General features: G+C 42.0%; 16 protein-coding genes and 1 long non-coding RNA gene across 31 annotated transcripts; 7 read left to right on the top strand and 10 right to left on the bottom strand.

Annotated features, from left to right (window-relative positions):
* Positions 1–10298: 10298 nt before the first annotated feature.
* Positions 10299–11437, bottom strand: LOC115010270 (uncharacterized). The gene is made up of 3 exons (XR_003832438.1): positions 11349–11437; positions 10685–10761; positions 10299–10397 (listed from the first exon to the last, which is right to left on the bottom strand). It is a non-coding gene; the product is annotated as an uncharacterized LOC115010270 (long non-coding RNA).
* An 11319-nt stretch (positions 11438–22756) lies between these two features.
* Positions 22757–27004, bottom strand: ndufa9a (NADH:ubiquinone oxidoreductase subunit A9a). Its single transcript, XM_029434670.1, is given in 12 exon segments — positions 22757–23018; positions 23133–23199; positions 23503–23598; positions 23926–24002; positions 24284–24354; positions 24704–24806; positions 24940–25081; positions 25262–25353; positions 25492–25589; positions 25993–26041; positions 26043–26167; positions 26950–27004. Coding segments are annotated over 12 exon segments (1146 nt in total). The 3' UTR covers positions 22757–22847.
* A 7501-nt stretch (positions 27005–34505) lies between these two features.
* ccdc77 (coiled-coil domain containing 77) lies at positions 34506–39487 on the top strand. 3 transcript variants are annotated; one of them, XM_029434669.1, is made up of 12 exons: positions 34506–34591; positions 35244–35292; positions 35634–35820; positions 35930–36072; positions 36667–36763; positions 37202–37292; positions 37515–37606; positions 37703–37851; positions 38052–38313; positions 38504–38629; positions 38734–38886; positions 39184–39487. In XM_029434669.1, the coding sequence occupies exons 2-12, from the start codon at positions 35258–35260 to the stop codon at positions 39328–39330; spliced, it is 1482 nt and encodes a 493-aa protein (XP_029290529.1). In that variant the 5' UTR covers positions 34506–34591; positions 35244–35257; the 3' UTR covers positions 39331–39487. The 3 variants fall into 3 exon arrangements, with proteins under 3 accessions (XP_029290529.1, XP_029290527.1, XP_029290528.1); XM_029434667.1 differs by lacking the exon at positions 34506–34591 and adding an exon at positions 34691–34952; XM_029434668.1 differs by lacking the exon at positions 34506–34591 and adding an exon at positions 34696–34952 and having other exon boundaries at positions 37518–37606; positions 39184–39330.
* A 752-nt stretch (positions 39488–40239) lies between these two features.
* Positions 40240–44510, top strand: hdhd5 (haloacid dehalogenase like hydrolase domain containing 5). The gene is made up of 8 exons (XM_029433722.1): positions 40240–40548; positions 40924–41145; positions 41235–41347; positions 41797–41890; positions 41976–42009; positions 42130–42304; positions 42480–42668; positions 43216–44510. Exons 1-8 carry the CDS (start codon positions 40438–40440, stop codon positions 43637–43639), a joined length of 1362 nt encoding a protein of 453 aa, XP_029289582.1. The 5' UTR covers positions 40240–40437; the 3' UTR covers positions 43640–44510.
* A 195-nt stretch (positions 44511–44705) lies between these two features.
* rab19 (RAB19, member RAS oncogene family) lies at positions 44706–48329 on the bottom strand. 2 transcript variants are annotated; one of them, XM_029433727.1, is made up of 5 exons: positions 48164–48329; positions 47576–47660; positions 46774–46895; positions 46128–46311; positions 44706–45245 (listed from the first exon to the last, which is right to left on the bottom strand). In XM_029433727.1, exons 1-5 carry the CDS (start codon positions 48173–48175, stop codon positions 44971–44973), a joined length of 678 nt encoding a protein of 225 aa, XP_029289587.1. In that variant the 5' UTR covers positions 48176–48329; the 3' UTR covers positions 44706–44970. The 2 variants fall into 2 exon arrangements, with proteins under 2 accessions (XP_029289587.1, XP_029289586.1); XM_029433726.1 differs by having other exon boundaries at positions 44709–45245; positions 46774–46962; positions 48164–48307.
* A 132-nt stretch (positions 48330–48461) lies between these two features.
* On the bottom strand, positions 48462–51974 carry ccdc34 (coiled-coil domain containing 34). 3 transcript variants are annotated; one of them, XM_029433724.1, is made up of 7 exons: positions 51845–51974; positions 51203–51481; positions 50938–51082; positions 50641–50748; positions 50349–50507; positions 50080–50209; positions 48462–49085 (listed from the first exon to the last, which is right to left on the bottom strand). In XM_029433724.1, exons 2-7 carry the CDS (start codon positions 51466–51468, stop codon positions 48883–48885), a joined length of 1011 nt encoding a protein of 336 aa, XP_029289584.1. In that variant the 5' UTR covers positions 51469–51481; positions 51845–51974; the 3' UTR covers positions 48462–48882. The 3 variants fall into 3 exon arrangements, with proteins under 3 accessions (XP_029289584.1, XP_029289585.1, XP_029289583.1); XM_029433725.1 differs by having other exon boundaries at positions 51203–51484; positions 51845–51953; XM_029433723.1 differs by lacking the exon at positions 51845–51974 and adding an exon at positions 51570–51774.
* A 1325-nt stretch (positions 51975–53299) lies between these two features.
* On the top strand, positions 53300–57744 carry slc15a5 (solute carrier family 15 member 5). The gene is made up of 9 exons (XM_029434522.1): positions 53300–53651; positions 54517–54739; positions 55211–55380; positions 56077–56297; positions 56396–56582; positions 56735–56923; positions 57129–57260; positions 57387–57495; positions 57603–57744. Exons 1-9 carry the CDS (start codon positions 53300–53302, stop codon positions 57742–57744), a joined length of 1725 nt encoding a protein of 574 aa, XP_029290382.1.
* Positions 57745–58077: 333 nt separating this feature from the next.
* On the bottom strand, positions 58078–62551 carry LOC115009843 (E3 ubiquitin/ISG15 ligase TRIM25-like). Of its 2 annotated transcripts, XM_029434106.1 has the most exons (6): positions 61567–62548; positions 61384–61479; positions 59596–59841; positions 59341–59494; positions 59168–59233; positions 58078–59073 (listed from the first exon to the last, which is right to left on the bottom strand). In XM_029434106.1, the coding sequence occupies exons 1-6, from the start codon at positions 62155–62157 to the stop codon at positions 58529–58531; spliced, it is 1698 nt and encodes a 565-aa protein (XP_029289966.1). In that variant the 5' UTR covers positions 62158–62548; the 3' UTR covers positions 58078–58528. The 2 variants fall into 2 exon arrangements, with proteins under 2 accessions (XP_029289966.1, XP_029289965.1); XM_029434105.1 differs by having other exon boundaries at positions 61384–62551.
* A 759-nt stretch (positions 62552–63310) lies between these two features.
* LOC115009111 (tripartite motif-containing protein 16-like) lies at positions 63311–66833 on the bottom strand. The gene is given in 7 exon segments (XM_029432875.1): positions 63311–64196; positions 64305–64349; positions 64440–64596; positions 64689–64922; positions 65649–65744; positions 65975–66094; positions 66096–66833. Coding segments are annotated over 7 exon segments (1791 nt in total). The 5' UTR covers positions 66714–66833; the 3' UTR covers positions 63311–63675.
* A 4369-nt stretch (positions 66834–71202) lies between these two features.
* On the top strand, positions 71203–72934 carry tmem17 (transmembrane protein 17). Its single transcript, XM_029434842.1, is given in 6 exon segments — positions 71203–71396; positions 71398–71425; positions 71587–71690; positions 72117–72230; positions 72342–72485; positions 72642–72934. Coding segments are annotated over 6 exon segments (555 nt in total). The 5' UTR covers positions 71203–71309; the 3' UTR covers positions 72720–72934.
* agbl2 (AGBL carboxypeptidase 2) lies at positions 72012–82176 on the bottom strand. The gene is given in 22 exon segments (XM_029434841.1): positions 72012–72218; positions 73415–73584; positions 73793–73922; positions 74112–74326; positions 74415–74445; positions 74571–74723; positions 75321–75411; positions 75592–75690; positions 76420–76500; positions 76583–76669; positions 76814–76877; positions 76993–77105; positions 77649–77749; positions 77956–78082; positions 78200–78359; positions 78827–78969; positions 79150–79548; positions 79640–79895; positions 80057–80143; positions 80145–80205; positions 80728–80835; positions 81684–82176. Coding segments are annotated over 22 exon segments (2892 nt in total). The 5' UTR covers positions 81871–82176; the 3' UTR covers positions 72012–72189.
* A 1375-nt stretch (positions 82177–83551) lies between these two features.
* Positions 83552–92308, bottom strand: fnbp4 (formin binding protein 4). 2 transcript variants are annotated; one of them, XM_029433636.1, is made up of 17 exons: positions 92226–92308; positions 91562–91639; positions 91355–91470; positions 90311–90485; positions 89485–89632; positions 89219–89321; positions 88787–89131; positions 88454–88646; positions 88180–88319; positions 87991–88095; positions 87555–87688; positions 86406–86578; positions 85716–86023; positions 85449–85566; positions 84599–84792; positions 84230–84387; positions 83552–84082 (listed from the first exon to the last, which is right to left on the bottom strand). In XM_029433636.1, the coding sequence occupies exons 1-17, from the start codon at positions 92227–92229 to the stop codon at positions 83992–83994; spliced, it is 2583 nt and encodes an 860-aa protein (XP_029289496.1). In that variant the 5' UTR covers positions 92230–92308; the 3' UTR covers positions 83552–83991. The 2 variants fall into 2 exon arrangements, with proteins under 2 accessions (XP_029289496.1, XP_029289495.1); XM_029433635.1 differs by having other exon boundaries at positions 92106–92289.
* A 116-nt stretch (positions 92309–92424) lies between these two features.
* On the top strand, positions 92425–95105 carry LOC115009561 (seipin-like). The gene is given in 2 exon segments (XM_029433637.1): positions 92425–93690; positions 93692–95105. Coding segments are annotated over 2 exon segments (1263 nt in total). The 5' UTR covers positions 92425–92604; the 3' UTR covers positions 93869–95105.
* A 1891-nt stretch (positions 95106–96996) lies between these two features.
* lrrc10 (leucine rich repeat containing 10) lies at positions 96997–97926 on the bottom strand. Its single transcript, XM_029434511.1, is given in 3 exon segments — positions 96997–97828; positions 97830–97896; positions 97899–97926. Coding segments are annotated over 3 exon segments (927 nt in total).
* A 2117-nt stretch (positions 97927–100043) lies between these two features.
* Positions 100044–107029, top strand: cnot2 (CCR4-NOT transcription complex, subunit 2). Of its 7 annotated transcripts, none has more exons than XM_029433517.1 (15): positions 100044–100185; positions 101148–101276; positions 101386–101461; positions 101685–101832; positions 101997–102179; positions 102310–102389; positions 102968–103093; positions 103339–103463; positions 103620–103737; positions 104093–104249; positions 104755–104816; positions 105350–105399; positions 105492–105592; positions 106214–106358; positions 106448–107029. In XM_029433517.1, exons 2-15 carry the CDS (start codon positions 101160–101162, stop codon positions 106532–106534), a joined length of 1575 nt encoding a protein of 524 aa, XP_029289377.1. In that variant the 5' UTR covers positions 100044–100185; positions 101148–101159; the 3' UTR covers positions 106535–107029. The 7 variants fall into 7 exon arrangements, with proteins under 7 accessions (XP_029289377.1, XP_029289375.1, XP_029289374.1 ...); XM_029433515.1 differs by having other exon boundaries at positions 103339–103469; XM_029433514.1 differs by having other exon boundaries at positions 101365–101461.
* Positions 107030–107813: 784 nt separating this feature from the next.
* Positions 107814–119752, bottom strand: washc4 (WASH complex subunit 4). Of its 2 annotated transcripts, none has more exons than XM_029433510.1 (33): positions 119595–119752; positions 118789–118928; positions 118627–118680; positions 118464–118529; positions 117975–118020; positions 117809–117876; positions 117645–117727; positions 117385–117427; positions 117186–117289; positions 116655–116775; positions 116319–116442; positions 116106–116233; positions 115823–115983; positions 115615–115741; positions 115181–115306; positions 114979–115086; positions 114701–114847; positions 114523–114602; positions 113938–114043; positions 113668–113784; positions 113332–113500; positions 112753–112907; positions 112581–112655; positions 112387–112491; positions 112146–112280; positions 111657–111765; positions 111480–111546; positions 111171–111257; positions 110386–110533; positions 110192–110288; positions 109896–110092; positions 109437–109533; positions 107814–109227 (listed from the first exon to the last, which is right to left on the bottom strand). In XM_029433510.1, exons 1-33 carry the CDS (start codon positions 119653–119655, stop codon positions 109163–109165), a joined length of 3516 nt encoding a protein of 1171 aa, XP_029289370.1. In that variant the 5' UTR covers positions 119656–119752; the 3' UTR covers positions 107814–109162. The 2 variants fall into 2 exon arrangements, with proteins under 2 accessions (XP_029289370.1, XP_029289371.1); XM_029433511.1 differs by having other exon boundaries at positions 107814–109224; positions 119595–119655.
* Positions 119753–121452: 1700 nt separating this feature from the next.
* Positions 121453–128163, top strand: slc41a2a (solute carrier family 41 member 2a). The gene is made up of 10 exons (XM_029434104.1): positions 121453–121890; positions 122175–122282; positions 123525–123596; positions 123719–123863; positions 124616–124762; positions 125008–125155; positions 125404–125483; positions 126874–127005; positions 127162–127310; positions 127393–128163. Exons 1-10 carry the CDS (start codon positions 121513–121515, stop codon positions 127567–127569), a joined length of 1536 nt encoding a protein of 511 aa, XP_029289964.1. The 5' UTR covers positions 121453–121512; the 3' UTR covers positions 127570–128163.
* The last annotated feature ends 10964 nt before the right edge of the window (positions 128164–139127 follow it).

Below are 139127 nucleotides of genomic sequence, written 5' to 3'. Positions count from 1 at the left end.
CCATAGACTTTCGTACCCTGGCAAGTCGCAGCTCGTGGCACTCCGAGGCACTGGTGCACGCCTTCCTCCACAGCCTGGCGGAGTACATTAAAGATGAGCTCGTCTCTCATGAGCAGCCCAAGACACTTGATGACGCCATTGCCCTTGCCGTTCGCATTGATCGGCGTATCCAGGCCCTAGTGGATTCTGGAGCCGAAACAAACATAATGGACACAGAGCTCGCGCGGCAACTGTGCGTGAGCTGTCAACAACTCACTCCACCCGTTCCTGCACGAGCCTGGATGGACACCGTGTCGGCACCATCACTCACATCACGGCCCCTGTGACAATTCTGCTGTCAGGAAACCACCAGGAGTCATCCAGTTCCATCTCCTACCCTCACCCGGCCAACCACTCATCCTTGGATTTCCGTGGCTCTGTTTTCATAACCCCCAATTTGACTGGGAAACAGGCACAATACGCGAGTGGGGGAGGGGCTGCCATCGGACCTGCCTAAAGGGAGCCATCTTGCCAATCGACCGGGGAGCTTCCAGCACCGCCCCCGACATATCCAATGTTCCTGCCTGTTATCACAACTTGAGAGAGGTGTTCAACAAGTCCAAGGCCACGTCTCTGCCGACCACACAGACCATATGACTGCGCCATCGATCTTCTGCCTGGCACCACACCTCCGAAGGGCCGTCTCTACTCGCTGTCAGCCCCAGAAAGAAAAGCCATGGAGGACTACATAAACGACTCACTGACCACCGGCATAATCCATCTATCATCTTCCCCCGCGGGAGCGGGAATTCTTCTTTGTCGGAAAGAAGGATGGCTCTCTCCGTCCGTGCATCGATTACCGGGGCTTGAACGACATTACAGTCAAGAATCGTTATCCTCTACCCCTACTCTCCTCTGCCTTTGAACTGCTGCAAGGGGCCACAGTGTTCACCAAGCTAGACCTGCGGAATGCCTACCATCTGGTGCGGATGAGAGAGGGTGACGAGTGGAAGACTGCGTTCAACACTCCAACAGCACACTACGAATATCTCGTCATACCGTTCGGTCTCACCAATGCCCCGGGAGTGTTCCAGGCGCTGGTAAACGACATCCTCAGAGACATGCTCAATAAGTTTGTTTTCGTTTACCTTGACGACATTTTGATCTTTTCAAAGACTCAGACAGAACACACTCACCATGTCCAGAACTCTCTCTTCGTGAAGGCAGAGAAGTGCGAGTTCCACGCCAAGTCTGTCTCATTCCTGGGTTATGTGGTGACCTGAAGGCAGCGTTCAAATGGATCCTGCAAAGGTGTCTGCTGTGGTGTGGTGTCGTGGCCGGTTCCAGAGACCCGTAAGAAACTGCAGCAGTTCCTGGGGTTCGCCAACTTTTATAGGAGATTCATCCGGGGTTACAGCACAGTGGCAGCACCACTCACTGCGCTGACCAGCGTGAAACAGCCGTTTCAGTGGACAGCAGCCGCTGACAAAGCCTTCAAGACCCTCAAAGCTCGTTTCACCTCAGGCCCTATTCTCCAAATGCCTGACGCTGGACGGCAGTTTGTGGTGGAGGTGGATGCTTCGGATGTAGGAGTTGGAGCGGTGCTTTCCCAACGAGCAGCAGAGGATGGCAAGATGCACCCCTGTGCCTTTTACTCCCGTAGACTGACTCCAGCAGAATGCAACTACGACATCGGCAACCGCGAGCTACTGGCCGTCAAGCTCGCCCTCGAGGAGTGGCGCCACTGGTTGGAGGGGTCTAAAGTTCCGTTTGTGGTCTGGACAGACCATAAAAACCTGGAGTATATCCAGACAGCCGGGAGGCTGAACTCCCGCCAGCGTCGGTGGTCATTATTCTTCACCCGTTTTAACTTCACGCTCTCCTACCGTCCTGGCTCCCGCAATATCAAGCCCGACGCACTCTCTAGGATGTCTCAGAAGGATGAGGCATCCAATGAGGAGTCGACAACCATCCTCCCAAGCCCCTGTGTTGTTGCTAGCCTTGACCTGGGACATTGAGGAGCAGGTCAGAGAAGCCATCCGAAACCAGCCGGGCCCCAGTGCATGCCCCTCTAACCGTCTCTTTGTCCCAGCAGATCTGAGGTCTCAGGTGATTCAGTGGGGGGACGACTCTCGCCTGGCCTGTCACCCCGGAATCACACGCACCCTCCATCTGCTCTCCCAACGTTTCTGGTGGCCGTTGATGAGAAAAGATATCCAGGAGTTTATTAGAGCTTTCCCCACTTGCAACCAGCACAAGACCCCCAGACCCCAGACCCCAAGACTCCAGCCTCTGCCAGTGCCCATGCGACCCTGGTCCCATATCTCCCTGGACTTCGTTACGGGCCTTCCGCAATCTGAAGGAAACACTGTCGCCCTCACCATCGTTGACCGCTTCAGTAAAATGACCCACTTCGTGCCCCTCCCAAAGCTGCCAACTGCAAAGGAGACCGCCCGGGTGGTCTTGGAACATGTGTTTCGAGTCCATGGTCTGCCCAGGGATATTGTGTCAGACCGAGGCCCTCAATTCTCTGCGGCCTTCTGGAAGGAATTCTGCAACCTTCTTGGGGCCACCGCCAGTCTGTCATCGGGATTCCACCCACAGTCGAAGTGGTCAAACGGAGCGCATGAACCAGGAGCTGGAGAAGGCACTGAGGTATGTGACCTCACGCAACCCCCGTGCTTGGGCCCAACATCTTCTCTGGGTAGAATATGCCCACGACTCACTCACCAGTTCTGCCACCGGACTCTCCCCCTTTCAATGTGTTTATGGATATCAACCACCTCTGTTTACCAGTCAGGAGGGAGATGCTACCTGTCCCTCTGCGCTCGCCTATGCCCGCCGCTGCCGCCGCACATGGGCCCAGGCTCGCGCCACACTCCTGAAGTCCAGTGCAAGCTATGCTATCGGAGCTAACAGTTTACCATGTCGGACAGAAGGTCTGGTTGTCGGCTCGAGATATACCACTGCGGGTGGAGTCGCGGAAACTGGCGCCTCGCTTCATTGGACCCTTTCCCATACAGAGGGTCATCAGCCCTACGGCAGTCCGACTACTGCTACCCAAGACCATGAAGGTACATCCCACCGTCCACGTCTCCAAGCTCAGACCTGTACATGAGAGCCCGCTGGTCCCAGCAGCACCACCGCCTCCTCCTCCGCGCTTCCTCGACGGTGGCCCCGTCTACACGGTCCGCCGACTGCTCCGCTCTCGACGAAGGGGTAGGGGCATCCAATATCTGGTGGACTGGGAGGGTTATGGTCCTGAAGAGAGGTCTTGGGTTCCCGCTGGAAGAATTGTGGATCCAGCCCTCATCACTGAATTCCATCGCCAACACCCTGACCAGCCATCTCTCCGACAGGGTCGGCGCAGGGCTTCTTGCCATGTAGATCCTCTTCCAGGCCCTGCTACCCCTGCTCCGGTGTCTAGTCCTGACCCTGAACCTGGTTCTGAGCTGGGGCCCTCGGATGTTGAGTCTTCTGATGGAGACGGTGCCGCTGAGGATATGGACTCTGACCGCTCAGAGGAATTCTGACCCTCCGCCGGCTCCCCCTCCTCCCGCCCGTATTGGTGGTGTTTCTTGGGGACTTCTGGAGCCGTCCCTTGGGGGGGGGGGGGGGTCCTGTCATGAGCCCTCTCTCTCTCTGCCTGGTAACACCACTAATTGTCTGATTACCTCCACCTGTCTCTGCTCTGCTCCACTCTCGTTAACCTACCAGCTGCACTGCATTTACCACTAATCATGCCCTGTATAGAAAGCCCAGTTTTTCAGTCCACACTTGTCAGATCATCTGCAAGCCTGCATCGGAATCCTGCCTGCCTGCCTGCCTGCCTGTCTGCTTTCAACTTTCAACTCTGACTCCTGATCTGTTGCTACTACTCTGATCTCCAGCCCCGGTAAACCCGACTTGCCTTCCGCCTTACGACTACGAGTTTAGAATATCCCTGAACTGTACTACTGCCGTGCCTCATTCGGGTGTGTGTGTGTGTGTGTGTGTGTGTGTGTGTGTGTGTGTGAGTGTGAGTGTGTGTGTGTCAATAAATCCTTGATCTCAAAATTGCGCTCCTGGGTCCTCGTCTGTCTGTCCTGACAATTACAGCATCAAAATTGAAAGCGGCATGCCACAATTGAATTTAGACAAATTAATTGCTGAATTCCTCCAAACTTCACCCTGAATCCTAAATTAAATTGATATAAGATGCAGATTATAAAAGCTGTTTTCCCATCAGCACAATATCCGGCTACAGCTTTCATTAAAGAATTCAGCATTCTAAAAGATGTGAGTGTTCCGTCTTAGAGCTTTTGGTTTTGATCTGGAAATGTTACAAGTGAAATCAAAATTTCTATAACTTATCGATTCACAGTCAAGTTTGATCTCCAAAGACGCACTTCTACTCACAACTACAGTCAGTTACAGACAAATACAGTGATCAGACAAATCAAGTCCAGTACGGACAAGAAATGTATTTTCCACACAATCAAAGGATGGTCAACCCATCAACAGGCGTTCCGCCTTCTCGGGACATGGTAATACATAGAAGAAACCCCCCCAGAAACATGGCCCCCCGCCCAGCCATCAGCCAGCTGCAAAATGATCTTGATTTTGCTCACCAGGAAATCCGTCGCCTGAAGGTGCAGGTAAGCGGACTGACGAAGCAGAAGTATAAAATACTTTCAGAAAAGGAGGAGTTAGTTAAGAAAGGCCAGGAAGATCAGCTGGAAATAAAAGGCCTCAATGAGCTTCTAGAGACACAGGTGAAGGAGTGTATCGATGGAGACACAAAGAGCCAGCAGATCATCTCCAAGCACGAGTCAGACATCTTGAAGCTTGAGAAAAGCCTCAAGTCCCAGAAGGAACAGAACAGCTTCACGTGGGATATCAACAACCAACGCGCAACATGCCTGACAAAAGGTCTCAAGGAAGAGAAACAAAAAGTCTCAGAATTGTTGAGCAAAGAGGCGGACGACATCCAGAACGAGAAGGCTTCACAGGAAAAATACAGCGACCTGGTGGAGAAGTTCAGGAAGGAGTTTGCTGAGAAAGAACCGGTCTGGGAGACAAAAGTGAGAAAGATGGAGGCAGAAAAGAAAGACCTGGAGAAGAAGTTCTCCAAGCACCTGGCTGAGACACGCCACAGCTGGGGGACCAAAATCAAACTGATGGAGGTCGAGAACAAAGACCTAGAGAACAAGTACTCCAAGGACCTGGCTGAAAAACAGCTCAGCTGGGAGACCAAAATCAAACTGATGGAGGTCGAGAATAAAGACCTGGAGAACAAGTCCTCCAAGGACCTGGCTGAAAAACAGCTCAGCTGGGAGACCAAAATCAAACTGATGGAGGTCGAGAACAAAGACCTAGAGAACAAGTACTCCAAGGACCTGGCTGAAAAACAGCTCAGCTGGGAGACCAAAATCAAACTGATGGAGGTCGAGAATAAAGACCTGGAGAACAAGTCCTCCAAGGACCTGGCTGAAAAACAAGACAGCTGGGAAACAGAAATGCAACTCTTGGAGGCAGAATTAAAAGTGGTGGAGGACGAGAAGGAGGTCCTGGCTGACAAACACCACAGCTTGGAGACATCAAAAGATCTGATGGAGAGGAAAGCTAGACAGACGGAACACGTTCTCGCCAACCTGGCCATTGAAAATTATAGCTGGGATGGGAGAGCCAAACAGGTGGAGAAGAAGAGGGACGAGTTGATGGAGATGTTCAGCACAGACATGGCTGAGAAACACCACAGCTTGGAGATAACCATGGATCTGATGTATAAGACAACAAAACAGATGGAGGACGACATTGCCAACCATGCAGAGGAAATACAGAGCTGGAAGGTGAAAGAAAAGAAGATGGCGGACAAGAAGAAAGAACTGGAGGACGCCTGTTTGATGATGAAGAATAAGAGAGGTATCTTTAGCAGGAGAAGGTCCGAAGAAAGAGATGTAGCTTTGGAGAGAATGAAGACCAAGTTTCATGTCAATAAGATTCCTCCTCTGGCTCTAAATCTGAGTAAACAGTTCAGTGGATCAGATTTCTGAACATTGTTTCCTCATGTTTTCCGTCCTTGTTGTGAGATAAATGATTTAAATAATTATTCGCTACCTGTGACTGAGGGTCACTCTGCTGTTATTTCAGGGAAATCAAACTGTTTAATACATTTTAAATGTATTTGGATGCAGCTTTGATGTACATAAACTGTAAAATATTATCACTTCTGTGTTGTTGTGCCACCTCCTGGTCACAGGCCTGTACAGCAACAACACAACCGCTTAAAGCAGGGGTCTTCAACGGAGTGTGCGTGGTGGAAATTTATTTTAGTTCACCCCTCTCCTTTCCTCCACTCGGTCTCTGACTGTAGGTGTGTGTCGCCGCCCTTTCGCGAAGTACAGCAGAGGAAGGAATGTGAATGGCAAAGCACATTTTTTATTTATTTTTTGCTTTATCTACAAACAATTTTGCGACCCCCCCTGCAGTACCTCAGCAGATCCCCGGGGGGAACCCCCTGTTGAAGACCTATGGGCTATGCTGTCATTAAATCTAAGATTTGAAAAAAAGAGAGTATGTGTAAATTTACTTGGCTATCAGAAAAATTCCAACGTTTTCTGAAAGCTGAGCGCTTCACAGCCAATATGGTGTCATTACGGTCATTTCACTTGCGCCTCTCCCAAAAGCCTGCGAAGCAGCTTCTTTGTTCCCAGTGAATTCACACACCACGGTGGAGAAACGCAGACAGCAGAGCGGTAAAACAGAGCTTTTCAAGTTTAAAGACTTTATTAAGCAAACAGAGGGGGATGAGAGAGAGTCAGCACCAGGATAAGGACATCCTTAAACATTCAAAAGAGCTGAAGGACTTAGGTAAGAAGAGGACAGCATCAGTGTCAGCACAATCCAGGAACAGTGTAACCTTGTTTCTACAAGGATCAATAAATCACACCAAAGCAAATTCCTTGTATGTGAAAACCTGCTCGGCAATAAACCAAATTCTGATTCTGATCTGCTCGTCTGTCTATCAATCAAGGACCTTCTGCAGAAATATAAGAAAATGCAGGTGGTCTTTCAGAAGCAGCTCACGGCTGCAGAGGACAACAAAGTCCAATCTTTGGAGGAGCTGACGCAGCGCATCAAGGCCATGGAGCAGGAGAAGAATCAGCTCCTGGTAAGTCACCAGACCTTATTTCATCTGTCTGTTTCTTTCTCCCCATCTGTTTCATGTTATTGCCGTTTTCCCATTTCTCCAATATGTTTGCTCTAAAAGATTATTTGTAAGGTCATGATTTATCTTGAAGCTGGAAGGTTTGGTTCAATACTTCAACATTTTAAATTGGGATGTTCTGAAAGCTGAGCTGAGGCTCAAAGAGAGGACCAGGGACAAGGAGATCCATAAGGAGTAGCTGAAAGTGAGCACATGACGAACACTGGGTTTCTGTGCTGCAACAAACTATTAGGATTACTGAGGATAACTCGGACTGCTGAAGCCCCATATTAGCTTAAGCTTAAAGGAATACTACACTCCCAAAATCATTATTTGTATATTATTATTATAGCCTGGGGGGCCACAGCTCCCCAACAGGTCCCGTTCGAAGCCCCGAGGAGGTTCCGGTCCGCAGCGGGGGCCACTGGCCCCTATCCTACGCCACCCTTCGTGTGCCCCGCCTTCACCTCCGACAAATAACCCTTTTCATTTATATATGGACGGGAGACAGATGTGAAAAAAGGAGAACCTTTGATCTCTTCTGTGTGACCAGATTAAAGACTTGGAGACAAATATTGAGAGGATCAAGTCCAACCTCAATAACTGTGTTGGCTTCATCCAGGAGCCAAAGAAACTGAAGGACAGTGTGAAGATGATGTATGCCTGCTATGTAGCGCAGACTGATAGATGAGGTGAGTGGTTCACATAGTGTAGTCTATCCCTTACAGCTGACTGGATACTGAGAGTTCATCAACAATCTGGCAAAAAAGAAAATGTATTCCAGTCTTATAACATGTTCTGTAACTACAGGCCATGAAGACAGAGATGGAAAAGCAAAGAGTGAGCACGAGGAGAGATCTGCAATGGACATCCTTAAACATACAAAAGAGCTGAAGGACTTCGGTAAGAAGAGGACAGCATCAGTGTCAGCACAATCCAGGAACAGTGTAACCTTGTTTCTACAAGGATCAATAAATCTGCTTGTCTGTCTATCAATCACACACACAGAGTTATCCAACAGCCATAATAACCAGGAGAGGTACAAGGACCTTCTGCAGAAATATTAAAAAATGCAGGAGGTCTTTCAGAAACAGCTCATGGCTGCAGAGGACAACAAAGACCAATCTTTGGAGGAGCTGCATCAGCGCATCAACATGGAGCAGGAGAAGAATCAGCTCCTGGTAAGTCACCAGACCTTATTTCATCTGTCATCATATGTTTGCTCTAAAAGATTTGTTGTAAGGTCATGATTTATCTTGAAGCTGGAAGGTTTGGTTCAATACTTCAACATTTTAAATTGGGATTTTCTGAAATGTTACTGAGTTAAAGAATGCAGGTTTTATTCCAGTCTTATTGAGAGTTGTCATTTACACGCTGTAAAAAAGGCGGGGAATGTGTGTGCTGTTTCCAAGGGGGCGAACAGCAGGAGAAAGTGACTCTCATTACTGAAATCAATGAACTGCGTAAGGAGCTGCATCTGGTGAGGCCTCAGGTCAAAGATTACGAAGCTCAGCTGGCCATGTTTAAGGAGTCCAACAAGTCACATCCGAACTCAGAAGATGGGCCTAAAAAGGAGCGGACGTCAACTAAGAAATTGAAAAACAAAAGACTCCTCAAACAGGAGCCTTGGTAGCCCTGCAGAGAAGTGCCATCAACAACAGCATTATTAAATGCAACAAAGCAGGTAGTTATTTGCATTTGTTGAGCACTATGGGATTTTCCTGCATTAATGAACATATACTGTAGCTACATTAGTCATTTACAAAAATAGGGTTGAATATGAAAGGATGTTTTGCAAAAATAAACTAAAATTCTTTGTTTTACAACATATTCCCCGTCGATTTAAAAGGTATTAAATACCGTAATTTCCGGACTATAAGCCGCAACTTTTTCCCCATTTTTCGACCCTGCGGTTTATATAACGGTGCGGCTAATCTATGGATTTTTACAGCTAACGGCCACTAGGGGAATTCCTAATTCTATGGATTTTACAGGTTACAGTCCACCGGAAAAGAGCGCGCAAAAGTAAAAGTGGAACCGCGAGTGGTACGAGAGACAGACGGACATTACGAGAGCGAGACAGTTTGTGAGTTGTGAGTTTGTGATTCCTGGGGGCACAACAAAGCATCTGCAGCCACTCGACATCAGTGTCAATCGTGCGTTCAAAGTGGCACTACGCGTTCAGTGGGAGGCGTGGATGACTAGTGGCGATAAATCATTCACCAAAACTGGTCGCATGCGAAAAGCAACTTTCGCTCAAGTTTGCGAGTGGATCCTGACAGCGTGGAGGAGTGTTAAAACATCCACGATCACCAACGGGTTCCGAAAGGCTGGAATGCTGCGTGATGAAGAGGAGGACGCCGCCACAGCTGAGGCCTTTCAGAGGCTGTTCGATTCCAACAGTGACGAAGAGGAGTTCGTTGGTTTTGAGAGCGACATCGAAAGAGAGAGGAGAGTGGCTGACGAAGCCACCCTGAGCCTGTTCGTTTCCGACACTGAAGATGAGGACTTTGGTGGTTTTAGTACGCAGGAAGAAGACGAAGACTGAGGATTAATGAATCCCCTCTGTGCACGAACCCTTACATATGGTAATTAAATATTAAAAAACCTGCGGCTTATAGTCCAGTGCGGCTTATATATGTACACATCAGTCAATTTAGCTTCTGCGGCTTATATTCAGGTGCGTCTTATAGTCCGAAAATTACGGTACATATAATATATAAACCACAGTTCTGAGGAGTTGTGTCGTCAGAAATGTTAACTTCTTCCATCAGTGGAAATGGACCACTCTAACTGACAAACCCTTGAAACTTGCACACGCTGCATAAGGTGGATGTGGACTCAGAGCAATTGTTCATACGTCCTCCTGTCGCTGCTTGCTGTTGTTCATGCTGCTCTCCAGGTCCTGCAGCAGGTTGTACATGGGCTGGATCTCAGGCTCCTTGTGAGTCACACTCTGCACCATGTTCTGCAGCTCCACCACACGCCTATCTGTTTCTTCCTGAAATCAATGCCATCAAAAACATATACATGTGAATGAAAGAAATGGTTGCATACATCAGTCTAACCACATTTCTCAACACCAGCTTTTGGAGACAGCCCTGTTTTCTTCTCTACTCACGATGGAGTTCTTGACGTTCTCCCTCATCTTCTCCATCTGACTCTTCAGCTCCTCTGGAGACTCCACAATCTGAGACTTGAGTTTACCGACGTCCACCTTCACCTGGGCCTGACACACACATCCAAAGAGCACACACCTCTTTTCAATTAAAGGCCTTTACTCTTACTGAAAGTTGGATTTATCTTCCTAATGTGGTTTGGGTCGTCAACAAAGTAGCAAATAATATTGTTCACAAAGACGTATAACATTTACATCACATACTAGTTTCTGAGTCTTCTCTGCAATTTTAGTTTTCCACTCAACAATGCTTTCATTTTTTGCATTCTGAAAGGAGATTTTATTTCACCCGAGAATACACGAACACGAACAGACACAACTGTTTCATCACAACTTACCACTTCCTGGTATTTATGCATGGTGGTAGTCTGCAGCTCAGAGAGTAGCCTCAGCCTGCTGCTCCGGTGGGATGGTCCTGAACAGGGACAAGAAATCATTTAACCTCCGGAGAGGACATGCATGTAATAATGTTCTGATTTCTTGGGATGAAAACCGTATTACTAATGAAATAATCAATTTATGATATTGATATAACATTTGTTTTCAAATAATCACAAAATAGATCATCATTCAATTATTTTGCGTTTAGAACTGCAACAACAAATATTACACACCGAATCCAAGACGTGCGTCAGTATCTCAATCTTCTTCTCTGCTTCTAAATTGCCTTTGGTGTAAGCCTGCAGCTTGTCCATGTCTGTCCTCTGACAACAGAGAGTGTAACTGTAACAACAACTCCAAACACACTGAATCCAGGAGAATGGCTGCTACCTGGTCAGCAGTGACAATAACATTCATAGCGGAAAAACAATCTTATGGCTAAAAAGAGCTCTTTAAAACACAACAAAATGTGCAGTCAAGAGATCTGTATGCATTATAGTCCTAACTCTATTTTAGATCAACATTAAAGTAGTTTTTAAGAGGATAACATTTCTAATTAACATTGTCATTTTATAGCCTACTACTAATCCCCCATCAAATGTGTGGACCAATGTAACATACACATTTTGACTGTATCTCCAAGATCATGTCCATCCTCTGCTTCCTGAAGTGAAAAAAGTGATGGCACTTAGAGTAGTCTTCTGTTTTTCTGGAAACGAAGACCATGACCACTATGCAGGGTTATCTGACATCTAGGTGTCAGATGTGCAAAATTTGCGACAGATAAAAAAGAAAAACATATACTGACTTGGAGCTAGATGTGAAAAATCGCACACCAAGCACATCGGCAGAAACAGCCGCCTAAGAAAGATCACACACACACACACACAAAATATACATTTTAATATTCACAACTCACTTTTCACATTGAACAGGTGCTCTTCTATTAATTAAACTAAACGCTTATGTTATTTATCTAATTTATGTGCACGTTTCAGTTTGTACCGTCTACTTTGTGCATTCACATTCTCTCTTCCGCTCTGTTTCACGAAGGGCGGGGCATCGCTCCCGACACACACACCTACAGTCAGAGACAGAGCGGAGGAAAGGAGAGGAGGGAAATAGGACAGACAAACTTTGTAGCTTTGCAACGGGAATTAACATGCTTATTTTGTCAAAATGCCTGCATTGTAAAAAAAAAGAGGCTATTACATGTAAATACAGACATTATTAAAGACATTATATTCAGGAGTGTTAAACAAATGCAACGGTAAAAAGATTAAAACTTTAATCTGTGTCATAGACTGCAGCCAATCAGGGTCAGACATTCAAACTGTAACCGGTGTTAAACACAGCAGCCTCAGAAATGTGAAACAATTTGCACTCTTAAGTGATCCAACGATAAACGAGCACAAAGCAACAAGTCTGAGGCGCTGACCCCCCAACGGAACCCTGTGTTTTATTTTATATAAATATATAGCGCCAAATGTGCTCTTTTATTAAATAAACCAAATGCTTATGTTATTTATCTCATTTATGTGCACGTTTCCGTGTTTACGGCATTGCTTTGCGTATTCACATTCTCTCCGTCCGATCCCAACGTTCAGAAACTCAGGCGAAAATATCCGTGTTTTTTAAACACACAGACTGAATCAGCAGCAGTGATGCTGGTGTTAGCTCTACTGATGTTAGCTCTGCAGGTGTTAGCTCTGCAGGTGTTAGCTCTACTGATGTTAGCTCTGCAGTTGTTAGCTCTACTGGTGTTAGCTCTGATGGTGTTAGCTCTGCAGGTGTTAGCTCTGCAGGTGTTAGCTCTACTGATGTTAGCTCTGCAGTTGTTAGCTCTACTGGTGTTAGCTCTGATGGTGTTAGCTCTGCAGTTGTTAGCTCTACTGGTGTTAGCTCTGATGGTGTTAGCTCTGCAGTTGTTAGCTCTACTGGTGTTAGCTCTGATGGTGTTAGCTGGTTAGCTCTGATGGTGTTAGCTCTGATGGTGTTAGCTCTGCTGGTGTTAGCTCTGCAGGTGTCAGCTCTGCTGGTGTTAGCTCTGATGGTGTTAGCTCTGATGGTGTTAGCTCTGCTGGTGTTAGCTCTGCAGGTGTCAGCTCTGCTGGTGTTAGCTCTGCTGGTGTTAGCTCTGCTGGTGTTAGCTCTGCTACTACGAGCAGCCAGAGTGCAGCTCGTCTGCTTGCTGGTCCAAGTCCCGACCAGAGTGTTAGTGTTTTAACATTAATTTAGATTAGATTAGATTCATGGTGTGTCTTTGGAATAACATTAATGCTTTTGAGCAGTGGTGGCAGAGGTGGCTGTTTTTCAAGCAGCACTTTATCGCTCAAAATAAAAATAAAAGTCTAAAAACACACAATGTTAACTTTATTCAAACGCACTCGACTCGTCCTTTCAGCTCGTGCCGTTTGGCATGTTTCGTGCTGTAATGCAGCTCCAGAGCCTTTTTCATGACCGCAAGCGCGTCCACACAAACACTGGCCTTTTACTTGCATAAAGAAATAATCGTTCGTCCATTTGTCCTGGAACATTCCGCATCCACCTTTCTCTTTGTTACACTCGCCATGCTGCGTTCGCTGATGTCAATGATCGTCTCGTTTAATATTTAAGTTTTTGACATGACGTGACCACGTGATGACACGTTCCGCTCGTGTTGTGTTCAAGGACCCTGACCTTGGCCAGGAAAAACAGTCAGTCGCCGGTTATATTCTATATCTGACTAGATTTGGATTTATTATTTGGAGTAGATTTTTTGCGTGTGTTTATGAATTACCTCGTGGGCCGTACACACAAACGCCCCCTCAAAGACACGTGAACTAAAATGTTGCTTCCAGCGCCCCCCGGCGTCCTCTGACGCGCTGCCGCCCCCGTTGAGAACCCCTGATGTAGACTGTCCTTGATTCAATCAGTCAGAAAAAAATAAAACATTGTGTGGGCGTACATGGCCCCTTAATATCTCTCTTCAGCATTATACCGCCATTTTACTTTCTCCAGCACTTCTCTCTATAAAACTATCTAACCTCATTCACTGTTGTACAGAGAGTTAGAAGACAGGAAGAAAATCCAGCACCTTCTTGCCCTGGTGGGTCCTGATGCAGGAGAGATCACATATTTGACCGTGAACCTCCTCACAAGGTATGTGTTTACTTCATCGTAGACCAGGGGTTCTCAACGGGGGCTGTAGGAAGCAATATTTTGAAAGGGGGGCATTAATGTGTTTTTGGGGGGCGTTTGTTTTATAGGCTATGCTATGTCGTTAAATCTAAGATGTTAAAAGAATAACGAGGCCAAAAATAAACCAAAACTCTGAATTGATTCTGACCAGTATTCAGGCAACTTTGTATGTTGTTTTTAGACTTTTATTTTGCTGAGCGATAAAGTGCTGCTTGAAAAAACGTCACGAAACGTTGCGTAAATGCACTTTGGATTACCGTAATTACGTCATACGGCTATCGGAACAATTCCAACTGTTTCACTCCCGCCTCACGCGGAAGCCCGCGAAGCAGCCTCTTTGTTCCCACTCCCAGTGGAGAAAAGCGGTCAGCAGAGCGGAGAAATGGTTGTTGGGACTGTAAAACCCTGAGAAATTAATTTTATCCTAGACAATGCAAGACAATTTGTTATTTTATTTGAATGAAAACTCATTAACAACTCTAAAAGTTGTGTTTGTTATTTCTCCTATGGGTTTTATAGTTAAGTGATTGATTACATGTTCACCCTGAAGCTACTTCTATGTATTTTCTAGTATGTGTTTGACTTATGTACATACTATTTGATTTGAACTTTAAAAATAATAATTTTTCGGTTTCTTTTTCGTGAGGCTGTCGGTCCGGCCTTTGCCTGCGTAACGTCCCACTGAAAAGGACACCTGAGCCAGTGAGGTAATAAACCAGGCAGAGAAAGAAGATTTTAATGGGCTATTTTAGATAAAGTATCAGAGTAACCGAAGAGGATAATGTTTGTGTCTTACCTTGTGCCTAAATTCCCGAGTAACCTTCCGCTCCATCGCTGAGAGACGTGAGAGACCAGTATGTCGATGAAGTTTGACAGGACCGTCAAGCTAGTCGCGCTAAAATGAGAACTTCCGGTTAAGATTTTCATAGTAAGACAATAATTAACGAGGATACAATAGTTAGGGTAATAAGTAGGACCAATGTGAACATTTACAAAAACATAGCGTACCATACTCTCAAGTAACTATTTAATTGTTGTATATTTCTTGTTCTCCACACGTTTCTATGGCAGGTCTTTATTTTGAAGGGATACACGTTTACTTTACGTTTTTCAGCACAATTGAATACTGTCCTTACTGAGGAGCTGGCACACTGGTTGCCACTGCTTTCAAAACGAGTTGGCAACACTGGTTGCCAGCTCGTTTTGAAAGTTCAAAATTGTAGCAACAGGAACGGTATAAACTAGGGCTGTCAAGCGATTTAAAAAAAATCTAATTACATGCTTTGTGATTAATTAAAGGGGGAAAAATGGAAGAAACCTCAGGGAGAGCAACTGAGGAGGGATCCCTCACCCAGGACGGACAGACGTGCAATAGATATCGTGTAACTCCCTCCAAGCACAAGTGGCTTTCTTATAACGGGTTTATGTGGAGCTTTCTCTCCTCCAGGTCCACTATGAAAACTAAACAACAAACAAACAATGTAGCATAACCTCCTACCAACGTAAATAACAGTACAATACAAACCGCTATACCTCGTTGGCTGCATGCTATAATGTTAGGAAGTATTGTGGTGTCGTTAGAAGCGCACTGAAGTCTTTTGTCACCGGTCCAAAACACAAAGTTTCAAGTGAATACTTGAATAACAATTCCTGATAACAGTTCAACAGATATTTCCAGGAAAAACAATTAACACCTTAGTCTGCTTCAAGCAGAGTCACAATCTTCTGTACAGGTCTTTCAAGCAACACAGTTCTAGTTGTGTGTTTCCCCTTTTTGTCAAATGTGGTGTCACTAACCAATAATCTTACTTTTCTGACCCTACTATCCGAACTTGGAAAAACATCTGTGATTCTGGCTAGGTTCCATTCATTGCGTGGTGCCAGATCATCTTTTAGAAGGACGATGTCGTTGACCTCAGCGTTCCTTCTGTCTTTGTGCGACTTTTGTCTGGATTGTAAATTCAGAAGATATTCTTTCTTCTATTGAGTCCAAAGCTCATTTGCCAAGTACTGCACACACCGCCACCGCTTTTTAAGATAAAGATCTTCTGACAAATTGTCCAGGTGGAGGTAGATTGATTATGGACTTCATTGTGAGGATGTGGTTTGGAGTTAAAGGTTCAGGTCCGGATGGATCATTCAAATGTTCGACAGTGAGTGAGTTACCTTGTCAGTGAGTCTGCTGTTAATGATGGCCATAACCTCATACAGAAACATCCTTAAGGAGGTGCTGTCGAGCCTTTGTGCTGACTCGTCAAGAATAGCAGTTCAAATATAGCAGTTATAGTCCTTATTTGCCTCTCCCAGACACCGCCCATATGACTTGCCGTTGGAGGGTTCATAAGAAATTTGCATCCTAGAGCTTTCACTCTTTCTTGGTCCATTCCCTTCATGAGTTGTATAAACTTTCTTTGCCCCCACAAAATGAGTACCTTGGTAACATCTTATTTGACGAACATTTCCTCTTATGGCAATGAATGCTCTTAAAGCATTGATAAATGCATCCGTAGTCATGTCATCAATCATCTCTATGTGTATTGCCCTTGAACATAGACAGGTAAGTAAGAGACCATATCTTTTGAGCTCTTTCCTTGCGTCTTTAGCATAAATCGGACCAAAGCAGTCTATGCCCGTGTAAGTGAAGGGTGAACTTGTTTCCGTTCTATCTCTGGGCAAGTCGCCCATCCTTTGTTCTTCAGCACCTCTTCTGTACTTTCTACACTTAACACATTTGAAGATGTGTCACGATGCTGCATCCTAAGATCCACCATCCATTAGCTCGCACTTCGTTCATCGTCATTCCACGTCCTTGATGATGTAGTTTTTCGTGAAGGTGCTTGATCAGTAACGACGATACGTGACTATTCTTGGGGAGTATTGCCGGATGCTTTACGCGTGGGTGCAATGAGGCTTGACTTAAGTGTCCTCCCACTCTTACGATACCATTTTCGGCAACGAATGGATTCAACTTGTACAGATTAATGTCTTTGCTCTTGTCAATTACTTTCTTTTGTTTCAATCTCTTTATCTCATCTGAGAATGCTTCTTCTTGCACTAAATTGATAATAACAAGTTCTGCTTCTTTTCTTTCTTCTATACTTGTCCATTTGTTGGTTCTTTCCTTTGAACCTTGGAATTCTTTGACATGCCTTTTCAATCTAGCAATTGCTCTTACTGTCCTTGACCAATCAGAGAATTTCTGTAGGCGATCTATTAATGATCTGTCTTCCTTTGCCTTAGTGTTACACACAACTGTCTTGCAAAGTTCAGGATCATCCTCCTTGATTTCTAATAAGTTAAGAGTGGTCTAAGAAGATGTCTTGGGTAAAGGTTTGCTAAAATATTATATGTTTTACTGTGAATGAGTTCTACTGTGGTGTGGCTGTTTGGCTCATGTATTTATGTTGGCCAGCTTGCCATTTGTGGACACAATTAAGGGGCCAAAGTTAAAGGGTTAATACGGTTTCTAGTGAACTATATATATTTCTAAATCAAAGTGTGTTTTGGAAATAATAAGTGAAGACTATTTTCCGTTTGATATTGAAGTGTTGATACATATCCAGTGTATTTTGTAAGGTAATATTCAAAGTTTAATTAAGCTGTCTTATGCACATTTTCAAGTGCAACTTTGATTTTCAAATTGTTATTTAAAATGTTAACATTGGAGACATTTCAGCTTTAAAGTAAACATTAAAGGGACATTTACATAGGAGTAAGTTTTAAAGGGTTACATTTTCTTCTGGTAAAAGTGGGTTACTGTGGAGTTGAAGTCAAGCAAGCCTACAATCTACGTTAGGGATAGTGCAAATTCTCAAGACCAAGTATCAGAAGATCAAGCGGAGGATGCTGAAGCGCAGCAACCAAGAAGAGGTCAGAGAACCAAGACTCTGACAGAGAAAGGTAAAGCAATACAAGAGGAGGTTAATTTCCAGGAGAGCTCATTGGAGGCCGGCGGAGAGACTGGGCTGGAGGCAGGCGGAGCCGCTCAGGAGGCCGGCGGATTTATTTAGATACATAAACCAGGGGTTCTCAACAGGGGTGTTCAGAAGCAATATTTTAGAAAGGGGGGCGTTCATGTGGTTTTGGGGGGCATTTGTTAGCAGGGGTTCCGGCTTCCGGTCCCGGCCCGCGAGTCCATTTGATCTGGTCCTCGAGATAATTCATAAACACACGCAAACAACGCTTGCGGTGATGAAAAAAGCTCTTGAGCGTCATTAGATCACGAAACATGCCAAACTGGACGAGCTGAAAGGACGAGTGCATTTGGAGTGCGGCGGAGTTTGGCCCAACAAGCAGCTCTCTGCAGAGCGTAACTTAAAAACATGGAAAGATAAAACAGAAAGATACATGTTTTTACACAGCATGAAAGAAAGGTGAAATGATTGGGCTGTATCTTAATATTTTTACCAGAGGTTATGAGTTCAATAATTAGTATGGCCCTCGAAGGATGTAATGACCCTTGATAGGAACAAGGTCCCCCCCCCCCCCCTGTTTTATAGGCTCTGCTATGTTGTTAAATTTGAGATTTCAAAAAAAGAGTTCTTGTATGTGTGTAAATTTACTTGCCAATAAACCAAACTCTGAATTGATTCTGACCAGTGTTCAGGCAACCTTGTGTGTTTTTAGACTTTTATTTTTATTTTGCTGAGCGATAAAGTGCTGCTTGAAAAAAAACAGCGCCGCCCCCCTCCAGCCGCCACTGCTCAAAAGCATGAATGTATTTCCAAGGATACTCCATGAATAAAACTAATCGGAATTAATGGTAACAAACTAACGCTCTGGTTGGGACACGGACCAGCAGCAAACGAGCTGCACTCTGGCTGCTCGTAGTAGCAGAGCTAACATCTGCATCACTGGTGCTGGATTCAGGCTGTGTGCGTTTAAAAAACGTAGATATTTTGGCCTGAGTTTCTGAACGTTGGGGTCGATGTCGCTCCATTTATAATTAATGTGTTGGAATTTATACTTTTTATTGTACATTGTCGTTCTCTCCTCTCCTTTCCTCTGCTCTGTGTCTGACTGGAGGTGTGTGTGTGTGTGTGTGTGTGTGTGTGTGTCTCGGGAGCGGAGCAGAGGAGAGAATGAATGCGCAAAGCAGCACAGTAAACACGGAAACTTGCACATAAATTAGATAAATAACATAAGCGTTTAGTTTATTTAATAAAAGAGCACATGTTGAATGTGAAAAGTGAGTTGTGATTTGCCGCCAATTAAAGTTTGAATGTCTGACCCGTTTCTGATTGGTTGCAGTCTATGACACCGATTAAAGTTTGAATCTCAAACTTCTTACTGGTGCATTTGTTTAACATTCCTGAATAAAATGTCTTTGTTTGCTAAAAATATATATATTTATTATTATTTAGAAATGTTATTATGTAACTTCAATCTCAGAGAATTTGAGTTTTATAATAACATAATATAGCAGCCTAATAATAAGAAAAATAATATAAGAATTTAAATAGGGTGCCGTCCCAAAAACGGTTGAGAACCACTGCTCTGGAAGTCACGTTCGTGGGTTGTCAGTTAAGCCAGCTAACGTTAGCTATGAATCTTGTCAGCTAAAGTGAAATATGTGCTCTGAATACATTTAATGAGCAGTAATGTTAAGTGTCTGTCTACAGTTGAACACGCTCTACAATAGGAATCCACTACAGACGTTTTAAAGTGTGAACTGTTTATAAAGATTCAGTACAACTGTGATGACTCTCACCAAGTAACTTGTCAGGATGTAATGTTGGCTAAGTAAATTGTGCCTTAACATCTTCCTGTGGTTCCTCTAATTAACCTAATACAGGAATTTTTCATAACTATGAATACCGATTGTCAAAACAACATCATGTCATCTGCTGCCAGGGGGGAATCTGGGTCCCACTCGTAGCGAAGGAGTGGCGAGCCGATTGGTCGACGCAGAGCGAAGTGAACGCGCTGGGGTGTATGGTTCGACCATGGCCTGGATGTAGGAAGGGGCTGATCCATTCACAGCACGGTAGGTCAGCACCAGAGTCTTGAAGCAGATTCGGGCCGCCACTGGTAGCCAGTGAAGGGAGCGGAGAAGCGGTGTAGTGTGGGAGAACTTGGGTAGATTGAAGACCAGTCGGGCTGCTGCATTCTGGATCAGCTGTAGAGGTCGAATGGCACATGCAGGCAGTCCAGCGAGGAGAGAGTTGCAGTAGTCAAGGCGTGAGATGACAAGAGCCTGAACAAGAACCTGCATTGCCTTCTGAGTCAGTAGGGGACGTATCCTCCTGAGGTTGTACAGAGTGCATCTGCAGGAGCGGGTTGTTGCAGCGATGTTGGGACCGAAGGACAGTTGGTTGTCCAGTGTCACACCCAGATTCCTTGCAGTCGGAGTCGGAGAAACAACAGAGGTGCCGATGTTGATGGTAAGGTCTTGGATGGGAGAGCCCTTACCCGGAAGGAAAAGGATCTCGTCTTGTCAAGGTCTTGTCAAGGTTGAGTTTCGAGTGATGTGCGGCCATCCACCGAGAGATATCAGCCAGACAAGCAGAGATCCGTGCCTCCACCTGGGTTTCAGATCTGGGAAAAGACAGAATCAGTTGAGTGTCATCTGCGTAGCTGTGGTAGGAGAAACCGTGAGAGTGAAAGCCAATTGAGTTGGTGTACAGCGAAAAGAGGAGAGGCCCCAGGACGGAGGCCTTTGGTACCCCAGTGGTGATTTGACAGGGGTCCGACAGAGCCCCTCTTCAAGTTACCCTGTAGGTGCGGTCCTTTAGGTAGGATTCGAGCAGGGAGAGAGCAGAGCCTGAGACTCCCAGCTCTTGGAGGGTGTAGAGGAGGATCTGGTGGTTCACTGTGTCAAACGCAGCAGAAAGGTCCACAAGGATGACAACAGAGGAGAGGGAGGCAACTCTAGCAGCGTGAAGTTCCTCAGTGACAGCGAGGAGGGCAGTCTCAGTTGAGTGGCCTGCCTTGAAACCAGATTGGTGCGGATCAAGAAGGTTGTTCTGGTGAAGGTAACATAACATAGTGACATGTTATGTTTAAATAATCAAATCAGCTATTATCTTATTAAATGTGCTCATTTGCACATTTCCAGAACATACAGTGCATCCGGAAAGTATTAATACCCCTTCACTTTATGTTACAGCCTAATTCCAAAATGGATTAAATAAAAGAACATTCTCAACATTCTACACACAATACCGCATAATGACAAAGTGAAAAAAGGTTTTTAGAAAGTTTTGCAAATGTATTAAAAAAATGTAATATCACATGTACATAAGTATTCACACCCTTTGCTGTGACACTCAAATTGAGCTCAGGTGCATCCCGTTTCCACTGATCATCCTTGAGATGTTTCTACAACTTGATTGGAGTCCACCTGTGGTAACTTCAATTGATTGGACATGATTTGGAAAGGCACACACCTGTCTATATAAGGTCCCACAGTTGATAGTGCACATCAGAGCACAAACCAAAGCCATGAAGTCCAAGGAATTGTCTTTAGACCTCCGAGACAGGATTGTATCGAGGCACAGATCTGGGGAAGGGTACAAAAAAAGTTCTGCAGTATTGAAGGTAGTGATGGTGAGATGAAGCTTCATGAAGCATTGAAGCTTTCCATCCAATTGGTTCATTCATGGGCTGAAGCTTCATGGCGCTTCATTTGCTCTACTGTGCCATCAAGTGGACAATAAATGTAAAAACGGCAGAGTGATTATAATGACATGGCTTTGGTGTGTGAAGCTTTGAATTTAATAAATGAATTATGTTTGATGCCAATACATACATTATGGACTTATTAATATGGTGTCTGTCAACAGTGGGGAGAAGGTTGTGATGTTAATGTGCTTGTGTTACGTTAGCATCGATGAGGTGTTATTGTTGTATCCAAGTTCTTTTTAACACAACGGACACTTCACCTTTTAAAATACCAGAAATGAGAAGAAAGACATTAGAACAAGAGATGCGCTGTGTTGTCACATATATTTACAGTAAATTACGCTAGTTATTATTACTATGTGCATACCTTATTAGGTACGATCAGCTCAAAATGTTTCCAGACAGGGAAAATCTCCTTTTTTGCTGGTTCCATCGCAAAAAAAGAAGGTTGAACAGATTACAGACAAACGCGCAATAAAGTCCACAAATTGTAAGTGGGATCAATTGCGGTTTGCTCCAAATCGCACGCCAAACCCACGAATCAGTTCCCGAATCAGTCACGTGGTACGGCAGGTTCACGACGCTTCGAACGTCATCAACACAAGCTTCAATACGCGCTTCATAAAAATTTGTGGATTACTCGACACACGCTTCGAAGTCTCGACACATCACTAATTGAAGGTCCCAATGAGCACAGTGGTCTCCATCATTCGCAAATGGAAGAAGTTTGGAACCACTAGGACTCTTCCTAGAGCTGGCCGCCCTGCCAAACTGAGCAATCGGGGGAGAAGGGCAGAAGGACAACCATCTCTGCAGTAACTCCTCAGTAAAAGGTGTATGACAGCCCGCATGGAGTTTGCCAAAAGGCACCTAGAGGACTCTGACCATGAGAATCAAAATTCTCGATCTGCAAAGAAGAATGGGAGAAACTGCCCCAGAAAAGGAAGACTCAAGAAGACTTGAGGCTGTAATTGCTGCTTCAACAAAGTATTGAGTAAAGGGTGTAAATACTTATGTACATGTAATATTTAATACATTTGCAAAAGATGTTTTTATGCGTTATTGTGTAGAATGTTGAGAGAAAAAATAATAATTGAATCCATTTTGGAATAAGGCTGTAACCTTACAAAATGTGGAAAATGTGAAGGAGTATGAATACTTTCCGGATGCATTGTACAATAAAACAATAAGTGACAAACAAGAAAACCACACAAAACAAGACAACCCTCAGGATAATTCTTTTATTTATGTACAGAATATGGATAAAGGACCAAACAATTAGCTGTACTGCCAACCTCTGGCTGTGTTGGTGGTAGTTTAGAAGTTGACAGTCTTGGCTGGCTTTGTCTCATCCAGGTCAGCTTCCAGGTAACGGAATCGACGATGGCGACGCAGAATCTCAATTGCCTTTTGTTCTACAGTGGAAGGAGTGATACCAAGATCCTCCAGACCAGGAAGTCCTGGGTATTTCAGGTCTGTTAAGTGAAACTGGAAAATAAAAGCACAGCACATAATTAATGTTGACTGTAGAGGTTCCATAGTTGGTGGAAGAATTTCCAAAACCTCATGTTTCAAGTTATACCAAAATCTTGGTTGTCTTACCCTTTCGACTTTGTCTGCGGTCGTCCAGGGCTCAAATGGGCTCATTGCGAAAAACTGAGCAGCAAGGCTGAAAATAAAAAACAGAAACTATCACATGATTGTACAATGGCATATAACACCTGTAGAGGTGTTTGCTTACTAGTGGCTCCGTACATAAACATGGGGTAACATATTAAACATTTCTGCAGAATGTGAAATGAGAAACAACTCTAGAAACATGTGTTCACATCGAAGCACACATGGGTCTACACTTTGCAATCTTCTTTGCTCTGCTACATGCCATCAACAAGCGGTTGATTGCTTTATTAAGTTACACATTTATTTTTTGTTCTCTCTGGAAAATGTTGAAAAACATGTATACAGCACTTACTGATAGAGTGGGCGGGGCAGGGGGTAGGGCAGGAAAGGTCTGTGTGCCACTGCGTAGATGTACTCTACCAGGTCATGAAGGAGGTAACGGTTGGGACTAGATGTTTTGTGAAAACAAAAGAGAACAGTTGTGAAGGAGAGCCCTCATGTGGTGATTAGAGCAAACACTGCATGCACACAAAGGTAGTCTCTAACTTTCACTTATAACGTCACCTACAATGCTACAGCATAGTGCTATTTAGTTTGTTTCCCCCTACATGGACTTCTTGTGTAGGCAAAATTATGTAAATTGCACCCATGACTTCAGCCAAATCTATGGTAATTATAAATCTATAAATTATTTGTGCTTTAGGTTATCTCTTGTCAAATTTCAGTATTTGCTCTACTCTCAGGGACAGGTTTTTGAATACTGACCAACACCTACCCAACTAATGCATATGTCTTCCCATTAGCATCCGGGTCTCTGACAGCATTAATAATGGCCTTGGCCACATCCACCACCTGAGGGGAAAAGAGAAGGGTAAGTTGGGTTCATTTGATAATCACATTTAGTGAGTAGAAATATTCAGTGTATTGTTTCCTTTAGACAAAAAAGTGTAAGTATTGAAAATCCACAGAAACAGCTGCTTGGTAATCTTTTTGGTATGGTTCTTTGTAAACAACCTCACAAAGTGAGAGTGTTATTACCAGCCACATAACACATTTTTGAAATTATTTCTGGAAGTTTAAATGTATTACAAGAGATGAATATTAGAATAGATTCTTCCTTTCAATAAACTCACATGAACAGGCTGCTTCACAGTCTTCTTCCCCTGGGATATGAGTGGAATAGCATTGCCAAACCAGCGCATGTCTGAAAGAGGATTAAAGCCACACATCTTCACTGGTTAGCTGTGAACTCTTAGTACCAAACGGAACATTTTCAATACTGTGGAACAAGTGGTCCATTTTCTTCTAGCAATGGCTCCACCTGTGCTTGTAGAAGTGGATGCTGAGACAACAATGCAACTAATTCAGTTAAGTTAGAGCGCTCACACCAGGGCACTAAATACACAGCAACTAAATCAGTGAAAAGGAGCGCAGCAACATTCACAACCTTATTTGTCACATTCCCATCACTCAGAGACTGACAGGTTTGCATATGAGTTGATTACAGTCCATGAGCGCATTTACCGCCTTTTTCACTCACACAACTGTCTTACTTGCGTAATAGTTGAAGAATCTGTCCTCCCTCCCAAACATCTCAGAGGGCTTCATGATGATCGCGTCAGGAAACTCATCTCTCACTGCAGTCTCTCCTACAGCCTATGGTAAAAGAACATTATACACAATGATCAACTTTATACAGGTTAACCTTTACTGGCTTAAACACGTATATACTGTGCAGACAGACACATAGATATACTCGTTTGACTGAGAGAGAGAAACAGCCCTCTACCTTGTTCCTCAGGAATTTTGATGTGCTGCGTATGTCAGCGTTGAGGTGGGACATGTGGACGAACTTTGTGATGCCGGCCTGTCTGGCTGCCTTGGCAATCTGCTGAGGGACGGTCACGAAGATATCCTCATAGCTGTAGTTACTTTACACAAAAAGAGGAGAAATCCTTGTATGTGAATGCTTACCTACAATTAACACGCCCATTGATCAATGTCCGACAACATTCACCGATAAATATATCGCAAAGCCAGTTTAAGATTATATTTCATGTGAACAACATAATATAACATAAGTCAGATGCTTTAAACCAGCCTACACATACCTTGTCTCCCACTCTCTTCCCACTAGGTTGATGACAACATTAGAGTGCTCTAAAGCCTGTTTTATGGAGTCTTTGTTCCTGGCATCCCAGTCCTGCAAGAAGACAGAAGTGACAAGACATTTGAATTTCATTTAAGGCTCTAAATGTTTTATATATACCAAGTACAGGCAGATCAAAGATTCCACCATCCATGAGTGTAGCAGATTTCTAAATGTATACATGTATCTTACCATGAAAATGATCTGTCCAAGATCCCCCATGGGCCTGAAGTACATGACGTCATACTGATCACAGCGGTGAGGGACTACAACCTGAGAGCCAAGCCGACCTGCAAATCATCAGTTAATAAACACGTACAATCACATCTCTGCATCATGAGCTTACAAAAGAGCACACATGGGTCAATTGTGTTTGAATAGGTAACTTGGAATTAGATAGCAATAACACATTTAAAATATTGACAAAAATCCAATATATAAATGAACTGAAGTGATGGGCCTCGAACATTTTTATATATTAGGTTGTTTTGTGTAGTTATTACCAAAATAAAATAAAGTCCTGGGGGGAAATAAATGACTGCAGCTCATGTCAACCATAGAGTTTAAATAACTTTGTTCTCATAGATCTTATCTGGGATACAAGCTCATACACAAGTTTACTGAATATAAAGTAAATATGAGTGTGTGCATGGAACTTTACATCAGTATTTACGTTATATATTTTTAACTCACCCAGCCTGCCGACTACGTATCGACCCAGGAAACCTGTGGCACCAAACACCTGTGGCTGCTATTCCACTGGAGGAGGAGCGTCCTCCTTTCCCTTTGGGGATGACAGCATGGTGGAGCTTCCTCTGCTGGACTGTGGCGACGGATGCCGCTGACAATACAGCAGGTGAGCAGCTACCTATTGAGCAGAGAGGTACACAGGCAGAGTTTGTCACAGTGTGTGTGTGTGTGTGTGTGTGTGTGTGTGTGTGTGTGTGTGTGTGTGTGTGTGTGTGTGCGTGTCTCACTCTCACTCTCTCACTACACACTACAAGCTAGCTGAAAGAAATAGGAAACTACAGTCTGCACTGACCAGATGGATAGCGTCAACACATGTGCAAGAACATATATTTAAAGGCGGCATACTTCCTTACAAATAACACATTATTAACAGGAACCTTAGACTGTGAACCATATAAACACATAACGCCAGCTCGGTGTCACTGTGCAGACGCATATTGTTGTCAGTGTAAAACCCTAACCCTAACCCATCTAAAACTATTGTTATATTTCCAGAGAAACTTTAACAACCTATCGGGATGTTATGTTCAGAAAAACAAAAACAAAAAAGCCACCAACAGACGTCACGTCAAGTTAACACACTAGAAAGGACAAAGGCTAAAGCTCAGCCTAATTTGACGCATCACCCTTCATTTAACAACGCACAAAGTGGTGCAGGTGGTTATATGGTCAGGTACTTAATAATATTTGTATTATTTAAAAAGTGTCCAAATGTGAGCTACTAGCTAGCTAAAGCCCTTGCTATCAGCCGGGCCGGTTAGCAAGGTCACTCGAGCAGAGTGTGTGGTCTTTCTGTGAGCCTGGGTTAGCATGACATGTGTGTAAAGATCTGAAATCACAACATTATACTCTAAGAAGTAAATACAATCATCAAATGCCTACTGTGTTAACATTACTTACTTGCAATCTTTGGAAGGACACTCGCAGGACGGCTAACCAGAGCTACGGTCGCCATCTTTCCGACTACGGCATACAGCGGCGCAGGCCCGCCTCCTCTCACTGATTGGTCGTTCAGCGAAAGAAAACCACAGCACACCAATAAAGTCACTTGCTTAATGTGATTGTCACTATATGTATATTAGCCAATCAGTGTCCAACGTGATGGAGGTTATAGTTAGTTACATTTAAATTTAAATTTAATATAATTAGTTATAAAGCATCTTTATTTGAACCTCTTTTTAAATAATGTGAAAGTAAATAAAAGTTTGGTTTTACAGGGTTTGTGGCCTATTATTTTATTTGAGTTTTGCTAAATGTTGTATGACTTTTAGATTGTTTTTACATGTTTATTCATTGTTTGTACCATGTGTATTTTGTCTTGTAAAGCATTTCGTAATGTTTTGAAAATTGCTATATAATATTTCTTATGATTATTATGATTATTATTGTTATTGTTTGAATTAATTTCCATGCATGTATGTGCCTTTTGTGTGATGAGCAACACCTACAATGATTTAAGGTGTAATGTAGCATAGACACAACAGTCTTTGCTGTTATATTGGGCAGGTCAGGATCCCTATGAAATAAAATATATTAGTTTTTAGGCATACACCAACTTTGTGATGCAAGCTATTTTGTTTAGTTTTATTTTATATTTTTGTTCCTCATTGAATGTGTTTTGTTGTTCTTCTTTTCTTTTCCTTTATGAGTATTTGGACAAGTGTTATGAGGATGTGACAGAATCAAATCCAATATAATTTCAGTTTATGATTTACTTGCGTTTTATGTGGGCTTGCTGTGAATGAATTCTTAATTATAAGGCCTTGCTTTAGCTGCTGTCAGCGAGAATATAACATAACAGCCTGTGATACTCATCTTAATAATTAACAAGCGATAGGAAGCATTGCAACCTTCCCCAGTGGGACAGACGCTGATAGTAAACACTGACATAAAGAACCTACAGGGTGCCTACAAACAGAGCACAACCAAAGCAGGCGTAAACTGGAGCAAACACACATCAGTGTTCGGTGTAAATAGCATAAAGACCTTTAAGTAAAAGAGTTCAATTGTGTCCACGCGTCGGAGTCGCGCAGCCACAGAGTCACAGTGGATGGACCAGTCTGACAGTGGGAGGAGGACAGCGAGGGAGCCCTACTTCGCGGGGCTATGGCTACTGACCAATGAGGATACGGGGAATAAAGGCATCAGCTAAAATTATGCAGATTTAAAATATGAGGCTATGACTGAAAAAAAGTTTGCTATTGATACGGATGATACCGTTAATATAAGATGTTATTTTCGACAGTAAAAAAAAAAGCAGATGAAAATAAAGACTTTTGACACTAAGTCATTATTCTGATATATTATCAGTATGTATCAGTAAGTATTGAGAGAGTTAATCTTTGCATGTTAACTATTAATTAAAATGTAATAGTGTTTTTGAGAATCAATACAGTATCACAAAATAATATTGCAATATTGGATATTTTCTTACACCCCTACTTACAGGATCTTTTTTTTATCACCTTTTTCTACTGTACATAAACCATTAAGTAAAATAAAAAAGTAGGAGGGCTACCTGAAAGCTTAACCCTATTAGTTACATTATATTATTTACAACATTATCTTTCGAATTTCATGCCCTCACTGTAATAAAGCCGGTTACATTAAACATTGTTCTCTACCGCCCTCCAGGTCCTTTGGGGGAATTGGACGTTCTCTTGTCTAACATCCCTGAAAACGGCCCTCCAAAAACTAAAATCAAAAAACCCTGACGACCTCCTTGCCTTTCAAACTCTCCTCTTTTCTTTCTCTTCTTCTATTTCAGAAGCAAAGAGCACTTTCTTCCAAGAAAAAATTCAATCCTCTTTCTCCAACCCCAAAAAACCTTTCTCTATCTTCTCCACCCTCCTCGATCCTCCCAGTCCCCCACCTCCTTCTTCCCTCCTACCGTCTCACTTTGTCAACTACTTCGTAAAAAAGATAGATGACATACGTTCTTCATTCTCCGACTTACCGACTGACATCAACTGTTCACCATCCTCATCAGTTCCCCCCACTCTTACTTCTTTCTCCCCTCTCTCTTCAAACGAAGTTCTATCTCTCGTTACCTCTGCCCGTCCTACCACCTGCCCTCTGGACCCTATCCCCTCTCACCTTCCCCAGTCTATTGCTCCTGACCTCCTTCCTTTTCTCACTCATCTCATCAATACCTCCTTAACAACTGGTTCCTAACAATCTTAAGGATGCAAGAGTGAACCGTCTCCTAAAGAAACCCACACTCGACCCTTTTGAAGTCATCAACTACAGACATGTCTCTCTTCTTTCTTTTCTTTCCAAAACACTTGAGCGTGCAGTCTTTAATCAACTCTCGTCTTACCTTCATTAGAACAACCTTCTCGATCCGCACCAATCTGTTTTCAAGGCAGGCCACTCAACTGAGACTGTCCTCCTCGCTGTCACTGAGGAACTTCACGCTGCTAGAGTTGCCTCCCTCTCCTCTGTTGTCATCCTTCTGGACCTCTCTGCTGCGTTTGACACAGTGAACCACCAGATCCTCCTCTACACCCTCCAAGAACTGGGAGTCTCAGGCTCTGCTCTCTACCTGCTCGAATCCTCCCTAAAGGACCGCACCTACAGGGTAACTTGGAGAGGGGCTATGTCGGACCCCTGTCAACTCACCACAGGGGTACCAAAGGCCTCCGTCCTGGGTCCCCTCCTCTTTTCGCTGTACACCAACTTAATTGGCTCTGTCATTCACTCTCTTCACTTCTCATACCACAGCTACGCAGATGACACTCAACTGATTCCAGATTCAGATCTGAGACCCAGGGGGAGGCACGGATCTCTGCTTGTCTGGCAGACATCTCTCGGTGGATGGCCGCACATCACTTGAAACTCAACCTTGACAAGACCAATATCCTTTTCCTTCCGGGTAAGGGCTCTCCCATCCAAGACCTTACCATCAACATCGGCACCTCTGTTGTTTCCCCGACTCCGACTGCAAGGAATCTGGGTGTGACGCTGGACAACCAACTGTCCTTCGGTGCCAACATCGCTGTAACAACCTGCTCCTGCAGATGCACTCTGTACAATATCAGGAGGCTACGTCCCCTACTGATCAGAAGGCAACGCAGGTTCTGGTCCGGGCTTTTGTCATCTCACGCCTTGACTACTGCAACTCCCTCCTCACTGGACTGCCTGCACGTGCCGTCCGACCTCTACAGCTCATCCAGAATGCAGCAGCCCGACTGGTCTTCAATCTACCCAAGTTCTCCCACACTACACCGCTCCCTTCACTGGCTATAAGTGGTGGCCCGAATCTGCTTCAAGACTCTGGTGCTGGCCTACTGTGCTGTGAATGGATCAGCCCCTTCTTACATCCAGGCCATGGTCGAACCATACACCCCAGCACATTCCCTGCGCTCTGCATCGGCCAATCGGCTCGCCACTCCCGCACTGCGAGTGGGACCCAGATTCCCCTCAAACAAAACCCGCCTGTTTGCTATCCTGGCTCCAAAATGGTGGAACGACCACTTAAAGGATTGTACCTATTTGAAGCTAATGTACTTGCAAGATTCTTGCTGTTCGGAGTTGTATCCTCATGATTGTTTGCACTTTTTGTAAGTCGCTTTGGACAAAAGCATCAGCTAAATGAACTGTAATGTAATTATTTACAGTTAAAAAACTATACATTTCCTCAAAATAATTGGTATTATCTATTTCTTTAAAATAATTTACCAACTGCCTCTCGCATTAAAGTCACACAAAAAAAAGTTGGTCTCTGTGGCAGTGAGGTGTGGTTAGGGCGCCGGCTGCTGGGGGGAGACGGGAGTGTCCCAGTTGAACGGAATCAGGTAATCAGTCACATAATAAAAGCATGGTGATAGCCTGTTCCTGTCTCAGTAGGCTGAGTCTGGATCCCCTGTGGAGCCACCAGACCCCGAGAAAGCCACGGGTGCAAGCGGCGCTGGACTGGGTCAGAAGCTGGAGTGTTATTTGAAAGCGCCTGAAAAGGCAGACATGTGTTGTGACTGAACAATAAAAAGTTGTGAGCCTGCCACATGTCTCCTCTCCTGTCTAAGTTTCACCTGGCTGTAGACAGGTTGCGCTACAGTATCAATTTCCATTCCATTTTGCATTAAAACAATTATTTTAAAAGTCTTAATCTACCTTGCCCTGAGTTGTAGGAACCCTTTATCAGCAAGCCCTGCTTCAACATGCATGATATATTAGGTAAAATGTCTCAGTCTGGAGGTTTTGTCCTGCGGCAGACTCATGACACCACTAGATATTGTTCATAATAATAAATAAATAAACTTTATATTACTAAATTCCCTTCACACATACAGGACAAGACCATCTCCAGCCTAAAGAAGAACAAGGAACTGGAGAAGTTGATGTTCACGCTAGATGACATCAATGAGAAGGACCGGATCCATCAGGTCTGTGTGGATGATGGAAAGTGTTCTAAAAGCTCCAGCTTTCTGCAGTACATACTGACTAGAACAGGGGTCTTCAACGTTTTTCAGGCCAAGGACCCCCAAACTGGTGTAGCGTGGTGCAGGAGCTCACGATCTCTGAGCTGAGGCTCAAAGTGAGCACCAGGGACAAGGACATCCATAAGGAGAAGCTGAAAGTGAGCACATGACTAACACTGGGTTTTTATGCTGCAATAAACTATTAGGATTACAGTGATGATACACATTCTACATGCTACTTTCCCCTAGTAACAGCTATTGAAAATGATATTGTCAGATGTTGACTGGAGTGTTGTTTCTTTCTCCTCTCACAGTACTAAGAGGCAGAAGTGGGGCAGATGTTCACATTAAACTAATGTGTTTAATTTGATATTTTACACTCTCACAGTTAAAATAACGGTGTTTCTCTGTGGCACCAAATGTGTAATTAATATCTATTAACACACCCATGATGTTTGATGGGGATAGACCCTTTTCCCAGCAGACGTTTTCACATGTCAACACAGGAAAATGAGGATGGATACATTTGTTTCCTTGCTGAGCAGTGGGGAAGGGAAAGTAACACACAATTGAATTTTGGACCAAAAATAATTTGGAAGATACTCACTTTCTTTGTCTAACTCAGACTGCTGAAGCCTCATATTAGCTTAAGCTTAAAGGAATACTCCACTCCCAAAGTCATTATTTGTATATCAATTACTCACCCCATGTTATCTTGAATTTCTTGAAGAAAATGTTTTCACTTTTCACATGCACTTTCACTAAAACCTGACTATTTAAAACACTTCCGCATAAACAGTACTGGCAGCGTGAGACTGTTTATGCGGAAGCGTTATAAATTGTTGCAGTTGTTAACATACAGCTGCCGTCTTGCCATTCCTGAATATAAGATAAACAGGTTGTAGGTACGAACATTAAAAACACTTTTACATGAGCTGGAAGCCTTTGAGCTACAGTCCACACTGATCAGATTTATTATCTGATACACAACTCTTAAACATTTTAAATAGTAAAAGGCAACAAAGGGTTAGAAGAGTAAGAACACACAACAGAGACACAGTAATATAACAAAGAAAATGAAAAACGATGCAGCACATCTTGAACATGCTGCTCCTTCATCTCTTTCTTTTTCTGCCGGTGGATGTTCAGTTTGGACTCTTTGTCCAGCTTCATGCCCAGCGCTCGCTTCATCTGGCCTTCCTGGATGCACAGGTTCTTCAGCTCCTTCTGCTTCTTCTCATACAGAGCCGCCAGCTCCTGGTGCTGCACTCACACAGAACAATTATAAACTAATAATAAAGCTACAGATTTCACGGCACAGATGTTACAGACTGCTGAGTAACTGGGAATCTATAGGGAAATCAGGAGTTTCTGCATAAACTGGGAAGCACAATATATAAATAATAGGGGGAAATTGATGTTATGTAATATTCAAGGATTGAAATTATAGCTGATAAATTATCGGCTGATAATCATATCCAAATTGCTTTCATTGACTGAACAAGCGCAACATCCACACATAAAGTCTTAAAGTAAAGTATGAAAAAACATAAAGTATGCAACTTTAAAGTTAATTTGTGATCTGCCAATATTCACAGAGAAGAAGATGCCGAAGAAGTGGATGTTTTTCACAGTTTCAGAGGAAGACAACACGATCGCAATTTGCAATACAAGTTTTTTGATAATAATAATAATAATACATTTAATTTATAAGCGCACTTTTCATTTGCGTAAACAAAACTCAAAGTGCTAGTGCAATGAATGTTTGAAGAGTCAGAACTGTTCTTTGTTCTGGTTGTGGTAACAATAGTGATGTCAGTTAGATTTGGTCAGAGCTTTGGAATATTACATAATTAATCTTTGCTTACTGAATCTTAGCCTTTCTTATCCTCACAGTGTGTGCATAAACTACAGGTTATGAACTTCTTTTGAAAATACAAAAGAAGTGAAATTATAGGTAATTTTATTGGTATCGACCACGAGAAGTAGGTCATTACTGGTATCGGCTGAACAAAAATCCCTATTGCGCATCCCTAAATGTTACCTGTCAAAACAAAGTACTTACCATGGAGTGACACTCGGGCCTGAAACGATACAGGAGATGCAGCACCGTCATGTACAGCGTCTGAATTGACTCTGCTACGTTAACGGTTAACGATTTGTAGTTTGACCAAAGAGGCCTAATGGCTGAAGCTCAAACAGCATCTCTAGGTCCAGTTCTTGCCTCATTGGTTGTTGTAATCTGTTCATACTGGCTGTGTAATAATCCCTTGGTGACGACATTCCTGTGTAAAGGGACGGGGGACAAAATCCACAGTCCTTGTTCTGTGCAAAAGCAGTAATCTGAGTTTAGGTCTGATGGAACTAATTATAACTGTTTTCATTATTGATCAATCTGCTGAAAATGTTCTTGATCAAATCTTTCAAGCAAAAAATCAAACATTTGCTGATTAAAGTCATACGTGATTATAAACAGATTTTTTTTTCGTTTTGGACAGTTGGTCAAATAAAACAAGAAATCAATACACCATCTTTGGGAAATTAAAGCTGGCAGATACAATAATAATACAGATACACATTTTGAAACGATGATAAAAATCACTCGACCTAATGGCCTCAAAAGCTCCAATAACCTTATTAATTATGGTTGACTCTTACTTTAGATGCAAACAACTCTACTTACCCTAACTGCCACATAACGGACATTACGAAGTACTTGGTTATTGTCTTATTACCGGTTTCATGACTCCCGCTCACACGGCAGCCTGGCCTGCCGCTCACACGGCAGCCTGGCCTGCCGCTCACACGGGAGCCTGGCCTGCCGCTCACACGGCAGCCTGGCCTGCCGCTCACACGGCAGCCTGGCCTGCCGCTCACACGGCAGCCTGGCCTGCCGCTCACACGGCAGCCTGGCCTGCCGCTCACACGGCAGCCTGGCCTGCCGCTCACACGGCAGCCTGGCCTGCCGCTCACACGGCAGCCTGGCCTGCCGCTGGAGGGCAAAACAACTTCGCTCCAGTTTACCACGAAGAAGACAAAGAGGCGTACACTTCCGGGTTTCAAAAGCCTAAGAGCAACGAACCAACAACACCGTTGACCGAAGTATCTTTAGAAAGACTGTGGTAATGTAACATGTAAAATGTATTAGTATGTTAGCCCAAAATGCCAGAGACGAATTTACTATTGCTATGGTGTTATGCTGTCAGGGGCTTACTGTATTTTAGTTTCACCATCACGAAGGACAGACTTTACTTTGTAGCTTTGTAACGGGAATTAATAGCTTATTTTGTTTTTCTCATTAATTAACGGTTAAAACTTCAGTCTGACCAACTGGGTTATTTTGTTTAGCTGAATATGTGTTCAAATCGTTAACATGTGTATAACTTTACTTCTAAAATAATGGTAGACTTTGCTTTCAAACGTCCCGCTCCCCCAGGCAACCAATGGCAACTGATACACGGTGGACACGTCCCTGTATACAGAGTGTGTAACGCTACACCATGATCATGTGGACATTAAAATATGGCAACAGTCTTGGGTAGAACATCTGCTTTACATATTTCAGTATTCTTCAGCTAATAATGTGTTCTCACAGGGCTCCCCAAGCTGACGTCTCTGTTTTAATGTTTGTCTCTTACTTTGCAGAGCTTTGTCTGAGTGCTCTCTTTTTACGGAATTAGCAGCTGCAGAAAGTGTGTGATTGTTAGGCATGCAACAACAAACCATTTGTACAGTTTTGATGAAAGACACTATTTTTTTCAATTTCGTTTTCAGTGTTATTTGCAGGGATGGGGTCACCAACGAAAGATGCAACACCACACAGGTAAGAACATATAGTCAACAGGAGGACATGCATGTTTGTGGTCTCTGTGCAAGAGAAATGTTGGTGTAACACTAATAGGGTCCATTGTGATGAAAATGTAATGCTTTTAACTGTAATCTCCCTGAATGATGCTTAGACGTATTTTGTCTGGTCCCCCACTGTTACATCCCTAAGTCTTATCCCACATGGATTTAGTGGGTTTAAATCTCTGGGTAATCATTGAATTTCATTTGTTGATGTTTCTCAAATTGTGTGCAGACATGTTCCGTACATGCACAGGATAAATTTTACATGTTATCATGTTTTGCAGGCCTTATAGTGTTTTCTTTTTTTAACTACAGAGCCAACATTCGTACCCCTGGTCAAGAACCTGACTCCCCTCTTCCCCCCATCCATGAGCGTCTGGCGTACCTGCGTCCCTCAAGGGAGCTTCTAGAGTTCTACAGAGAGAAGATCGCACAGTTTGACGGAGAACACGAGGAGCTGCTGCAGATGCTGGAGAAGTACAGAGGCATCACGGAGGACCAGGTGAGCCACAGCTAGGAGCCTTATGTCATTGCTTTGTATGTGATGTTGCTTTTCAGGTATACCGGAGTATATTCACCTGTTTTAACTAATCATCTCTCTGTCCTCTCAGCATAAAATACAGTGGGAGGTACGACAGCGTGAGGGAGAGATTGCAGAGCTGCAAAACGCTCTGAGTGACATGCAGGTCTACCTTTACCAAGAAAGAGAACAGTCTCTTCGACTTTATGCAGAAAATGACCGACTAAAGATCAGGTGGGTGGGCGGTTGATGATGTTTACCTCTTCCACTCAATTCAATATTTTCCAGTATTATTTTAAGGCAAATGGAAATGATTAATTATATTAGTGTTAAATATGTTTTTGACATGAGCTCTCACGTTTTTCCTCTTAATTTTACCTTAATGTCACTCGCCATCATTCGTAATTATTTTATTCAATGGTTAATTATTTCAACCATGTGCCTCGCAGTCCACCACTAGACAGTCTGAAGAGCTGCATAGCATTTTGGGATGGTTGAGTAGGATATGTCCAGTAAGATCACATCTCATACTAAGAAATTCTTACTAATCTAGTATACATACGGGCATTTCTCAAAAGTACTAAGGCTGAGTCCTAACGTAGTGGTTCGAATCTGACTGCAGCCCTTTGCTGCAAGTCTTCACCCCTCTGTCTTCGAACAGACCCTGTGTATGCATGTAGACTGTCCTTGATTCAATCAGTCAGAAAAAAATAAAACATTGTGGGCATACATGGCTCCTTAATATCTCTCTTCAGCATTGTATCACCATTATACTTTCTCCAGCACTTCTCTCTATAAAACTATCTAACCTCATTCACTGTTGTACAGAGAGTTAGAAGACAGGAAGAAAATCCAGCACCTTCTTGCCCTGGTGGGTCCTGATGCAGGAGAGATCACATATTTTCACCGTGAACCTCCTCACAAGGTACATGTTTACTTCATCGTAGACCTTTCTCATAGCAAACGTCTTAAACTATTTGTTTGACTTAAGTTTCTTAAAATATCTGCAGTGAAAAAGTTTGACTAACCATCAAATAATTACAATGTAATTTCCTACATTCTGGAAACATAATTTTGACATTACTGATATTTGTTCCACATACAAGCGAACTGACGAGGGATTGCTCATTGCTTGTTATTTCTAACAATAACTTATGCTATGAGCATACATAGAAATTGGGGTTTTCTGGCGTGCTGCTTACTTGACAATATGACTTAGTTATTGCTCTACAGCGGCTCAAGATGTCTCCACAAACATGCATGTATATTTGAACGACTCAGTCACATATGTCAGTTTTAATACAAATTTAAACAAATACTGTCAATGTTTTGAAGACCGCTGTATGTGATGACTTTATTTCAGGTTACTGTCACACAGAGGAATGCCGAGTCCAGCTTGGAGGAAAATCTCAATCTCAGGCCAACAAAATTAAGACATGCTGTGACCAGGAAAGGTTTGAAAACAATTATTTTGCAAATGCCTTTTCTACATTTAATATTATTAAAATGTTGCCTAATGATTTAAGAAAGATGTGAATGTGTGTTGCCTGTTTTGATCTCAACGAAGCTGTTATGAATAAAAAAGTATCTGATCAGGTAATGTTTAGTGTAAGTCAAACACAGAAATAATAATTGATCTATACAGACTGTGCCATTGTGATTTATGTCTGTTTAAGCAGAGAGTAGCAGGAGAACAAAATCAACAGACGGGGTAAATGGAGAGAGCTTGGAACAATACAAGAACGATAACCAGACGTTGTTACTACAGGTATTACAAGGGACTGAAACTTTTTTCCCTTCTCATGTCTCCACGGTTTTGGTAATGAGCATACTAATCTATTACTTTGGTGGCTCGTCCTGCCAGGTGGAGGCTCTGCAGGCTCAGATGGAGGAACAAACCCGTCTGGCTAAAGAGCAGGTAGAGTCTCTGCTGGAGGATCGGCAGATTAAATCAGAGGAGGCACAGGCACAACGGCAGAAAGATCAGGAGCGAATCACAGCTCTGACTGACAAGTGGGTCTGCGTTTTTATTGGTTCACCCCTACTGTACAGCTGAGTGTATTTTAGAAATGAAGCTCTTTCAACACCTTTTTTTCATGTTGTGAAAGGTGGATCCTGACTTGGTTTATTCATCACTTTGAATGATAATAAATTTATTCTTCAGCCTCATCTCAATGTATAATTTACACTTTCTCTCACATTTGATGCCCCAGGCTCCAACAAACTCAAAACCTGTTGTATGAGAGCACCAGAGATTTCTTACAGCTAAAGTTTGACGCACGGGCTCATGAGAAGAGCTGGAGGGCGGAGAAGGACCGGCTGCTGAGGGAGCTGGACTCCAGCCACAACCGCCTTAGGAAGACTGGGTCTGCCAGTGCAGAGCTGGCCCGAACGTGGCAGCCCAGCAGCAGCACAGCCCTGCTCTTCCCCCGGACTCAGCCAGAGTTACAGCAAACATTAAAGGAGGAGCTAAAAGTATAATATGTTTTTATTTTTATTTTCTAAAAGTAGAGCAAAACATTTAAATAAATCTTTCCTGCCAACTTATTCCTTTTGAAAACTAGTATAAATACTAACCCTTTCCCTTAATATTGAATATAAAAGCTCCTTTTGTTTTGGGAGTTTTTATTTTATTTACCTTATTTTAATTAATCTATGTCATCAGGCAATGCAGGAGGATCTGAAGCAAGCCCACCGTCTAGCTGAGATGTACAGAGAGCAGTGTATTACAATGGAGACAGAACTGTCCCAAATCAGAGAGGAAGGGGATGTGGGCAGGGAAATATTTAAGGTACCATGGTTGGACATCCACATCTCTGATTTATTGTTCATATTTTATGGCGATCTCTAAGTTTCTTATTACTGATGTTCATCCCCCCAAATCTTTGTGTGCAGGAGCGTTCAGACAAAATAGCCAAGCGTCTTCAGCTGATGACTCAGCGTTATGAGGCGCTGGAGAAGAGGAGGGCCATGGAGGTGGAGGGCTTCAAGACGGACCTGAAGCACCTCCGACAGAAATTCAAAGATGTCGAAAAACAACTCCTCAAGGTAAAAATACTTTTGTTTCTAATAGTGTAGTGTCTTGGATTTTTTTCCCATTTAATTTTTGTTTAGATCATGAGAAAATTATTTTGTGTTTTTAACACGACGACAAGTGTTTGAGATCTTTTTTTAAATATCATATACACAGAAAATATGTCGACAGATCATAAATGATTACCTTATTTAAAGAAAACTAATTGAGAAATCATTTTACAATTGTGTCCTCCAGCCTTTCATACTGCTGATATCACAGTTTAGATATAAAAACTGTTTAACCTGATGTATGTGTATCCACTGTCGCAGGTCACTCTGAATATTGGGCCCAACCAGGACTTAGCTATTCTGCATGAGGTACGTCAGACCAACGGCAGGACAAAGAAGGTTCAGGGTGAGCTGATGGCGCTGAAGGCTAAGATCTATGGACTGGAAAACGAGCTGAGATTTAGCTGAGGACAGGACTGTTGTGTCTACTGTCTGCCTGTAGGGGACAATCTATGTGAGGTTTATCCCAGTCATGTATATTTGTGCCAGTGTGTTTGTCACTTAAACTTAGAATGAATGTTATTTATATCTTGTACTTTTGACTAATAAAGATGTTTTGCTTCAATGATTTTAAATTAATGAACACCAACAGTTTTTTACAGAATGACATTATATCATGGTACTTACTAAGTACCTGTGATATCTGTAAAAACTGGTATCACTTTCATCAGTCAAATATAATCTGAATTAGTTTTCTTCATAAATCAAGGTGTTTCTCTTATTTATTTTTAGCTGTCGTTATTCTGTGAGAAGATATGAACTACATATGTGCATTAAAATGTATATTAAAAAAAAGAAAGGACAAAGGCAATAAAGGAGAAAATGAGTAAATAACTGATTACATTTAACAATGAAATTAATAAAGGCAGATTAAATTAAGTATGTGAGCAAATGTAGTAACATTTGTTTTTATAAACAAATTCACCTTGTTTTATAAAATGTTATCAAAAACAGCTTATGAAATATATAAACTATAGGTTATAAACAGGAAATGTTTCAAAAAACAAAACCTTTTTAAAGTCTTAAATTAAATCACAACATTTACAATAAAATCAAATTCACATGACTTATTATTTATTAGTACTAATATACTACTTTACACTCAAAATATACTGTATTATGACATCTTGCAGAAAGTCTAAATTGTGTTAGTAATTTGGAAAACGTAATTTTTACTGTTGACAACCAGGTGGTTAAGTTTCACTTGTGAAGTGATTCAGTTTCATTTCAACAAAAACTGCAATCATAAACAAACCTGTTTCCGGTGAACAAACGGCTCTGCGCATGCGCATTCATTGTCATAAGAGGTCGCTCTGGGTTGAGTGATGGCAGCTGCACTGACAGCATGAGGACATAGCGCAGAGTTCAGTATGTACTCTCACTGTTTGAGATATCATGAACAATTTCTTCAGTCCTAAGTAGAAAGTTACCGTTAGCTCAGTTAAAGCTAGCTCAGCTCTGCTGTCTTTGATTGTTTGTTTACTCGCCGGCTTTTACACACAAGTGCCTGGAGAAATGCAGAGAATAAGGTCTTTGAAAACCGGTTGGCAGCTGCTGAAATCAGGCTGTGAGGGAGCAGCAAAACAAGTAAACACCTCGCCCTCGACCTCGCGAAATTATAGCAATGTAAGTGAATGCATTTTTGAAAACTTTTAAAAATTTGGTGAGGAAGTGAATGAAGACGTGGAAACTACATGGACCTTTTGGTATTTTAATTAATAACTACTTATTTTTTATTTCAATGTTTAAAGGCAAAGTAACACAACATGTCGACGCTAACCACAGCACACACACGCATGATTGCATGAGTCGTTACTATCTTATTCACTCTGTTCACTCATTAATGAGTTATCTACTCCAATAAAACTGTGGTGTGTAATTGATATACTCCGGGAACAAAGTCCCTCGCAGTTGCCTGTCTGAAGTGACGGGATTATGACGCGTGCTCAGCCTGTAGTATCACAGCCCTTTTTTTAATACTGCACATGCCACCACTCTCAGGCCCAGCTCCCACTTCGGGGCTCCGGCTCTTTCGGGCTCCTCTTTGACATTGATGGGGTGCTGGTGCGGGGTAGGACGCCCATCCCTGCAGCCAAGCAGTGCTTCAGGAACCTGGTGGACCGTAATGGGAAATACAAGGTGCCTGTGGTGTTTGTCACCAATGCTGGGAACTGCATGAGGCAGGCTAAAGCTGAGCATCTGTCAGATCTACTCGATGTGGAGGTAAACTGAACACATCTTTAAATCTTTTGTGTCTTTACATTGACCTCTGTCTTGAGTTTTTCTAGCTGACATCAATCTTTTTTTCTCAGGTGTCTCCAGACCAGGTGATGCTATCCCACAGTCCTTTGCGAATGTTCACCCAGTTCCACAAAATGCGTGTGCTGGTGTCAGGACAGGGTCCCGTGGAGGAGGTTGCTCACAAGTATCCTGTCTTAAATCAGGGACTTTGCGTTTCTGCACTCCCTCTGGATGTTGACCTGTAAAAATTGTGTGCATGTACTGTTTATTCAGTGTATTTTTGCTCATGTTCCATTTTGTTATCAGTATTTAATCTTTGTACCCTTTGTTCCCTTTGCTGCCTGACTGTCTCAGTGAGGCCCTTTCATAGATCTCTTGTTTTTTCTTATGTGAGGTTTGTCATTAATTCAAGTCAATATGTGGATTTTATTCTCTCTTTTCTCAACAAGCCTCAGAATAACCCAGTGGTTAATGCATTACTAGTGTATACATAAATATAGTAAGTTATACCTCAGGAAATACTTTATATAATGAAACATTTCCATTGCAAGCAGGGGGTATATGTGATTATTTTGTTAGAGATGTTTTTACTTTAACACTCGCTCATCTGTGTTTGACTTTAACCCACTTCAGCCTGGGCTTTCAGGATGTTGTTACCATAGATATGCTCAGGGATGCATATCCTCTTCTAGATGTTGTAGATCACGACAGAAGGCCCAAAGACCGTGTAAGAATGCATTAATATTGAAGCCAGTTTGTGTTCAGTTACAGATGAGTGAGACATCTTACCAATTGTGTTTAATTTCTTACAGATTCCCCCCACCAGAGGGTTACGGCCAATAGATGGTATGTTTGCACATACAGTCAACATTGTAGCTATAAATGTGCTGCTTAATCATTCATTAACATTTTATAATGAACACAGGTATGGCTGTCATTTGTTTATCACCTGTTTTTTTCCTACAGCTGTCATCTTATTTGGTGAGCCAATCAGATGGGAGACCAACCTCACGCTTATCATTGACGTGCTAATGACAAACGGGAACCCAGACAATGTTTGGAGTTCGAAGCAGTACCCTCACATCCCAGTCCTGGCCTGTAACATGGACCTGCTGTGGATGGCCGAGGCGAAGAATCCCAGGTACAGCGTGTGTGTGTGTGTGTGTGTGTGTGTGTGTGTGTGTGTGTGTGTGTGTGTGTGTGTGTGTGTGTGTGTGTGTGTGTGTGTGTGTGTGTGTGTGTGTGTGTGTGTGTGTCAAAAATACACTCTGAAACTCTGAAGAAGTGTTATTATTCTAAATGTCCCTGTCTCATAGGTTTGGTCACGGTATGTTCCTGGTGTGCTTAGAGAGCTTGTACAAGAAGGTCACAGGATTTGATCTGAAGTATGAGGCTCTGATCGGTAAACCCAGTGTGGTGACTTATAACTACGCTGAGCTGCTGATTAGAGAGCAGGCTAAGAGACTTGGCTGGCCCACACCTGTGGAGAGGCTGTACGCTATAGGGTGAGTGACTCAGTCGTCTCTTTACTTTAGACCTACATTTATCACTTAAAAGGATATGTCGGATTGTTTGAAGTGGGGTTGTATGAGGTACTTATCCATAGTCTGTGTATTACCTACAGTAGCGGCAAGTTTGGAGAAACAGACAGGATTACCAACATGGAAGCTAAGCAATATACTGGGGATGGGGGCAGAAGCTAAATGTATTTTAGCCACCTAAACAAAATCATAATCAGTTTGAAGTGTACGCTATATTTAGAATATTCTTTTACTGCTTTACCTTGCTGAGAGACTGAAGCCGTTATCTATGCTCTCTTCAAAACCACCAGACTCCATTGAGAAAAACATTTTACCTTGCATTTGTTACCTCGAGTGTCTGGTCTACCGCTGCCTCAAATCGATTAGTTTGTTTGTGTCATTGTGTGACTTTGGTGTTTTAAAGGGTTAGTTCAGATTCACCAGTCACACGTGCTGTTTTTCCTTTTTGTCGAAGGCAACATTTTCAGCAAGAGCTCCTTTTAATGTGTTGTCACTCCATCTCTTTTTATAGTGATAACCCCATGGCTGACATATACGGCGCCAACCTCTACAACCACTACCTTCAGGCTTCTCAGTGCACTAAGGCCCAGAGGCAGGCTAAGAGTGGTGGACGAGGCGTAGGTCCCTTGGCAGAAACAGTTGACAACGCCCCAAAAATGACATCAGCAGAACTAGGCGGAGCATCAGGTGTGTACGGGTCGGAGGAGGACCTCCCCGGGGGCTGCAGCTCCATACTGGTGTGCACAGGAGTGTACAGCAGAGACCAGCAGGAGCTGCCCTCGGACCCAGCGCACACTGTCACGGAGCAGCGCATCTTCCACGGTCACAGGGACTTCCGCTTCGACCCCAGCCTCACGCAGCCGTCCTTCTTGGTGGAGGATGTGAAGGAGGCGGTGGAGCTGGTGTTTCAGCAGGAAGGCTGGCCTCTGGAGTAGGATGAGTGGCTTCATCATCAACAGCCATCCAGTAACAACAACCCTTAACTGGTAGTAGCAGAAGCTTTAAGAGTTTTCTTATTTAATTTTTTACAAATCTATGCCCCTGATTATCACAGGGTAGATGAAGCTCTTTCAGTGGCTTGTTCTGAGATTTTCATAAAGTGCCATAGAATCAGCTGCAAAGAGCTACAATATGCATCCATTTTAAATTGGTCATATTTAGTAGGGTGTCAGACTGCGGCAGTATGTTTTTTAAAAGCACAACACACACACACACATCTGTTTCTAATGGCCCTACTTACATGTACTTACTTACATGTCAGGGGTTTAATTTATCAAGTGCAACATGTGTCCTTTCCTGCCTTTTGTACGACACAATCAATATCAACTTCTTTTTTTTGTGTTGAGTTACATGCATTTTTACTACATCCAGACTTTTATAGAGTATCTGTAAGTTCATGGATGATAGTACAAACATAGTTGCACCTTAAACTGGATCCAGAAAGAGCTCTATAAGAACATATAGTCTACCTAACTGGATCATCTTGCTTTTTGCTGAGACCCGTTTTGCTATGTGTTTATACTGCTATCATATTACAGCTTGATTTGTTTTTAAGATCGGTTGAATGCATCACCACTAATGTTGAGGAGCTTAAGTTGCCAGGATATAGTTTAGTATTCAGTTTTGATTTTACGGTAGTAAAATGACTGAGTACTGTAATTCTATTTTAGTATTATTTTGTGAAATTCTATAATTATACTAGTTTCCAGAGAAATAAAAAAAGTACTATTTATCTGTCAAATGTTTAAAGTAATGAAAATATTATGAATGGTTAATATGAATAAAATATGTTTGTTGGAGAATAAATGTACTTGAGTTGAAGCACCACTGAAAGTTTAACACTTTGCTGGTTTGTTATATTTGTCAGTGACATGTATAACTCAGTAGGTGCTAGTAGATTTGCAGGTGAATTAAATTGTAGTTATAACTGTGGAACTCTGGTAATGTACAGAAAATGCCACACAGAAAGTACAATTTAAAAAGGATGAATGACACAAAACGTTGCATGTCAAGTGAAAACATTTTGTGTACTGTGGTACAATCTTAGTACAAAGTTGTGGTTTGTAATGCTGGATTTAATATCACATTCAGCAGCAGTTCCTCTGAATAATATTACTAAATATTTGTATAAGCAACCACCATTTAAAACTTGTTACTGATTCTACAAACTATAAATATTTATAAGTCAAAATATGTCTCACACACACACACACACACACACACTCTCTAACTATCTTTTAAACAATTCGTCCCTGCTTCAGTCCGCTCAGCACCCACACTTTTTATCTGAGGACTCCGTGCCATGGACCGGGTGCGAGCTGTTACTCAACATGAATTGAGGAGAGTCTTGGGAAATTTCGTCTATGATGGTCATGCCGTTGCGTGCCAGTAGCTCCCGGGCCATGAGGATGAAGGCTGCCTCTACGTTCTGGGCCTCCTTGGCTGAGGTTTCCAGAGCAGCCAGCACACTGTTGTTTTCTGCCAAAGTGCACGCATCCTCGAACAACACCTGCCTCTGAGCTTGAAGGTCAGACTTATTACCTGCAAGGATGAACAGAACAGGAAGTGTTGAAAGCAAAAGTGGAGCAGGTATCTTTAAAGCTATCATGTCATTTAGGGCTAAATGTTATGAGGGAACAAATTGCTGACCACTTGCTGCTATCACAGGTCAACTATAAAAAGGGCAGAGCACCAAAAGCACAAATGAATATTTTTATTCTATTATCCTAATCTGAAACTCTCAATTAATAGATTTGATGAAGAATAGTTTCACAATTCACCAGACCCCAGTGTGATGTATTGATGTTGTTTGTTTTCACCGACAGTACAAACACCAACATATTTAGTTTACTATCATATAAGGCAAATCATTTTTGCTTGTCAAATGACTTAAACAAGAAATTGATTATCAAAACAGTTCATACACAACACAGCACAAGATCCATATCACTTGCACTGTCACTATGGAAAAAGAAGACACAATGACATGATATCCGGAGTTATAGTTTGTTTGAAAATCCAATAGCAGATGGAACAAAGGACCATCTGTATCTGTTAGTGCTGCCTTTGGGGAGACTAAACCTCTGCCCTGAAGGAAGCATCTAGAACTCACCATGTAAAGGATGTTAAGGGTCCAAAACAATAGTCTGTGCCTTTGAAGTGACCCTAACTTCATACAGGTGCTGAAGGCCATTAGGCACCAGTAATCTTGCGGCACAGCTCGGAAATTTGACATATCATTTAATTATTGATAGTTTCAGCTCAACAAACCAAAACCCAAAGATATTCAGTTTACAATTGTATACAGTAAAAGCTGAAACCAGTTTTCGGTTAATAAATGATATATTCAGTCTTCTAGTCTAGGAATATGATTTTGGGGTTTAACTGACCAACATAAAACCAACTTATTTTCACTCTACTTACCAATGAGGATCAGTACCACGCTGGCAGCTCCAAACTGCTCCACCTCCCTGATCCAGAGGGGAACAGAATCAAATGTGGTGCGGCGTGTGATGTCATAGGCCACCATGGCTCCGTGGGCACTACGGTAGTAGCTCTGAGTTATGGTGCGGAAACGCTCCTGTCCTGCTGTGTCCCACACCTGCATCTGCAATGACAACACAAAACACTAATCAACCCCATATCACTTACATGGTCACAAAGTGGTGTGTTTTATGTACATCCAAAACTTCATAAGTTATTCAGACATGCTGTGAACTCTGAACGTTATCAGTCTTTTTTGAACAATGCTTGTGTGGATACAACCCCAAACTAAGAAGCATAAAAAGACATCACTGTAGTTAACAAATCAACACACCCAGAAAGCTAACAGGTCATTTAAAAAGGCACTCCTCTTTCTCTAAAGGAGAAAAATACTGATCAAGCAAAGGGAGTATTTACTTTAAGACAAGTACAAGTACACATCTCATACTGTATACCCATGTTAAATATATTAAAATATACCCATGATCAAATTAAATGATATCCTAAAGTATGTGGAAATGATAAAAACTGAACCTCTAAATGAATGAAAAGAGAGTAAAAAAAGAGCAGAGTGCATGTCACCTACCTTCACCTTCTTGCCATCGATGTCCAGGGTGCGAACAGTAAAGTCCACCCCAATGGTGTTTTGCTGCTTCTCGATGAATATGCCCGACTTGAAGCTCTGGACCACACAGGTCTTCCCCACATCTGAGTCCCCAACCAGGATGATTTTGAAAAGAAAGTCGAAAGAATCCTCAATCTCCGGCCTTGCAGACTGCATGGTGAAGGGAGGAATATATACACACAAAATAACAAAAGCTGAGGCTGAAACACTCGATCCAAGACCTCTGCGCCTCTATGCAACAGGACTGGTTCAAGTTGTGTCAATAAGACTATTTACAGAAACAGCAGTGACATCCTTGAAAGAAAAAGAGGAAGATCAGGTTTATACCAGCTGTAGTAAAACAGTTCATGTGGATCCAGCTGCATGTGTGTGATCCGCAGGTAAAGTTGTCCCAGTCAGAGATACACAATACAAATAAAAACACTAAAACTGATGAACAATCCCAGTTTTTATTCCAACTTGCTTCTTCGGTCATGTTAAACATCATTCACAAACTCCACTCCAACCATAGAAAACAAAATCAACGTCATTATCCCATAGTCGAGGATTCAAACTCTTTTTTTCCTGGAAGTAAAAGTCAGCATCCAAAAGTTGTGTTTCTTCATCTTGTGCTTGTCTCAATATCTGCCCTACACCATCAGATACATTCGTAAAGTCTTACACACAAGTCTACACTGCTGCCCTTTAGACCGTCACTCTCACTGCCCTCGACGCCACTCCCCCTAAACTTTAATTCTGAAACAATTATAGACCCGCCTCCTACCTGTCTTGGTAGGTGTGATCTCCAACTGCCAGCCCACCTGCACCACTGCATCTTGGGATAAGGGTTTTGTGTTCAGGCTCTGTACCTGGAAGAGGCAGAATTAAAACTTAGTGCCCTGAAACATTGTTTGTTACCAAAGGTTCTGGCTCAGATATAAATATGTAGATGTCAGATAGATTTAGACATATTGAGCTCTAGTTGGTTTTAAAACTAACTGGTTATGACTCATGAACAGTTCAGAGTAAAAGTTACAGACAGTGCTGGAGGCTGACTTTAGCTTACAAGGCTCTGTGTGCAAACACCACTGAACAAACTGCTTAAACTTAACTTTTCCTGACAGAATGTAAACACTTGACATTTGTCTTAACAGCTGTCCCTTGGACCCCAGAATGATTTTGTACCTTTAAAAACGTCCTAAACTATTAGCTCTCTGGCTGACTGCTGTCAACTAACACATTCCACAGCACTCAACAACAGAGAGAGGTTAAGCGTAGCATGAGCAGGAACAAAACGGCACGACAGACACGTTGAAATTATGTAGTTAAAGACAAGATCATGTAACATAAATGGTCATTTAAATGATTTTACCTCAGGCTGCATACATTGATATCACAGTGAGATGTTAACACAGAATGAGCAAACTGCTCTGAATCAGCCTCTCTCCGCCCCCTCACTTGTTCTGTCGTCATCTCAGCCCACAGAAGAACAAGGCACAGCTGGACACAGAACAATGTGTGAGTGTGAGGGGCACTTCACCAAGCTGGGACTATCTGTGGCTGTGACCAGCAGCCAGCTTCTTTCTGTTGTGTGGTTGATGCCATATTAAATGTGGTTTTTGTTGACCATTCAGTGATGGCACAAATAAGACATGGACAACAGAGAAAAATAACTTTGATAATGCCTCTTTTATCCAAATAGCAAAATTGATTAAATTACAGGATAAAACAAAATCAACTCCAGGCTTTTAAATGTCCAGCCATGACGACATTTATGCTAGCCATTACTATGGTATGAAGGCAGACTGAAGTATCAAAATAAATTACAAACATTTTCGTAAAATCATGTAAAAATCTGCAACAGACATCCTTACGTACAAACTAATTTGAGCTAGTGCATTATTACAAAATCGCTCCAGTGTATAACAACATAACAAACTAAAATATAGATATGGTAGCTTAATTACCACATATATATTAGAGAACAGAAATACGTCTGTGATTCAGCAGTCTCAGGTCGGGAGCTGTGGTGGAGGATGAAATCATATTTGAGCCGTAACTAAGCTCAGTCATAGACGTCGGTCTGCTGTGTCATCTCCTCTGCAGCACCTGTGCTGCACTCGCAGAGTTTCTCATTCTAAATGCGGTGCTGGGACTTTGTTGGCTTTTTCGTTGTTTCTGAGGTTTCTTGCCAGATGTCTTATTCAGTGATGTTTCTGGAGGAGGGACGTGAATCGGCTTCCAGGGGATTGGATTGTAGAAGCTGGGTGATGGGTGGGATTTTTCGTAGGGACCTGGAAGAAATCAAAGCAATAACGATACATGACAAATATCAGCTAGGCAAATGAAACTAATAAGCTTTAATCACATTTAATGGAGTCTGAAGATAAACACAATTATATTGCTGTAGAGATGCAATCCAATTATGAGCTTCAAAAAAAGACGTATTGCATATTTTTGTTTTAAGGATTCCACGGCCCGTTGAAAAGGAACATTATATGTGAAGAGCCGCAAAGAAAACTCTAGCCACAAAATGCATTTCTTTGAATTCTGAAGGTGTCAAATATGACTTATTACAAGGGTTAACATCACACATCTGCAACAATAATCACACAGTGAAGCAACTGTGCTGAATGTGAATGATGAATGTGGCTTTGGTTGGGAAGTAATCCCTAGTTTCTTTGTGTTTTCTGCAATATCATAACTATCATAACTTATTAAAAATACAACATTAAACATGACAATATGAAAACAAGACAATTTGACCAACATTGGGTGAATAAATGGTCAAATAAAACAATGATTGTGGAAAACAATTTCATATCAATGCATGTTTCATTTATGGTTTTAACTTTGTTATTAAAAATAATTGTATTTATTATAAAAGTGCTATTTCTTGCTGCACTGGAAGGTTTGTTTAGTAATTTAGTGCACTAACGGTAATTAAAAAAATAAAGTTTAAAAATCATCAGGGTTATTTTTGTATTAATGAAATTTTAATTATTTATACTAATGTTTTGGTTAATAACTTATTTACACAAAAAATGTGAATTCCAGCTTTCCATCTTCACGGTACGGCATGAGAGGAGATGTGGAATAAAAATGCTTCAAAAGACTTTCAAAGTGTTTTAATGAATTACTATTGTATTTTTTTTATTGTCATTTTAATTATTTACAATAATGTTTGATAGATATTTACTACTATACATGTATTATTTATAATCAGTCAGTTAGTCCAAAAATGATAAAGCCTAGTTAATAATTCCCAAACAACTGAATTGACCTTACTTGTTGGGTAGGAAGATGATTTGGGACTCGCTCTGCTTTTTTCATTGGCTTTTGCCAGCCAGTCCTTAAACTTCTCGCCTGCCCTCTTGCGGCGCTCTTTCTCCTGCTCCTCCTTCAGGGCAGCTTCCTCCTGTCAAGATTTTAAAACATTATTATAATTATAATTAATATCAGAATCTGTCGGTCTCTGCTCCTTAATAATCAATTAACATTTGACTTTGAAATATTTTCATTAAAAGCAGAATAACTAATAAAAAGATCCACATTACTTTCTCCTTCTTTTCCATTTCAATTTTTTCTTGGTTCTTCTTCTGCAGCCAGTCTTTGTATTTTTGTTGAGCTTTCTGTTCAATCTCCTTCTGTTTCTCGCCCTGCCTCTGCATCTCCTCCTCCTCTTTGCTCAGTTTTAAAAGTAGCTCTTGCTTCTCCTGAGATTGAAAGAAGAAAACAAATAACAGACATGTCAGCACTGGATTACTGTGTAATTAAACAACATTCTTACAAATGACAGCCAATGGTGCTTTGTGTGGTTTTACCAAGTTTGAAGTAGCAGTCGTTTACCTGTTCTCTTTTCATCTTTAGCCATTCTTGGATCTTCTCCTCGATGACAATCTTTTTCTGTCCCTGCTCCCTTTCTTCATGTGCTTTCTTTTCCTTCTGTAACTGCTCCTATTTCAAGGAAAATAAAATGTTGAGATTCAGATCGGATGCAATATGAAAGCATGTTTTGGAGTTAGACTCATTTGGAAACAAGGGGGGAACTATGACTAGCCTAATAGAAACATACAAAGGAACATAAGTACAGTAACCATTTATGTAGTTATACAGTGATATGAATGGTAATTAACTGGGTCTTGCCTCCTCTGCTTGTTTTTCCAAATGTAAACGGTCTTCTTTGGCTTTGTTCACCAGCCACCTTTCCCATGCACTGAGAGAAGGTGAACCTGGAGGCTCCACAGCTGTATTCAACATCTGCAATGAAGGTGTTCTTGGGAGCTCACAACTATAACAGAACCAGTTGTCCAATTATACATATTACACTGTATACTTCCATGTTGTCTGAATCGTGCAGTCTGTTGCATTTGTTAAGAAAGTATCTTAAGTTTGAAATATTCCACAGTACCTGACTGGTGAAAGGCTGAGTCTGGAGTTGTCGCTCTGCCAGGGTGAAGTTTGCGAAGCTGGGCTATGCTCCAAGTCTTTATCACTGTCAAAACTGTCATGGTAGATAGGAGAAAGTAGAGAGAATGTGTCTTCTTCGTCGGATAGGACGCCGTTGTCCAAGCCCTTGGATCCGTGCAGGTCTTTCCCTTGGCTAGTTTTGACAGGGGTCGAGCTGAAGCATTTAGATGCAGATGCAGGACAGTTCGTCATCCTCCCTCCAGACATTGCTAGACGATGTCTGCTTTGAAAAACACAAGGTCGACACATGATATTGGTTTCCATAAGTTATGTGTGAGTTTACAATAGTTAACTAATGTCAAACGAACCTATGCAGCTTTTCAGTGACGCACATACCACAAACATAACTAACTAGCTGATGCTAATGTCAACAGCTCGTTTTAACGATTGGCAAAGTGGGGCTAACGTTAGCACTCAAAGGAAACTAACGGCTAGCTGTAGCGTTGGTTAGCCAACTTAGCTTTAATGTTATCTAACGTGCTACTAACGTTTAATGGTACATATTATGCTAGCTAACTCCACAGTGGATGTGTGCAATGTCTCTTGCTAACTCTGAAAGAACTGCAAACATTGCATAACCCACCTTTGTGTGTATATTTGAAGAAAAGTCTCGCTGTTGTATCCGACGTTTTCACCAACGCTGGAACTGATTCGCAAACAACTTTTTTCCCATGATACACCACGCCCCCACGCTCAACTGAACGCTGCTCCTGTAACCATGGTGAAGCCTGACGCCACACGTTTGTCTTTTCAACAGTTTTTCTTTATCAGTTATAAAGTTATAATAAATAATAAATATATTTTTATGTCGTCTACACCAAAATAGTTTTTCAAAACGAATGGTTTGTGTGTTATTGACCATTTTTTGTAATTATTTATTTAACAACAACAGTCTGGTATGTCAGATAACATATGAATAATGTACGATATAAAGGGGCCACGTGACATTTTTATATTATATTTTCCCTGAGTTTTTGTGAAAACATTATTCCAGTGTTATTCTGTTCAGTGCTGTTTGGTTGTGCTTCAGACAATAAGTTTACTCCCTACTGTAATAACAGCAGATATTGTTTATCTAGCAGCCCTGATCCAGTTGAAGTTGACCTGCCTGTGCACTCTGTCTCACTCCCACTTAACACCATCAGTCTAATTACCAGCAGATGTTAGAATTTGAGCTCGTACACTGAAGCACTGCTTTCACAAAGAGATGTGGCATTTTGTGAGTCTTTATTATTATAACCTGTAGCACTAAATTAATATCTTGTCTCTTGTCTTTGAATGCTGCTTAGGTATTGTGTGTCGTTGAGTTGTTGATTGTCATTGAATCTATGACTTTGTTTATTGCAAACAATTATTGAGTTTCAGATAAACAGGATGTTGTCCAAAGGTTTTAAATAAAAATCAGATACAGATATCAAATACAGTAACTCTTTATCTGAGGTGGAAGAATACTCAGATTTTTTACTTAAGTAAAAGTAGTAATACGATGATTTTGTAATAATAATCTAAATCTGTAAAATAACTAAAGCTGTCATATAAATGAAGTGGAGTAAAACATATTTCCTTCTGAAATGTAATGGAGCAGAAGTATAGAGTAGAATTAAATGGAAATACTCAAGTACCTCAAAATTATACTTAAGTACAGTGCTTGAGTAAATGTTACTTTCCACCACTGCTCTGTAGAAGTCATTAACGAAAACATAACAACAACCACATGACTGTATCTTGTCGGTAATTAGAGAAATATTTCTTGGACGATCTCTACATCGCTCTCATCCTGGATATAATGTGTCAAATCTCTGTAAGGCATCCACAGTTCTGAGTAAGATTATGACACAGCAGGACATTTAACCAAAAGGAGATGCAGAATGCAGGAAGGTGTGTCGGATCCCACATGTCTCCAGAGTCACACCGGGGTGAGGGATTCCAGCTCTGGCCTCTGCTGGTCCTATCATCGAAGGGCAGAAGTTCTCATTCAGAGCTCTGCTTGCATTAGTGACTGTATCCAGCGCAGCAGCCAGCTCGCTGGCCAGGTGATATGCTGGCAGGAGACCTCCAGAGACTGCCAGAGGGCAGAGGCCAACTGCGTCGACTCTCCCGGGCCCCTCGTCCGGACCATGGACCACCAAGGAAGTCCCGCAAGAAGCTCCAAGTTATCATCTGTGTGCTGCTTGTGGAGCTGTGTGAAAGATTCACTTTCTTTGGGATTGTATGCAACACAATCCTCTTCTGCACTGTGAAGCTGGGCTATAATAACTACCTGGCAGCGACAGTCAACCTGTGCTTTATAGGAGCCAGCACCCTCACCCCTGTTCTGGTTGGGTGGTTTGCAGAGACCTGCCTGGGAAGGTCCACGGTGCTCTACTTGTGTGCCTTCCTGCATTTCTTTGGTAAGACATAATTAAAGGTTCATACTTCTTGTCTGATGTGATGAAATTTATGATAAATCAATATGACTTAAAAAAGGATTTAGTATCTTGAACAGTATAGCCTTTTTCTGTTATTATATAAAAGTAGATGTAAATGTAATGTGGGGTAATATATAAAATATGACATAAGATGATACGTGACATAAAAATAAAGATGCACACATATCTAACACATTGCTCATTATATAGCTTAACCTTTAGTTTGAGCTCATTTCAAAAGCATTAGTAGTTATTTTTCTTTTTTTTATACAAATGAATTTTTCAAGATGTGAGGCACCATCGTGACATAGGTATACACAAGGTGAATATGAAAGAATGAAAATAAACAAAAGAAAAGGATAAAATGACACACAACAACATCAGAAAGAAATAAAATTAGAGATTTTATATCAAAAATAATTAAAGGCAACAAATACACATCTTTATATACCCTGTAACCCCCCCCCCCATTCACGCCAATGTCCCCATAACAATCCATCCATGTTTACAGTACATACAAATTCACATTATTGACAGGTCTTACTCGAACTTGTTACAGCGCTGACCTCCCTCATCCGACCGACCACTGGTCACACACTGGCACAAGTTGGATTACATAGACCATTAGGGAAGGGAAATTCTATTAAGTAAGAAACAAGGGCTCAAGTTAAATAAACAATCACAATTAATTTCACAAACATAATACAACTGAAAGAAGAAAAAGTAAGTAATCGAAATAAATAAAAAAGCGAACGCATGATAATAATGCTGATCTTAATAAAAGATCCATGACGGATTCTGTGAAGTCACACTTGTCACAACCTTCACCTGTTACTGTGCTTTCTAGGCACAGCCATGCTGCCCGTGGTGGCATTCCCATTCGAAGATTTCTACATTGACACTCATCACATGACGCACCAGCTGGGACATCGGGCGCAGCAGATCTTGTTCTACACTGGTCTCCTGGCTGCTGCACTGGGCATCGGCGGCATCCGGGCCATCCTCTGTCCCATGGGAGCCTATAGCCTGCAGTGCTACAATCAGCACCAGCTCCTGTCATTCTTCAACTGGTGGGTGGTGGTGCCGTCTGAATACTGGCTTTCACTTGGTTCGCTAATGATCAGACTCCAAACAGTCCATTGATTTTGTTACTGTGGTCAGTTTAATTTCCTAAATATTCCTATTGACGTTGTTTACAGTCCAGTTATTCTGTTTAACAATTGATCCTTAGGGGAACATATGTTTGTACCAAATTTCATGATAATCCATTCAATAATTGTCAATATATTGCACTATATACCAACCTAATGATGGTGCTAAAGGATCAACTAAGTGGGATTCATCTTCTGGATACCATGAATGCCTGTACATGGAAATTCATAAGATAGTTGTTGAGATATTTGAGTCTGGAGTTTAGTGGTGGACTGACCATCTGACCAAATTGTGAAAAATGTATGTGTCTACTTCTGAGTAATGTTTCCTTGTGAAATCAGTATGCTCATGAAGGAAGTGAGTGTGATATTTGTTTTATTTATGTTTAGGTTCTACTGGTTGGTCAACCTGAATTCCACAGTCGTGTTTCTGGGCATTGCTTACATCCAGCAGTCTGTGGCCAAAAATCTGGGCTTCCTTATCCCCTTCACCTCTGTGCTGCTGGCTCTAATCGCTATACACATGATGCGGAACAAACTCACCTACAAACCCAAGAAAGGTAACATACTGTGCATAAAGTAGAGATATCAAATTATTCAGTAATTATAGTATTCCGACACACTACATGCAGTACTTGTTTGCAGAGATGTCGACTCAAGTCTTGGACACAAGTCTTAAATTTGATGACCTTAGAGACGACTTCACAAGATCAAAATAGACTTGCAACTTGACTTGGACTTCACTTGAGCCTTTTGACTTGAAAATACTTGATACCTTCCCCCAAGCCCAAAGATTAAAAAGTATGTTATTTAGAAAGTGTACCACAAATCGATTCATTTCCCTAAAAATGTTTTAATCAAGTAACGTTAATGCTATTTATTCACAGCAGGTCGACACTTAATTCCACAAATCCTCTTTGTTTGAACCAAATGTACAGGACCATGAAGAACTAACGTTACGTAACTGAGCGCCAGTTAGAAGAAATTATGAAGAACATTTTGTTTGCATACAAAAACTATGTTGTGGTCAACAAAAAACTAATCTAAACGTGTGGGCGAAAATGACATACGGAGACGGGTTATGACTTGTTCAGGACCTGGGACTTGCCTTTCTTGACTTGAGACTTACTTGTGACTTGCAAAACAATGACTTGGTCAAACCTCTGCTGGTTTGTGCTTCTAACAACACATTATCTTGTAACAAACGGCCCCAAATGAACACTTCTCTGTTCCTTCGTGTGTCTGTCATACTGCAGGTGGATCATTATTGACCACACTGGGAGTTTTCTTGAACTCTTTCAAGATGTGCTGCCTCCACTATCGTCACATGAGTGGAGATGTGGGTTCTTGGCTGGACCGGGCCAAGGAGAACAATGGCGGCCGTTACAGCGAAACACATGTAGAGAACGTCAAAGTCCTGGCCAAGCTCTTCCCTCTTTATGGCCTTCAGCTGCTTTACAGAGCCTGCATCACACAGGCAGGTCACTGGGAATATAATGGGCCTTTATTATGAAGCATGCAAAAGGATCATGTCCATGTTTTATTATGGAAGGCTAAGAATAATGTTTCTTGCAGATTCCCTCAGGTTACTACATACAGACAATGAACTCAAACCTTCACCTGACCAGCCTCCTGTTGCCCATCGGTGCCATGAATGTGATCAGTATCCTCCCTCTGCTGCTCCTAGCCCCACTGATCGAGTGTGTGACCACTTGTTACCTCTCAATGGAAAAAATTCCTCTGTCACCTGCAAAAGTCATCGGTGAGTATTTCTATGTGCACGCATGCACATCCCCACTAATGCACACATCATTCTAATGTCTCTCTTGCTCTTCTGCCTCCTTCTTCTTCCTCCTGTAATTATTCTGCAGCCCCCTCTCTCATCACCCCTCCCTGTCCATCCTCCCCTTCCAGCTCTGGGCCATGCGTGTGCCACTCTGTCGGTCCTGGTGGCAGGTTTGTCTGAGCTGCATCGGAAGGCCTACCCTCTGGTGGAGCAGACCCTGTCTGGAAAAGTTCTGCAAGTGTCATCCATGCCGTGTTTCCATCTGGCTCCTCAGTACATTCTACTTGGTCTCGCAGAGGCTCTAGTCACCCCTGCATGTGAGTGACAGACTTAAGGCCTCCATTATTTATTTTAATGCATGTCGTACATAGTACATCTTGCCCAAAAACTTCTGATTTATCAAACACAACAAAACAACTGAAATCCAAGCCAGTTGACATTCCCAGCAGTCAGAAATACTTCCCTGTATTTCACAAATATGCAGCAGATGATGATAAAAACCTGTCGCTTCCTCTCTGGCAGGCTCCCTCATATCTTTCCAGCTGACCCCGAGTCACATCAGAGGGATCTCCCTGCACTTCCTCACTCTGTCCTATGGAGGGGGCTGCTTTCTGGGAGCCTTCATCGTTCAGCTAGTGTACTTTCTCTCTGGAGGTAAAATAAGTACAAATACAATTGAACCTTTTCTTCCGATAATAAATAAAGTGACAGTGGAATTTGATTGAAAAACAACAATGATGTCAGTGATGCTGATATGACTACAGCGATACTTGTTTACAGGTAACTTCTACCCGAACACACTGCATGATGGGAATCTGGAGAGGTTTTTCTTCCTCCTGGCCTCACTGATGGCTGTAAATACCCTTGTGTTTTGGCGTGTATCTAGCAGGTACAGTATTATCTCTGACTACCTGGGCTACAAGGTGGAATACAGGTTACAATTAGATTATTAGTTTTGCTTAATGAACACTGTCACTGTTACTGATTTTTGTGCAGGTACAAAGACCTGAGTGTGCAGGGTAAAGCACTAACCGTCAGCCCTCTGGCTGAGAAGCTGCTGCATTACAAGGCCTGTCTGCGGTTCTACGACACCGTGGAGCGCTCCTACACAAACGCCTCCATTGAATCAATTTTATGACTGTCTTTATTAATATCTACTGTTGGTGGCGCTGGCGCTGCATGTTACTCTGTCAAAATCTTTGACTTTTGTGTGCTGAACTGTAAAAATGAAGTACTTGGAATGTACATATGTTTGTTGTCCCCTACTGTAACTGTGGACCGTTATTTGACTTGTGTGAGCATGGCCTGTATAAGAGGGATTTATTTTGAGGTACATTTGCAAATTAAAATGTAATGTAAAAAATATAAATGTAAATAATAGAACATTAAATCTAATAAACGATGGATGTATCTTTAGCAAAGCATGGTCCTTTATTTGAGTCTTTTAAACCAAAGCAAAGACGCTGCTTAATTGATTTGTTTGCTTTGTTTAATAATGAAAAATACAGAATAGGCAGTATTTACAATCATCAATGATTAAAACATAGCAAACCCTAAATGGCTTACTTCCATTGAGGTCATCCAACATACAACATCAAGCGACACAACAAAAACATGGAACCCTGACACAACGCAAAACACAGCCTACGCGTTTCAAGCGCTTTTCATAATATATATATCAGCAACACCTGACTGAGGAATCATCTTTTCCATAAGGCAACTTTAAAGAGGTGCTGTGAGAGAAAAAAGCCAAAATATACCAAAAAACTCCAGAAAGATAACGATTATGTTGGTAAAAGGTCACAGGTCAAAGTCTTGGTGAAAATGCCATTTTGGCCATAACTCAAAAATGTATATGCTTATTATATTCTAGTTTCTATCCCTGAATCATAAATAGCAGGAGGTCCTGCAGCTAACATGTTTTAATATAGACTAGCTTCGATGTTGCATATTTTCAGTGTTGAACCTAAATCAACAGAAAACCCAGGATAAAGAGGTTCAATAAAGGTGGTCCGGATCTGGTGCAGCCTTGTTAAACTGCCAGAGTCAGAAACACTGTAGAATTCCAGTGTTCTTGCTTCGTAATCAAGATGAATGCCCACTCTGTGGGAGAGAACTGGAGGAATCAGGCCCTTGTGAAGATTATTGTGCCAAAACGTGCAGCCGGACGAAGAGCAGGTTAATTTCCAGGAGAGCTCATTGTGGCCAAAGCAGCAACTTTTCCCTGAACCCTTTCTTTTAATGCCTTTGTAAGACACGGCCAAATCAACAATGCCACCATCCCACTCCACCTCCCAGTAGCTGCTGCACTCAAAGCTCTCTTTGCACAGAGCCTGGTGATAGAAGGTGAATCTGTCGGGGTGATCAGGGTGAGCCTGGTCCCTGTCACTCCATGATATCTCTCTGTTTCTGTCAGACAAGCAAAGACATGCAGCTACTGTGTTGGGATCCATCTCCACGGTGGAGCCTGCAGGGAAAGATGAAACATTCGTCCAGCTGGTGCAAATGTTCATGTATGTTTGTGTTGATATTTGTGCAAAGTGAATTAACATCAAGCTTACCCTTATATTTGGTTAAAAGGTATTTCCTTGATATTGTTTTCTCATGCAACCTAGGCTCTTTTGACACTGTGATGAAAAGGAAAAAAACACCGATCATTTTGTCAATACAATAACAGAAGATATACAGACTAGATGCATTATTAGGTTTAGAGATATAAACTGCTCATACTTACTCAGATTTTCTTCACAATAGCTGAATACTTCTTTCTTTTCTTTGTTGCACATAGCTTTCAGTTTATCTGTCTGTGCAGTGACAAAATCTGTCAGCATGTCAGGTTTTTCATGTGAGTCTGTGAACACAGGGAGAACACCTAGGGCCTGGAAAACCTGCGAAGGACAAACAAATACAATATGTGACGACAACATGTTAAAATATATTCTGCAAAATGGGACACAAAATGGGTTATCCTTCCAAAGACTATCATCACCTGCAGAAACTGAATGGGGTTGTCCGTTAGTGAAAGCTGGTCGAGTTCATCTTCTCTCCTCCTCAGCTCTGACACTTTAAGCTTCAGTTTCCCGAGACGACTGTTGGTCCAGTCCACTCCAGCTTTCTCTGCTTCTCCAACTCTCTCTCTCATCTCAGAGCGCTTCCTCTCCACAGAGGAGACGAATATACGGATGCGTTCATCACACAGTCGCTCCAAGTCATCACAGACTTCCCATGCAGCATCCTGGTAAAGGAAACACAGACCATTTGTCATGACATATGATGACATTTTGAGTTACATCATATTCTCAATACACCCGGCCTACTCTACATTCATTCAGTTATTCTGCAACATCATTTTTTAGAAGTCAAACCTCTGCCTTACATTACTGATATTGCAATATCAACATTCTGTGCAAGATCAATATTACATCTCATATGTGCAATGTCATGGAAATTGTGGTATTAATGCTTTATGAAATGTAACCTTATAGTTTTGTAATCTTCACGAAACAGATGTTTTAAGTTTAAAAAAGAAAGGCATTGATAAAACTGCAGATAGTGATTGGGGGACAGGATCTGGGTCGTGTGAAGATAAAAAAAGTTGACCCGGGGTCATCAGGTCATCCGTTTGTGTAGATCCCCTCTGAATGTATAGTGTGCGAGTTCCTGCTCACATAGAAGGCACCCGGCTCAAGAAGTGCTTTATGTTTGTATGTGTTTCTTTGTTGTCCTATTTTAAAAGGTTGTACGTTACTCACTATAGGGTGCTCACTTGTCAGAAGGACACCATGCATGCAGGCATTAAAGATCTGTAAGAGGATCATTTTACGAATATTGTGTTTTGTGCATTTGTTGCCTCACAGCTCCTGATTTTAAGTTGCCATAACAGCAATAATGTGAATTTCATTCAGTCCGTCTACTATTACATTTTACTGTCTACTTTACTTATTTATTAGATCAATGTCTCCTCTGCTGCAAATGTCCCCACTGTGGGGTTAATAAAGGATCATCTTGTCATAATTTATACACTTGACATAAATGATTTTAGAGTGTGCGATGGTCTAGGTCAGTGCTTCCCAACCTGGGGGTCTGGACCCTCCCAAGGGGTCGCAAGAATAAGCTTAGCGGTTGATCAATAGACTAGGGGACCAGGAAATATATTTATATATATATAAATATATATATCTTTTAACACTTTCTGAACATTGCTTTTTACCTCTTCGGACCTATAACAATCAATCAACCCACAGACACATGGAACTGGAGGAAGCAAATATAGCTCTGTTTGTCTCGCCTAGAGTTAGATAATAAGATTCATACTACTGAATGACATGAGAGTGCTATCAATCTTATTATCTAACTCTCACAAGCTTGTGTGCTTTAAGAAGTCACAAGCCAAAAAGGTTAACATTATTCCTGATGGTTTTCTTCCCTTTAAAGACATATGTTTTCTACCATTTATTTATTTAATAAAGATTCCCAAATTGCCCTGGCTAGAGACACCACTACAGTTAACATGAAGCAATTATTGACAGTCAAATGTTCGTTGTGTCTAAGGCTGAATGTTTTCAGCATTGTGTTACACTCTGCTGTCAAACACTTTGTGCCCACAGAGAGAGAGACGGGAAACTCCCCTGCAGACAAACAACTGTTGCTGAACACAGTTTACACCCCCACCCTTTTCCTCTTTTATACGACATCTTTGTTGACAGGAAACTCGGCACTTTAATTGTCCTGAAATGAATCGATGAATAATAGACAAAGTACTTATGTTTGCACTCACTCTCATAGAGTCTGCAGCCTGCCTCAGCTCCACTATGTTCCTCTCTGAATCCAGCACTCTGTCTGCAATTTCCTGTTTAGTCTGCTCCAGTTGTCTCTGTTGAAACAAAAATCTTTTTAGAAACTCAGTGACATAAAAAGAACGGGCAACAAATAACTTCAGTAGAGGGTTGAACTGAATGACCTGCATTTCACCCTTTTCTGCTGCCGCTGCCACGGTGTCATGGCCTTTGTGGTCATCCATCGCACACAGCAGGCAGATGCACTGCTGATCAGTGCGGCAGTAAATCTCCGGGGGTTTGTTGTGACGGCTACAGATGCTGTTTTTGATCCACTCAGAGGCTTTAATAAGATTGTGTTTTTTTAATGGTGGCACCTCAAAGTGAGGCTTCAGATGAGTCTCACAGTAAGAGGCCAAACACACAAGACAGAACATGCAAGCTTTTCTTTTTCTCCCTGTGCAGGCGTCACACTGCACATCACCAGGCACAGCATAGGTGTCAGCAGCAGCAGCAGCAGCAGCAGCATTTTCACTGTTTGTCCTCCTGTGTTCCTCCAACAGGGCAGCCAGGAGTGTGTTCCTCTTCAGAGCAGGCCTCGGGGAGAAAGTCTGTCTGCACTGAGGGCAGCTGTTACTGCTTCCTCTGTCATTATGTACATCCCAGAATTCATTGATGCATTTTATACAGTAACTGTGTCCACAGGCCGTCGTCACAGGATCCTCCAGTAACTGTAAACAGATGGAGCAGTCGAACAACTCCCGACTGGAAGCCATTTTCTCCCACTCCGACTGGGCAGACACTTTCGTTTTCTCTGAAGGAGGAGTGGCCTGTTGTCTGCAGCTTGTTCTCAGTGACACAGTTGTGCTGACTGGTCTGTGTGTAGAACGACGCACAAAACCCCTCTTCAGAGTCAAACATTAACTGCAAGTGTTTCAAACTTGAGTCAAAGTATTCAACTTTATCACACATCATATCAGTGGTGGAAAGTAATGAAGTACATTTACTCAAGTTCTGTACTTTTCTGTACAATTTGAGGTACTTGTACTTTACTTTAGTATTTCAATTTTATAGTAGTCTACTTTATACTTCTACTCAAATACAATTCAGGGTTAAATATCGGAGTCTACCTTTTAATCCACAACATTTATTTGACAACTTTAGTTACTTTGAAGATTCAGATTAATAATACAAAATTTAATCAACAAATAATTTATCATGTATTATTATAGATTAAGATTTATTGATCCCTTGGTGAAGTTCACAAGCTACTTGGCAGTATATGAAGCAAAAGAAATAAGACTTCTTTATCAGCTGCAACATTAAGGCGATGATACATTAATGCATCAATATATATATATATATATATATATATATATATATTCTGAAATGGACCATTGTGCAGAATGAGTATAAGTAAATTTTGATGCTAATACTTTTGTACTTTTATTTGAGTAAAATGTTGAATGCAACTTGTAACAGAGTATGTATACACTGTGGTATTACTACTTTTATTTAAGTATAATATGAGTACTTTCTTCTTTTTATCTGCTCATATCAATATTTTGATATTAACGATGGATTAAATGGCTGTATATACTGCAATAAGGTCGTACATTGTGATGAATCCACAGGAAAATGATCCCACTCTGAAGTCCCCTCTCAGCTCCAGCATTGTATGATTGCTTTGGTTCAACAGACCCAACTTTACTGTTTTGATTTCACCGCTCTCCTAATGAACTGAATTTCCAGCTGCAGCAGGTAAAGTTGAAAATGTACGCTGCCTGCTATCTTTAACAGATAACGTTGACAATCATCTGGTGAACACAGATATTCCTCTCAGGAGTTGGTGGAGACCCAAATTGTTGCTAAAAGTAAAGGGAATATTACACATTCATCAGGTGGCCAGAAACATGACTCAATGAATACTAATGTTGATCCTTCTTTTATTGATTATTAAATCTGAGTTCTGTTAGTTATGAACACTTTAACATATAATTGTTCTATTTACTAACTCTCTAACATTCACATGAAATACAATGCTATATTTAAAGTTTCCATTACAGGATGACTAACATGTAACAGACACACAAAACCCCTCACGTCATTCCCGTTATTATCTTCATAAACATCTAAACATTTAGAATAAAATACAATAATTAGAAATGATCAACAAACAATACTTTTGGCGTAATCCCCTTTTAGCACTGGTGTTTAAAGCACACGCAAAACAGTGCACAGAGAAAAAACATACTGCTTCACTTCACTCAAACGAACTTGACAGTGGAAGCCATTTACTCCGGTGACACTATCCTAGCTGAGGCGCCTCTGGAGACCATGAGCCCAGGGTACAGAGGCTGGGAGAATGTGGTGTGAACTCTGTGAAGGAGTATCATTTGACCATAATCAGACACGCTGTAGAAGGACAGACTCCCTGCCTTATGGTTCAGATACACTCCAACAGTGGAGGAGCATTCGGTGGGTACTTTGGTTTTGATTCCACCGTGCCAAAAGGTGCAACCAGAAATTGAAAGGGAAATGCACCAGGACTGATTTGTGTGTCCAAAGCCCATTTCTTTCAGCTCTGCCCCTTTATAGCACACAGCGACCTCAACCCTGTTCCCCCGCCACTCAACCTCCCAGTAGCAAGGTCCAGATAAGCCTGCAGTGCACAACACTTGTTCAAATGTGGTAAATCTATCTTTGTGGTACGGATACCTCTGGGCTTTTTTAATCCAGGTTACTTTGCGGTTTCCCTCAGAGAGCAAAAGGTTTTCAAATGCTGTGTTGGGATCCAAACTGAGGTAACAGGAATCTGAAAAGTAGATTTGTTATATAACAAGTTATTATAATTCAGTGCGAGGCGTCAGGCGTTTATTGTAAGGAAAGCACAGTGGTCAATTCAAACATATTCAGGACTCACAAAGGGAGAACTCTTGTCTTGTCTGAGGGTCAGAATCAGCTTGAACTAAAAACAGAAAACATGACAAAAAAAAACATTTTATTAAACCGGCTATTTCACATAATTCCAGTGAATCAAATATTTTAATTGTCTTACATGTCTGAGATATTTCTGCAATAGCTTTGGCCACGTTATCCATTTGGACTCTCAAGTCAGAAATAGCCTTTGTCACAAAGTCAAAAGGTGTGTGTAGTTGGATGTCGAAATCAGAGGACAGGTCGGGTTCTGGACAGTCAAAAATGTACTCGCATCTCTAGAAACACATGAAAAGAGAAACACATGAAAAGAGAAACACATGATGAACTAAAGCTCTACTCACTAAATATTCCATGACTGCCTGTGTACCTGCAGGAAATGAATGTGATCCTCAGTGAGTGACAGCTGCTTCAGTTCATCCTCTCCGTTTCTCAGCTCAGAGATGTCCTTCTCCAGCCGATCCACGAGCGCCTCAGCTCGACTCTCTGCAGCCTTCTCCTGAACTCTGATCAGCTCGTTCATGGAACAGCGCTTTTTATCCGCCATCTGGACAATTTCAGCATAGGCTTTCTCATTTTGATCAACCGCTGCATCTCCAGAACACTGACAGTAGAGTAAAACAAATGGTCAGTTATTATAAGGTATAATAATACTTTCTCATTAACATGTCTAAAAAACGACTAGACCTGTGTTGTATATGCTGTTGAGGTGTGTACTTACATTATCCCAAATGTTTCCAATGATTTTCAAAGCTAGAGAAATCCCTAACTGTAACCAAGGTAAAGGTCTGTTTCATATTACCTTTGAGCATGCGTCGTAAAACTGTGTTATTCAGTGTTTTTACCGGTTTTAATATTTTGTAGAGGAGGAGACCTCTGTGGTGGATCATAAGTTATCAGAGAAACAAGCTGATTAAATGTGTTTATTCATATCTAGACAACCAATGTATTTATGAATCAATTGTTTACTTTAGCACAAAGTTGTTTAGAAGAGCACACAATTGTTTATCTAGCCTCTTAAGTTTGATCTAAAAGTGCACCAGATTGATCATTTAATTTTAAAAAATGTCAAACATTGTGCCGCACTTATCGGTACACAGAAATGTAGCACAACATGAACATGAAAGCAGTGCTGTTTGTTTAAATGTGAAAGTGCTATAGAAGTATTTTGACGCTAAAATCAATTAATAATGATAAATAATCGTGATCTCAATATTGATCAAGATAATCATGATTATTATTTTGCCCGTACTCGTGCAGCCCGAGTTTAAAGGAAAGGGATACATGCATTTAAGTCAGATAAGAAAAAGTGCAAGACAACAAGACTTACCTGCAGTGCTTTCATTTTCTGTTTCAGCTGCTTCAGTTGCTTCTCTTTCTTCTGTATTCCCTGCTGATATTTTAGCTTTTTCTTTCCAAATTGTTTCTGAAAGCATGTGATATGTCAAAATTGGTTGGAATTGGTTTTATAGTGTCCACGTTATGAACTGTTGAATTTGCGTCAAATGCGTTTTTCTCAAAACTCGTCAAAGTGCAGATAGACCTTGTTAACCCTCAGTTGACGACTTAACAAACATCTACATTTACAGACAAACAGATTACGACTCTGGCAATTGCAATAGGCACTAACTGTTCCCAAAAAGTAAGTATTCTTACTTGTTTCTCTTTCCTCTCTGCTGTAGCTGAGACAGTGTCGTGACCTTTGTGTTCATCCATCACACAAAGCAGGCAAATGCATTGACCATCACTGCGACAATAGACTTCGAGCAGCTTGTCAGTGCTTAGAGCAGATCTTCTCTTGTATGGAGCCAGAGATTTCCACAAGCTTGTGCCTTTTGAAAGCCTCGGACACATAGTGGGGCTCTAAGTGAGTAGCACAGTAAGAAGCCAGACACACCAGGCAAGACTTAACAGCTTTCAGCTTCCTCACTGTGCAGAAATCACACTCCACGTCCCCCGCGCTGACTTCATCCTCCGCAGGAGCGGGGGTATCTTGTGACATCTTCCCTGCCAAGTCAGCCAGCACTGTGTTCTTGTTCAACACAGGTCTGGGGCTGAAGGTGCGTCTACACTGGGGACAGCTGTAAACAGCGCGGTGACTCTCCTGGTCCCAGTATCCATTCACACAGTCCATACAGTAGCTGTGGCCACAATGAAGAGTCACAGGGCTTTTCAGTATGTCGAAGCATATCGAGCAGGACAAAGCTTCTGGCTCCTTCCAGCTCTTTGCCATCTTTAACACAGCACTCTTAACTTTGGTTTTATGTGAAACCAGAAGTGGCTGCTGTACCGGAAATAAATCTGACACAGCTGCTAACAGAGCCAACTGCGTGCGTGTGTTTGTGTGCAAAGTACAAGAAGGACACATGAGTGTGTGCCCGTTACAACATAACATTTTAGTTGTTGATTTATTTCATAACAAGACCAATTCAGTGCAATCTATTCATTGTTACCTTTACTAAATTAGGCTATACTTAAATATATATAGTATATCTTATTTATCTTATTTTTCCTTTTGAAGTAGGAGTCAGGTGTGTAATAGTACCGTATGTCTGTTACGTTTGAGTGATTATATTGAATATATCTGATTATATTTAAATTGTCTGGAGGACACTATCAATTTACAACAGCTACGTTTAAATCCTAATCCTAAACGTAGTAGTGTGGTTTACTTTTTTTTCGTCTCCTCGGAAATACCGGATCGTTTCTGCTTGGACTATTGGAGCCTGTTCAACTCGGGAACCGGGAACACGTCGTTGAACTCGATGGGTCCAATTTCCTTCTCATCTTGAAGTCAAGAGCTAGTTCCTGGCTCTATTAGCTGCGCACTTGACTGACTGTCTGAGGATCCTGCTGGTCCAAATTGTTTTGTCTGGCTTCCTGTTCTGGTTGGATTCTCCACGATTCGTGGGATTTCAAGTATGTTTTTGCTTTTGGCTGTTCTATCCCTTTTAATTTGGAGCGGCACCGGGGGAAGCCCCTACGGGATCGGAAAATCCCGTCAAATTCTCTCAACCCCGGTTTTACCAGGCCGGGGAACGTGCTGCTCTTGCAGTCCGCTGAGCTTTATGGTGATCCCCCTCCCTCTGGTCCTCTCCCCCGCATCTGTCCAGTGCGCTTCTGTGGACTTGGCCCGTCTGATGAGCCTCATGGCTCTACAAGACAACTTTATTATTCCTGCTAGCCGTGTTCCTGGCCTTGTATTCGGTTTAAACACCAAGAGAGAGCCATCAAATATTCCACCTACGTCTGTCTGTAGATGTCTAATTGTACTGTTATTGTTGATTTCAGGAAATGTGCAACCTAACCCTGGACCAGATGCTGTTGTTGATTTTAACGCTCCTGCAGATTTTAAATCGAGGTCTGGTCTCAATCATTTGAATGTGCGCTGCTTGATTGCTAAAATGGATATGATTCGTATTTGGGCACATTCAACTGATGCTGATTTAATAGTGATATCTGAAACCTGGCTAACCAAATCCATTCCAAACAAGGATATTAATATTGATGGCTACAATGTATATAGGACTGATCGACCTAAAAAGGGTGGAGGTGTTGCAGTCTTTGTTAAATCTAAGTTTCATGTAAAGATTCTTCTCTCTACATCACTGACAAAACAATTTGAACTTTTGGCTCTTGACTTGGAAGTATCAAAAGCTCTCCATATCACTGTCGTTGGTTGCTACAGACCACCTTCAGCTGTCAGTGACGCTTTACCATCTTTAATGCAGCTTTTCTCCAGTCTTAATTATAGTGAAATTGTCATTGTGGGTGACCTTAACTGGAACGGGTTGCTACCAGCATCAGAGGACTTTAAAAAATACTGCAATTCCTTAAATCTCTTTCAGATTGTTGGTAGTCCCACTCGACCCAATCTGAAATCTCCTGAAAAATCCTCCTTAATTGATCTTATCCTTACAAATACTCCTCATAAATACACCACTGCTTCTGTATTTGCAAATGACATCAGTGACCACTGTGTCATTGCTACAGTAAAGAATACAAAAGTCCCTAAGACAAAACCCTGTGTCATCATAAAGCGTGATATGTGGAGCAAGGTTTCTTTCACGACCTGTTTCTCTTCGATTGGGAGAAAATCAATCTCATTTCCGATGTTGAAAATGCCTGGAAATTCTTTTATGATGGTTTTATTATAATTGTTGACAGGCACGCCCCCTTAAGAAAGTACAGAGTAAAAGGCAGAGATAATGCATGGTTCACATCAGATCTCTCTGATTTACTTCACGAGCGTAATGCGGCATGGTCAAAAGCCAGGAGTACAGGTCTTGGGTCGGATTGGCTGCTCTTCAGGCAACCAAATCTGTTTATTGTCACCTTTTATTGTCAAAGACTCTCTTCAAATCTCTGACATGGCAGAAATGCTGGGTTGTTTTAATGAACATTTTATTGCTTCTGGTTCCTGGTTACCTCCAGGAGCAGATCAGGCAGATCATAGTGTGTGCGGGCAGAAGGTATAACTTCTAGCTCTCTTAATGTATCCAAGGGTGTGCCACAGGGATCGGTTGTAGGACCATTGTTATTTATCATTTATATAAATAATCTTAATCACAATGTTTTAAATGCAAATTTCCATTTTTATGCTGATGACACAATAATTTACTGCTCTGCGTCCCCCCCAAATCAGGCTCTTTGTCAGCTCCAGACTGCTTTTAACATTGTACAATGTAACTTGTGTGATTTGAAACTTGTTTTAAATGCTGGAAAGACAAAGCTCATGATGATCTCGAAAGCAAAAACCAAACACTTGAACCTCCCTCCTGTCACCACTTCACAGGGTTCTGAGATTGAATCTGTGTCTCAGTTCAAATATCTTGACATTATCATTGACGATTCTCTTTCTTTTAAACCTCACATTTGAGAACTTTTGAAAAAATTAAGAATAAAATGAGGTTTTTACTTTAGAAACAAGTCCTGTTTTTCTTTCGAGGCCAGAAAGAGATTAGTCTCTGCAACGTTTCTGTCTGTGCTGGACTATGGAGATGTTGTTTATATGAATGCATCGTCTCAGTGCCTCAGCTCTCTGGATACCGTCGACCACGGGGCACTGAGATTCATAACAAACCTCAAAACCCTGACCTACCACTGCACTTTATATGCTCGTGTTGGATGGTCTTCCCTGACCTCCCGTAGACTGAAACACTGGCACATCCTTATTTATAAAGCTATTCTTGGTGCTCTTCCTCCATACTTAAGGATCTACATTAGTCGGAAATGTAGTGGACCATATCGGCTTCGCTCCGAGGACTTGTTTCTTTTAACTGTCCCAAAAGTCCGTACTGAACTTGGGAAAAGTTAAAATAATAATGCATTAAAGTACAACAAAGTGAGAACATATTGTGTTCAGTGATTGTAATGTTGTGTTAAATGTCCTTGTTTCTTGTCGTAAATATTTGTCTTTGTTGATGTTGCAATGCAAGAAAAATGTCAGACTTGATCTGACAAAGTATTATTGCATTGAAGCAAAAATAAATAAGTTCTTAAATAAGTGGAAGACTTTTGTCAATGTTAATTATTACCATACCTCTTTCAGAAAACAAAACCCTACATATTAGTATATATAACATAAAACAAAAATACAATGTAAGTAAGATACATAATCACTGACTTGAAGTGATAGAGGTGATAATAAGACACAGTGCATAAGACTTTGTTAAAGCACAAAATCAAAGTACAACAGAGAACCAAATCATGAAGTTAAAGTTATTGCAGGACACAATTGTTAATATTGTTATTATTGCCTTACCTCTGTCTGGTTCAGTTAAAAGAAGAACAATTAAAAAACAAAAAGAGAGTAATATAATCATTGAATTATGAAGAAGGTAATAATGAGAGTCCCTCTGCTTCTCAGCAGTAACTTGCTTGCAGTTCTCTTTCCTGTTTCTCTTTATGGAGGAGTTGCGGCCAGAAGTTGATGGAATATGGTCTCCAGAGCTTTCTGCATATCTGAGGTCGACCCACAAACCTCCTTGGCCTCTAAGCACTTACCTGCTCCCGGCTGTTTCCGCTGCTCCTCTTTGTGGAGGGAGCTGATATATCTATTGATCTTCAAGTAGTTCCTGATGCTGCCCCACAGGCAGGTATCTGCAGGTGCCTGACATTGAGTCAGACGGGAAGGAACAGCAGCTGAATCCCAAAAGGAGGATGAAGGTGGACCGGAGCACCAGCAGGAACACCAACAGGGACAGCGACAGGGGAACCAGCAGGAAGAGGAGGAAACACTCTTCGCCTGGCCTGCCAGAAGAGCAGCTGTGGGGACTGCTGGAGGAGAGGAGAGCGAAGACCGACGCCGTCGTCATCCTCATGGGAACAGGTGTCGTAACCAGAGTCGTTCTACGTCTCTTCATCTTCTTCCTCCTCATCAGATGAGAGTGGGTAGCAGAAGATCTCTTCTTCTTCAACCTGAAAAATACTCTCATCCTCATCATCATCATCATCATCATCATCATCATCATCATCCTCAAGTGGGGGGATATACTCACCTTCTTCATCCTCATCATCAGAGAAGATGTAGAGAGGGAGGTCGATGGTTGTGATGAGCTGCAGGAGCCCTTTAGCGACGCTGGCTGAATTCTGAGAGGAGCCGGCTGAGGGGAAAAGAAGATATATGCATATTGATATTATCTGATGTATAATTAAAAAATAAATACATATATATAATTTAATAATTGATTAATTAAAAAACGTTTTCCAGACTGGGAGTTTCATAAATGCATCATTTAGACGTGTGTTGTGAGTAGAAATACAATAGCTCCGTTAGTGGTAGTTGTGTCAAATTTAAACATTTTAAGGGACTAAACTAGGAAAAGAGGGAACGAAACGAGAAGACACTTTTCATGCGAGATTTGAGCGGAACGCGAGATTTCTTTGGTATCCAAGGAGACGACGGCAGCGTACGTTGTGTTTCATTGAGGAAGAGGCGGTGTGTTTTTCCTCTGGTGATGTTTGTGTTTAGCAGAAAACATTTCACACGATGGACCTGCCGGAGACCATCAGACAACGTTTAGAAGACTTTTCTCGGAATGTGTTATTCGACCAGAGTCGGAATCGGCCCTTCACATGAAGAGAATGAGACGTTTTTGCCACACGGTAAACTCAAGAGTGCAGCTAACGTTATGGATGAATTAGCATTGATGTTAGCTTACTAGTGACAAGCTGGATTGAGCTATGTCTCTAACACAGTTTTATAGTAGCTGTTGCTTAAAATGGGTTGGTTATCCAATCCATGTACTATGTTGTTGTTGTTTCAGACAAGCGGGTTCTGTCTAGTCTCCACCTCCAGATGTCTCTGTACTTTAACATGTGGTTCTTCCCCTTGTGGTGGATCAGTGAAACTGTAATGCTGCACCTCAAGGTAAGTCATACAGAGAGAAAGTGAGACAGAAGGTGAGTTAAATAGGGAGGGGGTGAAGAAGCTAGGATAATGTGAAGTACAAATGTTCAACTATTATTTATTAAAAATAACATTTGATCAGAAAGGGTAGAACATGAACATTGAGGTCCCCATCATATTATGATTGCAATAAAAGTGTATTTGTTTTAATAAAATATGTATGAATTTTGGATTAACAATTAAATACAAAACTTACTACTGCCATGATAAAGTAATAAAGTAAATAGATTATCCCTAAAGGCTGATACATGTGATACATTGTTGTCAACAACAGTTGGTCAGTTTATTTTTACAGGCATTCATTTCAACGGTCAGCATTAGACCTAAAAACAAGTCCTTTAAATTCCATTAATTTAATTACATTGTTGCAATTGTCATTTCTACCAGTATCCTGCATTGCCAGACTACTACAAGTTCATCCTTGTCACTGTTCTCATCCTGATGACTCTGATTGAGGCCATTAGACTCTTTCTCGGTTATGCTGGGAACCTGCAAGAAAAGGTGATCACTCACATCAACATAAAGATACAGTTTAAGTAGAATGTGTCAACACAACACACAGAAAAGGTGCTAGGCAGCTTGTGACTCATGTAATGTTTGTGTTTGTGGAAGGTCCCAGAGTTGGCTGGATTTTGGCTGCTGAGCATCCTTCTGCAGTTTCCATTAATCCTGTTTCAGCTCTTCAACGAAGCCATTCTCATACAACCCTTGGAGAGGGGTGTTCACATAGTTCTCGCCATATTCATACTTACTCAGGTATGATAACATTCCTTTGAAAAACTGACTGTTCCAATTTCCAATCTGCATTTATGTAAATACATAGTACATGTTTTGTAGATTTGATCTTTTGTTGATTGTCATTGATTTAATTTGAATGTTTTTATTTAATGTTTTCATTCCTGAATGATCCAGGCCCTTTCTGGTTTTGTGGCACTCCGGGACATAGTCAGACAGACAGAGAGGCAATTTCATCTCCAACAGTTTGACTGAATTCTGACGTCCGTGCCACAACATGACAAGCATCTTTACTTCACACCGCCCAGACTCAGACTGAAAACAAAAAATAATTTTAAATGTTTTGTATTACATGGTATATTTTCTCCCCATGTTTGAAAAGAGAAAAACATGTAAACATATTTATTTTTATATTTTATTCACATTATATGTTTTTGTAGAGTTGCAATAAATGAAATATATAAAACACACAGGCTGCGTATCATTTATTAGGCAGCTAATGTAACATATTGTAGACTTTGTGACGGTGTTCTTTAAGATCCCAAGCAGTCAAAAGGTTTGTCATCAGTAAATCTTGTTCTTTCCAATATCAACACTAGATTAGCATTGTTCTTAACACAAAAACGTTATATCATGTAACTAAAACATCGAGCAAAGATTGCCATTTGAATGTAATTTTAAAGACTATTAGTAGAGCGCTTCACTTCTCTTCTATCCGTACACAAGTTTTACCCGCGTCATGATATTTGTGTATATGAGGTAATAAAGAGAGTCATTTTATCCCAGCACCTGTTGAATTTCTAGCTAAAATCATAGCCCTCTTGATCCTTCAGAAGAGGTTCACATCACTGGCCAGAGAATAGATAGAATAATATCTATCTGTATCCCAGATTATAAATATCATGCTCTACAGTGGGGCAGACTGTGGTGATATTGTGATTATTGCGTACTTGTTTGGCTTTCTCTTTCAGAGGGATAGTGCCTGATGTCGTTAGTCTGAAGCCTATCGTTAGTGTCACTCTGTGGACCTGGAAGTTCCACCTTCACGAGGCCTGAAGGCTTTGACACGGGGGATAAAACATCTATGTGTCTTTTGTCTTCCAAAGTCTCTTTGGATAATCTGAGGAAATCAAAAAAGGATAGGGAGCGCAGAAAACATTTGCAAAAACGTTACAACCTGGTAAAATGCATAATGCTTGACTTATGATCATTGCACAAATATCAGAGCTTTCCCAATCTTCTGACTGCAATAGCAACCTGAGCATTTAACAGAGAGAAATAATGACAGACAAAAAGAGAGCGCTCAAGATGATTAAAAGTGAAGTCACCTTTTTCCTCCCAGGTCTGTGCCCCTCAGAACAGGCACAAATAAATTGTTGCGCAAATCAGTTTCTCTTCGGGGGAATTCAGGTCTCTGGTTCTGCCCTTCAAGGCGTACACATCTGAACAGTGACAACCCTAATGAATAAATGACAAGATCAGATAATAAAGAGGTGAGGTTAGCTAACTCACAAATGAAAAAAGGTTTTTGGTTTTGTCCAACAACAACAAAAACACCTTTCTCATGCAACTTTATCTTCACAAAACATAATTTCATAATAATTATTTCAATTTCATATATCAATATAATATGTGTGCATATGAAACCTTCTGGGTAATCTTCTTCCTGTTCCTCATTCTGCCGCTTGGTTTTGGTTATGTCTGCGTGTGAGATGGAGGAATCCTCAGGCACAAAGTAACGTTCTGAGGCCCGTAAAGAGTTTCTGTCTCTAAAAATATGCCGAGTGTTGAACTTGTCAGTGGTCAAACTTGATAGCAAGCGCTTTGTTGGAGCCATCTTGACGTACATGGATGAGGAAGACCTGACAAAGAAGAAACATAACACTTCTGAACATACCTCAACATGCACTGTATGGATAAGGCATTATGTAATGTCTCTGTGAGGCTCACCTGTGGGGCGCTGTAAGGGAAGGTGGCAGCCCTGAGGGAGACAAGTTTCACTTCATAAGAGCTTCAAAATGATGCAGGCTTTAATTGACAGAGAGGATGAAAGTTTCCAAAAAATAAATTCAGTTCCATCTTGAACTACTGTGCGTGCAGACAAACCTCTGTAGTCGTTATAGGAGACGAAAGATTGTCGGGGGCAGCGATACGGGTGCTGGTTGGAATGTATGAAATTCGGTGAAGGTGGAAGGACAGTACTCAGGTGCAGCAGCTGAGAGGAGCATCTCCACTGTCCTGCATACATCCCCAGGTTATCTGTGAAAGCAAGCCAAACATACTGTTCACTGCTACACATGACCTTTCTTAATGCATTCCTTGTTCCCTTGTGCATCGCTTGCTCTGAAGTCCTTAGATGACAAAAAACTGCCATAAAATTAAATATTTTTTTTTTTCTACTTGCTGAGTCTTTTACCAACATCAATCTTGATCATCACAACCAAATATTCATTCATTTTTAGAATTCAGAATAACCCTTTAAATGCATGTTTGTTTTTGAACATAATACTCAGTATATAACGTATACTAAAAGCTAGGGCAAATGTTTTTATTTTTTCCCAGTCCGGCATATGTCAACAATATTGAGTTTTTATTGCATCAAACACACAATACAGCATCAATAACCCTAGTAGAAACCAGGAAACTAGCATGTGTTTGCTTATATAGGAGCTGGGGTTGAACTTCCAAAATTTGAGAAATGATGATTGAGAATTCGAGATGACCCTCAGTGAGGCACAAGGGTCAAAACATACTTCATGAGCCCCTCCTGACATGATTAACCATAACCTACATAATACAGTACTGAATTAGACATTGAGGGTGTGAGAAAGGCTGAGCCTCCAGAAAGATCGTTACCTGTGTGAGGTGACAGAGCTGACAATGGGCTGAGATGTGGACATGCTTTTACCCTGAAACCCGGGTATGCAGATTTCCAGTTTCCATAATCCTAAAACACAGAAAATAGTTTAAAATCCAAGTCAAATTTACAGATTGTGTTTTTATCGATAAAACTTGAGGTGGGTCGGTGAGTGAATGCATGTTATGACTGGCCAATAATGTGGCAATAATCTAACATTTGGTGAGGAAAAGTGAGAGAATTTAAAAGGATCATCTGGGTCATCTTTACCTTGACAGGCTCGCAGCCCTGACACAGAGTCACCTGACTGACCTCTCCAGGGGGAGTGGTGGGAAGATGGATCCCAGCTTTTTTCATCCGACCATCAACCTTCACAAAAGGACAGGATATTAAATATTGAGAAAGCGCAATATTGTCACTACCCTCTCTGGCTGGCTCCATCCTCTAAACATAACCTTACTCTCTCTGCTTCATACCAAGGTTGTAATAGTTTTGAATATCCAATTACTTTTTGCGTAATTTTAGACTTTATTGTTTGCTAGTTTTATTTTAGATTTTCCAAAAGGGTTTAGTTGGTTTTAGTTTGGACCAGCTATATTGCCTCAGAAGTATGTAGCTACATATACATACAAAAAACAGCACTTCACGAGCACACTCCAAAACTAGTCACCTGCAATTTCATCCCGACCGCAGTATGACAACATTAGAGCTGAATAGCTCTAAGGTTAAATAACATTTGATCTAACTACACTATTTAAATCATGTTCTTGTTATTTAATGTTAAAGACTAGACTGCATGTGAAAAACAATAGGGATTCATTGTGAAGCAATTGTGGCAGATGTCATCTCCTGGCATGTCAAGTCCCTTTCATTTCTGTGGTTCAATGTCATGCCGTCTACTTTTTTCAGAAGTGATATATTATAGCTAAAAAACTAAAAAGGAAATTAATTTATGTTGATTTGTATTTTTTTTTATATTATTTACAGTTAAGTTAGATTTTTTCTTAAAGGATATTATTTTTAATTATTTTTAGTGTATAACAATATTTTTCCTTGCTTATTTGAGTTTTAGTTGATGATAATAACACTCCTTCATACCTGCCATGTTTTCCTGTGTCTTCCAACAGGCCTCTCTCGGATGCTCTCTTTAACTGTGTCTTCATGGGGCAGGTTGGACTCCTGCAAAAAACGTTCGCTAATCAGTCTCGTTTAAAGTCAGTTAACAGTTAACTATGGTGTGCACTAATTAATAGATCATTACTATTAATGTCTTCACTCCCTCTGGTCGCAGTCTGTTTCTCTTTTTACAACTCCTCAAGCGTTTCTTTTTCTTCTTCACTGGAGTTTGCTGTGGAGGAGAGAAGCAGCATGAGGTAAACTGATACAAGAGAAGACATGATTCAAAACCGATTTTCACATCCAAATGTGATATTAACTGTACGAGGACAATAAAACAGTTGTGTAAAAACACTATAGATTTATGTCAGTGTACCTCTGGATGGTTTAGTAAATGAACTGGGAGTCCATCAGACTCTGAACTATTTGAACCACTGTTACTGTGAAAGCAAACAAGAACACGATTTAAAATCTGGATTAGAGCACATCTTATACATACAGTATCTCAATCGGTGCAAGTCATGTGTATTTAAGATAATAACAATAAATTATCACCTGCTTTCCAGGTCGGTCACAGAGAAGTTACATTCAGTGCCAAAATCTTTACCCAGCTTCTCTCTGACCTCCTTTCTCAACAACTCTGCCAGTTCTGTCAGACAGTAAGTGATCTGAAATGAACACACACACACACACACACACACACACACACACACACACACACACACACACACACACACACACACACACACACACACACACACACACACACACACACACACACACACACACACACACAATATGATAGAGAAAAATGCTTATTGTTATCTCTGCCTCTTTAATCACCATAAATTCAGCTATTGTCTTATGTTCCACAAATTATTTGACTTTTAAGAGACTGGTATGGGTCCCTTAAAATGTTCTGAGGAAAATGGTGACTAATGACATTCTAGCAACGTATAAGGGAATACTTAAGTAGCAAAGGGAAAAGTATTATTGTGATTTTGTGATTAGATCAATATTTAAGGGCAACCTTAGCCCAAGTAGTTTTATGCAACTGGGCACAGAATAACACACTTCAAGCTTTTAAAAACAGTGTCCATGTATATTTTGGTGATCAAAATTGTGCCTTTTCTTAGACTGATATAGAGCTCCAGCGAGGTGTCTACATTTCTATATAAGTTGTACAGTAGACATGTTGCTTTATCTCTCACCTTTGATGGATCTGGATCATAGTAGTCGAGCAGGGTGTCACAAAAGCAGAAGCCGAGGGACTTCAGGTCTCGAGTAGTAAAATGTGTTCCTTTCCTGTCGCCTGACATTCAAACACATGATAGATCCTTATACAAGAGGCACACACACACACACACACACACACACACACACACACACACACACACACACACACACACACACACACACACACACACACACACACACACACACACACACACACACACACACACACACACACACACACACACACACACACACACACACACACACACAGTCTAAACTCACCCAGAGTGGAGCCTCCAAAGGTGGCCTCCATAGTATAGCTGTCTTTGATGCCAAGTCTCCACATGGCGATTCGTCCTGTTCCATCTTTGCTCTTCTGCACCCGAAACTTACAACTTTTAAAGGAGAACTAATAAAGAGAATGATTTAAATGATGAATGTCATGGTGAATATGAAGTGTTTTACATATTGCACAGACTGGTAACAGATTAAATATACATTTGAAAGAGTTTTTAAGTGACTTCACCTTATCACTGGCATTCTTGCTCATCATCAGCGGAAAGACTCTCTCGTGAAGCTTCTGAGAGGCATCATCTCGGTTGTGACAACCGTACATGAAGACATTGTTTTTACGGCTGTGGCCATGAAAGTCACAGTAAAGAACTACCTCCCTCTCATCCATCAGCCTGGGGAAAACATATCATAACAGGGCCAGACTAGATTGTGGTCTGTCAAAATCACAAATATGAACATGTAGAGTAGAACTATAGGTTGGCAGATACAGCATGAGCCATGTTTGGGAGGCTAAGTTTTCAAGATAAAAGAAAGTTGGAGTGTGAAAAGTTTGAGTTCCACAATGCTTCCCTCAACAGAAGTTTGTATACATTGTGTATATCAAAGACTCCGGTTTAAACAGCAGCAGACATCTGTTGCATCACTGCTTCTTCTACTAAAAACAATGTAATGAAGGCAGATATGCCATTTTTGTGTTCCATGTGTGCTAAAAAGTAAAACATTTGTAATATCCGACATGCACATTTCTCACAATTTACTGGATAAACAGACACACTAAGAGTAAGACTAATGAAACACAAGTTATTTAATATGTAGAATGTGTCTTAATGTATGTGTTCATGCATGTGTACTGTCATACCTTTCCACCATAGTTTGGGTGTGCCACACACAGGGGAAGGCGTCCTTAAGCAGAGTCTTGTAATTTCTGTTGAGGTCCCTGCCTGCCAGAGAGCAGCGGTAATTGCCCACTATGACACCATCTGGGTTCAGCATCGGCACCACCTGATGCACCACAAATCCAAATGGAAAAAAAAAGCAATGTTTAATAGCAGTAAATAACATTACAACATACAATAAATCGCAACAAAACTTCATAAATTACTATTCAGACATATCACAAATTACTATAATACCGAAATAATGATCATGATAAGTAGAGAATGTGAGTTTGAGGTCCCTCACCTTAAAGACAAAAGTGTCCCTGAGTAGCTGAGCATCTTCTGAGTCCCCAAGCAGGAAGTCTAGGAACCCCTCCATCATCCAGGATCCGTTGGTTTCTCCAGGGTGCACTCGAGCCGTCACCACCACAGCCTTTTTGGTCCTACCCTCCACCCTGCCGCTCCCCCGGGTTGTTATTGTGACCAAATACACAAGGTTTCCAGCAAGGCTTTTACACAGCACCCTCAGTGTACAGTATGATGTAACTGTTGGGTTGGAAGTAATGCGCCTGAGGTAGCGCTGCAGGCGGGAATAGGTGTAGGGGTAACAGTGCGCCAGGTAGCAGGTGTCTGACTCATAAGGGAACTGGAGAGTCCAGGTGAGTGAGTACTGGGCCATTGTGTCGCTGTTGTTGTCCTTGGTCTTATAAATAGAAAGAGATGATGGTTTTTAAGAAAGCAATTAACTATGGAAAATTACTAACAAAGAAAAATTTATCAGAAAGTTCACCTGCCTTATTGCAGTTGCGGTAGTATCTGATATTGCCGCCGGTGCGTTGCCATCCAACACATGTCTCGTTGGCAGCCCTCTCAGAGTAGAGGAGTGGTCTCATACCCTGACAATACAGGCTTCTGCTTTTCATCAAGTTGATGATAGTAAAGCGGTAGGTCACTCCAGCCTTCATGTTCCTGAGCCTGAAGTAAAACCACTGCGTGTGCTTTCTGGTGTACAAGTCTGTGCGCAGGGTGAGCTCATAGTCATAGACACCCCTGAACAGGGAAGAAAATTGGGATGAAACAGAGAGAGAGAGAGAGAGAGAGAGAGAGAGAGTTACTTAACCTAGAGCCACGGCAAAAACTAGGGATACAAGTGACAGTAATGGTTGAAAGACTGCAACAACTAATGAGTAGATTAGGCTGCAGAGACTCACACTTGCACAGCCTTCTGAAGGTTGCCACTCTCAAAGCGTGACTCAAACTCAAGGGTGAAGTCTGTCTGATTGTCATAAGAAGTGGACGTTCTTAATGGGCTGACCGCTTCCTCCGTAACAGGCGTTGTCGAAAAACGGAAACTTAGTGGCTTTTAATAGAGTGAGGAAAAGAGTGAATATCCAAAAATAGATTTGTTAAAGCTTTCAATAAATTTGGATGTGCATTGTTTTTCAGAGAGCAGTGGCGGGTCATATCATGTTTATCTAGAAAATGATGAATTGTCAATATCTAGGATAACACAACTGTTCAGTCCGTCTACTTATTAAATTTAACTTTTTACTGTTTACTTAATTATTTATGTGCTTTTTACTGATGCTTCTTGTTATTGCACTATAATCTTTGCTGCTGTAACACTGTAAATATTCCTGCTGTAGCTGTGGGACTAATAAAGGATTATCTTATCTTAACAATGCTGAGAAAAGACTTAAGATACCTAATGGCTCAGCACAATTTCCACAGAATTGTATATTAAACATTAAGCAAGACTTGTACATTTGTTATACGGCACTTTTCTTGTTTTCAACTGTTCAGAAGAATGTGTCGACAACACTGTGATGAAACAATGCACCATGTCACCTGGTGATACAACAACCAAAAATGACTAAATTACCATGGTCAATGCAGTATACCACTTTCCCCCTCCCCTCTCCTGCTGGCATGGGTGTCCTCTCAAGTCCTGTAGGCTGGTAGAAAGGCTCTGGCTCTGGGGGGTCCCACTCTACAACACACACTCTCTTGGTGTCATTATGTGTCGACAGTAACAAGGGCATGCCAAGTTTTACACTGTGTTATTAATATTTTCTCTTGGGCTGATTAACACCATAGAAAAACCCTGAGCAGTGATGTAAGAAGTATTCAGACTCTTTACTTTAGTAAAAGTACGGAATTATAATCAGCAACATAACAAAAGTAAAGGTTTTCATTAAGGGGTAAAAAGTTCCCTGTCAGTGTTTAACTAATATATAGTATAGGATGTGTTTGTTGCATTTTACTGCTGTAGATGTTTATAGTTGTGATAAATTGTAACTCATTATATACTGCTGGGTAGTTTAATCTACAGCAATAAATGTTATTCTATAAGATCATATGTTTGTAACCTCGCTGTCCTGTGAAAACCACGTATAAGTCAACTTTTCATGAGCTTAGAAAAGCAGCCCTGTTTTCAGCTTTGTGATGATGCATTTTTCCACCTGATCGAAGAGGGTTTTTAAATAGTTTATTTAGATTAAGAACGACGAGAAAATTCTCATAAAGGATCCTTCAGTTAACAGAAACTATTTTTGAATTTTGAAATCACCATATTTGGAGATACATGGTTTTCACAGGACAGGAACGGCATGAAAAATTGTAATCTTAAAAGTAACTAAAGCTGTCAGACAAATGTGGAGGAGAAAAAACAACAATATTTGACTTTTGTAGAAGTATAAACTTAAATCAAATGAAAATACTCAAGTAAAGTACAAGAACCATGAATTTGTACTTAAGTTCAGTACTTGAGTAAATGTACTTAGTTACATTCCACCACTGTAACATGCTTTGTAACATAATGGTTTAAAAAAATGTTACCTATGTGATGGATGATTTCGCTGATGACCTCACTCTCTATGGGCCAGCGGAGACGGGAGGTGGATGGGACGTTAACCAGGTCCAGCGGTGGCCTGAGACTCAAAATAGGTTGGTCACCATCAAAGTCTACGAGCAGCTGCCTGGTCCGCAGAGTCTGACTTAAGTTTATAGATACTGAGTGAGACATGAATCACACCTTCAATAACTATTCTTCAATGCTGCTGTTCTGCCATTGGTGCACTATGATATACATTTTTCATCAGGTCTGCCCCCTTACCTCACCTAGCCCAAACAAGCTTGTTCATTTAAAAAGGGATTATGACTTCTCCGGATTGCTTTAATTATCTCAGTCACAAAAGAGCTTGTTCAATATATAATGATGTAGCGTTAGGGGGTAGAGGCCATGAATACAAGTGTTGACCACATCTCCTTTCAAACAAGAAAACCCAAGCATGTACTTTAAAATTCACATTTCAGCAACAGATAGGCTACACTACACATGCTTATGTTATCCAAATGCAGCTATAATGTGAAAACAGCTTACACCGACTCTTCCCTGCTAATTCCTCATCTTCTTCCTCTGTGTTGGAGTCATTGGTGTCCGATTTCTCCAACTGGTGGGTTTTCCACCAATTCCTGATCGCAGAGACAGCCATGGGTGGCGTTTTCTCTGCCTGATGGAACAAATGTAAGTCATTAATCTTACATCTATTTACCAAACTGAGAAATAAGTGTATTAGCTTGGCCCCTCGATCCACCGAGGCTTGTCAGGGTCCTGCAAAGATGAATTATATTATCATGAAACGATAAAGATATTTGAAGTCAATTCCATGATGGTCTTTTCTCACAGAATATCAGCAAATCAACACATTTGAGTCTCTTTATAAATGATTAAGACATGCATATTTTATGGTACAAAACCTTTGCGAGGATGGAAATATTTTGTTGCTACTTTTGAGAATAGTTGAAAGTAACATAATGACCAAACAAACTAATGATGACTGATACATTTGTAAGCTAATATTGGCCAAATATTTTATGAAGACATGCATCTGTAACTCAAGATATATTATTAAACATTTGACATCTTAATATAAGACATAATATAGATATGATATAACTTTGGAACAAAATGGACAGCAATAACGTGGATATTCTGAGTAAATTCGTATCCAGAAATCAGGTGAATTTCTCACATCTTCGGCTGATTTTGTACTAAAAGTAAAATGCCAGAAGAAAAGTCTTAAGTTAATTTTCAGTAGGCTATACCATTAACGTTGAACTAGTGTAAACGTAAGTTTACTAGTTAGATAGCTCAAACCGTAGTACAAGTAAATGTCCGTCTACAGCACAGGAGCCCTTCTTCCTGGTATTTTATGAATTAATTCAGCAGTTTAGATCCAGTTGCATCAGGTTCGGTCGCAACAACATTCATGAATCATCTCTCACTCACACACACACACACACACACACTTCCCCGTGTTGCTAACATTTTATTATCTTTAGCTTCTTCAATCTACTAGCGTACCTGTTACCGCGCCGCTCCCCACTTGTACAACGATATTGCTTTTAAATATTTATCTATGTCTGGCACACACTTACCTTAGTTACATTTTAATTACTTTCTTTTATAAACACAAGGTGAGCGAAACGCTAACTTTGCGGCTGGTGGGAGGAAGAGTCTGACGAAGTGCACGGATGTTTCCAACCGATCGTCTCAACAACACAGCGGTTGCCATGGAGATGCCATCAATCGCTACACAAGTGTTAAAACTAGTGGTCTGTTAACTTTTGTCTTTAAGCCAAAAATATCTCATATTAAAAAACAAACAAAAACAAAAACCAGGCGGTTTTTGGAAAAACCAGGCGGTTTTTGGAAAAACAGTTTAATAACTTTTTACAAAATGTACAAGTTTAGTGACCCCTCCCCTTCCAAAAACATGGCTTATCCCATTATACATTATATGTACACAGTTGTAAAAATGCTCAATAAAATAGACAATCCCTCCAAACAAACTGTGGTGGTCATCTACATGGAGTCTATACAAAATGGTGGAGAAGTATTTCTGATGAACTCAAGTCTTTTGGCACATTTACAATATTGGCTACAAAAACCAGAAACGGACATTTAAACTCCTCTGATGAATGGCCTCTCAATGTTTCCATCATGGACAAGGACAACGGTAAAGAAACCCCATAGATCATTAAACAAAACTTGAGCTGGGGTAGAATGACCTTATAGTAATGGTTGGAGTGGATTTAAAAAAAGAAAAAAGAAAAAAAGGTTGCCAGGGATCCAGGATGGGCGTTACGTTTTATTAGTTATCTTCCGTTTCTTTAGTCGGTCCCGCCAGTTATCAGGAAGTGACTCAAAGTTGGCATTCTTCGAAGCTTTTCCCCTGTAGAATTAAAACAGTTAATGAAGAGTTACCCAGATAGAAATGTTTTAAAGCAAACTGGGGAGAGCTAAATGAAACAGAGTAGCTACTTCATTATAACATCATCATAACTATTAAAAATGTTAGTCTAATCAAACATCAACATACGTCGTGAGCTGCTGTTGCTTCCAGTCCTCGATACCCCTTTTGTTAAGCTGATCTCGGTCCTCGTCACTGGAGCTGCTCTTCTCTTCCTCATCCAACTCCTTCTGGATGCTCTGCCACTTCTTCACCAGAGAAGGCATTTTGATCTTACTCTTCTTTGACTATAGAGACATAGCAAGAATACAAATTCACCACAGGTTTTTTTCATGTGATATTTAAGCATTGGATTACAAGGATGGCTTGACTCTATAATGTTACAAAGATTCCAGCAAGGATCCATCCAGAGGGTTTACGGAAAAAAAATTAAAAAGACATGAAACACTGAACATTATTGCTAGATTTTCTCTAACTAATGTTAACTCCAATACTAACCTTATCCTTTTTCACTTTCTTGTTCTTGTCTGTGGGCAGAGCTTTGGCTCCTGGAGGTTCTAACGGCGGCTGGGATGGTGGCAGTGGTGGTTGAGGAGGTAGGGCCGGGACAGGTGGGACAGGAGGTTCACAAGGGACCAAAGGAGCCGGGACAGCCGGGACGCCCCAGTAGGCAGCTGCAGACATTAGAGGCGCTGCAGACAAAGAAAAACCTTTATTAAGTAAACACTTTAAAGTATCGCAATTACTCATTTGAAATTCCAGCCCTAACTTAAGCACAGACATAGTGAGGTGTTACACTGGTGTGCCTTTACTCCATACAAAACATACTTTTGGCTAATCCTGTCAAAGTATGTTATCACATACAAGGCATTTGCTTTGGTGTATTGGTGCATAATATAAGCATAGTAAGAAAAATACAATTGAAAAGTAAGTATTGCAAAAATCAAGAAACTCTAGAATAGTCTAGAATAGAAGAAAAACATGAAGATACAATACAAAATATGCACAAGAAATATATCAAACACAAGAAAGATACAATCAAATATGTGCAGTATATATATCTATATATCTATCTATCTATCTATCTGAATAAAAAATGGAAGAGCTGTGTAGTTTTTAGAAGTGGTAGTTGTGTTCAGAAATGTCCAAAGAATGTGCAAAGGTTTAAAGTATGAAGTATAAAAATGTGTAAGACTGGGACTTTCAGTGTTATGGGGACATTGAGATTGGGTCCAAGTCTTGTTCCAGGGGATGTGTAATAATGCGGTTTACGCAGACGGGTTTCTTTGTGCCCAATATGAGTAACACATACTGTAACTGCAGATGTTGTGGAGTGAAGTATTTTTACCTGCACTGAAAGCAGGCTGGGTGTAGAGGATTGGACTGCTGCCAATAGTAATGGCTTTACTCAGCTGACTGGCTTTACGTTTCTGACCCTTCCCGAAGGCGCCCGACGACTCCAGTATCTGTGTGTGACAAGAAATATAATAAAAAGTTCAAAGCGGATGTCGTCTTTTATTCTGAATTGACATATGTAGATTAACCAGGTTAGCTTACAGGTACACTATTAACAGGAGTTCACTAATACAAAGAAGAAACTTGTTTGCTCCCGTACCTTCACGCTTGCAGTGCCTGGAGGTAAAGGAGGTCTGCCACTGCCATCTAACTCTGTTCCAGGGGCTGGAGGCTCCCCGTCATCATCATCATCCATTTCCATCTCCACCTCCATGATCTCTCCATCGCTGTCAGGAGGGGGAGGAGGTGGAGGTGGTGAGCCTGGGGGGAGAGGTGGAGGTGGGGGGTGGCTGGAAGGTGGAGGTGGGGGTGGGCTGTCAGGAAGAGGAGGTTGAGATGGGGAGCAGAGGGAGGAGGCACTGGGCTGAGGAGGTGCTGGTGGGGCAGTGGAGGGAAAAATAGAAGATCCTGGGGGGAGTTATTTAAGAAGAAAAAAGCGAAACAAAAGTTAATTACATGCCTAACACTGCCCCCTCCCAATCATACGCATATATTATCATTTATATACACAACATATTATTTAAAGCATGAATGGAAGATTACATTTCACTGGAATTGTGCTTTGTATGACTAGATGTGAAAAATAAATTGATCGACTGTTAGCGAGGATAACATTGTGTCCCATAGTATGCACCGAATACAGCAAAGGAACATTCACTGAACATTATCCATGTTTAATAGGAAGCACACTGAAAATGGAACATTAATACACAATTTAATTCACTTAAGCAACTAAAGAAGGCATTGAACTGGTAGGTTTAAGAAGCAGCAACAGTAGTATTAGACTGACCTGTGACGACACCACCAGCAGATGCAGGTGATGTGTTGGTGTCCTCTTGACTGGAAGACTGTGTCTGGGTATCTTGACTGCCGTTTGGGTCATCTGCCTTGTCGTCCTCTTTTGGGAAATCCCACTGGGAGGCACTGGTCCGGTCGTTCACATAGAAATACCGCCTGTGCTCTCTAAAGAGTGGGACAACAGAGATAGAAGGCAAGAGTCTCAATGACTGGACTTGCAACTGGCTGAGTGGCATGATACCCTGGGACAGTGGGGCAAGGGAGTGGACATAATGGCCACAGTAGGGGGCAGGAGTATTGGTATGGACAGCGACTTTAGCCGTCCAAAAAAGAAAGGGCCCGATTAGAGTGTGGTTGTGGACGTGGATAGGGAACCCACCTTGCTCTCAAAAACAAAGAAAGCAAAACAAATCATCTCTAGGTCCTGAAAGTAGCATTCAGCAGCTCACACCATGGTTGTCACATTTGTTCCGTTTTAGACAACCATTTCCTCCCAGACACAGGAAGACGCCAGGGAGGAAGCACCATCATAATCATCAACAACCATAGTTCAGAAAATAACAAGCACAGTCAACTCGTTTAACATCAGAAAGAAGAATATAAAAAAAAAACAGGAAGACATATGAAATAGAGTAGGTCTGACCTGCTGGATTCCCGTCATTGCTCCATCTTCACCTTTTATTTGATGCGTGATACTCCTCGCTTCCAGGGCATCACTGTCTGCATTGCATTCTGGGGGTTGTAGTCCTGTAAAGTGCAAAGCTCTCCCACGCAACCAACCTTCCTACCATACACCCCCCCCCCTCCCAAATTTCACTGACTGGACCCATAATCAGTTTACAAATGCCCTCACAACAAAGGGCTATGTTAGGGTCTGTGTTATGGGGACAGGGAGTTTTCTCTGCGGCAGGAATATTTAACAGGAAGCAGGCCGGCCCAGAGTGGATGCTCCCTGGCTTGCGTCACAGAAACCTGAAGAGTCTGTTTCTGGCAAGTATTTTGATCCTCTCAGACTGGTTAAGCTTCTCCCCAAGTCATGTAACAAAGTCTGCAACCCTCGGCACTGAGCAGGGTGTAGTCACACGGTAAGATTTTTGGGGGACGAGGGAGTTTAGAGATGTGAAAGGTAAGGAGCGCGTACCTGTCCCAGTGGCAGGACCAGCCTTTAGGAGTGGCGTTAAGTTCGTAATATTTTATGTGTTCGGCAGCTTCCTGAAGCCTGCGGCGAAGATAGACCCCATTCAGAGCGCCCTCCCTCCAGTCAGCAATCCGAGTCTACAGGGGGCAACAAGAAAAGGGAGTGACAAGAGTTAGATAAAAGCCCAGAAAGTAGATGTAAAGAGTCATAAAGACAGAAGAGCCACAAGATAGATGAGTAACACCAAAGAGTAATTACAGTAATTTTACAGAATGACACATTGTGATGGATTATGAGAATTTTAAATATTAAGTATGACCACATGACAGGTGCGAAATGATTTGAAACAAAAAGCATTAAATATTTTAGAAGTCGCACTGGGATATCAACTGGAGGCTAGGATAATATAAAACGAAAAACGAAACCATTATCCTCTCACCTCAGTTTGTAGCAGAAGAAACTGAAAGTTTGAGATGGCCTTTTTGTTTATCCCCAGGAACTCCATCTTGCTGGTTAGGGTGTTAGCCAGTTCTCCAATCTGAAACTACATTTTTTTTTCATCATTAAGAACACATCTTAAAAGAGATTGTGCCAATTATTGTGGTTAGTAATGTAACATTGTTGTTACCTTGAGCTCAGGCGTTTCTACTTTGGGCTCAGGTGATTCCACTTCTTCTTTTACTGGAAGTTTTGAAATCGTTTTCTCCTCAGAACTGTCAGTTTCCTTGTCTTCTCCGTCCGCAACGCTCTCTAGGACTTTAGCAATTGCTACAAGACACAAATGAATGGGTTTATGTTTTTTTTGGTTAAAAACTTTTAATGGAGTGGGATATTTATGTATTTTCACCCACCGCTGTCATGCATGTCACCCTCAAAGAGCATGTGTAAGTATTTGTTCTCACCCGTCTCTGTGTTGTCCTGTAGGTCCGAGCCCCTGCTGTTCGACTCGGGGCTGGGAGCACTGGGGAAGGCAGTCTTCCACCGGTTTTTCTTTAGCAGAAGGCCACGAGAAACAGAGGCTTCTTGGCTTGTCTCAGAAGAAGGACTGGAGCCTCCTGCGCTCACGTCACCGTCCTCTAGTGCCCGGAGCTCAGCCTAAGAGCCAGACAACAGCTTAGAGCAAGGTCACATCGACAATATTATACATTTTGAAATACCAGTTCTGTACACAAAAAAAACTACATTGAAGATAATACCCGACAGAAATCAAGCTGAACACGGTTTTAAAATCCCACCTTTTTCCTCTCCAGAGCCAGTTCCAGCTCCATTGTGTCTTCCTCCGTCTCCTCCTCAGCATCAGAGTTGTCTCCAGACTGCTTCTTGGCGCAAAGATCCTTCTGGACTGTGGGGACTGGGTCAGGGTCCGACAGAGGGCTAGAGGGGGATCCTGAAGGGCGAACACCTTCTCCATCAGAATCCAAACTGTCCTCAGGCTCATCCAAGCCTTTAAGCAGTTTCTTTCTCCATTTTTCTTCTGCTTCCTTCACTTCAGAAGGGATCAGAGGACCAAGCAGAGACGCAGCCACTCCACGGCGCTCCTCCTCTTCACTTGTGAGGCCTACAACACTCTCAATTACCTCCTGTTAGAAAGAAACATGAAGATTAAAACTCACAACACCACAGTATCAAGTTAATTCACATTTATATTCAACTTAAATTAAACTCACCTTCACTTTGTTCTCTTTCACTGATGGCGGGGCTGCAGCAGGTGCAGCATATTCCTTGGCATGACCATCTGCATGCGCTGCACCGTTGCCATTGACACTAGAGCTACCCAGAAAAATACAAAATACACAGCTGAATTTCTGTACTGGAGACACGTACAAGAAATGTGAGAAGAACTGTACTTCAGCTCTTAGTTTTAAAGGCTTCAGAGATGAAGATGCTGTTCACAAAGTTGTGATAATACTGCCTCTTTGTCAGTTTCTCCTACCTGTTGGCATACTGCCCCAGCCTTTGCACCTGATCAGCTAGATAGTGTGGCAATTCCCAGGACACTTCGTTGGTCTGAGTACTCCAATAGTAGTAGCAGCCAGAGTTCTCATCCCACACCTCCTGCCAGTCTCCCATCTCGACATCCACTGCGGAAAAAAAGCATATACATGAAATGCTTTGAAACAAATCATGGCAGATTTAAGATGATCTACTGCACACAATGTATCTGTTAACACAAACAAACATATCAATTTAGGCTAAATCCTGAATGATATCAATGTGTAGCAATTTAGAAAGTGGAAACTAAATATAATCTATAACAAAAGGAAGCTGGTCAATTTCAATACGAAAGCAGTTCCTTTATCATGTACCTAGCAATATGGATAAGTTGTATTCCAAAGTATAAGTTGACTAATATTAAAAATATAAATGGCTGTTTCTACGTCCTGATCGTGGCGTCTCAGAAAGTGCAGCTGCAGGCTACCGGTAAGCTACGTTGTGTTGTCTTTGAACCGCAAGCTCCGGAAATATGCACTGTGTCGTTGTGAGTGTTGTTGTTTCTTCCGACGCACGCAAGTAGGTCGGGGTGGGGAGGAAAAAAATGCTGGGAGAATCGCTGATCCTGCTTTTGATTCCAATCATCAAAATCTAAAGATCATTTCGATCGATTATAGAGTTAGACACAAAATCCTGACACTCCTTATAATTGCTATGAAACTGCTCTGTTTAAATTTCATAACAGATACTTGAATAATGGTCCTTTGTCAATCAGGAGGACGTCAGGATATGAACACTTGATCTTAAAGTACATCACAGAAAGTTACCTCCATCAAGCGAGTACTGAGTATTGTACTCAAAGGCTTTGCTTTGTTGGCTCCGTTCTTCACTGGCTGCTGGCTGCTGAGCATTAACCTCAGGTCTGGGCGGGGTGGTAGTCGGGGCCGATGGATGAGATGCTGCATCATCTGAACTTGGCTGGGTAGTGATTGCATCAATTTCCTGTGGTATGAAAAATGGCAACAGGAATTTATATATTTGACAAAACTTTTCAGCCCTGAGAAAAGGATGACACTCTTCTAAGCACTGGTCTTTGAATAAACAGTGTGAACCGTTATTGAAAACTAGGCCCAGCTTAGAATCCGCCATCTAAATCAGAAAAACCTGCAGTCTACGGTGGACTTGTTTGCCAACCATAATTATACATGGATAAGGCCCACAGACACAATTATAAACTCTCCTTGCAGTTCACAACTACATACGGGGCCGTCCAATATCTCACGTTGAATACGTATAATGTTCTTTTAAAAAGACCTTTTGCATTTATGCTTAACATGCGGTCCTCTCACTAAGACAAATAATATGATGGATAAAGACACTTGATGTATTCTTCATTTGTTTTGCTGTGTTTAGACGACTAAATGGATTTGTCAATCATAATAATAATTACAAACTATTTTCATAATCTTCGATTAATTGTTCAAGTATTTTTATTTTTTCATGCAAAAAATGCTGTTTTCAGCCTCTCATATTCAGAGGTTTCATGCTTTTTCTCTATTTATATCATCTTTGGGTTCTGGACTGACGAAAAAGACATCACTTTGGACTTTAAGACACTAGGATGGACATTTTTCACTATTTTCTGACATGTTATAAACTAAACGAGAAAATACTCGGTAGAATAATCGATAATGAAAATAATAGTTAGTTGCAGACCTATTATGAACCATACGTTTGAATATGTTGTGCAGTAGCCTACACCACTAATAGGTACAAGATCACTTATAAGTATCAAGTTACTCTCAACATAAGCATTGGTTCAGACTGCAGTCCAAAAAGAAAAAAGAAAGTATGCAGCAAATTATACTCACAGCCATGAAATTGGCCAATGTACTGTCTATGTCAGCTGACTTTGCAATAAAATTCTGGGAGTCTCCAGCATCCTCTTCATCACTATCATCATAGGCTCCAAGCAAGGACAAACCCTCTATAGGTGGAGACAAAACAACTTTGTTAAATCAAATGGTTTTCCATTGCCTGAGCAAACAGCTCCGCACATACAGACACATTAATCTTACCTGTGGCCTTTACTGCGGGAGTCTTCATGTTTGTGAGTCTCTCTCTTACGAATCTGAGCCCATCACCTTCCTGTTCATCTGAAAACATGTCAGCCCGGAGGTTAGCATTGAGCTTCACCAGCTGCTACAGCGAGCTAGTGAAGCTAGAAGCTAACGTTATTCTCCTACACGGACACCACACTCACACTCCTTGAGCAAGTCAAATGTAGCGGTATGTGTGTTAGGTAGGTTCATAACGTTTGTGTTAGCTGGCCCAGTTATTTGTCATAAGCCTATGTTGGCATTCCCACACAAATAAATAGCACGTTAGCTGATAGCTTTAATAAAAAAATAATAACGGTTTCGTTTCATGAGCTAGCGCATTGATATGATGTAGATGTTTTATCGGTGATGGTGCGTCTTTGTTTATGATTTTGACAAATTCGGCAGCTAAATTTCGTTGAGAAAATCGATTTTTACCACATGGGCCCATTTTTACACCTCACGCATTTAGCATTCAGCTAGCCTGTCGCTAACAAGCCACTGAGGTAACATTAAAAAATACCATCGGATCCCGAGGGTGCTTCTTCCCTCTCTCCGGCATTCCCACCACGGAGCCCGGGAGGTGAAAGCTGTAGGATCGTTCTCCGACCGACCGCTCCTCCTGTGAGGCGATTTTTCTTACCCATCGCGGTCTCTCAGTCTGGGGGTCTGCTCCCTTCCCTGGCGTCAGTGTTGCAGCTCTGCTCGGCTGCTTCGGAGAGGCACAGAAGAAATAAAGCATCAACTTCCGGTTCAGATGCTCATGTTTTGTGTGTAGCAGCAGCTGTGTTTGAATGCTAGCTAAGTTGCTAACAAGCTTAGACGCTCGCTGAGAGAGTCCGGTAGAAAACGGGGATATTTTGTTAAGTAACGCTGCTTACATACCTTGTGGACCGCACCAGCAGCAACTAGCTTAATAAGCTAACACTCGGACCTAAGCTAAGTGAGTGTGTAGTTAGTTTAACAGACATGGATGTGTGAAGATAAGCGATTCTACAGTTTCGGATGGGAAACGCCCACTGATGTATGGACATAAAGACCCACCACGGAGGCAGCAGCAGTCAAAGGGGCTTGAAAGAGGACCAACTTCCCAAACAAGGTCCGTATTAGACACGATGGGGGCTACGGTGGGACCGGTTCTACACTGGCTCCAAGATGTGGCAGCTGTTACTCTCCTCAAAGCCCGGCGGACCATATTTCAGGCTGCCATCCTGCTTTGTGTCCTGGTTCTGCTACTTTGGGTGTCCATCTTTCTCTACGGAAGCTTCTATTACTCCTACATGCCCACTGTGAGCTTCTCCACCCCTGTGCACTTCTACTACAGCACTGATTGTGATGCCTCAGAGTCCACACTTTGTTCATTCCCCTTGGCCAACATCTCTTTCATGAAGAACGAGAGAGACCAAGTGATGGCTTACGGTCAGCCTTATCGAGTGTCTTTAGAGTTGGAGATGCCCGAGTCTCCAGTGAATGAACACCTGGGTATGTTCATGGTCAAGATGTCTTGTTACACCAAGGGTGGGAAGACTGTCTCATCAGTGGGCCGATCTACAATGCTGCATTACCGCTCCAGCCTTCTGCAGAGCATGGGCACTTTACTGTTCTCTCCTTTCCTTCTGACTGGCATGTCTGAGCAGAAGCAGCTTATAGAAGTTGAGCTCTTCTCAGACTACAAGACAAATGCTTATCAACCCTCTGTTGGTGCAGTCATTGAGATCCAGTCCAGACGAGTGCAGATCTACTCATCTCAACTCCGTATCCATGCTTACTTCACTGGTATACGGTATGTTCTGTACAACTTCCCCCTGACATCTGCAGTGATCGGCGTGGCTACCAACTTTGCCTTCCTTAGTGTCATTGTGCTGTTCAGCTACCTGCAGTTCATTTGGGGTGGGATCTGGCCTCCAGACCAAGTCAGGGTCAGGGTTATGATGGGAGACAACACCCGCATCCAGAAGCGGAGAGAGGAGGCTCGCAGGCGCATGGACAAGGACAATTCTCGGAAGGAACTTTGTGATCCTCAAGTGATTGGTTCTGTGAATGAGGAATCTGATTTCCAAGGAAATGACACGGTGGGGGAGCCATCGTCAAAGAAGCCCTCAGAAATCCCCTGTTGCCTCTGGGTCTGATGAGCCAGATACCAAGGAGGAAAGGTCAGAGCAAGAGTCTCATGACTCGGAAGTGCCTCAGGAGAAAGACGGCTCAGACATGTTGGAGGAATGCAAGCCGCCTCAACCCGGTGAGGCGACACTCCGGCAGAGACCTGGACCGTGGATGAGCCTGTGAACCACGCCGCTGCACACAATTAAAGTACCTGTATGCTCAATGTCCCATCACTCTTCAGCAGATTGAACATGATTTGGCAGATTTTCAGCAGATTCTAGCAAACCCACTGTTTGAGTCGGCCTAAATACAGATGCATGAGGATTTAATACCTGTGTTGTTTTAGCTAACAAACTACTGCTTATTGTCTTGTGTTGAGAGCACTTTACCTCATTGTAACTTTAACCCCTTCTCATTTCTTTCGGCTTATTGTCTACAGCACTTATACTGTCTTGTGTTTTGCCATCTTAGCTTTGGTGATGCCCATAGCAGAAGATACCACATGCCATAGTCTAGCAGTATTGCCTAGAGGAATTTGGCGTTACCATTAAGTTGTTAGCCAGCAATTTGTTTTTAATACAACCTTTTTAAAGTCCGTTGAACCTGCCCATGTTTCACTGCTTCGATGTCTGTACGGTGACATTTTCTCACATCCCGGCCAACCTACAATAGCTGGATGCACGATAATACAAGTAGACAGTGACTCTCTTGATCACCAGGTCAAACATCAGTACACATGATTCTAATGAGGTTAGATTTGGAAAAGGACTATTATATACTATTAAAACATGTGTCCAGCCTGAGGGACATAAGGAATATATTGCACATATATTATACATGTTCCTTTAGCGTAGAGAAGCATTCTGTCTCAGTTAAATGAGTGATTTCACAGCCGTGGCGTATTTAGTGAAAGCGTCAACTCTTTTACAAAGTTGGTGTTCATTCCATCATTCCTTTGTATTCAGTATCTGTTACAGTGCAGTTTAAACTGCAATTTAATGTTGGGGAAATGGTATTTATTTTGTTTTCATTACAAAAAGAAAACTCCAAGACATTTTTGATGGCTCTTTTAAGTAATATAAGTCTGTTAATTAACCATGTTTGTATTTAACATTAAGGAACAGTTCAAGAAGGATATGGGAAGTTTCTGTTTTGAAATACTGTTTGTTAGAGCTATTAACGTGAATGTGATGCAGGAATTGTTGGAATATAGCTCAGCCTCCATGTATTTTACCGACACTTCAGGGGAGTTTATGGTTTAAGCAAGTTTATTTAAGAGTTTGTGCAAGTTGTGTACCAAAGACATATTGTTAAAGATGATTTACTCAGAATAAGTCATCTTGGATTCTGTACTGGAAAATATCCTTGAAAATGCCCCTGCAGTTGTATGTGTTGAAAAAATAAAAAAAAACATACAGCATTAATCTTCTCCTTATTGTTTGTCTTCTTGTATACGTTTGGTTGACATCCCTGTCAAATAATAAAGCAGCTCTAACTATTTATATAGTTAGAAACGGTCTATAGAAAGATTTCACATTTTTTGTGCTTCAAAGTAAGGGTTAGCAGAAGATTGAAGTCCTACAAAGACTGAGTTTATGTCATGTTTGTGTACCATATGAGATTTGGAGACCCAAATCTGAAAACTTGTATAAAAAATATTTGGTTAAATACATTTACTCTCATAATATCTTCAATTTAAATATAGGTGAGTGAAATCAGAGACAACATTTTAAAAACAGTTATCCAGTATGATGTCCATTACTACACCTGATTATTGCATTATGTTCTGACTAATACAAACCTTATCTATTACCTCTAAATGATCATTTTTGTATATTAAACACAAGTATTTTTCTAAACGCCACGCCTACATATTAAATAAAGTCATTACTGTTTTTACATACTAGAATGAGAAGAATCTTTCAAATCATTTTTATATTATTCTGATAGAATCCTCAAATAGTAATTGGATTAAAACCAGGATTTCTTTTTGACAAATGAAAAATGTTAATGAAAGATTCATGAGAATTAATCATGGGTGGTATTAAGTACATGTGATGAGAACACATTTTTTGCTTTTACAGTGCCCTTTGCGGCACACCGCTTATGGTAACACCACTAGTGACAGTTCATTAAAATGCACAGTTAGTGACGTCTTTGGGCTTAGGTGTGCTAGGGGCAGTAGAATCAAGATGTTTATCTTTGACATACACTGTACAGCATTTGTGCGATAAAACAGAATGATGTCATGTTCGTAAAACCTCCGTAAAAAGGGTTACATGCACACAATAAAGTAGTTGTTGATTTCACGATGGTAATATAGTAGTTTAGTGTGCTGTGTAAAATAATCACATTTCAAGGAAAAGGGCTGGTGTGCAGACTTTTTTTCATATCTTTTACTACGGTTTGTTAAAAAGCATTCAAAACGCCTGAAATGATACATTGTGGAATGACATTTAATCTTGTTTACAGAACATTTTCCTGGTATTCTGAGGAATTGGAAAGCTGCATTTACGTTCCGTTTCAAATCCGAACCTTATGGCGAAGATACAGTATTAATGCCCATTAGCAGCTTTTATTCAAAGCCACAGCCCCAATCTATCAAATGAATTATGCATTGGTCTGGATAAGGAGTGCACTAATTGTATTTAAACCATCCATCACTTGTATTAAAAACCTCACTGTTTTTAGCCTCAGCAGGTACAGATATCATCTCAGAATCTGCTCGAACAAGAATGTGTGTAAAGAATCCTTTTATTTTCCTCAATCCCTGCCATACTGACCAACTTGCGCAGCCAATTCTATAGTTTTTCAAATGTAAAAGTGTCTTGCAAACACACTAACACACTTATAATACTTATCAAGTAAACATACCAACACCAGTGCTGTTTTGATTCCACAGATATGCTACACAATTCTGTGAAATCCCAAAATACATATATTGTACCAGAAGATAAAATAGTTAAAAATGTTTTGACTAACTGAACATCTGATGTTGTTGGAAATTAATAGCAATTTACAATATACATGCAGCCATCATTTGAAGGCATACACAGAGTCTTACTGATTCAAATAAGACACTAGCATTTCATACAGTATAGATAACAAAACATATCATATCATAACAAAAACTTGTTTTATTTCAGGATTCAAATTTCCGCTTTCACACACATGTTTTTTTTACTACTTGGCTTTACCATATATGGTCCAAATGCCATCAGCCTGATGTACAACACACCACTTGGCGTTAAGTGTTCCACTTGAACGTCATGGGGCCTCGCCACGGCTGAAGGTCACTTTGTTCCTTGACCCTAAATGTTGTGCTCCTCTTCAGGGTGTACCTCCGTGACCTCTACTGTAGTCTCACTCGCTTCTTTTGCCCTGTCATCTTCCTGCTCATCATCTGAGCAGTCTGCCCAGCGTCCTACTCTTCTGACCCCCTCGCCCACCACTGGGGCATTAACGCAGGGGTTGTGGTCATAGATAACAAGTTTCAACCCCTGCATGTGAGACAGGCCTGGGAAGTAACGTATTTTGTTCCGATCCACATCAACAACGGCTAGAAAGTGCATTTCCAGCAACACTGCTGGGAACGCTGCCAGCTGGTTCCCAGCAAGCCAGATACTTCTCAGCTCTTCCAGCCCTCTAAGCTCTCTTGGTAAACTCTGTATCTGGTTATAACCAAGGTGCAGGGTCTTGAGATTAGGGAGCTCACAAATCACCTGAGGGAAAACAGTGAAGCAATTAGTCTCCAGCCACAGAGTATTAAGTTCCTTCAGCTCCCTCAGTTCTCTGGGGAGGCTGTAAAGCCTGTTGTTACCCAGGTAAAGGATGCTGAGCTGGGGCAACCTGCAAACAGCTGCAGGGAGCTCTTCAAAGCAGTTGAAGTCCAGGGCCAGGAGCTGCAGCTTCTTCAGACCCTGCAGTTCAGCCGGTAAGCAGCTGAGGTTGTTGCCACTCAGGTAGAGCTTCACCAGCTCATCGAAGACACAGGCAGCAACAGGCAGCCGACGCAACTGCCGGCTGCTCAGGTCCAGGGTCCGATCAAGTGGCATCTCCTTCAGGTCCCCCACTAGGAAGCGTTGACAGCGCTCCGAGGGAATGAAGGCAACGGCGCCCCGCATGGCATTACCCATCTTGCCCAGTCTCTGATACACCACCGGTCCTCCACATCAATTCAGTGCCAGACAAGGGTTTCACTGAGGTAGGATGTTGGTGTCTTCAAATACATTTCATGGCATCCCATTAATGCTCTTCCACCGCCACTCTGGAGTTATTGATCTGGAGAGAAACAAAACAAGTCTGCAACAATGTAATGCATCTTTGTAATACTGCATCAGCATATGATGCTGCATGTAGCAGCAATTGTGTGATTATGATGCTGAATTACACCCTTACAAGCCATGAAAACGACAATGAAAAAAAGCCTCACCAGTTGTCAACAAGAAGACATTACAAGTGTAAAGATGACCAGAATGAGAATTGAAACGCACCTACTTTCCACTGTTTTCCTGCTGATGTCCATGACTCTCATCTCCTACAGTAAGCCATATGTTTATCCAATTTAATGGGCTGAAAACGCATTGTATTCCCTGGGTAGATATTCCCCAGTGCAGTCCTCTCACTATCTCTCAGTAGCTCTGAGCTTTGCCCTGACTTTCATGGTGATAGCAACCACTAGCTACTCTCTCCTCCCCATTTGTGCCTAATGACTTTCCCCCTTCTTCCCTGAGATGACAGAGGTGGGAGAGAGAGAGACACAGGGAGGGGCAGGGTGCAAAGCATAAGGAGTGCGTTGAGATTAAAGAGCAGCGAAGGTCATTCACATGCTTTTTTAATCTCCCCAGACGTAGTTCTGGGTCTGTGCCACCGGGCCCGACAAGTGGGGCTGTACTCTGGAATAATCTTAAGAATTTGTCAGTGTGCACAGCGAGACCAAAGATGGAGTTTGTATGTGTCTGACTAAGATTGTAGTAAATGATTCGGTGTCTTTGCAGGTAAGGTAAATTAAGTTACAGGTTCCCAGGAAAACTTAGAGGTGTACTGAAGTGTGCGGAGGGTAGGTCTTTCAACTGCTTCAACATCAACTCTGTGATCATCGTTGAGTCAAGACTTCAGTGCCACAATCCTCCAAATGCAGGTGCTCATGTTTTAGTTTTCCATGTACACATTAAAGCGGAATATCATTTCCTATTTATCTTTCTTGGGGCAAGTCTTACTGCTGTACTGCCTGAGGTGTGATTTGCCATTGCTATCTTGCATACCTTCATTAGGGCTATTTTCCAACTAGATAAAACTAAGAAGGAATTTCATTTTCCTTATCAAAAGGGACAATGGTTGCCCCTTGTCTGTTTTCACTCACTGACAGACTGTTTTTAGCACTTGTCCTTCTCCTTATCCACTGCATGGGGGCCTCAAGCAGGCAACAGTACAACCAAGCACACAAAAAGAACAATGCGACTGCCTTAATAGACCCTGTTTGTGGCAGACATTTTGATTTGTCATAGCAGGAAAAGCATTGGTGTAATTAATTGTCCTATAGCCTACTGGAGCACATAATGTAATGATGCCTTAATTGATGTCATTGTTGACATGCTTTTTCTGCCATGACAAGTTAAAATGTCAGCTGTATAAAATATCAATAAAGAAAGCTAAGAGGCAGGGATGCAATGGTCACTCCAATCCAAATGTGGCAACGAAAGGACATTTATATCAGTATTCTGCCAATTTACCTGCCAGGGCAACCCAGAAATATGCTGCTGGGATCCCCCCAAGCCCTGAGTGTGCTGTTTTATATGATGGGATACTATCTGGCCCCAGATGTGCTGTGTGGTAGTTTTATTAAACACAAATAAATGTAGGAATATGCAACATGTAAACTGAATGTCAAACATTTCAATTTTAATACAGGGCCCCTCATCAAGACAGGACATCAAGATCCGAATAAAACCTTTTTTTTTTATGTTAGCTGACATTATGTAGTGCCTTCTACCAAACTAATTTAGCACAAAACAGTTCATGCAGTGGAGCTTTAGGGGCCCCTGGTGGCCAATTTGCGTGGTTAGTAAGGCCCTGAGAAAACGGCTAAAAACATTACTCTGATGCCAATATCTTGGGGAACTGAGTTAAACAAATATATATTATCTAGACTTTATGATTTAAAGAGGTATCTTCTGTCTGTAGTGAGTGCAGCGACACAGTATCATAATGCAAAGACACGTTATGCTCACAGGAGGGAGGTAGAGGCTTGACAGCAGTGTCCTCATTCATATTCACTGCTTAATGTACATACATTTTCTATGTTTTTATTTATTTTTGCTCTGTTCTTGGTGACTGTTCAGTACCCTGTGGGACTGATGGAGTACACTTTCTGACATGTTCAGTTTTGTGTACGGAAGTGGTCAGCAGGTTGTAAGGTCAGAGGGTAAAGGCTATCCCTCTTTCGATTGAGAATACACACAGCCATTTTGGATCTAACGTAGAGAAGGGAAATTGATGCGGTGAGGATATTTTCCTTTTTTTCCTTCATATTAAATGGTTTTGGTTGACATTTAAGCCTTCGACATGAGCGATTTATGTCGCTGTTTCCCCCCGTTTCGATACGAAGCGAATCTTTAGCCTTTAGCTTCAGCAGATTGTCGCTGCTGGTTCTGCTGCTGCTGGCTGCTGCTGCAAACGGAGCGTAAACTGAGCCGAGAAAAAGGACAGCTGACTGTGGATATATGGAGGCAGAGAGGGCCCACATTACTGCCTTATAGTGACTGCCGCTTGGTAGCTAAGTCAGGGTGTTTTGGAGTTGAAAGGTTTTGGTATGTTGTAGTACTTCGCTCCTTGTTAAGGCAGCCCGCTTGTGAACTGACGTTAAGCTAGCTAAGCTAACACAGATTGATTACAAGCACTTAGCCTGCTAACGTTAGCTAAATACACTAGTGTTGGCTAACTAGCATGTTAGCATTGCTGCTGTAAATCTTCTCAACAGTGTCCAATTAGGTCACTATTCAGCATTTAAGAAATATTATTACCCATAGTAATTTAACAGGGAAAGAATAAATACATTCTGCTGCCAGCTGATTTATATAATACAGGTTATGGATAAGACAAATAGTTAATTTTCTTATAGAAGTTCAACATGTTCTTCCCTTATGCGTGTACATCATTACAAACGAGACACACACTGTTCAAAACTTTATTTGAACAACTCCAAGATGCCAACATGGCACAGTGGTTTAAAAGCAAATGAGAATAAAAGATGCATCCAGAATTTTCCATTTAAAAAGGTGCACACATAGAAAATCCTGTCCTGTGTATAAAAAGTTTGACAATGTCAGTAAAGTGCTGGAACAACCAGATGCGAAATAAATACAATGCAAGATATTTTCAACATGTGTTTGTACAGTTCTTCACCTATGGCCAAACTTATTCCCCTTGCACATCTTTGACAGCAACTCTGCTCTCTCTTCAGGTGACATAAGGCATGTTTGGTGCTAGAAAGAAATTTGTAGAGTTCGTCGAGGTAGTCGATAACGACTTCTCCGATGAAGGAATGTACTACAGCCAGCCGTCGATGTTCCCACATCGGTCGGACAAAGATGTGAGTTGTGTCCACATATCCACACACTTCTGTCATTTCTTGAGTTGACACCAAAGGAGACATTTTCTAGTTATCTTACTCTTTCTAGTCCTCAAATGTTTTCCTTCAGATGCTGTCCTCTCCCTCGCCGTCGTCGTCGTCGGGTCAGCTGTCGCAGCTTGGTGCAAGTTTGTACGGTCCACAAAGTAAGTGTTTTATCTTCTTCTACAGTCACTTGCATATCAGTTTTCTCACATGTATCATATTTGAATAGTGTGAGAGTGAGTGCCGTTTAGCTCAGGTGGTATTTATGAGGAACTCTTGCTAATAAAACCTGAAACCTCCTCAAAGTTTGAATGTGGGACAATTTGCAGATGAATCTTCTCTAAATTGTCTGACAGTTTTTGTTTTTCTTCTCTCTTCTTGCAGGTGCACTCGGCTTCTCGGTAAGGGGCATGGGGAACAGTACGCCTCAGTTAAACCGAAATCTAACGCAAGGCTCGCAACTACCAAGTCATATCACCCCTACAACGGGGGTCCCCACCATGTCCCTCCATACCCCTCCATCACCAAGCAGGTTTGTATGAAGTAGTTCACTTTTATTGTGAGGTTGCTCACTTAGTTTGGATGCACGCTTGTGTGGTTTATAACAATAAATAATACCTGGAAATAGATATGACAGTTGACATGACATAAGCAAAAAATAAATGAACTAAAGCAGAACTGATGATGTTTTAACAGGGGAACGTTGCCGATGAACACGAGAAACATGCTGAACCACTCTCAGGTCGGTCAAGGTATTGGAATGAGCGGCAGGACCAATAGTATGGGCAGCTCGGGGCTGGGCAGCCCCAACCGCAGCTCGCCCAGTATCATCTGTATGCCCAAACAGCAGCCAGCACGCCAGCCCTTCACCATAAACAGGTAGACAGATTCTGGTAGAGATCTGCTGTTCTTTGTGTCCTCTACAGTCTCTGATATAGACGTTTTCATTTTAAGGTAAGTCAAAGTTGATAAGCTGTCCTCATCTTTTGTTTTTCTTTTATCTATGCAGCATGTCAGGGTTTGGTATGAACCGCAACCAAGCTTTTGGGATGCCCAACTCGTTATCAAGCAACATCTTCAATGGCACAGGTTAGTGTGTTTAACTCAGGTGGGTATACCAAAGGATCAGTAGTTTGGGTCTTTTATTTAAATGAACGCTCCTGTGTTTGTATTGAATATTACAAAAGTCAGTAATACAAAAAAACACAGTGGGAATTGCGTTTCATTTGCGGCACAATAGTTCAGAGCTGTTGACATGACAAGACGACCACGTTCATTGCAGTCACAGTGTCTTCTCGAAGCAGGACGCACAACTGCTTTTAGATTCGGGCAGCATAAGCTCAGAGTGAAAATCAGTTTGAACTGATCTAGCTCTTGAAAAATCTGCATATTATTTGGTGAAAACTTGTGAAAGTAAATTTACTTTCTGGAAAAACTGTATCACCATTGTGTCAGTTTATCCTTGACTGCTGAAACAGACGGTGAGTAACTACTGTAACAACTGTACAAATGAGCTGTTTTGTTTGGTTAGCGGTTATTACCCAGGGGAGGGCTATTTATTCATACAATTACACTATCAAGTTAATAATTTCCACATTATTACACAGATACATTGAGTTGAAGGTGACTTTACATATTACAAGTTACTAACCTTCCTATTACTGCAGATGGGAGTGAAAATGTAACGGGACTGGATCTGTCAGACTTCCCTGCGTTAGCAGACAGGAGTCGGAGAGAAGGGACGGGAAACCCAACACCGGTGCTCAACCCACTGGCTGGACGGGCTCCTTATGGTAGGCCATTAGGCCGGAGAAAGTGTCTTATTTTTACACGCATTAAGCTATAGGAAGTAGGTTCCCCTAGGAGAGGAAATGGATATTAGCTTTTTGATTGGGTTCATGATATTAGCAACGGCTTTGTTGTTATGCACATATAAGTCCACAGAAACAAGAATAGCTTATGATGACCCTTTGTTGTGATTAATTGCTCATTACGTTTGGGGAATTATAATCTCTGCTTCACTGTGTTCATCATCAAGTTGGCATGGTGACGAAGCCTTCAACAGAACAGACACAGGATTTCTCCATCCACAACGAGGACTTCCCTGCACTGCCTGGCCCAAACTATAAGGACCCCTCGTTGAACAACGATGACAGCAAAACTGTAAGTGTGAGTCACTGACAACTTCTACAACACAATCTGGCCTGGATGTCTGTTTTTTTTTTTGTGTCACGGTTATGCGTCAAAAATAATTATTTATTATGAGCTGACATGTTTTATTTTTTCTGTGTTTTTAAAATTGGTTTTCTTTGTTTTTAGAACTTGAACTCCACAAGCAAGAGCACATCCAATGCAGATGGGCCGAAGTTCCCGGGAGACAAGACGACCTCAGCACAGAACAACAACCAGAAGAAAGGGATCCAGGTGTTGCCCGATGGTGAGACCTCTCAGCCAATCGTATCGCTCCAATTCCACTGAGACATCCCTTCTTAATCGCACAACTTGGGTGAGGCAGTTGGGCTCTCTACCCTGCATTTGGGGTTAGATAATTATTGGATAGGCTGCAGTGAGGAAACCAAAAGAATATGTTCAGTATGATACAGACCATCGTCATCTTTCCATTAGTCTGTCTGTGACCATCACTTGCTAAAGAAATAATTGGCTTGGTTTGCTCTCCAATGCGTGCACAAAGTGTGGGTTAGAAATATGGAGGTAATGTATTGACAGTAAGTATTAACTGTAGTTCACAGCCCAGTTTCAGCGGTGTGTTGAATTGAATTATCCTGCTGCAGGTCGGGTGACGAACATTCCCTCAGGGATGGTGACAGACCAATTCGGCATGATTGGCCTGCTGACGTTTATCCGGGCAGCAGAGACGGATCCGGGGATGGTCCATCTGGCGCTAGGAAGTGACCTCACGACACTGGGACTCAATTTAAACTCACCAGAGTAAGACAGACGATTTACCCTAAATACAGTAACATTTAGGGTTTCATTGGCCAGCAAGTATATGTCCAACCAATGATTTAATTATAGTATATATTTGTTTAATTTTTACACCACAAACCGGTTCTGCTCTCAACATTGTAATATATGTGGAACGTACTCAAGATGCAAAACTGTAATTGGCAATTATTAACAACTTTTAGTTAAACTAAAATATCAGTAGCAAACTTAATGAAATATCTCTACTTCATGGCGCTGTAGCTTTACTAGTTTCATGAGGTCCATGATTTGCTGATTTTAAAAGTACACAAATGTTCAGTGAGTTTGATCATGCGTACCAGCTAACAAGGAGAAAGACTCCCCACTGGGGAAGTTTCCCCCCTGTTGACTGTTTTCAGTAACATTGCATTGTTTTGTTACTTTCTGTTTTATATGAAAACTGTCTAGCAAAAGTTCTGTTTCGATGTTCATATTGGCAAAAACTTACTTCAACTTTCTTTCCTGACAGAAACTTGTACCCCAAGTTCGCCTCTCCTTGGGCCTCGTCACCATGTCGACCTCAAGACATTGGTAAGACATTAATGTGAATTATGTGGGGAGGTATTACTTTTTACTCTTTTATAATTGCCTTTAATTTAGTGATCATTTGGCAGTCTTGAATAGCTTTCAAGATTTGGCAGTCAGAGCCCATGTGAAGACATTTGTATGATGACAGACAGGTTATTAGGAACCAGGTGAAGCCGCCTCATCTAGCTGCACACTTCCCTGGCTGGGTGGTTTGATCAATAATGTATGAACATTTCACATATTTGATATATAATTGGCTCTATGATCTATTGAAATCTACTGTCTTTAAACGTTTTAAAGCATTGGCACTCATGTTGCACTCTGCTGTTGCTTTATTTGAGTGTCGCTATAGACCAAAGGGGAGAGGATTATTACTAATAATAACAGTATCGGTAGGATTTGTCCAAGAGGGGACACATTCAATAAGCAAAAACACTCATTTGGCAGTTTTAGTATTGCATTATAAAAAGTCCTATAATAATATTCCATTTAGATCACATATGTTTAGTCACTTTTACTTGTTCTTGTCTTTTCAGACTTCCACGTTCCGTCTGAATACTTAACCAATATCCACATACGGGACAAGGTAATTATGAGCTTCAGAACAAGTGGTTGCAGTCTTCAGGTGGTGTATGTGGTCACAAAACTAATTCTTATTCTTTGCTGTTCTGCTTCCAGTTGGCCGCAATTAAACTGGCACGATATGGCGAAGACCTGTTGTTCTACCTGTACTACATGAATGGTGGAGACCTGCTACAGCTTCTGGCAGCAGTAGAGCTGTGAGTACTTCACCTCTTGAATAGGTGATTCCTGCAAAAATGTTGTCTACAATTACTCTTAAGCTCACACTGTGATAACGTCTTTTTATCTGACTGACTGATCTATTTAATTTTTTTAAATGTACCTCTTTTTTATGTGTTTTTCTTTTATACAATTACATATCTTATAGCATATGTACATTTATTAGTGAAAGGGAGGAAAAAAACAACACAGAATAGAGACAAACAGGAAGGGATGTCACAGATATAAGTGTGTTCTCAATTACCAGTCGAGGGTTTGTTGTAATGAAAGTGTTTCCTCACATGCGTCAGCTGAGTTAAGTGGCCTGATGGGTTTTTCTTTTTCCAATTTTAAAAGATGAGTCTTCGTGCTAACAATATCAGCAAACGTATCTTATTGCTTTGGTTATTTGATGCTCTATCATAACTGCTTTCACAGCAAACGTCTTAAACCTCGGACAGTTTGGAGCGTTTTGGTCCAATAATTAGCGATCCGTGGTTAGTTTCAAAACATGTGCTCTTTAGAGTGACACTTTGAGTCATGTGGTTTTCTTTAGGTATACACTGGGGTTTCTTCCCCTTTCTTCCCACTTATTTCTCGTTTATAACTTCACTCTCCAGCTTCAACCGGGACTGGAGGTACCACAAAGAGGAGCGGGTTTGGATAACAAGGGCGCCTGGCATGGAGCCCACATTGAAGACCAACGCATACGAGAGGGGAACCTACTACTTTTTTGATTGTCTTAACTGGAGGAAAGTAGCCAAGGTAAAAATATGTCTCTCTGCTGCCTCTGCACTCCCACCACCTGGCGTAATGGCATCAAGTTTTACTGACTTTTGTTTTGCATCTCTAAGGAATTTCATCTGGAGTACGACAAGCTGGAAGAGAGGCCTCACGTGCCAACAACATTCAACTACAACCCAGCCCAGCAGGCCTTCTAAGGCCCGACCAGTCCAAAGGGCCGCAGCGGTTCCTGCACACAACACTGTTGGTCCAGGAGGGGCGCTGTGGTTCACAGCTTGGTTTTTATTCCTCGAGGATTTGACTATCTGACAGCAGGGGTCGTCGCCACCATCAAAGCTGCCCTGCCTTTCCAAAATTACATGCTGCCCAAAACACCAACACTTCTGTTCTGTTTTTATTCTTTATGTTCCTCCTGTTTTTTTGTCTTGTTTCCAGCAGGGTCTGTGTTATGTTTACGTCTCTGAATCTGAGGCCTGTTTTCTTTTAGAAAGGAGGACCGACCTTGTGGCACAGGACAGTGACAGAACAAGGTTTACACCTCGCCAAGTGTTAAAGAACAGAAAAAAGGCGAGGAAAGTTTATCCAAACATCCTCAGACAAAAGTGAAAGGGTGAAATAAATGCAATGTTTATTGTTGCACTATATTTAGTAATAAAAGAACACAAAATTTGTTTGTGATTTTTTTATGTCAACACTCCCTGATCATTTTTTTCCTTTTTTGTTTTGGGTTGGGGGGGGGGGGGGTTCATGCTACTTTTCCACATGCATCCCTTTTTATCCCTTCCTTTCATTTACATCGATTCCTGAAATCTCTATTTGCACCACCAAACTATGTTCTGTCTATACTGTTTCTCCCTCTGTCAGTCTCTTGCTGTGAGTTCTGTGCCAGTTGAACATGGACACAAATCTGGGAGACTACTTTGGTTTCCACAAATGTGGACGAATCCTCGCAGAGGCTAAACCGCTACACGACGTTGCTCCAGAGCAAACAAAACACTTTCCAGTCTTTGTTACAATTTTGTAAGAAATGTGTACATTTTTTGTTTCTTTGGATCACATAAATTAGTATATGTATGTACCAATGTGTATATATGATTGCTATATATATATATGTATGTATATATATATATATGACATCTATTTTGGAAGAATTTTTGCCCTGCCTTTTACCTCGTTTTTATGAGGTGAGCACGGATGCAATATGTGGACGCAACAGGACATTTCTGGATCTGCTGGACAGGGTGTCACATGGCACTGCGGGCACTTACATCAAAAATACAAATATAAAATGTCATTTAAGGAAAGGCCTGATTCTCAGCCAAAAAAACAAGCAAGAAAATTAAACAGATCATTCCCCAAGTTTGGAGTTCAAAGCAAAAGAAGGGATGTATTTCAATTTGCGCTGTTTGAACGGCAGCATTTCATAGGAAACGGAAAAATGACAAATTGAGGAGAAAAAAAAAATCCAGACCAATCTTGTATTTTCTGAAGTTAAAAGCTTCTTTTCTTTGTATTAAAGCAGAAAAGGCGTTCCTGAACCACCGTGTGTGTGTTGTTTATTGCTATTTTTTAAAGTCAGAGATCTCTCATTAAGTTGGTATCAGGTATAATTATAATGTACACATTTGAAGGCAAACATACTTTTACATTTTACATTGCACACAGGTTTAATGTTTACATCAGGAAACATCCAGAGCAAACATTACTTGAGCATGTAATCTGTGCTTCCAAACCTTTTTGCACTATCTTAACTAATTGTAAACTCATGATTGAGGGACATTATATTCTGTTGAAAGTGCAAAGTTTTATTAAAATGTCTCCAAGGAAGTAAATTCATGGAATGTAATATTGACCAAATTATGGCCTCACTTAACATGTACCACATGTTGATAGATACAAAATTGGGAAATAAGAATTTAGTAATACAACTCCAGTACTGCAGAGAAGTAAGTTGTGTGACTTGGCTACACTCGCAGATCAAGAATCAAGTGTGTTTAGATGCGTTATTTCTAAATTAATTAGGTTATTGAAACATATCCACAGTTTAGAAAAGGCACATGCACTATAATTCACACAATATATAAAATGGAAAAAAACTAACAGTAAACAAATATGGCACACGAGAAGATTCTACCTTTAAAACCTTCTCAAGAGTCCTCGTTAGTGTGCTATAATCTACGGAGGCATTAAGAGCAGAGCTGCCATTAAAGGCCATAAACAATCTATTCCATTAGTACACACACACTGATGTAGCAAAGTATTGAAATCAAAACATGCAAATCAGTCATTGATTGAATTCGTCTCTGATCAGCAAGAGGACACACATACAGCTGAGGCTTCTACTGTAGAAAAATAATACAGTCCTTCCTGACTGGATGTATAAGTATCAAAAGGCAGCGTGGCAAAGGAAAGCGTGACCCTTTACCTTACACTTGTTACACTACCTGACCTTTTCAAATTGCATTCGCTTGCGTAAATGCTACAAATTCAGGAAGAATTTATTAGATCTTGCAAACATTTCAAAGCTGTGCGGACGTTACATTGATGTTTCTGTAGAATGGAAACAAAAAAAGACACTTTCTGCAGTAGCACTTTAAAGTACACATTCTTTCTCTAACGAAGATGATTGCTTTGTCATGGGACGTTAACTGAAACGACATCCATCAATTGTCTGTTTCATCCGGTTTCCGTTCGTTTTGTCCCTGAACTACACACACATATTTCAGTGCAGTCCGCTGCTTGAGATCTTCTCTTCACGCTTCCTCTTCTGACCATTTTACAGTACTCACGCAACGAACACTGATCTGCTGATCTCACAGGGAGGGTCACTTTGAGGCCGGTTCAGTGGGGGTTGAGCCATCTGAAGTGCCTCCTGCTTTGGAGACTTCTGCTGGTGGAAAGAAGAAGAGGAATGGCAAGTGAGTTATTTCTGAGATCCAAAAGAGGGATGAAGACACACTGACCTCATCCTTCATCAATCAGGTTACTATGTTTCTATGAAAAATCATGTACAAAAAGCGTGTATAACAGGGTGGGAGTGACAGTGCTTTTGCATAATTGATAGACTCAATCACATTAATCACCACAACAGTGCCTAACCTTTATCTTTCTTCTCCTGAGTCTCCTCGGCGGCAGTCTTGTCTGCTCTGAAGAAGATCCGGGCGCTGCTTAATGAGAAGTGGAGCAGCTCAAACTCCTGAAGGGAAAGAAAGACAAAGAGGTCAGAGTTTGTCTCGCTGAGGGAGAGACGTGAGGCGAAGACACTGCGGGAGGTGAAAGGGACAGGTGTTCTAAAACCAAACGGGAAGTTTGTAATCGTAGCAGAACCTGCTGACTTGGCCAGCTTATTAACACGGTAGCAGCCGGAGCAGCAGAAGTGTGTGTCACACACAGCTCATGGAGGCAATTAAGGAACTTTAAAACCCATTACTCCTTCTCCGAGTCATAACTTAGCAAGATCTGAAGACAGACACGAAACACATCTTTTAAGATTCAGTTTGACTGACACGTCCCAAGGATATGTGTCTATCTTCTTTGACAACGCAACAGGGAGCTCACCTGAAGGTAGACATCCAGCCTCTTCTGAGTGAGGTTCATAGTTTGCAACAGCTTCTCATCCTGGCTGGCAGACTGGACGTTCTGCTCCTTCACTACAGCATTCATCTCTTTCTTGTACTTGTCTCTGACGGCCTGGAACCAGTGCAGAGAGTCAAACTCCAGATACTGGTCCAGCAGCTTCAGAATGTACGCCACACCTGCGAGAGCACGAAAAATAAAGCGATAATATAGAAGAAAATCGAGAGGAAGTCAACAGCCGCAAAGCAGCACAAGGGATGTTGCTTAAGCCCACTCACCCATAGCAAAGCCATCATCTGTGAAAGCAGCTCCAGTTTTGTTCTTCTTGTTGAGTTTCTCTTTGCAGCTGATGGAGTGCTCCACAAAATTCACCGTCTATGGGAGAGATTTGTTGTAAAATAAAACACTTCAGAGAGAGAAAGGGGTGTGACAGGTAGTACCACAGAAACAAATGAAAGGTGGTGACACTGACCAGAGGGGGTACAATCATGTAGAAGTTCCTCAGGTGCATATTCTTGGCACTGCGAAACTCGGCTGCAAAAACCGCCACCAGCATCTTGAAGTACTCCGTCCCCTCGGCAGAGTTGCTGGTCAGATCTCCCAACACAGAATCTAGGACACTAGAAATGACATATTTAGCTCATGTGCATCACAAAAAAGAGCTCTGATGTCCTTAGAGGACAAAATGATTAGCAGCAACTTTGATTTTGATGCATTTCTATTGTTCATGCAGGAAACCAAGTAAATAGCATCCATGTGTCCCAAAGGGCAAACATTAGAAAATGTGTCAATATGGTGGAAAATAGTAAAAACGACACATTTGAATAGAATACATGATTTTATGCTATAATGGCTGTGGGAATAAAAATGATGGTTTTAATGACATTTTTTTCCTTGAGTGTCTGAGTGCTACACAGTTTATTATCGGAGCTGAGGTTGAACGTCTAAAATAAATAAATAAATAAACCTGCGCAAAGATTTTTGCCATATGCATTAACATAGCCACAAATATTGAACAATTAAAAAGCAGAAATTATCCCTAGTGAGTCAAAAGGGTTAAGAACATTGGAGCTTCCTTTACATTTCTTTATCTGTGGTGCCCTCTGCAGGCACAAAAATGGAAATGCACTGAAAATATCTTGACACGATTTGACCGGAGACACAACTGAAGCACTGCCGTTTGTGCGCATGATGGAAATGTTAAAACAAAACTGAAGTATACAGTTTAACACCTACTTGAGCTGACAAATGCCCTACCTAGCAGCTTTCTGGGTCTCCTCCGACAGTCCCTCCTCCTTCACCAGCTCCTCAAAGTTGACGATATCCTCCAGGTCGGGGACAAACCTGGAAGTGACACAGACACGAAAACATTCTAGTGAGAAATGACAGAGAACACTTCAGTGAACATGGGTTTTTATCAGATTTAATCTCATATTTACATGAAATATCATGAATGTATCCAGTTAATTGTTATTTCAGAGACTTCCTTAAAAGGGATTCAGCCCAAGACCTTCATATTTACATTGCAAGGAAGCAAAATGATACACAAACAACACTCTCTTTTACCTGATAGCACTGCTGCAACAGTGGAGGCCGCCAGAACGGATCATACGCACATAGCCCATGGCGTTACCTGAAAGAAAACAGGGTAAAATTGGTGTTGGTTTACATTTGCCTGCACCTTCAGTTGAGTTTCTAAAATTATATGCCAACAACAGATTGACATTTATGGATATTTCTCACCAATCTGGCTGATGAGCTGTCTGAACTGGTCCAGGTAGCTCTGTCCATCAGGAGTGATGCCCAGCTTCCTGATGCCGCGGTTAAACTTCTCCGCTCGCTCAAATGGGTACTACAACAAAAACATGGACAACTATTGCTGAACAGCTGCTGGCAGGGAGCAGAGTTATTGTTCCCGGCGATATGATAACGTAGTATTCTTAAAACAGAAACGTCAGGACGGTTAGACGGCTAACTGCTTCCAAGAACAGAACATCTAGAAAAGCCTCTGTTCCCGTGGCTGGCTTTACTGAAAGTCTGTGTCTGTTAATATGGAAACTTAACAGGCTCATTCGTTCATTTAATCTTAACCTGATGGATTTCAGTTTCCAGCGTCGACCAGGTGGGGCTTTACAACCATCTGAACAAACTCAAGCACCACATGTGTGCTTTGTTTGTGTAACTGGTTTGGGGAAATCAATGAATTGGGAGAGGCGCTGTTCATTTTCTTACCTTCTGATCAGACTGGTCTTTTGTTTCTCTGAAGAAGCGGATGTCCTTGATGAGTCTGGACTTGATGTGTTCGTCGTACATAAACTGACTGAAGATGTAAAACTTCTTTCGCAGGAACTGGTAGGTGAAATTCACCTGATGAAAAAAAAGAGAGGAGATGCGCAAAAAAGGTGAGGATCTGAGAGAAAAAGCAGAAAATGATACAGACTAAAACAAACCACTGACTTCCTTGTAAACTCACCGTGGTGTTCATGATGCCTGTGCCGTGGGTCCGGATGGAGTTGGCGATGTGACGGATGTTAATGGTGTTCAAGTGTTTGTTGTTACTGGCCTTCTCAATGAAGATCTGTTGGAAAGCAAAGAACTGTATATAATACACAGACAACCGCTTGGTTCAAGATACAGAAGGTGAACACGCAGTGTGTGAGTCTGTACCTGGTTGTTGAGGTTGTAAAGGTACCGCGAGACAAAAACGTGAATGTTTCTCATGATCTCCAGAACGTCCAAACCCTGATGAGAACACACATGGATCCACTTATAATCAAACCATACTTCTTTAATGAAAACTCCACCTCTGTCATAATGTGTACAGTCCAACCACACAGACCTGTTCCAGGGTCTGGCTGGGCAGGTGAGCCTCCGTCATCGTAAGTCCATAGCGCTGCGTGGCGAGGTTTCTCATCTCACTGTAGGTGGCCCAGTCATGTAGCGCGACAGTGGTTAGGTTGTAGAAGGTTTTATCTAGGTAGTGGGTCACATAGGCTGCAAAGACATAAAGAACAAGACAAATCATTATGTCAGTTACACCCTCAGCATACAGTTTTCAGCAGCATTACACACTTTACATTTTCCTGCACAGATTCAATGAAATAAAATATTTAAACTAACTATGGCTGCACAATATGAGTTAACGGTGTTGAATATCAGGATAATGATATTACTTGTGACAAATAAATAGATATTAAAGTGTACTCAGTACTTCCTTTCTGCTGCTTTGAGTATACTGCTAAAATGCATTGACATGCAGTCTTTTGCCCAAGTTGAGTATTGTGCAGCCCTAAAACGTAGTAGCAACTGAAACAGTAATAGCACTCAGTCAAAGTTGAATAATCCTCTTAATTTGTTATTTTAATACAAAACCTTTAAACATTTCAGTCCGAAATATTCAGTGTGTACATTTCATCACCTTTGATGAGGATGAAGCGGTTGAAGAATCGGATAGGTTTGAGGGAGAAGAAGTGGGCCAGGTCCTTCATGCCAACTTTGAAAGGGTTCCTGTCGTCCAGCTTCAGATGGGTGTGGACAGAGAGACGCAGGTCCTTCTCAATCTCCTTACACAGCTTGTCCAGCAGGTGCTACAATGACAAAAAGATGTACATGAAGGTTAAGGATGAGACTCTAAATTGCTGTACTTTTTATAAAACTCTTTAAAATCAAACTTCCCGACATCATGCTGTATATTTCCTCTCTCTGCCGCCAACATCCACGTTTAATCTGGTTCCTCTATTTCATCCGTTCTCACCTCGTTGAACACGTCCATGATCTCCTTGTCGAAGCTCTCCAGGAGCTGGTCACATGATTCCATGTGTTTGGCGTGCAACATGGAGGGCACACTGTCCCTCAGTGCACTAAACATGTACTGCTCTGGCCAATCACACACGTCCAGGAAGGCAGAACACCAGAGCGGCCAATCAGACACAAGCAAAAGAGAAACTAACGTTTAAAAGCAAACAAAATTATTTGTGATCGTTGCAGACATGCTTTAAAGTTTTGCCCATGACTTTCTGCTTACGTGTATTCGTGCTGCGTCCACTGCGTTGTCGTATACATCATCTAGGTAGATAGGAAACACAGCTCGGTGCCAGTAAAGGAAACTACAGTCACACTGCAGCTTGACCCTGAGGATTAAAGGAAAACAGTCTCTAAGTACGTCTAAAGACTCTTAAAGTGGGTCAAAGAAAACATCAAATTGCTCACAAGTTCTGATAATGGTCCAAGTGTAAGATACCACTTTATACATTTGCATCAACAGATAATTGATGAGTCACCCGCCAAAGTGATTAGGTATTTTGAGATGTCAGTATCTTAATGATTTGGTTGTATAAAGAGTTTTGTTTAGCCTGTTTTAAAACTACCATGCAAGGTCTTTGCCTATCAGACATCACAGCACAACAACTGGCCAACGATGGCGTAAGATGTTGAAAGCTGTCTGCCACACTGGCTCCACACCAAGCAGCAGCATTTAAACATCTGGACGTTTTCTTCACTGACTGGAGGGTTAATCACTTTGCAAGCTCTTGGCACATGGAGCACAAACAGATTGTGCCATGCACAGAGAAACTTTGTTCAAACATGATCAAAAGAGGACAAATCCCACCTCTCACTCAGCTCACTAATCAGATCCAGCTTCTTCAACACGAGCTGCAGTGGAAGCAGCTCCTCATCTTTGAACGTTTTCTATAAGACAGCAGGAGATTTCATTGTCAAGCTGAGAATCAAATGAAATAAATGGAAAGCGTTTATATCCCATCAATCGCCAACTTCTCCCAACGTACCAGCTGAGTGCCGACACACAGTGCCAGAGACACCACGAGGCGTCGCTCCTTTGTGCTGGGTCCACTCAGAGCGTTTTCTGCCAGCACCAGAGACGACAGCACATCCAGCCGCTGCTCGCTGTACTTCTTGTCGGAGATCACCCTTTTCTTCAGGGAATAAAAACACATAGCGTCATATAAAATGAAGTTGGACCTCTAATTAGAATAATATGAACATTTGACTTGCATCACAACTCCTCCTGTAAATACCAATAATGTGATTTATTATTTGTATTTACCTTAGCGTTGCCAATAGCGTTGAGGGCCTGCGACTGCAGCTGCTGAGTGATGTGAGAAACAGAGTCTGCTACAACCATGGACCGCCTGTGAAACGTGTGCTCCACAGCCTGAGAGGAGAGACGCATCACATGAGCTTATTCGTTTTACTCAAACAGACAAGGCACTAGTCACACAACACACAACACACAGACACACACACACCTTGAGCAATTCGACCAGTCGACACAGAGCTTTGACAGAGGTCTTTGTCATGGGCCGCTGCATCGACATGTACATGTTCATGGTGGTTTTGATAATGGTGCCGATGCTGTATGCATACAGGATGCCCTGCGAGGAACAGGAAACGCAGAGGGAACTGTTAGTCTCAAGTACAAACCTTCAACAAACATGTATGAAAAGCACTTTTTACATAATCATATGCGGTCAGTTTATCATGAAGTCACTCTGACAGAAAATGTATTTAAATAAATAAACAATAAGCACGATACAGGTATTTGGCTGTTTTTTGAGGGTATTGAATGCATCTTCGGTGCACTTATAGCTGGATGTAAAGAAGAATTGGAAAACTGTGAATGCCATGCTGTGCTCTGTAGTTCTGCTGAGTCTTGTTAGGAGATGTCACTGCCAGCACTTACCTGTACAAACACATTACACCTGCTGTTCAGGTCTTCTGCCAACTTGTCACTTTTATGCTCCTTGGACAAGATGGACTCCATCTTCATCATCCAGGAAGTTACAAACACATAGTAGGACTGAACATCCCTGAAGACAACACAAACAATCGGATTTTTAAACAAAATAAATAATTATACAGTTAAATAACAGATTTCTGTCCCCACTGACTTTGTTAGTGTCAGAGCTCTTTGCTGTAGGTAGACATCTCTCTGCACTCTGATGGCCTGTAGACTCTTCTTATCCATCAGTTTAGCTGCAGCTGGGACCTTAGCGATGAGCAAAGTGTCGGGAAACCAGATGATGTTTGCAGTCAGAGTGACAGCTGGAACCTGGAGACACACACACGCGATCGAGATGTTGTCACTGTTGCAGATTATAAAATAAATAATAGACGAGAGAGGGCTGTCACAGATTTAAAAAAAATAAAAAGGAGGCAAGAACACTGAACTACCTTTTTACAGACATCGAGCAGCGCCTTGTAGAACTTTTTGTCGACACTCCTGAAGATGTGAAAGTGAAGCACAAAGAGACCACAGACGCCTGCGTATTTATCTCTCTGGTCGATCTCTGAAGGTTCACCTGAAAACAATACAGACACACAGACATAAATCATTTGAAGTTGCAGGAAAGAGCAAACCAGTCTATCCTGGGAAGAGAAACTGACCAATTTTGGACTCAACATTGGTGAATATTGTGCGAATGTTGAAGGCGAACTCCTCGGCAAAGGCACTGTTTTTGGCAACAGCTACTCCTTCCCCGGGATCATCGAATCGCTGCTCCACACAGGCCTATCACAGAGTTGTACACATCATGTTTTAATGCTGCTCAGATTAACCTGAACACAATATAATCACTCAGATATTCAATTTCACAATGACCTATGCGTCCAGAAACCTTTGGGTATTAGCACAAAAATAAAACTACTGACTTTTCAGCAAACCCCTCAAACGCAGAAAATTAAAATCAACAACATAATTAAAGCCGAAAGAAGTGCAGTCACCTGCAGTATCATGCCATCCAGCATCTGTCCCTCAAGCTTGAGCAGTAGCTTCTCAAATGGTTTCAGTTTCTCTTCAGGAATGGAGAATTTCCCAGGGTTATGGTGCACAGATTTCAACAACCTACAACAGGAGGATATAATTACAGAAGACTTTAGCCTGTATAGATTATATAATACAGCAAGCATTTAAAAATAAATCAAAAACTAATAAAGAGAGGTTTAAAGAGAAAAAAAACAAGGTTTAAATGTAGTAAAAATGGGGTATAAAAAACAATATCTTAGATCAAAAAAACTTAAAAGAAGTAAACTTGGTTTGCTATGTATTGCTTGTATCACAAACTTCTAGGCTGGATCAAATAAACCATTTAGAGCTGTCCTTAACAATTATTATTTTTAACAATTGAGTGTTGTCTTTTGTACCGGAATTTAGTCTTTCCTTTATCTCACTGGTTGGAATAGCCGTGTGTGTGTGTGTGTGTGTGTGTGTGTGTGTGTGTGTGTGTGTGTGTGTGTGTGTGTGTGTGTGTGTACCTTTTATACATCTTCCAGTGATCTTTTAGTGTGCCGTGATTTTCCATTATTTCATCAAGTGTGAGCAGAACCACTAACAACTCCCCGAGGTGTTCGTACACTATCTGCAGAGGGAACACAAAACAGACACGGTAAAAGATATTTAGAGAAGAAAGAATAAAGACGTAAAATCAAAAAGAAATGTAATCTTCAAACCCACCTGAAAATGGACACCTGACGACTCAATGATTTTTGTTGCACCCCTGAGATGTGACAGGAGAAATGCTTTTGTACATTTTGTTTGACATTAAATCAAAACATCAAACATGCTATAAGTACAGAAATGCAGTCTGTAAGTTGTTGTTTCGTCTGCATGTGAAGTGCACAAAGGCTCTTTTGACGACGGGGGTACTCGAGCCATTCCAACAAGAACAGTACATTCACTGTGCAACTTTAATTGCTTCAGTTGATGGATCTTACTTGTTGCTGTTGTAGAGGGCAGCCAGCTGATGAACAATGTTGACCACCACTTCATAACATCTTGACACAAAACAGGACAGTTCCTACCAAAGAAAGAAACTATCTACGTTTCTGGATTTCCATAAACGACAGTATGTTTACGGCAGAAATGATTAATTGCCTACCTGAAGGAATGAGATAAATCTGCCCATTTGAATCTGGGACTCTCCTTCAACAACGCTGGTGTCTGACACTGTAACACATAAACGTCTTTTTAAAAACCAAAAAAAATGACTGTGTACCACTGAGGGCAAACTTAGAATAAAAGTAAATAGAAATAGCTGACATTACCTCCCTCTCCATAGTACAACAAGCCATTGTAGAACTTGGTTTCTGCCTGTAAGGGATCATAAATTCAGGACACAGAATCAGAATGTGTATCTCACAGCACAACACAAGGAAGTGATACCAACATCTGCTCGGAAAGATTCATTTAGACCTCTACGAGTGGGTCCCTGTTTTGTTTATCTCATGCACAAGAAGTGACGCGATACACAGTCCTGCAAATGGTGTCACACTATCGACTCAACAGTACGTAGTGGTAACACGCCAAGATATGCAGCAATGTGCCAGCAAAGGCATAAGAAGACTGCAAGCTAGTAAACATGGATGGAAACAATGCTGGATTTTTTAAATACTTTTTTTACACCGTCTGTCTGAATATACCTGTATTCACGCTACGCCTTCTAAATGACCTGTAATGTAGACAGATATGATAATTTAAAACTAAAACCAAACTAACCTCACAATAGCACAGAGCACTGTTTTGACCATGCTCACCTCATATTTGAGCTTCTTCACTTCACTACAGAGAGCAGCATACACTGTGATGACTTTGTTCAGAACCTGCGCATAAAACACAAAATAATAGCTATTATCAAAAAAGATAAAACTTTGTCGATATGAGACCTAAAAATGAACTGTTCTGTGTGTCTTTATTTACCTTGTTGTCAGTTTTAATTAACTCCAATAAGGATGACTGTTCGTATGGAAGAAGCTGAAAGAGAGTAGAAAGTATTGGGAAGGAAGTTGCACAAGTGTAAATTGTGTAAAAACAATGTCTGTATTTTCAGGTTGATGTACAACCTAATGTTTGGTGTTTTACCTTCAGGGCGATGGGGTCCAGAGTGAAGTCCCACACATCTCCGATGGAGTCATCCAGAGCCTCCTCGATACCCCTCAGCTGGGAGGTGTAGTCATCCAGAAACTTGCTGTAGTTCTTCAGTTGAACCTCTGTGTGTATTTCTGTAGGGTGGAGGGTTTGATCAAGGACACTTCAGCAGGGTTCATGACTTAGTCCGATGTAAACATCAATGTTGTTACACCTAGTTAGCGGTTAACAGTGCCATGCCAATTATGTTTTGCTAAAATGTTGGAAATAAAGAGTCGTACTCCAGAGATACACTCAAATTATTATTTAAACCCATTTCCTGTTTGAGGAGCACTGAATATTAACCGCAGGAGACCTGTCACACACTAAAATAAACAACACTAACGCTGTTTGCTATTTTGTTTGCCATGCAAGGAAGTTGGAGTTAGAGTCCGCTATTTATACTGTGTTTACTGTCAAAATCACTCAAGTATCGTTAGGCTGTCAAACTGATCAGCTGTTAGCTATGTGACTGATGGTGGTGATTAACGTTAAATAACTTTGCTGTCACTTCATTTTACGAATTGACCTTTACATTACAACTGGACAGGGTCTGCTGGATGTTCAATTGAAATAAATAAAATGAAGTAGTTTTAAAATGGTGTCCATTTGACAAGCATTTGTTTGCAATTGACAGAAAGATTTGTTCCGTGCCAGCAAATAGACGGTGCCCAGTGGCATAGCATCTTGCTAGCAGCGTAAGATTGTACTGGAGGCTAGTTAAGTTTTGCACGTCGCTATTTTTTCAGGACTGTACTTACTTTGAGAACCGTCGTCAAAACGATCAAACTCCCAGTCAGGTGCGATGGTTTCTACCGCCATACTGCCAGCAGCTGTGACCCAAAACACTGCTGTTAAAGAGTGAGGCTACACGGTCCCATGATGGGTCTCATGATTTTGTGAATGGTCGCTAGTGCTCATGGGAAATGGAGTCCATAAGAGATGTCACTGGATAGGTAGGTAGGTAGGTAGGTAGGTAGGTAGGTAGGTAGGTAGGTAGGTAGGTAGGTAGGTAGGTAGGTAGGTAGGTAGGTAGGTAGGTAGGTACATTTTTTGGTATTTCTTTGTCATTACATTTTTTTTAAAGGGATACTCTAGGGGCAGCATAGGCCTGTAAATGCTGTGTTATATGTCATTGGTCAATTAAACACTCCATGTGATGCAACATCAACGATAACTAGACTGCTCTTAACAAATAACTGTCAAGTATGTGTTTATCCTGTTGTCTGTCTTACACTTACTGCCACTGTATTTGAATATGCATTAAACAATGTTAGAGGGGATGAGAGAGTTATGCAGTGTGTGTGTGTGTGTGTGTGTGTGTGTGTGTGTGTGTGTGTGTGTGTGTGTGTGTGTGTGTGTGTGTGTGTGTGTGAAGTGGGAGGTAGGCTAATGTCACACTGAAGACTCAGCCCACCATTTAGAGTCCACAAGGCAGAGTCACAGTTAGCAGTGGAGTGAGAAAATAGGTGCTTCTTCTTCTCCTATGGTTTCACATTAAGGGTAAGGCACTTTTTAAAATGTATTCTACTATTCTTGTTCTAACTATAGACAAAATTTTGTTCGGACTACCAAATTGAAATATATATATATATATATTGACAGCTTTATTGTAGCAGTATCTGTCTGAGCAGAGATGCTAGAGGGACAGAGACACGCCAAGAGAAACTCAGCATTACAAATTGATTTGATATGAGAATTAAAACTTTCTCTTTGGTTCTTTTTTTGCCCTCAACCCTTTGATCGTGATCTTGAAGATGATTAGTGCCTAACTGTATAAATCCTTTCATACAGTATTTTCTTGATGTAACATTTCTTTAGATACCCTTGTGCATCTGCAGATATGTGTGTACAGAAATGGTTAAAGATAACTCAGATTACTTACCCTCAAATGATTTAATACATTTTGGCTCACAGCAGTGTGGTGCATGTCAATTTTGAGGGTTTGATGATTAGAAGTTGTTGGACTCTAAATATTTAACATAATAAAATGATGTACATCTCCATCAAAGCTTCAGTTTCTTAACTTTCAAACAGTAATTTAAACTATGCTTTATATAAACACTACATTTTTAAAGCGTTTTCAACAGGTTAAAGCAGATAATTCAGAGTAATATTGTTACATGTTGATACACAGTTCACAAGTATGTTATTATATGCTAATGTTTGCAGATTGGGTGTAAAAATAAGTTATACATTTTGTATAATTCCTCGCTCACAAGTCGATAACCTCAGCTGTTTAGTACCTGCTCATCTCTTAGGAATTCTAAATGAAGAGCATTATCTGTCAGACAACGCAGCCTCAGTGTTGCTGAATGGAAACAGGCATGAAGAATGATAATGCAGGCAGTCTGTGCCATCAGATGACCCTGAGACAACCAAGCTTTCTACATACCAAAGTTGCACACTTGATTTACCATGGAAGTGAAATAAGTCATATAATATCACAGTACTTGTTTGTGTGATACAATACTTTATAACTAAATGCTGAGCTTTTCAATTTAACCTTTACAGCTATTTGTATTGTTAAACGCATTCACTAATTCTTTATTGCTATTGTGCTATTTCTTTTTGGTATTTATCATTATCCTTTTAGACCAACTTTTTGTGACCAGTGTAGGTGCCTCTGTTTGTAAGTGAGCCGGAGCAGCAGGAATACCATCCTGCCAGCTTTGCACCATGATTGTCCCAGAGTCACACGATGAGCAACTGCCCCCAAGTGGTTCTGTGGGCAGAGGCACCAGCCAACAATACGGATCCAACCAATCTCCATCTCATCACTCTGGAAGTCCACAACATGCTATCCCTAATGGGAATATTTCACCAATCAACACCAGTCTCCATCATGAGCCACAGGATTACACCGAGACAGACTTTCTGCTCCCGAATCAACTCTATGGTGGGTCAAAGTTCAGTGGATCCACGAGTGCAATGGATGCAGGTGGCTCCGGTGAACCTGCTGAGTCAATCTGTTCCATGGTGCTCCAGATCCTGGTGCCATTTATGTTGGCCGGGCTCGGGACTGTCTCTGCTGGGATGTTGCTTGAAGTGGTTCAGGTGAGGTAAAGCAGAGGAGGACAAGGAAGTGGTTTACAGTTTAGTGAGGACATAGTGTCTTGTCTTTCTTGCTGAATTAAAGAGATTGTGTATAAAAAACAGTCTAATTGTACCAGGAAATTATGAAATAAACAAAAACTAATTATAATTTTAAAGTTGGTGTGTTTATTTTAAGTGAACATCACCTTGGCTGAAAACAAAGATGACTTCTTGTGTGTTTGAGGTGTTGCTGTTGACTGTGGTTCATCTTCTATATTAAGTTTATGACTGTGTTTTCATGGCAGAGCTGGGACGTGTTCCAGGAAATTACAGAGATCTTCATCCTGGTCCCTGCAGTATTAGGCATGAAGGGGAACCTGGAAATGACTCTGGCCTCGAGACTCTCGACTGCTGTGAGTGTGTGTTCATGTTAATACAAACACACACACACACACACACACACACACACACACACACACACACACACACACACACACACACACACACACACACACACACACACACACACACACACACACACACACACTAATTTAATCCTATCCCACACAAACCATGGTATCACAAAAAGTGACCTTGTGTCGGTAACCTTTATTTTGTATATATAGAATTACAAAGAAATACCATGATGTGTTTAGAACATTACACACAGTATAACATAACACTTAAAACAATGCAGTAAAATATAAAAAAATGACAGATATGGGCAACTGAGTTGGAGGGAAAGTGAAAAACATAAGAAATTGATTTGCAGAGCAACTACAACCTCTTTCTCAGAATTATATTTTTGCCTTCTTGCATCATGGTTTTTCTGTCCTCGTGTGAAACTCCTCACAGAGCTGTGAAGACCACGGCAGCAACTCGTAGTACAAGATCCTGCAGGACACATTGATGCTAACAATACTCCAATGATTCACATAATCTAAAATGATGTTTTCCTGGAAAAGGAGAGAATATAATCAAATATTATCATAACTATTGTTCATTAACATGCCAACCCCTGAAATAGTTTATTCTTCTGTGTCATAGAGCTTCATAATGTTGCACTGGGTGAGATGTTCCTTCATTGGGATGAAAATGGGCTTTTCTGAGTCAATCCCGTACTGGTGCCGTTAATGCTCCTAGAGTTTGGATTAATCCGCGGGTGAAAATAGTCCCAACAAAGGCACTTTTTACACCTATTTGAGTAACATTTGCTAAAAAACTACAATGACGTGCTGTTTCAGAAAATCGTTTAAAAAAAAGGTTTAACTATATATTTGTGTCCAGTTCTTAAATATTTACATCTTCAGTAGGTACCAATGAGTTAAGGGAAATTAGAAAGTAATGACAGAAGATTAAAACGTTGGCATTGATGTTTTATATGCTATCGACAATAAGAAAAATATAGAACAACACCAGCCTGGTCGCTGAATTATTCAAAGCTATTGGTGCTTTTGTTGTGTGAACTGGTTTTGTAACATTATCAACCAAATTCATCATTCTTGACTTTGGAATAATCAGGAAACATCAGTTGAAAAATCACATCAAGATCCATTTTGTAGCTGTTCTAAGTTTTCAATTATTTTCTATGATCTTCATCAGCATATTGAGTTTGCCAAGTTTTTAATGAGGCAATACATATCTGATGTTGTCAGGTGAATGCAGGAAAAATGGAACCTGCCAGAGAAAAGTGGATGTTGATCTTTGGGAACTTGGCGCTCAAGCAGGTATATTATTTTAATTTTGGAATAGCAACTTTGTGATTAATTGTGTGTATGATTTCTGCATCATTACCTGATTATCTGCATCATGTTATTGCAATCTACCAAGACTTGTCATCATTTTACAGCTTCAAGCCACAGTACTTGGCCTGTTAGCCTCTTTGATGGCGACTCTGTTGGGCTGGATGGCAGTAGGAAAGATGCCCTTACACCATGTAATGCTCCTGTGTTCTGCCAGTGTTTCTACCGCCTTCATGGCTTCATTGCTGCAAGGTAACATCACAACCTGCCTTCACCTTGAATCACTGTCATTAGACAGGCGCATCACAATCCTACACACATCGCCACCACATCTGTTCAAACCTTCTCTGCTTCACCATTGACCTCAGGAATCATTTCAGCCTAATTTTTCATATATTATACATGTACAGGTGCTGACCTCGCATTTCTGTGAACTCCATTTTGTCCTCTGTTTTGGGCCAGCTTCATACATCCATCATATAATGCGACTACCAATTCATTCTTTCTTTTTTTAAGCCCCCTCAGTGTTACTATATGACCTATTTTCCAAGAAAAGACTCCTAACTACCTTGAAAAATGGCACTTTCTCAGAAAATTGTCTTTTAAGTGAGCTGCTCTCCATTATAGAAATTATTCTGGAAATGGGAATATGAACAGAGGGACTGCGGATAGGCACATCTAGGACATTACAAGCAATTCTGCATGGCAATTATCACTTTTGCTTGCAGAATGTCTTCTGCACCCTCAATTAGAATTTCGGCACAGACTGATTGTGACAAGCTCAGAGCCACAGAGGCAGATGTGTAGCTAGGAATGATGGGCTGCATGCACAAGAGGTATTTCTAGGCCCCACTTTCTTTTTGTTTTTGCAATTATACTGAAATTAAAAGTTTAGAGCCAATCAAATTGAAATGAAATCAGTTCTGCCAAAATTAATGCCATCAGGATTTATCCCATATAACCTCATAGATTAGGAACTTTACCTTGTCTTTAACCCTCTCTAGGTGTTATTATGGTGGGAGTGATCATTGGCTCCATGCGGATGGGAATCAACCCTGACAACGTAGCCACACCCATGGCTGCCAGCTTTGGAGATCTCATCACTCTTGCCTTCCTGGCCTCCTTTAGTCAGTGGTTCTACTCCTTCCTAGGTAAAGAAACACAAGGACAACAGGATGGTCTGGTAGGATTATTTGAATTGGATTAACACACACCAAAACAGTGTGGAATAAGAGATTGGTCCTCCCATGGGTCAGCAGTCATGTCATTTTAACTTTTGGCCAACAGATGGCACTCATGATCCTGAAACTAACACATCTATAAGGATCATAAACCCTACACAGACTAATTCCTGGTTGAAAATAAAGGTATAAATAATGACCTTTTCTCTTGACAGACCTGTACCCCTACGTATTGTACCTGGTGGATATGTTATTTTTATGCCTGATTCCTCTTTGGGTGGTCATCTCCTCCAAACATCCAGCCAGTCACATCCTGCTCCGCACAGGCTGGGAACCAATCATAACAGCAATGGCCATCAGCAGGTACTCACCTAAATCTTGACTGAACTTTTGAAAAGCATGCATATATATTCACGACTACCTTAACTTTAACTTAACTTAGCATTTAGGTGTGGATTTGGGTGTTAAAAATTCAGTAAATTATTAGTTTTTAATGTTTTTCCTTGGCATTAAAAGACCAGTCCGTTAGTTTTGAGATAAATCACTAAACATCTTCCTCCCATCACTGCTTGTCAAAATACAGAATTTTAATTTCATTTGTTTTCTTTTAGTATTGGAGGACTTATTCTGGACAAGGCTGTGTCGGATCCGAACCTGGCAGGAATCATAGTTTATGCTCCAGTTATAAACGGTGAGTCGTATTCTTTTGGAAAAGCATTTATGGTCTACATTTTGAAAAGATGAAGATAAAAAAAATAAAAAATAACATTTCAATAAATAGGCATAGATTAACCCTAAAGGGACAGTTCACCCCAAATATATTTTCCTCCTACCTGTAATGCTATTTATAAATCTAGATTGTTTTGGTGAGAATTGCTGAGTGTTGGAAGTATCGTCCGTACTGATTTCTGCCTTCTCTCAAACATAATGGAACAAGATAGCACCCGGCTTGTGGTGCTCAAAGCGCCAACAAATACATTTGAAAAACTCAACAGCAATGTCTCTTTCCAGAAATCATGACCCAAGAAAATATACAGACCTTGCTGTGAGCATTTTCATGTAGGAACTATTTTCAAACTACACCAGCCAACCACATCACAGCGCAGAAGGTCGCGTACGTCTACTCGTGGATGACTGGCTTGTGCTTATGACAGCGTGAGATGTAAATATTAATGGCATAATCTTGAGTTTGGGTAAGTGTTGGTGGTCAGAAGTCCAAGTCTGGACCTCTTCACCAACACTTCATACAGTTGAGTAGCTATTGAGTGCCCTCGTTGTTGGAGAACGGGGGTTTTCTCTACCTTTTTCCCAAAACCATTCTGTCAGCACTTTGTAAATAAGGGTATCACAGCAGGGATGATCTCCCCCCCTAGGCCAGGCTTTTTGCTGAAACCGGTATTTTTATAACTTTCCATTTCCAAGCACACAAGCACATCCATTAGACGCTTATCTTCGGGGCTTTCCAGACTTATTATTTTTTAAACTTCATTACTTTTCTGGTTATGCTAGAACAAAGACAATGTCTACCTCAACACTAGATATGGATACAATTGATATGCTCAATACGTTGATTATCTCTTATTATTTTACTTTACTTTCTGAAAATGTTACTACAACAATAAGCTCAGGAGAGCACACACTGTGTAACTCACACCAACATTATTAATTAATAGCACTACAGGTAAGAGGAAAACTATTTATTTATGGTGTGAACTGCCTCTTTAAGCTTCATTGTATTAAGAATATTCTGCAATTTCTTCGATGCCACATACAATGGCCTCACTTTACTCCCTACCATCTCTGTAATTTCCAGTAGATCTATAGAAATGTCACTCCCCCACTTCAAGACTCCTATTAGGGCCATACAAATACCTGTAGATGACTGTGAAAACAGTGCCTCAAAGGCAAACATTTACAAAACTTTGCATTATAAAAACTGTAGTAGAAAGCTAATTGATTGCAAACATGCGTATATGTTCTGTATCTGTACTGCATATTGTGAAAAAGAGTCGTATAAATCCTTTTGTGGCTCTAGCTGTGTGAAGTCGGATGAATTCCCTCCCCTTTCTTTTCCTAATCAGGTATTGGAGGAAACCTCGTCTCCATTCAGTCCAGTCGTATTTCTACTAATTTGCATTTGAATTACTCACCTGGAGATGTTCCTGAAGAACGTAAGGGCTGCTACAGCCCTTTTCGCACTTTCTTTGGTTCAGGTAAAGATCAAAACATTTAAATAAAGACACACACACACACACACACACACACACACACACACACACACACACACACACACACACACACACACACACACACACACACACACACACACACACACACACACACACTGATGTTCAGCTTTGTCATGGCAGGAGCAAACCACCGATCTGCTCAAGTTTTGCTTCTCTTGGTGATCCCCGGTCAACTCGTCTTCTTACTCACTATTCACCTGATGAAAGGAGGCCGCACTTTGCCCAGTCCTCTCCTCACTGTTGCCTTCTTGTCTGCTTCCCTGATTCAGGTGAGTCCCAGACCACATGTCGTCATTTTTCCTCTGCATACTTCATCACTGTTTCACAACATCACTTGTGTCTTTCTCGTAGGTCTTCTCCCTGCTGTGTATAGCCGACTGTATGGTCCACTCTCTATGGCGGAGGGGTAAAGACCCCGACAGTTACTCAATACCCTACCTCACAGCCCTCGGAGACCTATTAGGGACTGCTCTCCTCTCTCTTGCCTTTGTCATCCTGTGGTGCGTCGGTGACTCAGGCAGTGTATAGGTTCAAAGCAAAAAAAGGTTTGCAGCAAAACCACCATAGTAGTGAAATAATATACAAAGAAACTGAATATTTTCAGTAAAGTCAGCCTTTTTTTTCAAAGTCACTTTTTTTACCAGATGTGGGCTCTTTTTTTTCTTTACCTCAATCTATTATCCTGCCTCTTGACTTTTTTCTGAATTACCTTATCTTCTCACATGATCCTACATCTTTGCTAGATGTGCAGTTTCCTGCCTTACAGGATGTTTATTAAAGCACTCATTGTTGTTTTTATTTCCTAGCAAATGGCCAAACACATGGATGCACACAATGAGCTTAAGACTCGTATAGTTACAGTAAAGTGCACTTACTTGGAGCACACCTCAGCACAACATTTTGGACACCAAACAGAAGGAAATGGAAAACAGAATGCCCATAACTTAAAATTCAATTTTGGTTAATAATGTGAATATTCATATTGTGAATGAAAAATAAGGAACTTCTCAGTTTATTTTGTAGTGGGCATACAGAAAATCCTATCAGGCATGTTGTGTGCCTGCATATCACATAGAACACTGATAAACCAATTGCTGGATCACTCCTTGTTATCTATCAACAAAATTAGGAGCAAAAGTCTAAACTGATTGTATATAATTAGTATAACGAGAAATATATTTTCAGGTTCTTGCATTTGAATTTGTTTCACTTGGATGTGGAGCTTGTGATTGAATGATTTGAGTCCCCTTCATCACTATTGAAACAAATGCAAAATGTATTGCTCTATCCAAAATATATTTTTTAAAGAAGTTAATAATTCAATCAAAATTAAGTTGGTCCAGAGCTGAGCTTTTTTTTGTTTTTAATGTAAGGCAGCCTTTTTTTTCCCTATTTATTTTATCTATAGACTTTGGCTAGTGAGTGCATTCAGCTGTGTTAAAAATATGTTCCCATTATGTTGTTTGCACTACCTCTGTAACCCGTTGTAGCTTTTACCGTTTTAAATATTGGGCGCAGGGCATGAGAAATGTCTTTGTTGTTGCTCATGAATGTTTAAACTTTTTTTACCGTTTACATTTTAGGAGTTTCCCCATTTTAATGTAATACAGGAACACCACCCTGAACGAAAAGAAAGAATATAAAAAATGAAGTAAACTCCAAGAGAAAACAAACCATCAACATAATACCATGACACTAACATAACATTTTAAAATATGGTAGATAAATTATAAGTGTAAATAAAAAGTAGGATAAATAATAGGATAGGATAAACAATAATAAAAGTTGCACTTAAATCTTTGCATCGTCTTGAGAATCGTCAAACATCCCATGCAGATCAGCTACGAAAGATACGAATCGTATGTTTGTTTGTTTGTCCGTGAACAAAACTCAATTTGCTTGGGGACACATTGACGTGGTTCTTGATTGTAATGTTTTATTCCTTAAATCAAACCAAAATAACTGATATTGAGTTGACTTTGATTATTTATCAATCGCTTTTAATTTGTAAAGCTGTCATTCTTCACTGCACATTCTTTTATAAGTGTTCCTCCGGTTTTATATGATGGCATGAGATAACAATATTTATTATATGCTTTTGTATTCTTATAATAATTCCATGTAAACTTTTATATATCTTTTATAAGTTGTGGATTTACATAAATCCAAACTATATAAGCTGTGTCTGCATTCTCTCTGTGCAGACTCTGGGTTGTACTTTTGTTCTACTCTGAGTCTGACCATAAATAATAAACCAGCCTTAACTGAGAATCGACTTGTGGCCTGGTTAATTTCCACTGAATTGAATCATGTAGATTGTGAACAGGAAGGGAGATAACACACATGCAGACACACAGCTCTGCAGCCTTACACCGTGATCTGCCCGTCTGGTAGTCCTTGAACTATGGATGAATATGAACCTATGAACTTGACCATGGGGGCATCCACCTGCATACCCTCAAATGTGTCCTTCTGCAGTCTAGTCTTGATAGTAATCAAGGCACTCAAAAAGTCAAAGAACATAATCCGCATTGTAATGTTGGGTCTGTCCAGGGAGGAGTTGGCTCTCTGCAGCAGGTATATTATTATTGAGTCATCCACACCCACATGTGGCTGATATGTAAAATCCAGTGGTTCTAATGATAAGCTCACCAGTGGTCGAAAGTGTGCCTGGACCTTCTCCATGACCTTCTCCATGACCTTCATGTGCCCCTCCTCCTGTCCTCCCTGCTGCAGCCCCCCTTCGTCTGCACCCCCTGTTGACTGCCCAACCCCCTTTGGAGAACTGCCTCCATTTGGTGTATGTTAATGTTCAGAGGTCGAGATAACTTAAAGAAATTCTTCACCCCCCATGTGACCATTTGTATGTCAATTACTCACTCTCACTTTCATTACATTTGTGATGAAAGCTTTGTTTTCTCGCATACCATGCATAAACAGTAAACTCAAGGAGAGCGTGAGATAGTACGGTTTCAGACATCCCTGTGGAGGTTGGGGCCATTGAACCTGAGTGGGCGATGTTCAAAACCTCTATTGCTGAAGCTGCGGTGATGAGCTGTGGTCTCAAGGTCTTAGGTGCCTCAAGGGGAGGTAACCCTCGAACACCGTGGTGGACCCCGGTGGTCAGGGAAGCCGTCCGACTGAAGAAGGAGTCCTTCCGGGTTATGTTATCCGGGAGGACTCCGGAAACAGTTGCAGGGTATCGAAGGACTAGAAAGGCGGCAGCTTCTGCCGTGTCAGAGGCAAAACAGCGGGTGTGGGAGAAGTTCGGAGAAGCTATGGAGAAGGACTTTCGGTCGGCACCAAGGTGCTTCTGGAAAACCATCCGGCACCTCAGGAGGGGGAAGCGAGGAACCATCCAAGCTGTGTACAGCAAGGGTGGGACCCTGCTGACTTCAACTGAGAAGGTTATTGGCCGCTGGAAGGAGCACTTTGAGGAACTCCTGAATCCGACTAACACGCCCTCTATGGTTGAGGCAGAGCTGGAAGCTGATGGTGGACCATCGTCCATTTCCCTGTTGGAAGTCACTGAGGTAGTCAAACAACTCCACAGTGGAAAAGCCGCAGGGGTTGATGAGATCCATCCAGAAATGCTGAAGGCTTTGGGTGTTGAGGGGCTGTCTTGGTTGACACGCCTCGTCAACATTGCGTGGAAGTCTGGGACAGTGCCTAGGGGTTGGCAGACCGGGGTGGTGGTTCCCCTATTTAAAAAGGGGGACCAGAGAGTGTGTGCCAACTACAGGGGTATCACACTTCTCAGCCTCCCTGGTAAAGTCTACTCCAAGGTACTGGAAAGGAGGGTTCGGCCGGTAGTCGAACCTCTGATTGAAGAGGAACAATGCGGATTCCGTCCTGGTCGTGGAACAACAGACCAACTCTTTACTCTTGCAAGGATCCTGGAGGGGGCCTGGGAGTACGCCCATCCGGTCTACATGTGTTTTGTGGATCTGGAGAAGGCGTATGACCGGGTCCCCCGGGTGATACTGTGGGAGGTGCTGCGGGAGTATGGGGTGAGGGGGTCACTTTTGAGGGCCATCCAATCCCTGTACGCCCAAAGCGAGAGTTGTGTCCGGATACTCGGCAGTAAGTCGGACTCGTTTCCCGTGAATGTTGGCCTCCGACAGGGCTGCGCTTTATCACCAATCCTGTTCGTGATTTTCATGGATAGGATATCGAGGCGTAGTCGTGGAGGAGAGGGGTTGCAGTTCGGTGACCTGAGGATCTCATCGCTGCTCTTTGCAGATGATGTGGTCCTTATGGCCTCATCGATGAATGTTCTGCCCGGGGAAGGGAGGGGGAGCAAAGAAGATGGCGGCAAAGAGCAGTGTAAGCAATATTGTGGAAGAATGCTGAGGAACAGATTTCGAGACGCCATGGCTGAGGCACGGGCCACCTGTTTGACAGGTGACGCCATACGATTTATTTATTTTTGTATGGGCGATGGGAAACTGAGGACCTTATGGCCTCGTCTTCACCGCAAAAGATAAGGAAGAAGCATAAGAAGGGAGGGTAGAACTTTTAATTTCAGTGCTTGGCCGGCTATGTACTCAGAGTTTTGATCTGTACTTGTGCGTGAAATAAACTCTATTTTGTATCTAAACTTTGTTTCTCTCCAGTTAACTTCTTTTAATCAGAGATAACTTTAAAACTGAACTAGACCAGAACTTCAATAGCTTAATAGATTAAAAGTGTTTGTGACAGAGGTCCAGCCTTCATCTCTGGCCCGGAGGAAAGACTACTTTTCCAACATTATGTGAGAGTTTGTAAACAGGTTTTTTAAATGTAGTTTTAATGTTGTTAAACGTGGCCCCAATTTGCTCCAATTCATCAATCATTTTTGTTCAAAATTATAATTTTGGGGGTGAAGTATTGCTTTAAAGGGGAACTGGACCAATTTACAAGTCTGTTTACATGTGTCAGGGAGTACTACTGCCTAATGTAAAAAAGAGTTGTATAAATCCTTTTGTGGCTCTAGCTGTGTGAAGTCAGAGGAATTCCCTCCACATTTTCTTTCCTAAACAGGTCTCCATTCAGTCCAGTCGCATTGCTACCAATTTGCATTTGAATTACTCACCTGGAGATGTTCCTGAAGACCATAAGGGCTGCTACAGCCCTTTTCAAACTTTCTTTAGTTCAGGTAAAGATCAAAACATTTACATAAATACCACCGGTTGCCCCATCACACGCACACGCACACACACAGCTTACCTCAGACTCTTGGAGCTGGAATATATGGTAATTGTGCATCCCCTTGCTTCTCACACACACACACAGTAATGCATTGTGATTTAAAATTATACTAAACAACTTTATTTAGAACACACATTACCCTTTATTTAATTAAATACTGTATTTCTAAAAGTAGAAACAAACAACTTTCCACTCCTACCGTTTGCAAGTTGCATTATTGTTGGTAAACATTACTCCAATTGTTCCACTGTCCTCCAATTCCGCTGCCTGTGGATAGCTACTGCAAGCTGTTTTGTTGAGTTAACTCTTAGCGAAATGCTCTCTGGTAAGCAGTGATGAATTGAAAATGTCTAGGGCTTAACTTAAACTTAATTCTGCTCAATATTCATTTTCTCCCATTGTAAAAAGCAGTACATTATATATTTTGATTAGCTGCTACTGGTAATCAAAAGAATAACGATATTCTCTTCCAATAAATATATGAAATTGTAGTGGGTCAAATAGGAAAATACTCCTAGAGAAGGAATAAACAGTAAAAACAATCATAACATCAGTATTCTTCAAACCAATACTGAAAAGGTGTTTTACAGTATGTAAAGATAAGCAAGTAATCAACTTTATACAAAAAGCAATAAGTGCTTTTGATGATTTTCAGTTCACTTTACTTGTTCAGTGAGAAAAATCCAGTCTTGTGCACTGAAATCTGGTTGAATGTCTGGAGGTGGATATGCGCAGAACAGCTGACGGGTGATCATCAGTGATAGAGGATCTGTATCTGGATTTGTTTAACTTAATCACTGAGAATGTCTGTTCACATATGTAGGTCGATCCAAAGAGGACCAGAATCTTCTGAGCATGTCTCCTCATGTGGGGAAAGTTCTCCTCTTTCAGGGAAGAGGAAAAAACTCAGGCAATGAGACTGACCTAAAGTGCTCTGACAGTGTGTCAGACTGCAGGTCAATTAGTTCAAGCTGAACATCACTGGGTGCATCATCCACATGGCATGTAAATGGGGAAAAATCATGTGTATTTCATTCTCAACTGTTTTGAAATCGCCTCTAAAACTTACCATGCAGTGCTTCTAACATGGATGAGTACCTGTGGAGGTGATCAGCTGATGGTGTGGATGTTGTCCTCCATTTGGCTTGAGAGAAGATGCAACTTTCTCATGAAAGCCTTCACTGCGCTATACATGTCAGGACAGACAGACGAGGACCCAGGAGCGCAATTTCGAGATCAAGGATTGATTTACACACACACACACACACACACACACACACACACACACACACACACACACACACACACACACACACACACACACACACACACACACACACAGACAGACAGACAGACAGACAGACAGAGAATGAGGCACGGCAGTAGTACAGTTCAAGGATATTCAAAACTCGTAGTCGTAAGGCGGAAGGCAAGTCGGGTTTACCGGGGCTGGAGATCAGAGTAGTAGTAACAGGTCCGGGATCACAGATCAGGAGTCAGAGTTGAAAGCAGGCAGGCAGGCAGGGTTCCGATGCAGGCTTGCAGACGATCTGACAAGTGTGGACTGAAAAACAGGGCTTTCTATACAGGGCATGATGAGTGGTAAATGCAGTGCAGCTGGTAGGTTAACGAGGGTGGAGCAGAGCAGAGACAGGTGGAGGTAATCAGACAGAGTAGAGAGAGCAGGGAGCAGAGTGGCACATAATTGAAAACAATTAGTGGTGTTACCAGGCAGGGAGAGGGCTCATGACAGGACCCCCCCCCCAAGGGACAGCCCCAGAAGTCCCCAAGAAACACCACCAAGGCGGGCGGGAGGAGGGGGAGCCGGCGGAGGGTCAGAATTCCTCTGAGCGGTCAGAGTCCATATCCTCAGCGGCACCGTCTCCATCAGAAGACTCGACATCCGAGGGCCCCAGCTCAGAACCAGGTTCAGGGTCAGGATTAGACACCGGAGCAGGGGCAGCAGGGCCTGGAAGTGGATCTACATGGCAAGAAGCCCTGCGCCGACCCCATCGGAGAGATGGCTGGTCAGGGTGTTGGCGATGGAATTCAGTGATGAGGGCCGGATCCACAATTCTTCCAGCGGGAACCCAAGCCCTCTCTTCAGGACCATAACCCTCCCAGTCCACCAGATATTGGATGCCCCTACCCCTTCGTCGAGAGCGGAGCAGTCGTCGGACCGTGTAGACGGGGCCACCATCGAGGAAGCGCGGAGGAGGAGGCGGTGGTGTTGCTGGGACCAGTGGGCTCTCATGTACAGGTCTGAGCTTGGAGACGTGGAAGGTGGGATGTACCTTCATGGTCTTGGGTAGCAGTAGTCGGACCGCTGTAGGGCTGATGACCCTCTGTATGGGAAAGGGTCCAATGAAGTGAGGTGCCAGTTTCCGCGACTCCACCCGCAGTGGTATATCTCGAGCCGACAACCAGACCTTCTGTCCGACATGGTAAACTGGTGGTGGGGTCCTCCTCCGGTTGGCTCCGATAGCATAGCTTGCACTGGACTTCAGGAGTGTGGCGCGAGCCTGGGCCATGTGCGGCGGCAGCAGCGGGCATAGGCGAGCGCAGAGGGACAGGTAGCATCTCCCTCCTGACTGGTAAACAGAGGTGGTTGATATCCATAAACACATTGAAAGGGGGAGAGTCCGGTGGCAGAACTGGTGAGTGAGTTGTGGGCATATTCTACCCAGAGAAGATGTTGGGCCCAAGCACGGGGGTTGCGTGAGGTCACACACACCTCAGTGCCTTCTCCAGCTCCTGGTTCATGTGCTCCGTTTGACCATTCGACAGTGGGTGGAATCCCGATGACAGACTGGCGGTGGCCCCAAGAAGGTTGCAGAATTCCTTCCAGAAGGCCGCAGAGAATTGAGGGCCTCGGTCTGACACAATATCCCTGGGCAGACCATGGACTCGAAACACATGTTCCAAGACCACCCGGGCGGTCTCCTTTGCAGTTGGCAGCTTTGGGAGGGGCACGAAGTGGGTCATTTTACTGAAGCGGTCAACGATGGTGAGGATGACAGTGTTTCCTTCAGATTGCGGAAGGCCCGTAACGAAGTCCAGGGAGATATGAGACCAGGGTCGCATGGGCACTGGCAGAGACTGGAGTAACCCAGCTGGGGGCTGACTGGGGGTCTTGTGCTGGTTGCAAGTGGAGCAAGCTCTAACAAACTCCTGGATATCTTTCCTCATCAACGGCCACCAGAAACGTTGGGAGAGCAGATGGAGGGTGCGTGTGATTCCGGGGTGACAGGCCAGGCGAGAGTCGTGCCCCCACTGAATCACCTGAGACCTCAGATCTGCTGGGACAAAGAGACGGTTAGAGGGGCATGCACTGGGGCTCGGCTGGTTCCGGATGGCTTCTCTGACCTGCTCCTCAATGTCCCAGGTCAAGGCAGCAACAACACAGGGGCTTGGGAGGATGGTTGTCGGCTCCTCATTGGATGCCTCATCCTTCTGAAACATCCTGGAGAGTGCGTCGGGCTTGATATTGCGGGAGCCAGGACGGTAGGAGAGCGTGAAGTTAAAACGGGTGAATAATAATGACCACCGACGCTGACGGGAGTTCAGTCTCCTGGCTGTCTGGATATACTCCAGGTCTTTATGGTCTGTCCAGACCACAAACGGAACTTTAGACCCCTCCAACCAGTGGCGCCACTCCTCGAGGGCGAGCTTGACGGCCAGTAGCTCGCGGTTGCCGATGTCGTAGTTGCATTCTGCTGGAGTCAGTCTATGGGAGTAAAAGGCACAGGGGTGCATCTTGCCATCCTCTGCTGCTCGTTGGGAAAGCACCGCTCCAACTCCTACATCCAAAGCATCCACCCCCACCACAAACTGCCGTCCAGCGTCAGGCATTTGGAGAATAGGGCCTGAGGTGAAACGAGCTTTGAGGGTCTTGAAGGCTTTGTCAGCGGCTGCCGTCAACTGAAACGGCTGTTTCACGCTGGTCAGCGCAGTGAGTGGTGCTGCCACTGTGCTGTAACCCCGGATGAATCTCCTATAAAAGTTGGCGAACCCCAGGAACTGCTGCAGTTTTTTACGGGTCTCTGGAACCGGCCACGACATCACAGCAGACACCTTTGCAGGATCCATTTGAACGCTGCCTTCGGTCACCACATAACCCAGGAAAGAGACAGACTTGGCGTGGAACTCTCACTTCTCTGCCTTCACGAAGAGAGAGTTCTCCAGCAACCGGCATAGAACCAACTGGACATGGTGAGTGTGTTCTGTCTGAGTCTTTGAAAAGATCAAAATGTCGTCAAGGTAAACGAAAACAAACTTATTGAGCATGTCTCTGAGGATGTCGTTTACCAGCGCCTGGAACACTCCTGGGGCATTGGTGAGACCGAACGGTATGACGAGATATTCGTAGTGTCCTGTTGGAGTGTTGAACGCAGTCTTCCACTCGTCACCCTCTCTCATCCGCACCAGATGGTAGGCATTCCGCAGGTCTAGCTTGGTGAACACTGTGGCCCCTTGCAGCAGTTCAAAGGCAGAGGAGAGTAGGGGTAGAGGATAACGATTCTTGACTGTAATGTCGTTCAAGCCCCGGTAATCGATGCACGGACGGAGAGAGCCATCCTTTTTTCCGACAAAGAATCCCGCTCCCGCGGGGGAAGATGATGGATGGATTATGCCGGTGGCCAGTGAGTCGTTTATGTAGTCCTCCATGGCTTTTCTTTCTGGGGCTGATAGCGAGTAGAGACGGCCCTTCGGGGGTGTGGTGCCAGGCAGAAGGTTGATGGCGCAGTCATATGATCTGTGTGGTGGCAGAGACGTGGCCTTGGACTTGTTGAACACCTCTCTCAAGTTGTGATAACAGGCAGGAACATTGGATATGTCGGGGGCGGTGCTGGAAGCTCCCCGGTCGATTGGCAAGACGGCTCCCTTTAAGCGGCTCCCTTTAAGCAGGTCCGATGGCAGCCCCTCCCCCACTCGCATATTGTGCCTGTTTCCCAGTCAAGTTGGGGGTTATGAAGACGGAGCCACGGAAATCCAAGGATGAGTGGTTGGCCGGGTGAGGGTAGGAGGTGGAACTGGATGGACTCCTGGTGGTTTCCTGACAGCAGAATTGTCACAGGGGCCGTGATGTGAGTGACGGTGCCGAGACGGTGTCCATCCAGGGCTCGTGCAGGAACGGGTGGAGTGAGTTGTTGACGGTTCACGCCCAGTTGCCGCACGAGCTCTGTGTCCATTATGTTTATTTCGGCTCCGGAATCCACTAGGGCGGCCAGGGTGTGAGTTGTGTCGGAAAGTCGAAGGCGGAGCTGAAGCAGGGGTTTTCGGATGGGGGGAGACTGAAGATGTATTGAGCTCACCCGGATCTCCCCTACACCTGGTGAGCTGCGGCTTTTGACAGGCAGGTGGTGACACTATGACCCTCGCCACCGCAGTAGAGACAAAGGTTTGAGGCTAGACGGCGCCGTCGCTCCTCGGGGGTGAGGGAGACGCGACCAATCTCCATGGGCTCAGGTTGATTGAGTTGGCTTTGGGGCTTGACAGGCAGGGGGTGGAACGTGGAGCACTCCCCCCGAATGCGGATGGCTGGTTGACTCAGACGCCCTCTCTCTCTTCTGCGGGTCTGGATACGCCGATCAATGGCGTCATCAAGTGTCTTGGGCTGCTCATGAGAGACAAGCTCGTCTTTAATGTACTCCGCCAGGCTGTGGAGGAAGGCGTGCACCAGTGCCTCGGAGTCCCACGAGCTGCGACTTGCCAGGGTACGAAAGTCTATGGAGAAGTCTGCCACCGTCCGATTGCCCTGGCGGGTGGTCAGCAGTGCTTGTGATGCTTCGGTTGTTGTTGAACCTAAGTCAAAGACTTAGACTCTTCGAAGGCACAGGCTGGGGTCTGCCGGTCGAACTCTGCCGCTCCCCACAACCGAGCTCGGCCGGTGAGATGGGTAATGACGTAACCCACCCTGGCTCCCTCCGTCGAGAAGGTCCTGGGCTGTAATGCGAACTGCACTCGGCAGCTGGTCAGGAAGGCTCGGATCTGCTTCGGGTCACCGTCAAAGCGTTCCGGATGGCCAATCCTCGGTTCTGGAGGCGGTACTGCCGGAACTGCAGCGTTGGACCCTGAAGCAGCTGGAGAAGACACAACAGTGGGGTGGAGCAGGTCAGACGGTACTGGAACAGACGAAGCAGTAGTGGCCGCATTGGTGAGTAGCAGCAGGACTTGGGCTAGTAGTTGTTGCAGCTGGTTAAATTGTTATTGGTGGCTGAGTTGGAGCAGGGAAGCGATATCGCTGGTCATCCGATTGATGTCTCCCTCAGTGCGTTCCAGTCGCTGTAGGGCAGACATCTCAGTCTCTACCTGCATGCTGGTCTGGGCGTGCGCTGGGTCCATGATGGTCAGATCGTTCTGTCAGGACAGACAGACGAGGACCCAGGAGCGCAATTTCGAGATCAAGGATTTATTGAAACACACACACACAACAGGACCGAATGAGGCACGGCAGTAGTACAGTTCAGGGATATTCAAAACTCGTAAGGCGGAAGATCAGAGTAGTAGTAACAGGTCCGGGATCACAGATCAGGAGTCGGAGTCAGAGTTGCAGGCAGGCAGGCAGGCAGGCAGGCAGGCAGGCAGGCAGGCAGGCAGGCAGGCAGGCAGGCAGGCAGGCAGGCAGGGTTCCGATGCAGGCTTGCAGACGATCTGACAAGTGTGGACTGAAAAACAGGGCTTTCTATACAGGGCATGATGAGTGGTAAATGCAGTGCAGCTGGTAGGTTAACGAGAGTGGAGCAGAGCAGAGACAGGTGGAGGTAATCAGACAGAGTAGAGAGAGCAGGGAGCAGAGTGGCACATAATTGAAAACAATTAGTGGTGTTACCAGGCAGGGAGAGGGCTTATGACAATACATTTCATGCACAAAAAGGGCCTTGCATTGCAGTTTG

This window comes from Cottoperca gobio, chromosome 6, assembly GCF_900634415.1.
Source record: "Cottoperca gobio chromosome 6, fCotGob3.1, whole genome shotgun sequence".
NCBI classification, from domain to species: domain Eukaryota; kingdom Metazoa; phylum Chordata; class Actinopteri; order Perciformes; family Bovichtidae; genus Cottoperca; species Cottoperca gobio.
Note: the sequence above shows the minus strand (reverse complement) of the source record. Positions and strands in the feature narration are given on the sequence as shown.

Bases quoted from the DNA above. Each gene is read 5' to 3' on its own strand.
- hdhd5 (XM_029433722.1), top strand. From the start codon at position 40,438: ATGCAGAGAATAAGGTCTTTGAAAACCGGTTGGCAGCTGCTGAAATCA. The intron at 41,891-41,975 runs GTAAGAATGCAT...AATTTCTTACAG, and splicing joins ACAGAAGGCCCAAAGACCGT to ATTCCCCCCACCAGAGGGTT. The intron at 42,010-42,129 runs GTATGTTTGCAC...TTTTTCCTACAG, and splicing joins AGGGTTACGGCCAATAGATG to CTGTCATCTTATTTGGTGAG.
- rab19 (XM_029433726.1), bottom strand. From the start codon at position 47,626: ATGCAGTGGTGCAGGTGGGCTGGCAGTTGGAGATCACACCTACCAAGA. The intron at 46,312-46,773 runs GTAGGTGACATG...TTGTCATTGCAG, and splicing joins TCGATGGCAAGAAGGTGAAG to ATGCAGGTGTGGGACACAGC. The intron at 45,246-46,127 runs GTAAGTAGAGTG...TCATCCTTGCAG, and splicing joins CGTGGTACTGATCCTCATTG to GTAATAAGTCTGACCTTCAA.
- ccdc77 (XM_029434667.1), top strand. From the start codon at position 34,913: ATGGCAACTGATACACGGTGGACACGTCCCTGTATACAGA. The intron at 36,764-37,201 runs GTACATGTTTAC...ACTTTATTTCAG, and splicing joins ACCGTGAACCTCCTCACAAG to GTTACTGTCACACAGAGGAA. The intron at 37,852-38,051 runs GTGGGTCTGCGT...TTGATGCCCCAG, and splicing joins ATCACAGCTCTGACTGACAA to GCTCCAACAAACTCAAAACC.
- slc15a5 (XM_029434522.1), top strand. From the start codon at position 53,300: ATGCTGGCAGGAGACCTCCAGAGACTGCCAGAGGGCAGAGGCCAACTG. The intron at 56,298-56,395 runs GCAGGTCACTGG...TGTTTCTTGCAG, and splicing joins ACAGAGCCTGCATCACACAG to ATTCCCTCAGGTTACTACAT. The intron at 56,583-56,734 runs GTGAGTATTTCT...CTCCCCTTCCAG, and splicing joins GTCACCTGCAAAAGTCATCG to CTCTGGGCCATGCGTGTGCC.
- slc41a2a (XM_029434104.1), top strand. From the start codon at position 121,513: ATGATTGTCCCAGAGTCACACGATGAGCAACTGCCCCCAAGTGGTTCT. The intron at 124,763-125,007 runs GTAAAGAAACAC...TTCTCTTGACAG, and splicing joins GTGGTTCTACTCCTTCCTAG to ACCTGTACCCCTACGTATTG. The intron at 125,484-126,873 runs GTGAGTCGTATT...TTTCCTAATCAG, and splicing joins TTATGCTCCAGTTATAAACG to GTATTGGAGGAAACCTCGTC.
- fnbp4 (XM_029433635.1), bottom strand. From the start codon at position 92,229: ATGGGTAAGAAAAATCGCCTCACAGGAGGAGCGGTCGGTCGGAGAACG. The intron at 89,322-89,484 runs GTAGGAGAAACT...TTTTCTGGGTAG, and splicing joins CTGGGGCAGTATGCCAACAG to CTCTAGTGTCAATGGCAACG. The intron at 84,083-84,229 runs GTATGTTGATGT...TTAATTCTACAG, and splicing joins AAGCAACAGCAGCTCACGAC to GGGAAAAGCTTCGAAGAATG.
- ccdc34 (XM_029433723.1), bottom strand. From the start codon at position 51,595: ATGTGCGTCACTGAAAAGCTGCATAG. The intron at 50,210-50,348 runs GTAATGTGGATC...AAATCTTGACAG, and splicing joins AAATGGAAAAGAAGGAGAAA to GAGGAAGCTGCCCTGAAGGA. The intron at 49,086-50,079 runs GTAAGGTCAATT...GATTTCTTCCAG, and splicing joins ATCATCTTCCTACCCAACAA to GTCCCTACGAAAAATCCCAC.
- cnot2 (XM_029433512.1), top strand. From the start codon at position 101,160: ATGTTTGGTGCTAGAAAGAAATTTGTAGAGTTCGTCGAGGTAGTCGAT. The intron at 103,470-103,619 runs GTGAGTCACTGA...CTTTGTTTTTAG, and splicing joins ATGACAGCAAAACTGTAAGT to AACTTGAACTCCACAAGCAA. The intron at 105,593-106,213 runs GTGAGTACTTCA...TTCACTCTCCAG, and splicing joins CTTCTGGCAGCAGTAGAGCT to CTTCAACCGGGACTGGAGGT.
- LOC115009843 (XM_029434105.1), bottom strand. From the start codon at position 62,157: ATGGCTTCCAGTCGGGAGTTGTTCGACTGCTCCATCTGTTTACAGTTA. The intron at 59,495-59,595 runs GTGATGATAGTC...TGTCCTTCGCAG, and splicing joins ACCCCATTCAGTTTCTGCAG to GTTTTCCAGGCCCTAGGTGT. The intron at 59,234-59,340 runs GTAAGTATGAGC...TTTTCATCACAG, and splicing joins CTATTGTGAAGAAAATCTGA to TGTCAAAAGAGCCTAGGTTG.
- washc4 (XM_029433510.1), bottom strand. From the start codon at position 119,655: ATGGCGGTAGAAACCATCGCACCTGACTGGGAGTTTGATCGTTTTGAC. The intron at 116,234-116,318 runs GTCAGTTTCTCT...TATTGTTTTCAG, and splicing joins CAATGTTGAGTCCAAAATTG to GTGAACCTTCAGAGATCGAC. The intron at 111,766-112,145 runs GTAAGAAAATGA...TTTTTGTTGTAG, and splicing joins AAGACCAGTCTGATCAGAAG to TACCCATTTGAGCGAGCGGA.